This window comes from Chiloscyllium plagiosum, unplaced genomic scaffold (assembly GCF_037043375.1).
Source record: "Chiloscyllium plagiosum isolate Xiang-an unplaced genomic scaffold, Cpla_swu_hap1 HiC_scaffold_16, whole genome shotgun sequence".
Taxonomy (NCBI): Eukaryota; Metazoa; Chordata; class Chondrichthyes; order Orectolobiformes; family Hemiscylliidae; genus Chiloscyllium; species Chiloscyllium plagiosum.
In genome coordinates this window covers 83,074,540-83,218,718 of record NW_028270154.1, presented here as the reverse complement: position 1 = coordinate 83,218,718, position 144,179 = coordinate 83,074,540, and the positions used below count along the sequence as shown (strand labels likewise).

Genomic DNA, 144,179 nt, shown 5'->3' with positions numbered 1-144,179 from the left:
ATTAACACACCGGGCCAAGACTGGCACACCGGACGATGACTGACACACCGGGTCGAGACAGTCATGCCGGGCCAAGACTAACACACCGGGTTGAGATTGACACACCGGGCCGAGACTGACACTCCAGGCCGAGACTGTCACACCGGGCCGAGACTAATACACCAGGCCGAGACTGTCACACCACGTCGAGACTGACACACCGGGCCGAGACTGTCACACCGGGCTGAGACTGTCACACCGGGCTGAGACTGTCACACCGGGCCGAGACTGTAACACCAGGCCGAGTCTGACACACTGGGCCGAGACTGGCACACCGGGCCGAGAATGTCACGCCGGGCCGAAACTGACTAATCGGGCCGCGATTGACACACCAGGCCAAGACTGACACACCGGGCCGAGATTGACACACCGGGCGGAGACTGACACACCAGGCCGAGAATGTCACGCCGGGCCGAAACTGACACATCGGACGATGACTGACACACCGGGTCGAGACTGACACACCGGACCGAGACTGTCAGACCGGGCCAAGATTAACACAGCGGCCAAGACTAACACACCGGGCCGAGTCTGACACACCGGACCGAGACTGTCAGACCGGGCCGAGACTGTAATACTGGACCGGGTCAGACACACCGGGCTGAGACTGACACACCAGGGCGTGACTGACACACCGTGCTGAGACTGACACACCGGTCGAGACAGTCACACCGGGCCGAGACTAATACAACAGGCCGAGTCTGACACACCGGGCCGAGTCTGACACACCGTGCTGAGACTGACACACTGGGCCAAGACCTACACACCGGGTTGAGATTGACACACCGGGCAATGAGTGAAATACCGGGCCGAGACTGTCACACCGGGCCGACACTAATACACCGGGCCAAGACTGTCACACCGAGCCGAGACTGACACACCGGGCCGAGACTGTCACACCGGGCCGAGACTAATACACCAGGCCGAGTCTGACACACCGGACCGAGTCTGACACACCGTGCTGAGACTGACACACTGGGCCAAGACTGACACACCAGGCCGAGACTGTCACACCGAGCCGAGACTGACACACCGGGCCGAGACTGTCACACCGGGCCGAGACTGTAACACCAGGCCGAGTCTGACACACCGGGCTGAGACAGTAATATTGGGCCGAGTCAGGCACACCGGGCCGAGACTTGCACACCGGGCCGAGATTAACACACCGGGCCAAGACTGGCACACCGGACGATGACTGACACACCGGGTCGAGACAGTCACGCCGGGCCAAGACTAACACACCGGGTTGAGATTGACACACCAGGCAATGAGTGAGACACCAGGCCGAGACTGTCACACCAGGCCGAGACTGTCACACTGGGCCGAGACTATCACACCGGGCCGAGACTAATACACCGATCAAAGACTGTCACACCGAGCCGAGACTTACACACCGAGCCGAGACTGACACACCGGGCCGAGTCTGACACACCGGGCCGAGTCTGTCACACTGGGCCGAGACTGACACACCGGGCCGAGATTAACACACCGGGCCGAGACTGACACACCGGGCCGAGACTGTCACACCGCGCCGAAACTAATACACCGGGTCGAGACTGTCACATGGGGCCGAGACTGTCACACCGGGCCGTGACTGACACACCGGGCCGAGACTGTCACACCGGGCCGAGACTGTCACACGGGGCCGAGACTGTCACACCAGGCCGAATCTGTCACACCAGGCCGAGACTGTAACACCGGGCTGAGACTGTAACACCGGGCTGAGACTGTAACACCGGGCTGAGACTGTAATACTGGGCCGGGTCAGACACACCAGGCCGAGATTAACCCACCGGGCCGGGAATGTCACGCCGGGCCGTGATTAACACACCGGGCCAAGACTGGTACACCAGGTCGAGAATGTCACGCCGGGCCGAAACTGACTAATCGGGCCGCGATTGACACACCAGGCCAAGACTGACACACCGGGCCGAGATTGACACACCGAGCGGAGACTGACACACCAGGCCGAGAATGTCACGCACTGCCGAAATTGACACATCAGGCCGCGATTAACACACCAGACCGAGACTGTCAGGCCGAGCTGAGATTAACAGACTGGGTCGAGACTGTCACACCGGGCCGAGATTAACACACCGGGCCGAGACTGGCACACCGGACGTTGACTGACACATCGGGTCGAGACAGTCACGCCGGGCCAAGACTAACACACCGGGTTGAGATTGACACACCAGGCCGAGACTGTCACAATGGGCCGAAACTGTCACAATGGGCCAAGAATGACACACCAGGCCAAGATTAACACACCGGGCCGAGACTGTCACACCGGGCCGAGACTAATACACTGGGCCGAGACTGTCACACGGGGCCGAGACTGTCACACCGGGCCGTGACTGACACACCAGGCCGAGACTGTCACACTGGGCCGAGACTGTCACACCGGGCCGAGACTGTCACACCACGCCGAGACTGTCACACCGGGCTGAGACTGAAACACTGGGCCGAGACTGTCACACGCGGCCGAGACTAATACACTGGGCCGAGACTGTAACACCAGGACGAGTCTGACACACCGGGCCAAGTCTGTCACACCGGGCTGAGACTGTAACACCGGGCTGAGACTGTCACACCGGGTTGAGACTGAAATACTGGGCCGGGTCAGACACACCGGGTTGAGACTGAAATACTGGGCCGTGACTGACACACCGGGCTGAGACTGGCACTCCGGGCCGTGATTAACACAACGGGCCGGGAATGTCACGCCGGCCGTGATTAACACACCGGGCAAAGACTGGCAAACCAGGCCGAGAATTTCACGCTGGGCCGAGATTGACACACCGGGCCAAAACTGACTAATCGGGCCGCGATTGACACACCAGGCCAAGACTGACACACCAGGCCGAGAATGTCACGCCGGGCCGAAACTGACACATCGGGCCGCGATTAACACACCAGGCCGAGACTGTCACGCCGAGCCGAGATTAACACACCAGGCTGAGACTGTCACACCAGGCCAAGACTGACACACCAGGCCGAGACTGTCACACCGGGCTGAGACTGTAATACTGGGCCGAGTCAGACACACCGGGCCGAGACATACACCGGGCCGAGACTGGCACACCGGGCCGAGATTAACACACCAGGCCAAGATTAACAGACCGGGCCGAGAGTAACACACCGGGTCGAGACTGTCATGCTGATCCAAGACTGTCACAACGGGCCGAGACTGACCCACCAGGCCGAGACTGACACACTGGGCCGTGACTGACACACCGGGCCGAAACTGTCACACCATGCTGAGACTGACACACCGGGTCAAGAGAGTCACGCCAGGCCAAGACTGACACACCGGGCCGAGACTGACACACTCGGCCCAGATTAACACACCACGCAGAGACTGTCACACCGGGCCAAGACTAATACACCGGGCCAAGACTGTCACACGGGGCCGAGACTGACACACCGGGCCATGACTGTCACACTGGGCCAAGACGAATACACCGGGCCGAGACTGTAACACCAGGCCGGGTCTGACACACCGGGCCGAGACTGACACACTGGGCCGAGACTGTCACACTGGGCCGAGACTAATACACCGGGCCGAGACTGTAACACCAGGCCGGGTCTCACACACCGGGCCGATTCTGACACACCGGGCCGAGACTTTCAGACCGGACCGAGACTGACACACTGGGCCGAGACTGTCACACTGGGCCGTGACTAATACACCGGGCCGAGACTGTAACACCAGGCCGGGACTCATACACCGGGCCAATTCTGACACACCGGGCCGAGACTGGCATGCCAGGACGAGACTGTAATACTGGGCCGGGTCAGACACACCGGGCCGAGACAGACATACCAGCCTGAGACTGGCACCCCGGGCCGAGATTAACACACCGGGCCGGGAATGTCACGCCGGGCCGAGATTAACACACCGGGCCAAGACTGGCACACCGGGCCAAGAATGTCACGCCGGGCCGAAACTGACAAATCAGGCCGCGATTGACACACCAGGCCGTGACTGACACACGGGGCCGAGACTGACACACCAGGCCGAGAATGTCACGCTGGGCCGAAACTGTCACGTCGGGCCGCGATTAACACACCAGGCCGAGATTAACAGACCGGGTCGAGACTGTCATGCCGATCCGAGACTGACACACCGGGTTGAGATTGACACACCGGGCAATGAGTGAGACACCAGGCTGAGACTGGCACCCCGGGCCGAGATTTACACACCGGGCCGAGAATGTCACGCCGGGCCGAGATTAACACATTGGGCCAACACTGGCACATCAGGCCAAGAATGTCACGCCGGGCCGAGACTGTCACACCGGGCCGAGACTGTCACACCGGGCTGAGTCTGACACACCGGGTCGAGACTGTCACACCGGGACGAGTCTGACACACCGGGCCGAGACTGTCACACCGGGCCGAGACTGTCACACTGAGCCATGACTGACACACCAGGGCGAGACTGACACACCGGGCTGAGACTGTCATTCCGGCTGAGACTGTCACACCAGGCTGAGACTGTAATACTGGGCCGAGTCAGGCACACATGGCAGAGACAGACACCGGGCCGAGATGGCACACCGGGCCGAGATTAACACACCAGGCTGAAAATGTCACGCCGGGCCAAGATTAACACACCGGGCCAAGACTGGCACACCGGGCCGAGAATGTCACGCCGGGCCGAAACTGACACACCGGGCCGAGACTGTCACACCAAGCCGAGACTGTCACACCGGGCCGAGACTGTCACACTGAGCCGTGACTGACACACCGGGCCGAGACTGTCACACCGGGCTGAGACTGTCACACCGGGCTGAGACTGTAATACTGGGCCGAGTCAGACACACCGGGCCGAGACAGACACCGGGCCGAGACTGGCATACCGGGCCGAGATTAACACACCGGGCCGAGATTAACACACCGGGCCGTGAATGTCACGCCAGGCCAAAACTCTCGCATCGGGTCACGATTAACACACCAGGCCGAGACTGACACACCGGGCCGGGACTGGCACACCGGACCATGACTGACACACCGGGTCGAGACAGTCACGCTGAGCCAAGACTAACACGCCGGGTTGAGATTGACACACCGTGCCATGACTGACACACCGGGCCAAGACTGACACACCGGGCCAAGACTGGCACACCGGGCCGAGAATGTCACACCAGGCCGAAACTGACACATCGGGAGGCGATTAACACACCAGGCCGAGACTGACACACCAGGCCGAGACTGACACACCGGGCTGAAACTGTCACACCGTGCTGAGACTGACACACCGGGTCAAGAGAGTCACGCCAGGCCAAGACTGACACACCGGGCCGAGACTGACACACTGGGTCAAGATTAACACACCGTGCTGAGAATGACACACTGGGCCAAGATTAACACACCGCGCCGAGACTGTCACACCAGGCCGAGACTGACACACCGAGCCGAGACTGACACACCGGGCCGAGTCTGACACACCGGGCTGAGTCTGTCACACTGGGCCGAGACTGACACACCGGGCCGAGACTGTCACACCGGGCCGAGATTAACACACCGGGCCGAGACTGACACACCGGGCCGAGTCTGCCACACCGGGCCGAGACTGTCACACTGGGCCGAAACTAATACACCGGGCCGAGACTGTCACACGGGGCCGAGACTGTCACACCGGGCCGTGACTGACACACCGGGCCGAGACTGTCACACCAGGCCGAGACTGTCACACCGGGCCGAGACTGTCACACGGGGCCGAGACTGTCACACCTGGCCGAGTCTGTCACACCAGGCCGAGACTGTAACACCGGGCTGAGACTGTCACACCGGGCTGAGACTGTCACACCGGGCTGAGACTGTAACACCGGGCTGAGACTGTAATACTGGGCCGGGTCAGACACACCAGGCCGAGATTAACCCACCAGGTCGAGAATGTCACGCCGGGCCGAAACTGACTAATCGGGCCGCGATTGACACACCAGGCCAAGACTGACACACCGGGCCGAGATTGACACACCGAGCGGAGACTGACACACCAGGCCGAGAATGTCACGCACTGCCGAAATTGACACATCAGGCCGCGATTAACACACCAGACCGAGACTGTCAGGCCGAGCCGAGATTAACAGACTGGGTCGAGACTGTCACACCGGGCCGAGATTAACACACCGGGCCGAGACTGGCACACCGGACGTTGACTGACACATCGGGTCGAGACAGTCACGCCGGGCCAAGACTAACACACCGGGTTGAGATTGACACACCAGGATGAGACTGTCACACCGGGCCGAGACTGTCACACTGGGCCGAGACTGTCACACCACGCGGAGACTGTCACACCGGGCCGAGACTGAAACACTGGGCCGAGACTGTCACACTCGGCCGAGACTAATACACTGGGCCGAGACTGTAACACCAGGACGAGTCTGACACACCGGGCCAAGTCTGTCACACCGGGCTGAGACTGTCACACCGGGCTGAGACTGTAATACTGGGCTGAGTCAGACACACCGGGCCGAGACATACACCGGGCCGAGACTGGCACACCGGGCCGAGATTAACACAACAGGCCAAGATTAACAGACCGGGCCGAGAGTAACACACCGGGTCGAGACTGTCATGCCGATCCAAGACTGTCACACCGGGCCGAGACTGACCCACCAGGCCGAGACTGACACACTGGGCCGTGACTGACACACCGGGCCGTGACTGACACACCGGGTCAAGAGAGTCACGCCAGGCCAAGACTGACACACCGGGCCGAGAATGTCACACCGGGCCGTGACTGACACATCGGGCTGAGATTGACACACCGAGTCGTGACTGACACACCGGGCCGAAACTGTCACACCATGCTGAGACTGACACACCGGGTCAAGAGAGTCACGCCAGGCCAAGACTGACACACCGTGCTGAGACTGACACACCGGGCCGAGACTGACACACTGGGCCCAGATTAACACACCACGCCGAGACTGTCACACCGGGCCGAGACTAATACACGGGGCCAAGACTGTCACACGGGCACGAGACTGACACACCGGGCCATGACTGTCACACTGGGCCAAGACGAATACACCGGGCCGAGACTGTAACACCAGGCCGAGACTGTCACACTGGGCTGAGACTGTCAGACCGGGCCGAGACTGACACACTGGGCCGAGACTGACACACGGGGCTGAGACTGACACACCGGGCAGAGACTGACACTCCAGGCCGAGAATGTCACACCGGGCCGAAACTGTCACGTCGGGCCACGATTAACAGACCGGGTCGAGACTGTCATGCCGATCCGAGACTGACACACCGGGTTGAGATTGACACACCGGGCCGGGTCTGTCACACCGGGCCGGGTCTGTCACACTGGGCCAAGACTGTCACACCGGGCCGGGTCTGTCACACCGGGCCGGGTCTGTCACACTGGGCCAAGACTGGCACCCCGGGTCGAGATTAACACACCGGGCCGAGAATGTCACGCCAGGCCGAGATTAACACATTGGGCCAACACTGGCACATCAGGCCGAGAATGTCACGCCGGGCCGAGACTGTCACACCGGGCCGAGACAGTAACACCGGGCTGAGTCTGACACACCGGGCCGAGACTGTCACACCGGGCCGAGATTGTAACACCAAGCCGATTCTGACACACCGGGACGAGACTGTCACACCGGGCCGAGACTGTCACACCGAGCCATGACTGACACACCAGGGCGAGACTGACACACCGGGCTGAGACTGTCATTCCGGCTGAGACTGTCACACCGGGCTGAGACTGTAATACTGGGCCGAGTCAGGCACACATGGCAGAGACAGACACCGGGCCGAGATGGCACACCGGGCCGAGATTAACACACCAGGCTGAAAATGTCACGCCGGGCCGAGATTAACACACCGGGCCAAGACTGGCACACCGGGCCGAGAATGTCACGCCGGGCCGAAACTGACACACCGGGCCGAGACTGTCACACCAAGCCGAGACTGTCACACCGGGCCGGGACTGTCACACTGAGCCGTGACTGACACACCGGGCCTAGACTGTCACACCAGGCTGAAACTGTCACACCGGGCTGAGACTGTAATACTGGGCCGAGTCAGACACACCGGGCCGAGACTGGCACACCGGGCCGAGATTAACACACCGGGCCGAGATTAACACACCGGGCCGTGAATGTCACGCCAGGCCAAAACTCTCGCATCGGGTCACGATTAACACACCAGGCAGAGACTGACACACCGGGCCGGGACTGGCACACCGGACCATGACTGACACACCGGGTCGAGACAGTCACGCTGAGCCAAGACTAACACGCCGGGTTGAGATTGACACACCGTGCCATGACTGACACACCGGGCCAAGACTGACACACCGGGCCAAGACTGGCACACCGGGCCGAGAATGTCACACCGGGCCGAAACTGACACATCGGGAGGCGATTAACACACCAGGCCGAGACTGACACACCAGGCCGAGACTGACACACCGGACTGAAACTGTCACACCGCGCTGAGACTGACACACCGGGTCAAGAGAGTCACGCCAGGCCAAGACTGACACACCGGGCCGAGACTGACACACTGGGCCAAGATTAACACACCGTGCTGAGAATGACACACTGGGCCAAGATTAACACACCGCGCCGAGACTGTCACACCAGGCCGAGACTAATACACCGGGCCGAGACTGTCACACAGGGCCGAGACTGACACACCGGGCCATGATTGTCACACTGGGCCAAGACTAATACACCAGGTTGAGACTGTCACACCGGGCCGAGACTGTCACACTGGGCCGAGACTAATACAGCGGGCCAAGACTGTCACACCACGCCGAGACTGTCACACCGGGCCGTGACAGACACACTGGGCCGAGACTGTAACACCAGGCCAAGTCTCATACACCGGGCCAATTCTGACACACCGGGACGAGACTGGCATGCCGGGACGAGACTGTAACACCGGGCTGAGTCTGACACACCGGGCCGAGACAGACATACCAGGCTGAGACTGGCACCCCGGGCCGAGATTAACACACCAGGCCGGGAATGTCACGCCGGGCCGAGATTAACACACCGGGCCAAGACTGGCACACTGGGCCAAGAATGTCACGCCGGGCCGAAACTGACAAATCAGGCGCGATTGACACACCATGCCGTGACTGACACACCGGGCCAAGACTGACACACCGGGCAGAGACTGACACACCAGGCCGAGAATGTCACGTCGGGCCGCGATTAACACACCAGGCCGAGACTGTCACGCCGAGCCGAGATTAACAGACCGGGTCGAGACTGTCATGCCGATCCGAGACTGACACACCGGGTTGAGATTGACACACCGAGCAATGAGTGAGACACCAGGCTGAGACTGTCACACCAAGCCGAGACTGTCACACCGGGCCGAGACTGTCACACTGGGCCGGGTCTGTCACACCAGGCCAAGACTGGCACCCCGGGCCGAGATTAACACACCGGGCCGAGAATGTCAGGCCGGGCCGAGATTTACACACCGGGCCGAGAATGTCACGCCGGGCCGAGATTAACACATTGGACCAAGACTGGCACATCAGGCCGAGAATGTCACGCCGGGCCGAGACTGTCACACCGGGCCGAAACTGTAACACCGGGCTGAGTCTGACACACCGGGCCGAGACTGTCACACCAGGCCGAGACTGTAGCACCAGGCCGAGACAGTCACACCGGGCCGAGATTGTAACACCAAGCCGATTCTGACACACCGGGCCGAGACTGTCACACCGGGCCGAGACTGTCACACCGAGCCGTGACTGACACACCAGGCCAAGACTGACACACCGGGCCGAGACTGTCATTCCGGCTGAGACTGTCACACCGGGCTGAGACTGTAATACTGGGCCAAGTCAGGCACACATGGCAGAGACAGACACCGGGCCGAGACTGGCACACCAGGCCGAGATTAACACACCAGGCTGAGAATGTCATGCCGGGCCGAGATTAACACACCGGGCCAAGACTGGCACACCGGGCCGAGAATGTCACGCCGGGCCGAAACTGACACACCGGGCCGAGATTAACACATCGGGCCGAGATTAACACACCGGGCCGAGACTGTCACACCAAGCCGAGACTGTCACACCGGGCCGAGACTGTCACACTGAGCCGTGACTGACACACCAGGGCGAGACTGACACACTGGGCCGAGACTGTCACACCGGGCTGAGACTGTCACACCGGGCTGAGACTGTAATACTGGGCCGAGTCCGACACACCGGGCCGAGACAGACATCGGGCCGAGACTGGCACACCAGGTCAGGACTGGCACACCGGACCATGACTGACACACCGGGTCGAGACAGTCTCGCTGAGCCAAGACTAACACACCAAGTTGAGATTGACACACCGTGCTGAGGCTGTCACACCGGGCCAAGATTAACACTCCGGGCCGAGACTGACACACTGGGCCGAAACTGTCACACCGGGCTGAGACTGTAATACTGGGCCGAGTCAGACACACTGGGCCGAGACAGATATACCAGGCTGAGACTGGCACCCCGGACCGAGATTAACACACCGGGCCGGGAATGTCATGCCAGGCTGAGATTAACACACCGGGCCGAGATTGACATGCCGGGCCGAGACTGGCACACCGGGCTGAGATTGACACACCGGGCCGAGATTAACACACTGGGCCGAGATTGACACACCGGGCCGAGATTAACACACCGGGTCGAGACTGTCACGCCGATCCGAGACTGACACACCGGGTTGAGATTGACACACCAGGCCAAACTGTCACATCGGGCCGAGATTGACACACCGGACCGAGATTAACACACCCAGCCAACACTGACACAGCTGGCCGAGACTGTCACGCCGAGCTGAGATTAACAGACCGGGTCGAGACTGTCACACCGGGTTGAGATTGACACACCAAGCCGAGACTGTCACACCAGGCCGAGTCTGACAAACCGGGCCGAGTCGGTCACGCCGGGCTGAGATTGTAACACCAAGCCGATTCTGACACACTGGGCGGAGAATGGCATGCCGGGACGAGACTGTAACACCGGGCCGAGACTGTCACACCGGGCTGAGACTGTAATACTGGTCTGAGTCAGACACACCGGGCCGAGATAGACATACCGGGCCGAGACTGGCAACCCGGGCTGAGATTACCACACCGAGCCGGGAATGTCACGCCGGGCCGAGATTAACACACCGGGCCGAGATTGACACACCGGGCCGAGATTGACATACCGGGCCGAGATTGACATACCAGGCCGAGATTAACACACCGGGACGAGATTAACACACCGCGCCGAGATTGACACACCGGGCCGAGATTGACATACTGGGCCGAGATTAACACACCGGGACGAGATTAACACACCGGGCCGAGATTGACACACCGGGCCGAGATTGACATACCGGGCCGAGATTGACATACCGGGCCGAGATTAACACACCGGGCCGAGATTGACACACCGGGCCGAGATTGACATACCGGGCCGAGATTGACATACCGGGCCGAGATTAACACACCGGGCCGAGATTGACACACCGGGCCGAGATTGACATACCGGGCCGAGATTAACACACCGGGACGAGATTAACACACCGGGCCGAGATTGACATACCGGGCCGAGATTGACATACCGGGCCGAGATTAACACACCGGGCCGAGATTGACATACCGGGCCGAGATTAACACACCGGGCCGAGATTGACATACCGGGCCGAGATTGACATACCGGGCCGAGATTGACATACCGGGCCGAGATTAACACACCGGGCCGAGATTGACATACCGGGCCGAGATTAACACACCGGGCCGAGATTGACATACCGGGCCGAGATTGACATACCGGGCCGAGATTAACACACCGGGACGAGATTAACACACCGGGCCGAGATTGACATACCGGGCCGAGATTAACACACCGGGACGAGATTAACACACCGGGACGAGATTAACACACCGGGCCGAGATTAACACACCGGGGCGAGAATGTCACGCCGGGCCGAAACTGACACATCGGGCCGAGATTGACATACCGGGCCGAGACTGACACACTGGGCTGAGACTGACACATTGGGCCGAAACTGTCACGCAGTGCTGAGACTGACACACCGGACCAAGATTAACACACCGGGCCGTGACTGACACATTGGGCCGAAACTGTCACGCAGTGCTGAGACTGACACACCGGGCCAAGACTGACACACCGGGCCAAGACTGGCACACCGGGCCGAAACTGACACATCGGGAGGCGATTAACACACCAGGCCGAGACTGACACACCAGGCCGAGATTGACACACCGGGCCGAGACTGACACACCGTGCCGAGACAGACACACCGGGCCGAGACTGACACATCAGGCCGAGACTGACACACCAGGCCGAGACTGACACACCGGGCCGAGACTGACACACCAGGCCGAGACTGACACACCAGGCCGAGATTAACACACCGGACCAAGACTGACACACCGGGTCGAGACTGACACACCGGGTCGAGACAGTCACGCCGGGCCAAGACTGACACACCGGGCCGAGACTGACACACCGGGCCGAGACTGACACACCGGGCTGAGATTGACACATCGGGCTGAGACTGACACACTGGGCCGAGACTGACACACTGGGCCGAGACTGTCACACTGGGCTGAGACTAATACACCGGGCCGAGACTGTCACACTGGGTCGAGACTGACACACCGGGTCGAGACAGTCACGCCAGGCCAAGGCTATCACACCGTGCTGAGATTGACACACCGGGCCAAGATTAACACACCAGGCCGTGACTGACACACCGGGCCGAGACTGACACACTGGGCCGAGACTAATACACCGGGCCGAGACTGTCACACCGGGCCGAGACTGACACACTGGGTTGAGAATGTCACACTGGGCCGGGATTAATACACATCGAGAGGCGATTAACACACCAGGCTGAGGCTGACACACCGGGCCGAGATTGACACACCGGACCATGACTGACACACCGGGTCGAGACAGTCACGCTGGGCCAAGACTGACACACCAGGCCGAGACTGACACACCGGGCCGTGACTGAAACACCGGGCCGAGACTGACACACCGGGCCGTGACTGAAACATCGGACCATGACTGACACGCCGGGTCGAGACAGTCACGCAGGGCCAAGACTGACACACTGGGCCAAGACTGACACACCGGGCCGAGATTGTCACACCGGGCCGAGATTGTCACACCGGGCCGAGATTAACACACCGGGCCAAGACTGACACACCGGGCTGAGACTGTCACACCAGGCCGAGACTGTCACACCAGGCCGAGTCTGTCACACCAGGCCGAGACTGTCACACCGGGCTGAGGCTGTAACACCAGGCCGATTCTGACACATCGGGTCGAGTCTGGCATGCCGGTACGAGACTGTAACACCGGGCCGAGTCAGACACGGCGGTTTGAGACAGATATACCGGGCTGAGACTGGCACCCCGGGCCGAGAATGTCACGCCGGGCCGAAATTGACACATCGGACCGCGATTAACACACCAGACGTGAGACTGTCACACCGGGTCAGGACTGACACACCGGGCCGAGACTGACACACCGGACCATGACTGACACACCGGGTCGAGACAGTCACGCTGGGCCAAGATTGACACACCGGGCCGAGAATGTCACTCCGGCCCGAAACTGACACACTGGGCCGAGATTGACACACTGGGCCGAGATTGACACAGTAGGCCGAGACTGACACACCGGGTCAGGACTGACACACCGGGCCGAGACTGACACACCGAGCCAAAACTGTCACATCGGACAGCGATTAACACACCAGGCCGAGACTGACACACTGGGCCGAGATTGACACACTGGGCCGAGATTGACACAGTAGGCCGAGACTGGCACACCGGGTCAGGACTGACACTTCGGGCCGAGACTGACACACCGGGTCAGGACTGACACACCAGACCATGACTGACACACCGAGTCGCGACAGTCACGCCGGGCCAAGACTGATACACCAGGTTGAGATTGACACACCGGGCCGAGACTGTCACACCAGGCCGTGACTGACACACCGGGCCAAGATTAACACACCGGCCCGAGACTAAAACACCGGCCCGAGACTAAAACACCGGGCCGAGACTGACACGCCGGGCCGAGCTTAACACACAGGGCTGTGATTAACACACCGGGCCATGATTAAAACACCGGGCCGACACTGTCACACCGGACCAAGACTGACACACCGGGCCGAGTCTGTCACACCAGGCGAGTCTGACACACCAGGCCCACTCTGTCACACCGGGCCGAATCTGACACACCAGGCCCAGTCTGTCACACCGGTCCGAATCTCTCACACCGGCCAAGGCTGACACAACGGGCCGAGACTATAACACCAGGCTGGGTCTGACACACCGGGCCAAGACAGCAACGCCGGGCCAATAGTGTAACACCAGGCCGAAACTGTCACACCAGGCCTAGACTGTAACACTGGGCCTAGACTGTAACACTGGGACGAGTCTGTCACACTGGGCGAGTCTGACACACCAGGCCCAGTCTGTCACACCGGGCCGAATCTGACACACCAGGCCCAGTCTGTCACACCGGTCCGAATCTCTCACACCGGCCAAGACTGACACACTGGGCCGAGACTATAACACCAGGCTGGGTGTGACACACCGGGCAAGACAGCAACGCCAGGCCGATAGTATAACACCAGGCCGAAACTGTCACACCAGGCCTAGACTGTAACACTGGGCCTAGACTGTAACACTGGGATGAGTCTGTCACACCGGCCGGGTCTGACACACTGGGCCAAGACTGTCACACCGGGCTGAGACTGTAACACCAGGCCAATTCTGACACACCAGGCCGAGGCAGACATAACGGTCCAAGGTTAACACACCGGGCCAAGACTGACACACCAGGCCAAGATTGACACACAGGGCCAAGATTGACACACCAGGCCGAGGCAGACATACCGGGCTGAGACTGACACACCAGGCCAAGATTAACACACCGGGCCAAGACTGACACACCAGGCCAAGATTAACACACCGGGCCAAGACTGACACACCTGTCCGAGATTAACACACCAGGCCGAGACTGACACACCGGGCCAAGACTGACACACCAGGCCAAGATTAACACACCGGGCCAAGACTGACACACCAGGCCAAGATTGACACACAGGGCCAAGATTGACACACCAGGCCGAGGCAGACATACCGGGCTGAGACTGACACACCGGGCCAAGATTAACACACCGGGCCAAGACTGACACACCAGGCCAAGATTAACACACCGGGCCAAGACTGACACACCTGTCCGAGATTAACACACCAGGCCGAGACTGACACACCGGGCCAAGACTGACACACCAGGCCAAGATTAACACACCGGGCCAAGACTGACACACCTGTCCGAGATTAACACATCAGGCCGAGATTAACACAGCGGGCCGGGACTGAAACACTGGGCTGAGACTGACACACCGGGCCGAGACTGGCACACTGGGCCATGACTGACACACCGGGCCGAGACTGACACACCAGGCTGAGACTGACACACCGGGCCGAGACAGTCACACTGGGCCGAGACTGTCACACCAGGCTGAAACATTAACACCGGGCTGAGACTGTCACACCGGGCCGAGACAGTCACACTGGGCCGAGACTGTCACACCAGGCCGAAACATTAACACCAGGCTGAGACTGTCACACCGGGCCGAGACTGTCACACCGGGCTGAGACTGACACACCAGGCTGAGACAGTCACACTGGGCCGAGACTGACACACTGGGCCGAGACAGTCACACTGGGCTGAGACTGTCACACCGAGCCAAGATGGACACACTGGGCTGAGCCCACCTTCCTCCTCCTTCAGGCTTCGGGCCTAGCAGTGGAACTGGATCCTCAGGCTAGTTTGCGGGTCTGGGTTGGGGGGGGTCAGCTTTGGTTCAGTTCTTTGCTTAACAGGAGATTCCTGGTTGGGGTGGAGCTGTGTCCGGCCTGTTTTGCCATTGCTACTGCTGTCTCCAGAGTGCCAAAAGAAGAAATAAACCACAAAGATAAAACAATTGAAAGACCAAAAGGGAAAGTAGAAAAAAACCCATCAAGAAACCTGGTGGGAACAGATACGTCCTAGGTTCAGCCCCCTCCCCCCCCCCCCCCCCCCTGCCACTCCACCACCATCTTGAAATAAAATGCTGTCATTTAAAAAACTCTCAATACATTTCATCACGGCTTTTTGCAAGGAAGAGGCAGGATTGGGAAAGTGGCTCAAATTTAAAGCTGCCAAGCATGATATAACCCATCATGACAAAGTGAATATCACTGCTGGGGTATCTTTGCAGGATAGAAGCCATTGGTTGCGAAAGGATTTTCTGCATGTCAGAAATAATTCCTTTTTTTTGCATGATATATTCAGAATTTCATTTACCTTTTCTGCAGTCCTGCCACATTCTTCAAAATGCATATTTAACTCGAAGCCTCTTAATCTTATGATTAAAATAGTACACTTTAGTTTATGTTGCCTCTCCTAATTCTTCTTTCCAAAATGTATCTCAAAAATTGTGATTTCATACTTTACAGGCAACAATGCAATAGTTTGCTTCAGTTGCTTGCTGACACAGTGAATCATACAAGATAACAGTGAAAATTAATTTCTATAGATCAGTCATAAAGTTCATTGATGTTAAATACATTTGGCAGGAGATGACTAAGAGTTAGAAATGGAGGAACAGGAGTAGATCATTTCATTCTTTAAGCTTGTCTCATCATTCAATGAGATCCTGGCTTATCTCCATATTCCTGCCCTCTATTCCTTAACATCCTCTGGATAATAAAACTCCACTCATCCCAGATTTATAATTGACGACTGATCCACGAAGAGTTGCTGTTTCTGGGTAAAATAAAAACATTCTAAACTTGTTGCAACAAAGTTTCTTTATTTCACTCCTGAAGGTTGTCTCAGGTTTGTAGACTATGTCACCCTACCCAAAACTCCCCAGTTAACAGAAATGCTTCCTATCGGCCCTGTCCCTTTACAATTTGAAAATTCCAACCAAACAATCTTGTAACTTTTTAAATGCCTCCGAATGCAGCCCTAGTTAGCCAAACCTTTCCTCAATGACCTACGTCTGGGAAATCCAGTAATCACTTGAATAAGACTACACTGTAAAGCCAGTATATCCTTCCGAAGGAGATGTGCGCAGAAACGCATGCACTTATTCAGATGTGGTCTAATCAAGGCTTTGGATAACTTGAAGAATTATTTCCATCTCCTCGGATTTGAGACTTCCATATTGGAAGGTCAGTTGACGATTAATTGTGATTGGTAAGGAATTATATCCAGTTTTATTAAATGTTCGGCATCAACACTTCACAATCCCAACACCAACAACTGAAAACATGCGATTTGGTGACAGTTGTAAATGTACCTGTGAAGCAGGAACAGAGGCAGCAGGGCAGGCACTTGGGATTAGGATAAGTGCTTGGGTTGAACTGCTTAAAAGTTACAAAGCATTCAGTGCACCAATTGTATGTTGTCAATATATAGCTCATTGAGATTAATCATTAATTTGATACCCTTTGAAATGCTTTCCTCTTACCATAATACTTTAGAATTCTCAACCAAACTCCTGTGTGAAAGCACTAAACGTGTCCTAGTTTTCAAGGACTAAAGTAGGTCATTTAATCTGTCACATCTTTGCCTTATTTGTCCTCAGCAATTGGGTGCTAATAGCAGGGTTAGCATTTACTGTCTATTGCTGGTTATCCCAGATGGCAATGATCAACTTTCATCTAAAACCGCTGCATTTTTTATCATAGAATCCCTGCAGTGTGGAAACAGGCCATTCAGCCCACTGGGCGAAAGTGAGGAACGGCAGATGCTGGAGATCAGAGTCAAGATTAGAGCTGTGCTGGAAAAGCACAGCAGGTCAGGCAGCACCCGAGGATTTTCCAGCACCACTCTAATCTTCATTCAGCCCACTAGGTCCACCCTGAACAGCATCCCACCCAGACCCACCCACCTCACCTATCCCTTCATTTCCTCTGGCTAACCCAACTAGCCTGTACATCCCTTGACACAACAGAGCAATTTTTCACGGCCAATCCACCCCGACCTGCACATCTTTGGATTGCGGGAGGAAACCAGAGCACCCAGAGGAAGCCCATGCAGACACGGGGAGAATGGGCAAACTCCACACAGACAGTCGTTCGAGGGTGGAATCAAGAGGCAGCCATGCTAACCCCTGAACCACCGTGTCTCCAACAGTCAAGGTTATAGCATATTGACCTAAGAATGAGGAACAAAGGATATTAAATGCCAGTTTCACCATTCAATAAGATTGTAGCTGATATGATTATAACCTCAAATCCACATTCTCGCCCACCATTTCCAAGCCCTCGCTTGACAATTCTGTCTCGACCTCTGCTTTAGAAATATTCAGCAATGCTGCCAAACTTTTCCAGGGACAGAACTCCAAAGATGCCTTAAGAGGAAAAATTAAATCTCAGTTTTACATGGGCTGCTCCTGACTTTTAAACAGTGAACCCTAGTTTTTAATTCTCCATCAGAGGAAATATGCTGTTCGTATGGACCTTTTCAAAATCTCTTTGGGTTTTATGTGCCGTTTTATTTCAATCAAGTCACCTCTGGTCATTCTGAGCTCCAAGGCGAGCCTGTCCAGATAACCTATAAGATAAATTGGTTATTCCAGGTAACAATTAACTGAACTGCTTCCAAGCCATTTACATCCTTCCACAAATAAGGTGTCCAACGCTCTGCTCTGAACTCTAGATGTGGTCTCACCTGTAACTTATATAAATAATAAATTGTTGAAGGGATGGAAAGTATGGTTACCAAATTTACTGATGACACAATGATAGGTAGCAAAGTAAGTTGGGAATAGGAAAAGAAGATGATACAGAAAGAATGGATCAGCTGAGTGAGTTGACAAAAATATGCCAAATGGAGTATAATGTGGGAAAATATGAAATTATTCATTTTGTATTGACGTCAGTATATTATCAAAGTGGCAAGAGATTGTAGAGCTCAGGACTTTGATGTCATGAACCATGAAAGGTCAGGACACAAGGGTGGGAAATATCTGGCAAAACTAATAGAACGTTATCATTTATCACAAGCGAAACTGAGTGTAAAAGCAGGGAGGTTATTACGGGCATAGAGGCATAGAGATGTACAGCACGGAAGCAGACCCTTCGGTCCAACTCGTCCAGATGTCCCAACCTAATCCAGTCTCATTTGCCACCATTTGGCCCATATCACTCTAAACCCTTCCTGTTTATATACCCATCCAGATGCCTATTAAATGTTGCAGTTGTACCAGCCTCCACCACTTCCTCTGACAGCTCATTCCATACACGTACCACCGGGTGGAAAAGTTGTGCTTAGGTCCCTTTTAAATTTTTCCCCTCTCACCCTAAACCTATGCCCTTTAGTTCTAGACTCCCCCCACCCCAGGGAAAAGATCTTGTCTATTTACCGGATCATTCGATTATAGAGGGTAATGGTGAGGCCCACAGCACTGTGCACACAATATTGGTCTCCTTATCTGAGGAACGATGAAAATGCATTGGAGGCAGTGAGTGCAGGTTTACAAGACGAATAGTTGGAGTGCCCAGGTTGTCTAATAAGGAAACATTAAACGGGCTTAAATCCGTTCAGAAGAGTAAGAAACAATTTGAAAAAAAAAATGCATCAAAGGTTGCTTCAAACTGGCTCAGTGGTTAGCATTGCTGCCTCATAGCACCAAGGTTCGATTCCAGCCTTGGGTGACTGTCTGTGTGGAGTTTGCACATCTTCCCTGTGTCTGTGTAGGTTTCCCCTGGGTACTCCGGTTTCCTCCCACAGTCCAAAGATGTGCAGGTCAGGTGAATTGGCCATGCTAAATGGCCCATAGTGTTAGGTGCATTAGTCAGAGGGAAATGGGTCTGGATGGGTTACTCTTCGGAGGGTCGGTATGGACTTGTTGGGCCGAAGGCCCTGTTCCCACACTTTAGGGAATCTAATCTAAACTGTTCCAAATTCTCGTCATATCTTTTGGCACTTGAAAAATTAATCCACTTTCCCTATGAAACGGTCTTGGTGCAACTAGAAACATAAAACGGTACGACACAGGATAAACCTATCATGTTTGTGTCTTTGAAAGAATGAAAAAGTTTGCTATTATTATTGAATCTGACTCCACCCACCCCTTCAGGTAACATGTTGTAGTCCTAAGAACTAATCAAGCTAAAGAAATTCCCATTTTCTCTCAGCATTTTTTTCCTCATACTTTTAATATGTGTGCCCTGATTAGCAACTCTTCCAATAATTTCTTCCGATCAGGTAGATCTAAATCTTTCATAATTTAACACCTCTGACGAATCTTCCCTGGACCTTAATTTCTCTGCTTCAAAGAAAGCATCCGCTGATCACCTTCTCTGTAAATGAAAGCCCACGCGCCACATCTCTGTTGCTATTCTAGCAAAGTGTCTCTTCATTTTCTCTAAGGAGTTGACATCCTTATTTAAAGTGTGCTGTCCAGGACAGGATACAATCCTCCAATTGAGGTCTAACCAGTAATTTATAAAGGTTTTGCTGTTCTAGGCAAGTGCATCTACTGATAAAGTTAAGGATCGCATGTATGTTATTTTATTTCAATAGTTGTTTCAACATCTTACCGCCCTTCCAAGACTTAGAAATGTGGACCACTTTATTTATGCAATGGCTATAATATTGTAGCATTTCAGTTTAAAAGTATACAAAATTGCCTCTCTTTATTTGTCCCACCAAAATGCATCATTTCAAACTCCGTTGAATTAAATCTGTCGTGTATCTGCCCCTTTTCACAAGACTTCCCATGTTGTCCTCACAACTGTTTGCATGCCCGTGTTTTGCCCTCCCTGCAACCACTGACATTATCCCTCATGGACCCACGCCCATGCCAATGTTGCGGCTGTACAGGACATTGGTTAGGCCACTGTTGGAATATTGCGCACAATTCTGGTCTCCTTCCTATCGGAAAGATGTTGTGAAACTTGAAAGGGTTCAGAAAAGATTTACAAGGATGTTGCCAGGGTTGGAGGATTTGAGCTATAGGGAGAGGCTGCACAGGCTGGGGCTGTTTTCCCTGGAGCTTCGGAGGCTGAGGGGTGACCTTATAGAGGTTTACAAAATTATGAGGGGCACGGATAGGATAAATAGACAAAGTCTTTTCCCTGGGGTCGGGGAGTCCAGAACTAGAGGGCATAGGTTTAGAGTGAAAAGGGAAAGATATAAAAGAGACCTGAGGGGCAACGTTTTCACGCAGAGGGTGGTACGTGTATGGAATGAGCTGCCAGAGGATGTGGTGGAAGCTGGCACATATAAGAGGCATTTGGATAGGTATATGAATAGGAAGGGTTTGGAGGGATATGCACTGGGCGCTGGCAGGTGGGACTAGATTGGGTTGGGACTAGCCACACTACCTTACATCAAGAGCATTTCCGAACTGAGAGCCAGACTATTGCGACCACTAGGACTCATAACAGCACACAAACCAACAGCCACTCTCAGACAACAACTCACCAGAACGAAGGACCCAATACCCAGCATGAGCAAAACCAATGTAGTGTACAAAATCCCATGCAAGGACTGCACAAAACACTACATAGGACAAACAGGAAGACAGCTAACTATCCGCGTCCATGAACACCAACGAGCCACGAAACGACATGACCATCTATCCTTCCTGGCCACACACGCAGATGACAAGCAACATGAATTCGACTGGGACAACATTACTATTATAGGACAAGCCAATCAGAGAACAGCCAGGGAATTCCTAGAGGCATGGCACTCATCTACAGATTCAATCAATAAGCACATCGACCTGGACCCAATATACCGGCCACTGCAGCGGAGAGCTGAAACTGACAACCGGAAGCGGCAGATTCAAACCACTACAAATGCCGGAGGAAAGATCACAGAAGCGCTTCACAGGAGGCTCCCAAGCACTGAGGATGTCACCTAGACAGGGGACGAAACGTCTGCAACACAAATTCCCAGCTCAGCGAACAGAACCACAACAACGAGCACCCGAGCTACAAATCTTCTCACAGACTTTGAATTAACATAGTCATTTCAGGAAATTGTGAGGAAGGTACACAACTTTCTTTGTATCCCTTTCTGCTTCCTTGAAACATTGTGCATTGAGCAAATGCAGAGTAGAATTGTAATTTATTGTCGTTGGTATATTTTTATAAAAAGGTGCAGCGCAAAGCGCTTCAGTCACCATACCACGGGGCCGTTATTGTGACAAATTCCATGTATTAAAAAAAGGATAAAATGAAGGCAAAGTTCAACTCATGGCTCTCTCTGAGGCTGAGGAAACCTGACAGCAAAGTCGTAGGAATCCCAGGCCGGATGCACCACGATGCCGAACAAACTGCCTCAAGGAATCCCAGGCCAAGCCAGGCCCGGCCCACCATTTTTCCAAAGACGCTGCAGTAGCTGCCATATGGAATTCTGGGCCATTGGAATCCGGCAACCAGCCTCACCTGGTGGCTGAAGCAGCCGGCCACGTCCCAGCAGGATGAGGAACAGCCTTACCCACACCCCATTCTGCACTGCAGCAGCCTCCCGAACCCTCCTTCCACCTCCCGCTCCTGAGCCCCCGCAGCCGCCAAAGGCTGAGTGGAGACGGAATGCTGAGTCTGCGCCGGGCTCTGGCCAGGCCGCCGTTGGAATATTGTGAGCAGCTTGGGGCTGCCTTTCTGAGGATGGATGTGCTGGCATTGGCAAGGGGTCCAGAGGAGGTGTGCAGGTCTGATCCTGGCAGTGAAGGGAATGGGGAGCAGTTGAGGACTCTGGGTGTGCACTCGATGGGATTTAGAAAGATGAGGGTTGGGGGGTGGTGGGGGGTAGGGGTGGAATCATTTTGAAATTTACATCCTATCAAGAGGCCCGGATGAGAGTGGATGTGGAGAAGATGATACCACAATTGGAAGGTTTATTTGGGAAGCACTAGCTTTCGGAGCGCTGCTCTTTCATCAGGTGGCTGTGAACGGCTTGCAGCCGATTTACTGTCAGGTTTCGACAACCTCAGAAGAGCTGTGAATTGAATTTTGTCTTCATTTTATCTTTTTTCTTAATATATATAAGTTGTGAACCTCCTGATGAAGGAGTGGCGCTCCAAAAGCTAGTGCTTCCAAATAAACCTGTTGGACTATAACCTGGTGTTGTGCGATTTTTAACTTTCTCCACCCCAGTCCAACACCGGCACCTCCACATCACGTTATGTATTAGTCTGCATGCAGTGGGATGTTGGAGGGAAAAAGTATAGTTGGTGTCCAGGTTAATGATCTCTTGTTCCAACACTGAAAGTGTTAATGATATGCTGTGCAGTAAGTACTGCGCAATACTCTAATCATTACATCTGTATAGACTCTGAGTGAATCATAGAGTAGAATCCCTTTCAGCCCATTGAGTCTGCACTGGCCCTCCAAAGGACAGCACCCATGTAACCCAGCATTTCCCATGGTTGACCCACCTAGCCTGCACCTCCCTGGACACTATGGGGCAGTTTAGCATGGCCAATACGCCCTGACCTGCACATCTCTGTGACAGTGGGAGGAAACTGGAGCACCCGGAGGAAACCCGCGCAGACTCGGGGAGAATGTGCAAACTCCACACAGACAGCCCCCCTCCAAATCACGACTATTAGAAAGGGCCAGGACTCGAGGGCACAGACTCAGAGTGGAGGGACCACACTTTAGAACAGAGATGAGGAAGAATCTCTTCACTTATAAAATGGTTAATCTGTGGAACTCATTGCTGCAGAGGGCTGTGGAGGTCAAGTCACATGTGTATTTAAGACAGAGATAGGTAGGTTCTCGATTGGTAAGGAGAGGAAGGGTTACAGGGAGAAGGCAGGAGAATGGGATTGAGAAACATATCAGCCATGGTTCAATGGTGGAACAGACCCGAGGGGCTGAATGGCTTTATTCCCTCCTGTGTCTTATCCCTCTGCTCTCCAGAATCAGTTAAAAATCAATGATTTGTTCTGTAATAAACAAGGCTTGGAAATATCAGACACCAGCTCAATAGCTGTGCTGCTCTGTCTGCATCAATGCTTTCAGTGATTTGCCGACCTTGGGGAAATAATTAACAGACTGGGTTCTGTGTAGAAGGTAAGCATCGAACCTTGCAAGGTTGAATTATGTCACTTCCTGTTTTTGAAACTTTAAAAATCGTTTTGCTGAGTAGAGACATATTCAGAGGTGCCGTGCCCAATACCGAGACTTGGTGAATGAGAGGGCTCGTTGCAGAATTACCGCTTCACATTTGGTACGAATTCCATTATTTCCCCACATCCACATCCTGCTCTGAAAACTCTGCTCACACTTTGACCGCTGTGTGTCAAATTGTAATGTAGCGAGGCACAATCTGAAACATTCAAGAATAATCAACACCATTCAAAGTGAAATTAAACCCAATATTGTAAAAAATAGCCTATCAAAAGGGAAGTAAATATGCCCTTCAGCCACCTTCAGAAATAGAAATCATTACTTCAGCAGGTAAGCCCTTGACTTTGTTCTTAATAGATCATAAAAGTTTGAGCCTTCAGTTGAAATTAATCTAACTGGTTCTATTTACCTTAATTTGCTGCTAATAAATTAACACGGTCATTCTAACAGATGAAAGACTTAAGAAACAATCAAGGTATCTTTCAATGTATAATTTCAGTTCATCACACTGTAAACTTTTGCTCTAAATTCTGTGTCTTACAATTGTGTCCTCTACAACCACCTGATGAAGGAGCAGCGCTCTGAAAGCTAATGCTTCCCAAATAAACCTGTTGGACTATAACCTGGTGTTGTGTGATTTTTAACTAAATAAATCCAACAGCTGACTTCTTAACTCTTTCTCTTCCCTCACCCCTTCTATTCTTCAGTCATCCCAACATTATTCACTGAATTAGATCCCTACAGTGTGGAAACAGGCCCTTCGGCCCAACAAGTCCACACCGACCCTCCAAAGAGTAACCCACCCAGACCCATTCCCCCTCTGACTAATGCACATAACTTTGCAGTCAATTTAGCATGGCCAACTCACCTGACTTGCACATCTTCAAACTGTGGGAGGAAACCCACACAGACACAGGGAGAATGTGCAAACTCCACACAGACAGTTGCCTGAGGCTGGAATAGAACCTGGGACCCTGGTGCTGTGAGGCAACAGTGCTAACCACTGAACCACCATGCCACCCACTGTGGCTGAGTGTGAGTGGGATTGAGGTTTATAAAATCTTGAGGAGTATACACACGGTAGATGGCAGGTACCTCACCCTTGCTTCGGGAATTTCAAGACCAGGGGCATATTTTAAAGGTGAGAAAAGAAAGATTTTAAAAAGATACACGGGGCATTTTTTCTTACACAGAGAGTGTGTGGAATGAACTTCCTGAGGAAGTGGTGGATGTGGGTGCAGTGATAACATTTGAAAGACGTTTAGAAAAATACATGAATAAGAAATGGTTTGAGGCCAAGGTCAGGCAGGTGGGACTGAATAAAATTCACCGTGGGTGCTGTCAATCAGAAGCAAAAACAGATGTTGCTGGAAAAGCTCAGCGGGTCTGGCAGCATCTGTGAAGAGAAATCAGAGTTAGCGTTTCAGGTCCAGTGACCCCTTCTCTCAGATGCTGCCAGACCTACTGAGATTTTCTGTGGCAGGTGGGATTAGTTTAGTTCGGAGTTAGGGTCAGCATGGTGTAGACTTGTTGGGCCAAATGTTTCCACATTCTGTGAAATCTATGCAGAATGTGGAAACATTTGGCCCAACAAGTCTACACCGACCTTTCCAAAGTGTGACTCACCCAGACCCATTCCCTGAACACAGTGGGCAATTTAGCATGGCCAACCCACCAAACCTGGATCAGTGGTGCTGGAAGAGCACAGCAATTCAGGCAGCATCCGAGGACAGGCAAAATCGACGTTTCGGGCAAAAGCCCTTCATCAGGAATAAAGGCAGAGAGCCTGAAGCGTGGAGAGATAAGCTAGAGGAGAGTGGGGGTGGGGAGAGAGTGGCATAGAGTACAATAGGTCAGTGGGGAAGGAGATGAAGGTGATAGGTCAGGGAGGAGAGGGTGGAGTGGATAGGTGGAAAAGGAGCTGGGCAGGTCGGACAAGTCCGGACAGGTCAGGGGATCGAGTTTCTGGAGGTTAGAAGCTAGGATGAGGTGGGGGAAGGGGAAATGAGGAAACTGTTAAAATCCACATTGATGCCCTGGGGTGCCCAGCTCCTTTTCCACCTATCCACTCCACCCTCTCCTCCCTGACCTATCACCTTCATCTCCTTCCCCACTGACCTATTGTACTCTATGCCACTCTCTCCCTACCCCCACTCTCCTCTAGCTTATCTCTCCACGCTTCAGGCTCTCTGCCTTTATTCCTGATGAAGGGCTTTTGCCCGAAACGTCGATTTTGCCTGTCCTCGGATGCTGCCTGAATTGCTGTGCTCTTCCAGCACCACTGATCCAGAATCTGGTTTCCAGCATCTGCAGTCATTGTTTTTACCTCGGTTTTAACCCACCAAACCTACACATCATTAGATTGTGGGAGGGGACCGGAACAAGCAGTGGAAACCCACACTGACACGAGGAGAACATGCAAACTCCACACAGACCGTCGCCCGAGGCTGAAATCAGCCCAAGGGTCTGTTTCAGTAGTGTACAACTCCATCCCACCAATCATCTCCTGTGCCGATACAGTCCTTAGACTATATTCTTCATGCCCCCCCCCCCCCCCCCCCCCCCCCCACTGTCTGTTTTCAGAGGGAGGGGGCAGTGGGCACATGAAATAGCCCGTAAGCCCATCCTACCACATTCCCACCCAACTCCCAGCTCACCTTGGTGGGTTAGATAGGCACGAGAATTGTCAGGTAAAAACAAGGACTGCAGATGCTGGAAACCAGAGTCTGGATTACAGTGGCGCTGGAAAAGCACAGCAGGTCAGGCAGCATCCAAGGAGCAGGAAAATCGACGTTTCGGGCAAAAGCCCTTCATCAGGAAGGCCCTTCCTGCCTCTATTCCTGATGAAGGGCTTTTGCCCAAAACGTCGATGTTCCTGCTCCTCGGATGCTGCCTGACCTGCTGTGCTTTTCCAGCACCACTCTGATCTAGACGAGAATTGTCAGCCCACCCGCCACACTCAAAAGCCACACTGAGAAGTTCATTCAGCCTTGAGATTACGCTGACAATGACATACTAAATTGGCATTGACAGGTGGGCAAAACTGACGGGCCCATTTTGAAAAAAAAATAGTGCCTCAAAACTATGGCAGTGGGGTGTACTATCTGCACATTGAGAATCTCCCCCAGATGATAGTGCCTTCATTCCCCCACTCCCCTTCCCTGTCTAGTCTTTAAATTTCATCCTGTTGCCCTCTCTCGCCATTAAGATGCTGCAAACCTGCCAGCCCAATATCCCTGACTTACCAAGGCATCCATTTGGGCCTTTAACCTGGGACTGCTTGCAGTTCCAGCAGCATCCACTACAGTTCTCATGGCACCACTGAGTCTGTACGATTGACCAGTAACTTGAGAGGAAGGGAGTTTCTTCTGTAGATGGGCAGAAGTCCCAATATGCTTACCCCCCAGAGTACCTTGCCTCTTGGCCAGATATCATATCAGTCTGCCATCTGACCATTGACATTCCTTCCTGGGGCAGAGGGGGCAGGGAGGAAGGTGTGGGCCATAGACAGTGCAAAGCCACCCCTGCCACCCCTGTCAGGAGTAAAAGGAAGGATCTCACAGGCAGAACCCTTCTCACCATCAGCCAAGCCATGTCTTGGTGCTTGTTGGAAAGTTCTGGCGATGAGGCATTCTGCCAAATGGCTTTGACAGTCTACCCAGGGAACCGCTCAATAGGATCCACCCTCTCCTTTTCCCGACGGGTCTCAAGGACACTACGTGCTGACCACTTCCTGATGGACTTGGGGTCAAAGGTGTTTTTCTTCATAAACTTCTCCACGAAGGACAGGTGGTACGGAACGGTCCAACTACTCGGAGCGTTCCGCGACAGCGAGGCCAGGCCCATCCTTCGCAACACCGGGGACAGGTAGAACCTCAGTACGTAGTGACACTTGGTGTTTGCGTACCGGGGATCCACGCACAGCTTGATGCAGCCACACACAAAGGTGGCCATCAGGGTGAGGGTGGCATTGGGTGTGTTCTTTCCCCCTTTCCCCAAATCTTTGTACATTGTGTTCCTTCGGACCCGATCCATCTTTGATCTCCACATGAAGTGGAAGATGGACCGGGTGACTGTGGCAGTGCAGGTTCGGGGAATAGGACCTGTGCCACACTGAGAGTAGCTCACATTGGATGACTAGATTTTTACCCATGATGGAGAGTGATTGTTGCTCCCATCTGCCCAGTTTCTGCCTCACGTTAGTGACACACTCCTCCCAAGACTTAGCGCACGCCCTAGCCCCCCCCAAACCAAATACCCAGCACCTTCAGGTGGTCGGTCCTGATGGTGAAGGGGATCGAGGATTGGTCAGCCCAGTTCCCGAAGAGCATGGCCTCGCTCTTGCCTCGGTTTACCTTGGCCCCCAAGGCCCGTTCGAACTGGTCACATATGCACATGAGTCTGTGCACAGACAGCGGATCCGAGCAGAAAACGGCGATGTCATCCATGTACTGGGAGGCCTTAACCTGTAGGCCCCGCTGCCAGGAATAGTCACCCCTCTCAGGCTTGCATCCTTCCTGAAGGACTCGGCAAATGGCTCTATGCAGCACACAAACAAGGCAGGAGAGAGAGGGCAGCCCTGCCTGACTCCAGATCTGACTGGGAAGCTATCTGATTCCCACCCATTGATTGAGACTGCACTGACAATGTTGGTGTAGAGCAGTCTGATCCAATTGCAGATTCCCTCCCCAAAGCCCATTTTGGAGAGATCATCTCTCATATACCTGTGTGATATCCTGTCAAAGGCTTTCTCCTGGTCCACGCTGATGAGGCAGGTGTCCAACCCTCTGTCCTGCACATAGGCGATCATATCCCTGAGGAGTGTGAGACTCTCAGCGATCTTCCTGCCCGGTAGAGGACAGATTTGGTCAGGGTGGATCACCGACCATAGAACAGAACTGACCCAGTTGGCGATGACCTTGGACAGTGAGCTTGGTCATCAATTTCTAATTTCCTCCCTCTCCCCCTTCTCCTTGTAGATGAGAGTGATGACGGGTTCACTCATGGGTTCACTCATCTCTTCCAGGAGTTTTATTCTATTGAAAGGACTGGAAGGCCTTGGTCAGCTCATCCAGAGAGACAGCTGCTCCAGCCTCTCCCTCATGTGGTCATCTAAAACTTCCGTGATAGAGGACCAGTCATCTCTGTCTGATGAGGGAGCTGGGCTGGGCTGTGGCAACAGTACTGTCACTGTGGTATTTGCAAGCAATAATCTGGTACCTGTTTACAGTAAGACTGGTTAAGGTGCTAATGATGGTGCCAATGTTGTTGGAAGACTGATTAGAAGCGTTGGTCATACTGAAGGCCATACCTATCCAAATTAGTTACTTCACCAGTTTATGGCTGGTGCATTTGCGGTATTGATGCATGTATGACTCAGATGCAGTTCGAAACCAATCGTCATAGCCCCTTTCTGGAGCCTGAGCCAGTGAAGATGATGATCAGTGTGATCCTGTAGAGTTGAAGCTTATATTTTATAATAACCAGCCAAAAGAATCAAGAGAAATTTGAAAACTGCTCCGAATTTATCATGGAAAGTCAACTTGGCAAGGACACCTAACTAAATATTAAATGCAAAGGCACCTTGATTATCCGAATATCGAGTATCCAAGTTTCGGATTATCCGAAGAAGATTTCAAGGTCCCACAAAAATACTGCATCAAAGAGGTAAGTGTATTTGATTTAACTGTACTGAAGAAGATTAGATTAGATTCCCCTACAGTGTGGAAACAGGTCCTTCAGCCCAACAAGTTCACACTGACCCTCTGAAGAGTAACTCACCCAGACCCAACCCCCTACATTTAACCCTGACTAATGAACCTAACACTACGGGCAATTTAGCATACTAACCAACTCTGTCAAGCCCTCGAAGAATGTTACATGTTTGAATAAGTTTGCCTCTCATTCTTCTAAGCTCCAATGAGTACAGGCCCATCCTACTCAACCCCTCCTCATAAGAAAATCCCTCCATGCCTAGGATCAACAGAGTGAACCTTCTCCGGACTGTCTTCAATGTCAGTAAATCTCTCCTTAACTAAGGGGACAAAGAGTTTTGTTTGACCAGAAACTTGTATAGCAGCTTTAGCCAATTTTTCCCACTTTTATATTCCATTTCATTTGAAATAAGCTCAATATTCCACTTGCTGTCCCCATTTCCCACTGTGTATGCTAACACTTTTGTGGACAACGTTAAAAATCACACAACACCAGGTTATAGTCCAACAGGTTTATTTGGAAGCACTAGCTTTCGGAGTGCTGCCCCTTTATCAGGTGGTTGTGCAGGAGGATCATAGGACACAGAATTTATAGCAAAAGATTACAGTGTCATGTAACTTAAATGAGATAGCAATCTAAGATTGTTGAATAGAGCATTTGAGTTGCATGATAATGTGATATTTTGCTGTAAATTCTGTGTCTTATGGTCCTGCTCCACAGCCACCTCTCATGAGTTACCATCAATAATGAGAAGTGACGATGTGGAGGTGCCGGTGTTGGATTTGAGTGGACAAAGTTACAAATCACACAACACCAGGTTATAGTCCAGCAGGTTTAATGGGAAGCACTAGCTTTCAGAGCGCTGCTCCTTCATCTGGTCCTTCCCATTAAACCTGTTGGACTATAACCTGATGTTGTGTGAGTTTTAACTTTGTCCTCCCCAGTCCAACACCGGCACCTCCATATCATAATGTTTTTGTGATTCACGTACTAGGATCCTGTTCAAGGAACTCATAATCACTTTTAGCTACTCTCTTTTTTGTATGTGTTTAAAAAGCTCTTGCGGCTTCATTTAATATTTCTTTGCAATTTTCTTTCAGAAGCAATTCCCACCTTTATTTTAGTTCCAAAAATATCCTCACTCCTCAGTTGCCACCATCTTGTACACTTTAGTTTTTGATTGGATACCCTCCTTGACCAACTTTGGTCAAGTGGTTTATCCTTCTCACTGAGTCCTTCCTTTTGGCAAGGGTAATGTTTTATTGATCATTGCCAATCGTTTAAATATCTGCCACTGCTCATCCATGGACTTTGCCCTTCACGATCTTCCCCTTGACTTGAGGACTTCGTTTGTTCTCCCTCAATCTGAAATTGAGGAGGTGAGCACTGTGATCAGAACTGCACAGGAGGGATTCTAGGCGCAAAAGCTGAACTTGGCAGTTCAAATTCCACAGCAGAGGCCTGAGTTGTAAATCCAAGCTGACACCTGATTGCCTTTTGGAGACAGAATGGCACAGTGGCTCAGTGGTTAGCACTGCTGCCTCGCAGCGCCAGGGACCTGGGTTCGATTCCAATCTCGGGCAACTGCCCGTGTGGAGTTTGCACATTCTCCCTGTGTCTGTGCAGGTTTCCTCCCTCAAGCCAAAGACGTGCAGGCCAGGTGAATTGGTTGTGCTAAATTGTCCCATAGTGTTAGGTGCATTAGCAGGGCGTGGGTTACTCTTCAGAGGGTTGGTGTGGACTTGTTGGGCTGAAGGGCCTGTTTCCACACTGTAGGTAATCTAAATTGATCATAGCTTCCAGGAAAATGTGAATTAGTCATGTGTAATGTGGGTGGGATTCTTTTTGGAGAGTCAGTATGGGTTAAATGGCCTGATTCCATGCTGTAAGGATTCGATCAAGCGCACTGTCTTGAGGAAGAGCTAGTAAACATAGGACCCTTCTGCCCTCTCAGGTGAACATAGACAGTAGATGCTTTATCAGTGGGGGCATCAGGGGTTATGGGGAAAGCGCAGGAAATTGGAAGATCCTATTGAATGGTCAAACACGCTGATTGGCCTACTGCTGTGCCTATTTCTTATGGCCTTATATATAAGATCCACAGGCAATATTTTGAAACAGGGCAGGGGCTGAGAAGCGTCAGAAACTTTCAAGGCAAGTGATTTTTCCAGGAATTAATGTGGGAGGAGTAAGAGTAGGGATCGGCGAGGAAGCAGACAGACTGAGCTGGTAAAAGGTGAGAGAGAGGTAAGGGTCATTACCCAAACTCCAGCCTGCAGCTCTGTGATGGAATGCCTACTGCTTTATCCACTGGGATGGTCACAACGTAACCCCAACAGCAATGGAATGAGCAGCTGAGGAGAAGCTATACAGAAGGGGGTGTGGTCCAGGCAGGGGGACGAGATTGTAGGAGAGGAAGAGCAAGGAGTCAGTTTTGAGGAGGAGGAGAAGACAGCGAAAGGGGGGGAGGGGTGGAGAACAGGAGGTCAAGAAGACAGACTAACAGGACATCAAAGGAAATACAGAGGGTTGAGGTGGAAGAGGGGGAAAGGATGAAGGAGAAGGAGGCTGAGGTGCAGGAGATGCAAGAGGTCAAGGAGCATGAGACCACAAACATAGAGGAGGAGGTCACAGACGAGGGAATTGAGGAGTATGAGATTGAGGCGATAAAGAGGTAGTTGAGGTACAAGAGGATATTGAGGAGGTAGCAGATGTTGAGGAGCAAGGTGTTGATGTGGTAGAAGAGCCGGAGGAGAACGAGGAGTTACCCGAAGCAAGGAGTCGATGGTAGAGATCACAGCAAGGGCAGGGATTGAAGAAGCAGAGAAAGACCAAGAGGAATCATTTGCAGGGGCTGAGCAATGGCTAGATTTGGAAGGAGTAATCGCGGGTCATCGTTACAACCCAGGAAGGTCTCAAACAAAATGTTCAACAGCCTAAAATCATTCAGCATTGTTAGACTGTGGCGTGTGCTTTTGTTTCGAGCTGCTTGGGTTTTCTCCAAGTTACCTTCTTCCCTGTATATAAACATCTCAATAATACAGAGGAACCTCGAGGTGGGTACGCACTATTTTGTTCGGAAAATTGATTATGCGGATAATCAACTTTACCCAAAACAAGAGAATCCATGCTGATCTAATGCTGTACTCTGCTGGAGAATTTGCTTAAAACTTTAATTTTAATCTATTGAGCGCAAGAGGACACAGATTTCACGTGATGGACGAAAGAAAGCAATGTTTGGGTGGCACGGTGGTTCGCACTGCTGCCTCACAGCATCAGAGACCTGGGTTCAATTCCTGCCTCAGGCAACTGTCTGTGTGGAGTTTGCATGTTCTCCCCGTGTCGGCGTGGGTTTCCTCTGGGTGCTCCGGTTTCCTCCCACAGTCCGAAGACGTGCAGGTTAGGTGAATTGGCCATGCTAAATTGCCCATAGTGGTAGGGGAATGGGTCTGGGTGGGTTGCTCTTCGGAGGGTTGGCATGGACTTGTTGGGCTGAAGGGCCTGTTTTCACACTGTCAGTTATCTATCTTAACACAAGAAAACGTTTCAAAAATGCAGCAGTATTTAGCATTTGGCAAGGAGCGGTGAAGACAGCATTAAACAAGGTCCCAAACAGCTTCTATGATCACAAGGGCATTTGTCAGTTTGTGGGAACTCAGTCTCGCGAGAGAACCAGCTCGCAAATGTGTTTACATTCTTGGACTTTTATTTAATAAACGGCTTGGTAAAGTGATGGGAATACCCTGTAAAGTACTTACTTTGGCAAAGGGCTGTGTAACAACCCTTACCTAAAACATATCCAGTCACTGATGCTTGAGCTGCTTGCATTTCGTTGTTTTTGCCAGAGTTTCAGTGGCTCAGTGGTTAGCACTGCTGCCTAACAGCGCCAGGGACCTGGGTTCGATTCCAGCCTGGGTGACTGTTTATGTGGAGTTTGCGCATGTCTGCGTGAGTTTCCTTGGGGTTCTCTGGTTTGCTTCCACAATCCAAAGATGTGCAGGTTATTGGCCATGCTAAATTGCCCATAGTTTGTCGAGTAGGTGGATTAGCCATGCAGGGTCACAGGGATGGGCAGGGGGGGATGCTCTTCAGAGGGTTGGTGTGGGCTCAATGGCCTATTTCCACACTCTGAGGATTCTATGATTCATGGCTGATGGGGATAAGGTAAAAAAGATGAGTTGAGGATTATCAGATGAGCCATGATCTCATTAAAATGTGAAGAAGATATGTTTGATGAGCCAAATAGCCCGCTACTGCAATCAAATATTCCAGCCGAACATCTGTCATTGGGAAAATTCCAGAATCCGTTATTACTGAAGAGATAGTAAGACATTTATACAAGCTTAATGCAATCAAGCAGAGTCATTGCGTTTTTGCGACGGCAAATTCACATTTGGCATTTTCGCAAGAGTTGTTTGATGATATAACAAGATGAGTTAAAAAAGGAGGAACTGGTAGATGCAGTGTATTTGGATTTCCAGAAGATATTTGATAATATCCCCCAAAAAACAAAATTACTGCACAAGAATTCACTGTATTAGCATGGATTGAGGATTGGTTCACACACAGAGGAGAGAGTTTTGGGATTTATTAATAGGTCCTCCTTCAGATTGGGAAAACATAAATAATGGACTGTCACAGACATCAGCATTGGGCTTGAATTACTTACTGTCTCTAGTAATGACTTGGAGGGTGGAGCAGATTGTAATATTTGCTGACGATGTAAAATTAGGCAGGAGTGTATGTTTTGGTGAGGGCAAAGAGAATGTGCAAGAGGATCTGAATCAATTGAGCGAATGGGAGTAATCCTGACAGATGGAGTTCAATGTCAAAATATGTGAGTCCATGCACTTTGGTGGGAAGGATGAAAAATCAGGCTGCTACTTAAATGGAGAAGAACACTAAACACATGGGTGGATGGGTCTGGGATCCCTGTGTGTGAAACACACAAAATTAGCATGCAGGTACAGCAAACAATTAGGAAGAGAAATCAAATTTTGATTGCCGGGGCTAGATTTTAAAGATGGGTAAGTCTAGTTACAACTGTGCAGGGTGTTCACAGGGTTGCACACGGAGTAATGTGTACAGTGATACTCCCCGTATTTGGCTAAGAATATAATGGCATTGGAGGTAGTTCAAAAGAGATTCATTGTGTTGATTCCTGAGAGGAAGGAGTTGAAATATCGAGAACAGCTAAACAGGTTTGAATTATAGTCACAGAGTCACACAGCACAGAAACAGACCCTTCAGTCCAACCAGTCCATACTGATCAGAATCCCAAACCAAACTAGTCCCGCCTGCCTGCTCCTGACCCATGTCCCTCCAAACCTTTCCTATTCATCTACTTATCCAAATGTCTTTTAAATGTAGTCACTGCACCCACAGCCACCACTTCCTCAGGGAGCTCACTCGACACAGTAATCACTCCGTGCAAAAATATCGCCCCTCATATCTTCTTTAAATGTTTCTCCTCTCGCCCTCAAAATATTCCTCCTGCTCTTAAAAAACCCCCACCGTAGGGAAAAGACACTTGTCGTTCTTCTTATCTATACCCCTCTTAATTGTATAGACCTCTTTATGATCACTCCTCAACCTTCAAATCCCCAATGATAAAGGTCCCAGCCTATCCTGCCTCTTCTTATAATTCAAACCACTCCATTCCTGGCAACATCTTCAATCTCTTTGGAGCCCTCTCCAGCTTAATACCATCCTTCCAGTAGCAAGACGACCAGAACGACACACAGTGCTCCAGAAGAGGCCTCGCCAATACCCTGTACAACCTCAACATGACATCCCAACTCCAATATTCAAAAGGTCTGAGCAATGAAAACAAGCAGTTAAACACCTACTTAACCACCCCAATGTGAATGTAAATTATGAATGGTATATGCTAAATAATAGGACCCAACGTGAAAATAAGTCCATTGATCAATTTGTAGTGTCATTAACACCATTGTAATATCTTATGAACGAACGATGGAAAAATGATCTAATTAAATGGAGCTTGGTACTAGATATAACAGATCCCACCATGAGAGCACATCTCCTGAGGGAGCCACAGATTCATAGAGTCATAGAGCTGTACAGCATGGAAACAGAACATTCGGTCCAACTTGTACATGTCAACCAGATATCCTAACCCAATCTAGCCCCATTTAACATATTTGAAGCAAATAATTATGTACCTGAACCCAAGGTCTCTCTCTTCTATGACACAATTCAAGACCCTATGTTTAATTGTATAAATTCTGCCCTTGTTTGTTTGACTAAAGTGCGAAAACTTGCATTTTTTCCAAATTAAATTTCATTTCAGTAATCATTCATTAGAGTTTAGAAGAATAAGGGGTAATTTTGTTAAAATACGTAAGGTTCTGAGGAGGCTTGATAGGGTTGATGCTGAGAAGATATTTCCATTAGTAGAGGAGTCTCAAACTAGGAGTCATAGTGACAGAATAAGGGTACACTCACTTAAAACTGAAATGTTATTTATCCTCCCAAAGGGCAGCAAACCTGTGGATTTCTCTACCTCAGAGTTGTGGAGGCTCTGTGAGTGGAGAGATTTTTGGAAATATTGAGAAGTTGAGGGATATGAACAGCAGAAAAGAGGAATTGAAACCTGCAGCAGATCTGCCATGATCTTATTGAATGGTGGGCTGGTCTTGAGGGGCAGAATGGCCCACTCATACTCCTCTTCCTTATGGTCTTTGCCGCGGGAAAGCTTGCAGAAAGGTTAAAACAAGATATGGGAGGAGATTTGTGGCAAACATGAGGCTCAACATAGATTGTTCTGACTGACCTGTCTCTGATTTATATTTTGCATTTAATTCCATTGCTACTTAAATGGAGAAGAACGCTAAACACCTGGGTGGATGGGTCTGGGATCCCTGTGCGTGAAACACATACAATTAGCATGCAGGCACAGCAAATAATTAGGAAGAGAAATCAAATTTTGACCTTCATTGCTCAGGGCTAGATTTTAAAGAAGGGGAGGTCTAGTTGCAACTGTGCAGGGTGTTCACAGGGTTGCACACGGAATATTCTGAATTTCTAGCTGTTGTGACTGCCCTAGTATTCAATAATGTTCTGATGACTAATCAAACAGAGGACTCCTCTTCTGAGAGCCTGATTTGTATTATCAGAAGACAGCAGAAAGCTGAAACTGCTTTAACCTGACAAGGGAGTTCTCCCATGAGAGTTCTTCTATATGTAATTCTCTGACATTTGTGTATTGCTTTTGTGACTGTCATTCACAGTGATCGGTCTTATTCTGGTCAGTCACAGCAGCAAAGCCTTTGGCCTTGTTAGAAAATCAAAATGGAGGGAAAGGTAGCATCATTGTGGTTTATTGATACCCTGGTATGGAATAAATTCAGCTGTTGCTGAGCTCTCAACTACACAACTGCAAGCAAAGGATATGTTTGTTCATTTTGCAAAAATCAAATTAGATCAATTTTTATATATTAATCAGGTTTAGCACATACAGCAACAACCTACTTTATTGTACCATAGACCAGTACTCTTAGTGTTTGGACACTGTTCTTAGACTATCCAAACGTAAATTTGTTGATCTCCCAGGGAGTAATAATTACATAGTCAGGTGTCGTATCACGTATGAATATTCCCAAGCATTGTAAGGTTTGCTGGTACTAATTAAGGGTCTCAGAAAGTTTACTGTAAAATGCCATTAGAAATTTCTTGTGAAACATTAACTCTTTCTTTACTTAAAGCTCTCCCATTGACTAGAGTGATGTGCGGAGGAGAAAATGAGGACTGCAGATGCTGGAGATCAGAGTCAAGAATATGGTGCTGGAAAAGCACAGCTGGTCAGGCAGCATCCGAGGAGCAGGAGAATCAGTTTATGCCTGAAACATCGATTCTCCTGCTCCTCGGATGGTGCCTGACCAGCTGTGCTTTTGCAGCATCACACTCTCGACCCGCGAGTGAAGTGTGGTCCGTATCCAATGCTAATGTTGTTCTTATCTAATAATGTGTCAAACTAAGATTACAGGGAATCCTTCTATTATAGAAAGAGCTCCATTTATATATCCAATGATGAAAACCTGAGAAGGAAATAGGCATTAGGGATAGAAATGCAATCTGTACCCACACAAACACACATGCACACGCATGCACCTACACAAAGCACACAGATACACATGTGCTTAAACATTAACACATACGCACACATGCACACATGTGCATACAGACACACACACATGTTCGTACATGTACAAACACACACAAACATGTACGCACACACATACACAAATGCGCATACACACATGCACTCACACAGAAACTCACACACTCATACACACATGCACACACAGACACATACACTCACATATGCTCGTACATGCACAAACACACATAAAAACATACAGACATATACACAAACACTTATGCACACGCACATACAATAACATATTTTAAAAAGGACTTCAAAATGATGTCATGCAGGTCATATTGCTGGCATTTGAGATTTGAAGACTTGAAACTACCTGCAGTTAATGACAGAGAGACACAGGAAGATTTAGAACTCTGACAATTGCTACAAAGAACAGCGGAAACTGTAAAAGATTGAACAGACAGGCCACATACATGAGGAAGAGTGGGTTCAGAATGCTGAAATATTTTAAGGGTGGAGTTAAATAGATTCTTGATTGCCATGGGGATGAAAAGTTATTGAGTTGAGACAGGAATGTCGTGTTGAAATTAAAATCAGATCAGCTCCGATCTTATCAGATTACAGACAGGCAGAACAGGTGAATAGCCAAATGTTGCTCTTTGTTAACATGAGACAATGGCTACAACCTTGCATCACACACACACACACACTCATTCTAACACACACTCACACTTACACACACACTCACACTAACACACACACACTCACTCTAACATACACTCACACTTACACACACATACTCCACACACACACTCTAACACACACTCACACTGACACACAGACTCACACTAACACACACACTCACTCTAACATACACTCACACTTACACACACATACTCCACACACACACACACACTCACACACACACACTCTAACACACACTCACACTGACACACAGACTCACACTAACACACACACACTCCACACACACTCACTCTAACACACACTCACACTTACGCACACTCATGCTAACACACACTAACACACTCACACTAACACACACACTCACACACACTATCAAACGCTCACACTATCACACACTCACACTGTCACACACTCACACTAGCACAAGCTCACACTCACTCACACTAACAGATACACTCACACATGCACACTCGCACTATCACACACTCACTAACACAAACTCACACTCACACACACACTAACATACTTACACTGGCACACACACACATGCTCACACTAACACACACATGCACACACATTGTCACATAGACACTCACAAACACACTCATACATACAGACACGTGCACACAGACTCTGAAACACACAAATATATATTACACATCGACATATGTACACACTCACAAACACACATAGACACTCATACATACACACGTACTCACACACACACATATACAGATAGATAATCTCACACACACACGCGCACACATATGCACATACACACATGACATATATACTCATATTCACATACACAGTTGAAATAAAAGATAATATGAAACAGAATCAATTTATTCACAGGAAATGGCAAATGTAGGAAATAGCAACTGATTTGCTGAAGAAGCTTATAAGTCACTACAGTCCCATCACTGTTCAAGAAAAAAGTTGCAGAAACCTCTTAAAAACTTTGAAGGGATGTTTTAAACCCCAATGTGAATGTAAATTATGAATGGTATATGCTAAATATTAGGACCCAACGTGAAAATAAGTCCATTGATCAATTTGTGGTGTCATTAACACCATTGTAATATCTTATGAACGAACGATGGAAAAATGATCTAATTAAATGGAGCTTGGTACTAGATATAACAGATCCCACCATGAGAGCACATCTCCTGAGGGAGTCACAGATTCATAGAGTCATAGAGCTGTAATGGAAACAGACCATTTGGTCCAACTTGTACATGTCAACCAGATATCCTAACTCAATCTAGCCCCATTTACCAGCACTTTCCCCATATCCCTCTAAACACTTCCTATTCATATACCCATCCACATGCCTTTTAAGTGTTATAATTGTACCAGCCTCCACCACTTCCTCTGACAGCTCATTCCATATACATACTCTGCGCCTTAGGTCCCTTTTAAATTTCTCCCCCTCATCCTAAACCTGTGCTGTCTGGTTCGGGAATCTGCCACCCCTTCCCCCAGAGAAAAGACCTTGTCGATTTATCCTATCCATGCCCCTCATGATTTTATAAACCTCTATAAGGTCACCCCTCAGCCTCCGACGATCCAGGGAAAACAGCTCCACCTATTCAATCTCTCCCTGTAGCTCAAACCGTGGCAACATCCTTAAGGAGGAACTTACTTCCAGAGGGGAAAATGACATGTGCAGAAACACTGAGAGTGTGAATCATCAGCTACAGGATAAAGAGGAAAATCGACATTTCGGGCAAAAGCTCTTTATCAGGATTGAGGTCTCATTCCTGATTGAAGGGATTTTGCCCGAAACGTTGATGTTCCTGCTCCTCGGATGCTGCCTGACCTGCTGTGCTTTTCCAGCACCACTCTGATCTAGACTCTGATCTCCAGCATCTGCAGTCCTCACTTTCGCCTAGCTGCAGGATATAGTCAGTGCCTGTATAACACGATTGTTGCTTTCTTGTGCAACACCTGCTTTAGAGGAATATTACGCTGTAGTGTTGCCGCTATAATCATGTTACAGCCAACCCACGGTTTATGAGCTCATGCTTTACAAATGGCGCCCCCAATTTGTCAAAGACTTTTACGAGAATTTGCGTTGAGGACATGTGTGTTGTGGCAGAATGATCTGCATTCTTGTCAGAGCAGTTCAGGCATTGCACTAAGCTCATAGACATTCCAGGCCTAAAGGACGGATCAATCAGAGATGACGGGCATGCAGCAAATAGTGCAGAGGGTGGCACATAAAGGAGAGGTCATGTCCAGTGTATGGCAGGCAGTGTTCCCAGGGCAGAGTAGGGCTCCGCACCAAAGCTCGTCTTCTCTGACTGCTTCTCTTTTCTTTGCCATCTTTGTTTATCGTTTCTCTCTCTCTCTTTCTTTGGGTCCTATGGTCTTTGGAGCTCAGTTCTGGAGGAGGTGGTGGCGTTGGCTGACGGGCTTTGATGCTTGGCCGTGGGGTGGCCGTTCGTGGTCAGCAGCATCGGTGCCTGGAACGATGCCAGGACGGGACTTTGCCGTCAGGTGGCAACGGAGCATGGCAGCGGCTGGGGCCCGGATCATGGCAGCAAGCAGAGTAGAACAATCAGTGATAGCCAGTGGCCAGCGGTCAGCACCAAAAGATGGCAGCAGTGGCCATGGAGGTTAACGGAGGGCAAGCGTGCCCAGGGGAGCGGAGAATGAGCCCCTCTAGGCGAAAGCCCAACTTGGAGCGTCTGCAGGCCTATGATGAGCAGAATGGTGTCTCAGTGGTTCGCACTTCTGCCTCACAACACCAGTGACCTGGGTTCGATTCCAGCCTCAGGCGACTGCCTGTGTAGAGTTTACACATTCTCCCCGTGTCTGCGTGGTTTTCCTCCGGGTGCTCCGGTTTACTCCCACAATCCAAAGATGTGCGGATTAGGTGAATTGGCCATACTAAATTGTCCATAGTTTTCAGGGATGTGTAGGTTAGTTCAGGGGTAAATGTGGAGTAATAGGATAGGGGAATGGGTCTGGGTGGATCACCTTTCAGAGGGTCAGTGTAGACCTTTAGGCCGAAGGGCCTGTTTCCACACTGTAGGGATTCTATGACTTAAGGAAGGGCTGTAATGAGAGTGGGGAGAATTCCATCACACTCCCGACTTGTGCCTTGTAGATGGTGGATAGACTCTGGGGAGTCAGAAGGTGAGTTACTCGCTGCAGAATTCCCAGCCTCTGACCTGGTCTTGTCATCGCTATCTTTGTATGGCAAGCCATTTTGAGTTTCTGGTCAATGGTAACCCCCAGGAAGTTAATAGTGTGGGATTCAATGATGGTAACAACACTGAATGTCAATGGGGCCCCATTTAGATTGTCTCTTATTGGAAATGGTCATTGTCTGGCATTTGTACAGACTCCCAGGGTCTGGATTCTGATTATTTTTCCGTTGTTACGTTACTGGACATAGACTTCAAAGTGTTGAAATGCTAATAATTATCCCTAAGTCACATGTTCAATAGTAGAGCACTTCCTCTGCTACTGGTCTAATAAAAATTTAATAAAAATGAATCCACTGCCTTTTCTTTTCATTACCAAACATCCTGTAAAAGAACTACAAGTACCCCATGTCACTAGCATCAATCACAATTTTAAAAGAATTGGAAAAATCAGTGGCAACGAACACTGGTTCAGTAACTTGGAATTCCATCAGCTTCTTAAAGGCTGCCTGGCATCTGCTGACATTATCAGTTTAGCCCTTTTTTTTAACAAGTCTGTTAAAAGTACAATTATTACACTGGAGTTCTGCATGAACTTCCAGTAAAACCCACCCATTCCCACAAAACATCATGATTTTAAGAATAAAGAATTCGTTTGGAACTGTCACTTATGCTGTTCTTGACAATACCCGTCCTTTCCCGCATTATGTCCAGGCAAGTTAATTTTGTTTTTGTGATTTCATTATTGACTAAGCCAGTCAATTGTAATTGTTTAAACAGGTCTCGTAATGTTCTTACATGCTCTTCTCATGCGTTACTAAATGTTGCAATATGATCTGAATAAACAACACAGTTAGGTACTTCCACTAAAACTTGATTCATAGGTCTTTGGAGTGTAACTGTGGCTTTGTTTAACCTAAACAGCACATTGGTATAGCACATTTTGTGTGACAAAAGTTGATGCCTCCAAGATATTAATGGCATTTACTGGTACTCATTCAGTGGAACGACCTTGGAAACAAATGAGGTTATACCTCTTCTACTCATACAACCTGTCCTGCTGAAATTATGCTCATGTTACTTGTTACCTCACTGACTCATTTCCAGTAATTTTTCACACCGTGTAGAATGGTTTAGGTTAGAAATCTCTGATCTTAAGCGATTTTTGGCTGAAGTCATCAATGCTTGGTTAAAAGAAATTGTTGGGAAGCTTTAAATTTTATAGGAATGATTTGAGTGTGAACATAAAAGATATAGTTGGTAAGTTTGCAGATGACACCAAAATTGGAGGTATAGTAGACAGCGAAGAAGGTTACCTCAGAGAATGGGATCTTGATCAGATGGGCCAAAGGGCTGAGGTGTGGCAGATGGAGATTAATTTAGATAAATGTGAGGTGCTGCATTTTGGGAAAGCAAATCTTAGCAGGACTTATACGCTTAATGGTAAGGTCTTAGGGAGTATTGCTGAACAAAGAGAACTTGGAGTGCAAGTTCATAGCTCCTTCAAAATGGAATCACAGGTAGATAGGATAGTGAAGAAGGCATTTGGTTTTTTTTTGGTCAGTGCACTGAGTATAGAAGGTGGGAGATCATGTTGCAGCTGTGCAAGACATTGGTTAGGACACTGTTGGAATATTGCGTGCAATTCTGGGCCTCCTTCCTATTGGAAGGCTGTTGTGAAACTTAAATGGGTTCAGAAAAGATTTATAAGGATCTTGCCAGGGTTGGAGGGTTTGAGGTATAGAGAGAGGTTGAATAGGCTGGGGCATCCCTTGGGCATCAGAGGCAGAGGGATGACCTTATAGAGGTTTATAAAATCATGAAGGACATTTTTAGGGTCTTTTTCTGAAGGGTGGGGGAGTCCAGAACTAGAGCGCACAGGTTTAGGGTGAGAGGGGAAAGATTTAAAAAGGGTCTAGTGGGAACTTTTTTACACACAGAGTGTTGGAGGCTGAGGGGTGATCCTATAGAGGTTTATAAAATCATGAGGGACCTGGATAGGATAAATAGACAAGGTCTTTTCCCTGGGGTGGCGGAGTCCAGAACTGGAGGCACAGGTTTAGGGTGAGAGGGCAAACATATAAAAGGGACCTAAGGGGCAACATTTTCATGCAAATGGTGGCGCGTGTATAGAATGAGCTGCCAGAGGAAGTGGTGGAGGCTGGTACAATTACAACATTTAAAAGGCATCTGGATGGGAATATGAATAGGAAGGGTTTAGCGGGATATGGGCCAAACGCTGGCAAATGGGACTAGATTAATCTAGGATTCCTGGTTGGTATGGACAAGTTGGACTGAATAGTCTGTTTCTGTGCTGTACATCTCTATGATGCTATGACTGCAACAGATAAGATAGAAGCAGGGAGGTTGTTTCCACTGGCTGGTGAAACTAGAACGAGGGGGCATAGCTTCCAAATAAAGGAGAGCAGATTCAGGACTGCGTTGAGGAGGAACCTCTTCACCCAGAGTTGTGAATCCGGAATTCCCTGTCCAGTGAAGTAGTTGATGCTACCTCGTTGAATGTTTTTAAGGCAAAGATAGATTTTTTGAACAGTAAAGGAGTTAAGGGTCATGGTGAGAGGGCCGGTAAGTGGAGCTGAGGTCATGAAAAGATCAGCCATCATCTTATTGAATGGGAGAGCAGGCTCGATGGGCCAGATGGCCTACTCCTGCTCCCAGTTCATATTTTCTTATACTCTAAATGGACATTTTCATGGGAAGAAACTGCTAATGGAGACGGGAGGAAAGTACAGAAAGTAAGGCTATATGTCAACTTCAAAATTTCTCAGTACATACTGCGACCGAGTGCATTGCTAGTTTTCTCATGTGCAATTGGTATAATTAACAGGACTCATTGATGTCACAGCTTACCTCAGAGGTGACGCAATGAGAAGCCTTTGAATTTTAATGGTTTGTTTGATAGAGTCTAAACTCATTCCTGGCCTCTAGAGATAAGGTTAGTGATTAAAAAGGCTTGAATTTCAACCACATCTTTTACGACTGTGTGAAGCTGCAGTGTGTTTCACAGTCAGTGGAGGTATTTTGAAATGCAGAATCCCCTCTTCATTGCTGTGGAGTATTTGTCGCTTGAATTGTGCTGATCCCACATTCCAGCCTCAGTTAATGCCAGAAACAAATAGCATGGAAACAACTTGGAGTTGGGATCAAATTTCTGATACTAACATCTCCCACACAAGCTAAACCTGCCTGTGTGTTCTCAGTCAAAATTCTGTGCACTGTTTTGGTTATGTTGGTTGAGGAACAAATATCGATTTGGACACTAGTTTAGGATTGTTTTTGCTGGAGTTCAGACAAGTGGGGGGGGGGGGGGAATCTCATAGAGACTTATAAAATTTTAACAGGGTAGATGCAGGGAGGGTGTTCCCCATGGTGGGTGTGTCCAGAACCAGGGGTCACACTCTGAGGATTCGGGGTAGACCACTTAGGAAGGAGATGAGGAGGCATTTCTTCACCCAAAGAGAGGGGAGGCTGTGGAATTCATGACCACAAGAAGATGCCACAACATTCAAGCGGTGGCTATACAGCACTTTGGGTGAATGGGAGCAAAGGTCATGGGGAGAAGGAAGGATTAAGCCATTGAGTGGGACGATGATCGTGATGAATGGCAGAGCAGGCTCGAAGGGCCGAATGGCCTCCTCCTGCTCCTAGCTTCTATGTTTCTGTGCAAGATTTTCCCTGCTCCTCTACGAATAGCTTCTTGGGATGTTATTCATCCATGTGAGAGAATTGCCGCAAAGTTTGTTTAATGTCTCGTCTGAAAGTAACGACAACTCTGACAGTGCAGATCTCTCTCAAAACTGCACTTAGTTACTTACATCTAATCTTCATGCTTCAAAATAGTAAGAGTTAAAAATGGGCAGCTACCAGAATGGGAAGTTAGCGCGCAACTGCAGTTTAATGCCCAGCTGACAAATCTTTATTGTAAATGAGTAAGATGATGAGATTTCAAAATGAATCTACATGACCAAGCTACATCGTCAATCTTGCTTCTACTATCTGGCATGAACAAAACTGAAAATGTGTTGCTGGAAAAGCGCAGCAGGTCAGGCAGCATCCAAGGAGCAGGAGAATCGGCGTTTCGGGCATGAGCGTGAAGAAGGGCTCATGCCCGAAACGCCGATTCTCCTGCTCCTTGGATGCTGCCTGACCTGCTGCGCTTTTCCAGCAACACATTTTCAGCTCTGATCTCCAGCATCTGCAGTCCTCACTTTCTCCTGGCTTGAACAAAAACCTTCCATCTCCTCCACTGAGCCATTCAACTTTATCTTAAGGAAGGAATATGAGGTTACTCCTTCTCAATGCTATCTTGGAAAACATTTCAACTAATGAACACTCCTTGTTACAGCAATCTTGAATTGACCATTCGCCAGTCCTTTTCCATTCCAGTGAAGTTACCATCTCACTCCATGCCAACATCCATGTCTTTTAGATTTTCCCTCTATTTCTTTTCCAGAGCAAAAAAACACATGAACCCAAGAAATCAGAGCCGGGGTTATCCAGGTAGCATGTTGCTCTACTATTCAATGTAATCATGGCTACTCTTAGGCATCAACCCCACCTTCTGCTCCCTCCCCATATTCCTTGACTCTCTGAGAGAACAAATGTTTCTTTAACTCAGCCTTAAATGCAATCAACAAGTGGAGCTTCCACAACCTTATGAGGCAGATAATTCCAAAGGTTTGCAATGCTTTCAGTGAGGTCGTTTTCAATTCATCGCAACCCTTACCCTGAGACTGCTCCCCGTTCGATTGACAGAACTGAAACAGCCACTCAGTGCCTCCCCTTCAGAATCGTGCACACAGAGATTAACTGATTAAAGTCATGAAAATATTCAGTCAGGCTCCAGCAGTGGCCTATCCGTCCTTCCTGGCTTTCCCTCAGCCTTTAATACATTCCATCCTCACCATCATTCCATTCCCAGTAAGCATAATCTCTCCTGGTTCCATCTCGCAACTAGCCGGTTCAACATTTTCCAACGCTATTTTTTATTTCGATGATCTCCAGTTTGCAGGCTTGGTTCATTGATTAATTTGTTCACCGTCTTTCAATTATTTCATTCACAAACATGGGTGTTATGTTAAGGTTGTACAGGATGTTGCTGATGCTGCATCTGGAGGACTGTGTATAAGTCTGGTTGCCCTGCCACAGGAAGGATATGATTAAATTGGAGAAGGTTCACAAAAGATGTTGCCGGGAATGGAGTGTTAAGCCTTAATAATAGGCTGGGGCATTTTTCACTGGAGCATAGGAGGTGGAGGGGTGACCTTATAGAGGTTTATAAAATCACAAGGGGCGCAGATAAGATGACTATCAAGGGTATTTTCCCCAGGTGGGGAAAATCTAAGAGGCATATTATTAAGGTGAGAGGAGAAAGTTTTAAAAAAGACATGAGGGCAACATTTTTACACAGAGAGTGGCTTGCATGTGGGATTAACTGCCAGGGGAAGTGGTAGATGCTGGTACAGTTGAAAGACATTTGGATAAGTACATGAATAGGAAAGGTTTGGAGGGATATGGGCCAAACACAGGCAGGTGGGAGAACTGTAGTTTAAGAACATGGTTGGTATGGATAGTTGGACTGAAAGGTCTGTTTCCATGCTGTATGACTTTATCGCCATATGCAGTCACCCTCCATGTGTAATTTAATGACCATCAGCACAGCCTCCTGTTAAACTTCCATACTTTCCAATTCCAAATCATGTTCTATCCTAACTCAATTTGTTAAAGCATGAACACTTTGATGAATGCAGCAATTTGACACTGGATTCCAGCTGTCTACAACTTGATCATTGTGTTTGAATTTGCCGCTTGGAAACTTCAATGTCCTGTTTGCTACTTAACCCTAGTTTGCGTCCAATACCTCGTGCGTTGTTAAGACAATTGACTGAGCAAAGACCCTATTTGTTCCAACTTTGTTCTGTCAGAAGTTGATATTTTTTAGCCGTTCTTTCATTTTATCAAGACTAAATTTCATAATTCAATCCTGCACCATCAAAGGAAGCTATTTGACCCATCAGCCAGACTTTAATGCAGGACTGAGAGAGGGCAACATTTCAATATTCCCACCTGTGGGACAAGACATGAAGTGAAGGTGCTGTTCAGTGGTCACTGGAGTAGACGCAAACACATTTTCACCCCCTCTGGGAAAGCACACCGCAACATCAGCTACCTCTGCTACCGCCACTAGATGCATCATTTTAAGGAGAGTGGACGCATAAAAACCTGGGTTCGATTCCAGCTTCGGGTGACTATCTGTGTGGAGTTTGCACATTCTTCCCTGTGTCTGCGTGGGTTTCCTCCCACAGTCCAAAGATGTGCAGGTTAGGTGAATTGGCTGTGCTAAATTGCCCGTAGCGTTAGGTGAATTAGATGGGGGTAAATACAGGGTAGGGGAATGGGTCTGGGTGGGTTACTCTTTGGAGGGTCGTTGTGGATGCATTGGGCCAACGGGCCTGTTTCCACACTGTGGGGAATCGAATCTAATCAAGTGAACCAGATGGATTCTGACAAATCCAAAGATGTGCAGGTTAGTGACAGATACTACAGATGTAGCATATTGGGGGAAATGGTACTCCATTTTGTGGACAGGGAACTGAAGGTCATAATGGGCAGGATGGGCAGAAGAGGCCACACCACCAGACCTAGCCAGGCTGGTAGGTAGGCCCTAAGGTGGCTGGGGCTCAGCCATCTGGAGAAATATGCAACAGTGTAGGAAGAAGATCAATACCTTCCTCTGTTCCACCAGGGTAAGTGGTAGAAGCATTCCCAGCAATCTACAGCCAGCAGCGTCAAGTGGATGATCCATCTCAGCCTCCTCCAGAGGACCCCAGCATTACCCATGCCAGTCTGCAGCCAACTTGATTCATTCCACGTGATCTCAAGAAACAGTTGGAGGCACTGGATACTGCAAAGGCTGTGGGCCCTGATAGCATTCCAGCAGTAGTCCAGAATTATCCTCCTGGTCTTGTTGCTCCCCTAGCCAAGCTCTTCCAGTACAGTTACTGCACTAGCCAACAATGTGGAAAATTGCCTTGGTATGTCCTGTCCCTAAAAAACAGGACAAATCCAACCTGGCCAATTACCGCCCCATCGGTCTACCCTTGATCATCAGTAAAGTGCTGGAAGATTTCACCAACAGTGCTGTCAAGCAGCACCTGCTCAGTGATGTCCAGTTTGGGTTCCACCCGGGTTACCCAGCTCCTGACCTCATTACAGCCTTGGTTCAAATATGGACAAAAGAGCTGAACTCTAGAGGGGAGGGGAGAGTGACTGCCCTCGACATTAAGACTACGCTCAAGTGAGTGCGGCATCAAGGAGCCCGTGCAAAACTGGAATCAATAGGTATCTGGGGGCAAACTCTCCACTGGTTGGAGTCATACCTGACACATAGGAAGGTGGGTGTGGTTGTTGAAAGTCAGTCATCTCTGCTCCAGGATATCTCTGCAGGAGTCCCTCAGGGTAGTGTCCTATGCCCAACCATCTTCAGCTGCTTCATCAATGAACTTCCCTCCATCATAAAGCCAGAAGTGGGGATGCACACCAAAGTTTGCATAATGTTCAGCAGTATTCATGTCTCCTTACAGAATGATGGCCGTGCCCAAATGCAGCGAGGTCTGGACCATATCCAGGCTTAGGCTGACAGGTAGCAATGACCATCTCCAACAAGAGAAAATCTAAACACTGTACCTTGACATTCCATGGTGTTAATCATCACTGAATTCCCCCACTCCCACTGTCAACATCTTGGAAGGTATCGTTGACTAAACTCAACTGAACTGACCACATAAACACATGGCCACAGGGGTAGTTCAGAAGGTGGGAATTCCTCAGCGAATAAATCACCTCCTGATTGCCCCAAGTCTGTTCACCATCTCCAAGGCACAAGTCAGGAGTGTGATGGAATACTCCCCACTTGCCTGGATGGGTGCAGCCCCAACCACCCTCAAGAAGCTTGACACCATCCCGGACACAGCAACCCACTTGATTGGCAGGACATCCACAAGCATCCCTTCCCTCCACTATCAACGCTCAGTAGCAGCAGTCTGTAGGTGTCTACAAGATGCACGACAGGAATTGACCAGGACTTCTGAGACAGCATCTTCCAAACCCATGACCACTACCATCTAGAAGTACAAAGGCAGTAGATACGCAGGAACACCATCACCTGCGTGTTTCCCTCCAAGCCACTCACTATCCTGACTTGGAAATATATCACTGTTCCTTCAGGGTCACTGGGTCAATATATTGGAGCTCCCCCAACCCCCAATTTCATTGTGGGTTTACCTACTGCATGTTATGGATGAGAAGGCAACTCACCACTACCTTCGGAAGGGCAACTGGGGATGGGTAATAAATACTGGCCCAGACAATGATTCTCATGTCCCATGCGTGAATTAAAACTAAAATGTATGACCATGCCGGGCATGGACATGGATCAGTACTGGGCCCACCATTTTTCATCATTTATATAAATGATTTGGATGTGAGCATAAGAGATACAGTTAGTAAATTTGCAGATGACACCAGAATTAGAGGTGTAGTGGACAGCGAAGAGGGTTACCTCAGATTACAACTGGATCTTGACCAAATGGGCCAATGGGCTGAGAAGTGGCAGATGGAGTTTAATTCAGATAAATGTGAGGTGCTGCATTTTGGGAAAGCAAATCTTAGCAGGACTTATACACTTAATGGTAAGGTCCCAGGGAGTGTTGCTGAACAAAGAGACCTTGGAGTGCAGGTTCATAACTCCTTGAAAGTGGAGTTGCAGGTAGATAGGATAGTGAAGAAGGTGTTTGGTATGCTTTCCTTTATTGGTCAGAGTATTGAGTACAGGAGTTGGGAGGTTATGTTGCGGCTGTACAGGACATTGGTTAGGCCACTGTTGGAATATTGTGTGCAATTCTGGTCTCCTTCCTATCGGAAAGATGTTGTGAAACTTGAAAGGGTTCAGAAAAGATTTACAAGAATGTTGCCAGGGTTGGAGGATTTGAGCTACAGGGAGAGGTTGAATAGGCTGGGGCTGTTTTCCCTGGAGCGTCAGAGGCTGAGGGGTGACCTTATAGAGGTTTATAAAATCATGAGGGGCATGGATAGGGTAAATAGACAATATATTTTCCCTGGGGTGGGGGTGTCCAGAACTAGAGGGCGTAGGTTTAGGGTGAGAGGAGAAAGATATAAAAGAGACCTAAGAGGCAACTTTTTCACTCAGAGGGTGGTACGTGTATGGAATGAGCTGCCAGAGGAAGTGGTGGAGGCTGGTATAATTGCAACATTTAAAAGGCATTTGGATGGGTGTATGAATAGGAAGGGTTTGGAGGGATAGGGATCAAATGCTGGAAAATGGGACTAGATCGGGTTGGGATATCTGGTCAGCATGGACGGGTTGGACTGAAGGGTCTATTTCCATGCTGCACATCTCTCTGACTCTATGAAATCTCTTGTACCACGGGCCTGGATAGAAAGGTAGGCAGCGATAGGTTCACGAAGCTGGGTTGTGTGGGGATCTGGTGAGTTGTGAAGCCTGTGGGATTTACAGGAAGGAAATTGGAATGTTTGACTCAGGGGAGGTGAAGACTGGAATCCATGGTTGAGGAGTACTCACAGCCATCCTCCTTGGTGCTGGGCTTCAAAACTATATAATGGGGGAGAACATGGCTGTGACCGCCCTCACAGTGGGTGGGGTAAGTGTCTCAAACTGGGAGGGAGAGGCCCTGCGGGACTCATCGATGAAGGAGTTTTTAAAGGGACTACACAGACCCCAGCACCAAACAGGACACAGACCCACAGGGTCCCTAATGGCCAACCATCTGAATGAAATCCCCTGCTGTTTGCTGCACACCTCCCTGTCCTACCCGAAACGTCTACTCTCCTGCTCCTCGGATGCTGCCTGACCGGCTGTGCTTTTTCCAGCATCGCACTTTCTGACGCTGTGCTAGACTTTGCGGACCACCTAACCCACACCAACACGCTTGGACACTGAGGCCGGGGAGAGAATGAAGACAGTGTAGGGTAAAGGGTAGAGGGTATCAGCAGAACCCATTGGCCTGTACACGCCTTTCTCAGGGACATGCTGCAGCAGACTCTCAACGCTGATATTGATCCACATTACAGACTGTGTGGACATGAAGTTGTACCTCACCCTACAATAGTTACCTGTGCCAACAAGCTGCTCTCAAAAAATGTTCTTCTCTCTCTCCCTCTCACTGTACCTCAGTATGTTCCCTGGTTCTGCAGTTGGCCTGCGGGGACCCTGCTTAGTGGAGCCCGTTGGCTTTGGACATTTTGTTGGGCATCTCCTGGGGCACTTGTGCCTGGATGGACCAGCCATGACAAGTTGTTTATCCTCAGTGCAACTTTCAAAGGGTTGGAGGGGACAGGCAGACTAAAAGCAGAGGACACAGCCTCCTCTGGAGGGTCCCGAGTGGAAATTTCAGAAGGAGATGGTTCCTCCTCCAGCTGGTAACCTCTTGGCACTGCCCTGTCTCCCTCTGAGGACGGGGCACTTGGAGAGTGCACCAGCTCCCCTGCCCCCCGAGGCTGTATCTTCGGCCCTGAGGGCCATGGCTGGGGTGATGGAGAGTAGGTGTGTACACACCCTGAGGAGGCTGGGCCAGGCTCTCCATGGCAACCACCGCCCTGTCCATGGAGACATGACTCACTGCGCTGCTGTAGCTCCTGGGCACTAAAGGCCATTCCCTCCCACATTCCTTCCAGCTGCTCCTGCCCCTCCCTGTGCACATGGGAAAGCGCCCTGATTCCCGACTCCACAGAGTCCTCTTCGATCCTGGGCCTGGTCTCTGCCAGCTGTCCGAGTGCCAGCGGACTGGGACATGCATCCCTTGGCCAGCCGTGGTGCTGTCACTGTGAGGTGCTCACCGGATTGTGGTGACCAACGTTCCATTGCCAGAGTATCTCCCGAGCTGTCAGTCTCTGAGCTGGTGAAGGGGCCAGCCTTGGCCAATACTTCCTTCGAGGCCTGAGTACTCTCACTATCAAAGGTCCACCAGGTAGCTTCTGAGGCACAATTGACGGTGACGCTGGTGGTCACCACAAGAAAGAGGCGGGGGTGGCACAGGGCTCAGTAATTAGCACTGCTGCCTCACAATATGAGATACCCAGGTTCGATTCCAGCCTCGGACGACTGTCTGTATGGCGTTTGCACATTCTCCCTGTGTCTGCGTGGGTTTCCTCTGGGTGCACTGGTTTCCTCCCTTTTTCAAAAGATGTGCAGGTTCGGTGAATTGGCCATGTTAAATTGCCCGTAGTGTTCAGGGATGTGTAAGTTCAGTGCATCAGTCAGGGGTAAATGTAGGATAATAAGGTACGGAAATGGGTCTGGGTGGGTTACTCTTTGGAGGGTCGGTGTGGACCTGTCGGGCTGAAGGGCTTCTTTCCACACTGTAGGGAATCTATAAATAAAACCAAAAGACACAAGTGAGAGAGAAGATGTTATGGGCAGTGGCCAGTGAGTTGAAGTGGTGTGCGATATTTGGCAGTGGTGGTGAGATTAAGAGGAGAGTTACATGAAGAATGAAGGGTGGAACGTGATTGATGGAATGTGGTGTCTGCATCTCTGCAGGAACTGTCCTGGTCTTTTCTTGTGAGATGCAACATTCCATAAGACCATAAGACACAGGAGTGCACATAAGGCCATTTGGCCCATCATGTCCACGCCACCATTCAATCATGGCTGAAGGGCATTTCAACGCCACTTACCCGCACTCTCCCCGTATCCCTTAATTCCTTGCGAGATCAATAATTTATCAATCTCTGCCCTGAAGACACTTAGCGTCCTGGCCTCCACTGCGCTCTGTGGCAATGAATTCTACAGGCCCACCACTCTCTGGCTGAAGAAATGTCTCCTCATTTCTGTTCTAAATTGACCCCCTCTAATTCTAAGGCTGTGCCCACGGGTCCTAGTCTCCCCGCCCAATGGAAACAAATTCCCAGCCATGCATTTTCTTGTAAGTTTCTATTAGATCCTTCATTCCATCTTCGCAGAAAATGAAGAACTGAATGTCAGGGCACCCCTGTACCCACACAGTTTCGCTCTGTTGCGTTCTGAGTTGACCTGCCCTTGCAACGGGAGAAAGCAAGGCATTGAGTGAGATGGAAGTGGGTCACGTGGGGTTGGTTGGTGCTGGCACAAGTGGGTGAAGGACAATAAGGTATCAGATTGAGAAGATAGCGCAGAGGTAATGTAGGGTTAGCAACATGAGTGAGTGTGGAGACAAGAGGAAATGAGAGAAGAGTTTGTAAATACTGAGAATGGTAGAGCACATGCCTTAGTGGAGGGGCATGGAGCAGCAAAGGTAGAGTAGAGCTGTGGTGATACACGTACGCTGGCACAGAGGAAAAGGTCACTGGCCTTCTCGCAGCCTGACTGACCATTCCTCTGCTCCGTAAATAGGGCTCTAATCAAAGTGGGCTGAGGAGTGGCAGATGAAGTTCAGTTTGGATAAATGTAAGTTATTGCATTTTGGTGAAACAGACCAAGGGCGGAACTTATACAACTCATGGTAGCGTCTCAGGTAGTGTTGTAGAACAGACAGACCTAGAGGGTTCGGGTACATCATACTTTGGAATTTGTGTCACAGGTAAGACAGAGTGGTTAAGAAGGCTTTGGCACGCTTGCCTTCATTGCTCAGACCTTTGAGTACAGGAGTTGGGTCATCATGTTGAAGTGTACAGGGTATTGGTGAGACCTTGTCTTGAGTACTATGTGCAGGTCGCCCTGTTATCGGAAGGATATTATTAAACTGGAGAGGGTTCAGAGGTGATTTCCCAGGATGTTGCCGGGAATGCAGGGTTTGAGGTATGAAAATTGATTGGAAAGACTGGAACCCTTTTTCACCCGAGCGAAGGAGGTTGAGGAGTGAACTTATTGAGCTTTATAAATCATGACTGGCATAGGTAAGGTGAATGACGTGGGTCTTTTCCCGAGGGAGGGGGAGTTCAAAACCAGGGGGCAAGTTTTAAAGGTGAGAGGAGAAAGATTTTAAAAGGATACTTTATTTTATACAGAGAGTGGTTCATGTGTGAAATGAACTGCCAGAGGCCGCGGTGGATGTAGGTGCAGTTACAACATTTAAAAGATATTTGAATGAGTACATGAACAGGAGAGGTTTGAGGGATATAGGCCTGGAGCAGGCAGATGGGACTTGTTTAGTCTTGGAAAATGATCAGTGTGGACTGGTTGGACCGAAGGGGCTGTTTCCGTGCTGTATGACTCTGTAAGTGGTGACCTCAGGCCAACCTGCCAGGATCTGGTGTCATGGCCTTCTCTGTCCCTCTTCTGCAACACCCTGGTCACCGGGACCTCCAGGTCCCTCAGGGGGAATCACAGTGCCATCTTCCCCTTCTCCCAACATGTTCAGAATCTGCCTATAACTGAGCCGGGCGACTTCAGAAAGCCATGTTCTTGTCCGGGTGCATTCCCGGGTCTTTTACAAATGCCGTGGTTATGGGGTGGGATGAGATACTGGCCCTTCAGCGGTGATCTGCTGAGTGGTGAGTTGCACTGGGAATGAAGTGCGGTCAGATGTGGAGGAAATCAGACATGATTCACTTCAGTGAGGGGAAACGTAGTTGATAACGCCTGTTTGGTAAGGTATGGTGAGTGTAGTGATTGGAACCAGGTGGGTCTTGTTGACTAGGAGATCTTTGATTGGCATTGCTAACCCAGGCCAGACAGGAAACCCTGGCCTACAAATACAAACTGGGGATTTTGAATCTCCTCAGCTCAGGAAAACAAAATATATAAACTGGGGATAAGTTTCAAATCTCTTCAGTTCAGGGGACTGACTCTGAGCTGGTTAGTCACAGAGAGTGTACTGTGCACATGCAAATAAAGGGTGACTTGGCGATGGGAGAGTAAAATATATAAACAGGGGAGAAGAAAGTCATTGGTTAGGCCACTGTTGGCATATCGTGTGCAATTCTGGTCTCCTTCCTATCGGAAAGATGTTGTGAAACTTGAAAGGGTTCAGAAAAGATTTACAAGGATGTTGCCAGGGTTGGAGGATTTGAGCTAAAGGGAGAGGCCGAACAGGCTGGGGCTGTTTTCCCTGGAGCGTCGGAGGCTGAGGGGTGACCTTATAGAGGTTTACAAAATCTTGAGGGGCATGGATAGGATAAATAGACAAGGTCTTTTCCCTGGGTTGGGGGAGTCCAGAACTAGAGGGCATAGGTTTAGGGTGAGAGGGGAAAGATATAAAAGAGACTGAAGGGGCAACGTTTTCACACAGAGGGTGGTACGTGTATGGAATGAGCTGCCAGAGGAAGTGGTGGAGGCTGGTACTAGAACAACATTTAAGAGGCATTTGGATGGGTATATGAATAGGAAAGGTTTGGAGGGATATAGGCTGGGTGCTGGCAGGTGAGACTAGATTGGGTTGGGATATCTGTTTGGCATGGACGGATTGGACCGAAGGGTCTGTTTCCGTGCTGTACATCTCTATGACGCTATGACTCTATGTGCTTTACTCCAAATTATGATGGAAAAGAGTTTCAATATATCTGTTCTCAACTTGCACTAATAAGTCCTCTAATTCTGATGATTTTGCAAACAACTAAACTTACAGAACTTTGCCGACAAAAATAAATCATTTCATTGGGAGAAAACAGGGATGTGCCTGAAGAACAGTCACTTACAAAAGTCATCTTGGAGTTGGAGTCAGCATTTCTGGCATCATGCCTTTATTTGGGAAGCTTGACTCATTTGATCGTGCTGTTGAAGACTGGGCCCAGTATGTGGAAAGAATGTGATTTTTTTCCAGGCTAATGGCATTGGAGCAGACAGAAAGCAAAGAGCAGTCCTTCTGACTGCTTGCAGACCTGCAGCAATGTCGGTCATAAGGGGTTTAACATTCCGCGGGGCACCAGACAGTAAAACCTTCCAAAAATTGATAGAGTTGGTTCAGGTAATGGTCTGGTAGCAAGTGTGATCTAATTGTTGAAGTCAGGTTTAAAGATACAGCCTACAGCATCACTCGATACCCAATTGGCCCAATTCCTCTTCAACAGTAGGATCACCCCCTCACTCAATAACAGGGATAGCTCCAGCAAAGAGCTGATAGGGAGAAGACTCCACATCAGGTTAAACCTGATCATCCCTGACCCCTGGGTGAGGAGGGTGAGGGGAAGTGAAACAGCAGCAGGAACGCTAATGCCGGCCAAATGTTACAAGTGAAAGACCAAGCCTACATTCGACTTGGGGGATGGGGAGGGATGTAGTGATTGGAACCTTGCAGACTACAAGGCCCTTGGTTGGGTTTGTTAACTGGGGTCAATCAGGAAGCCCCAGCCGCTCAATATGAAGAGGGTCACTGGCCGTTTGGGTGTTTCCTTTCTTCCTGGTGGTGGAAAGTGGATAAGGTCTTTGTGTGCTTGTTGTTCTTTCCTGTGTCCTACACCTGCACACACACGACCTGGGTGTTGGGAAAAAATACGCACTACCGCTGTTAGATGGTAGCGTGGGCATTTATTATTAAAAAAAATCGAAAATAGAATATTACAGCGCAGTACAGGCCCTTAGGCCTCAATGTTGTGCTGACCTGTGGAACCAATCTGAAGCTCATCTATCCCACACTAATCCATTATCGTCTGTATGTTTATCGAATGGCCATTTAAGTGCCCTTAAAGTTGGCGAGTCCATTTCTGTTGCAGGCAGGGCATTCCATGCCCCCAGGACTCTCTGAGTAAAGAAACTCAGCAGATTAGAAGCAGGAGGTGGATAACCAGGAGAGTAGAATCTCCTCAGTTGAGGACTGACTTTGAACTGGCTGTTCACAGCAGGGGAAGAGAGGTCTCTCGACTGAGGAGACTTTGCCTTCCATTTTTCTTCTTTGCTTTTGGTTTTCTGTTCTTTCAGTGAGCTGTATTCAGCTGCACAAGCGGGCACCACCAGCACTGCTGCTACTCCTGCTGCAGTCTGCGCCTGTCTCCAAGAAAAACAAATATCCATATAAAAACAGTCACTGACCACTCGGGTGTTTTCTCTTCCTGGTGGTGGAATGCTAATAAAAGTTTTTACACTTGTTGCTTCTTCACTGTGTTAAAAAAAAACACACATAAGGAGGGGGTTCTCTGAACAGTTATTTTATTCAGAGGCTTTAAACTGCATTAGGGAGCAAAGTGGATTGGGTGCTGGAGGGAGGGAAATGCAGAGCGTAGGGCCCATGTATCTGAGGCGCCATCTCCTTGTGGAGATTATCATTCTGGAGAGAAAACAAAGTATATGTGAAGAGGGGGTTTAGAAGCTGCTGGGTGCAGGGGACTAGCTCTGTACTGGCTGGTCACAAGTAAATAAAGGGTGACTGGATACTAGCTCCTCCGCACTTATTTCAGGGAGAAAATACACAAGGTCTCATGGTGGAAAACCTCCAAAAAGCTTTTGAGATAACTCAGAGTTAACCAAACATAGCCCGATTCTTGCTTCTGCCCATCAGAGGGATTTTACTGAATTTGGCAAATTGTTCGAATTGTGGTTTGATGGAATATACAGTTCCAGCTCTCCCAGTGTCAGCACTTTATGCACCGAAAGTTGATTATAAATTAACAATGTTCAGCCTCCTCATCAGTGGTTAGTTATTGCAGGTACACGCTCTATGAGTTTGGCACTGTAGACTTTGCTCTCTTAGTCTATGTATAAAAAACAAGTGTTGAAATACTTTCTTCCCAAACTGGGTCAAGTATCTCAATGTGAGAATCTGTGAGGAGATTAATTCCAAGGCAAAGATAAGGTAAGGCATGGTCTTACATTACAGCAACAGCAAGGCATCTAGAAATTATAGCACTGATTCTTAATATTGTTTGCATTTGATGTTAAATAGCTCAAATATTGTCATCTTTATGCACTCAATTCCCTGTTTTATTCAAATGAGTCCTAACGAAAGAAAATCAATGACATTATTCACTTTATTAAAGTTCACAATGTTGATTAACCTTGGGCATTATTTTTGCTGAAAGCTGTGAAACATCCTTTTCAGACCCTGGTCTGTGTTAAACAGTGATTTAATAGGTTAACAATTGAGTTCAATTCATTCAAAGGTGTTAAGATGATAAATTTAATATAACAGATATTAAATTTGCTGTATTAGATTATGTGAAATAAGAGAAAATTGTGTGATTGAATTATTGGATATAAAACAGAATAATTAATTGAACATCCTTTGAATCTTTCTGAATTGGAAACAACTAGGGCAATTTATTATCCAGTAGCGCTGCAACCTGAGTTTAGTTTTGAGGATGCTTTTGCCTTTTTGAAGATAATTTCGCTGGATGGTTGAATTTTAAAGAAGGTTATGCGCTTGTCACCTAAAGCAAAGACATGTTAATAGAATTGACCACAGCAATTAATACTGTGATACCATTATCTACTTCGGCTGGTGGGCATGAAATTTAGATATCTCTTTAAGTCATGTAGATTTTTAAGGTAACAGCTAATAATTAGGCTGCAATTTTAGCATTATGGTATTTTTCGATGCCTTGTGGAGGGTAGGAAATGACCTGATATGGAAGTTGGGAGAGATAATCAGATTCTTGGTACGAGATGGATTTTGTGAAGACTGTTAAGAGTGATAAAGTGGGTAAAGACTAAGAGATTTAGAGAAGAAGTTTCAGCATGTAGGTCCAAGTCATTTCAAGACTTTGCCTTAAATGGTGGAGCAGAGATACAAAATTAGCCAAAAGACTAGCAGGAATGAGAGAGAATGTGATATGGAATGGGTTAGTGTGGTCATGTCAACCGATAATTATTATGAAGCAGATAGCAGCAACACTATAGCAAAGATGTTGTTAAACTTGAAAGGGTTCAGAAAAGAATTACAATGATGTTGCCAGAATTGGAAAGTTTCAGCAAAAGGGAGTAGCTGAATAGACCGGGTCTTAACTCCCTGGCTGAGGGGTGACCTCCTTGAGATATACAAAATTAAGAGGGGCACAGATAGGGTGAATAGCCAATGTCTTTTTCCCAGGGTAGGGGAGTCCAACTGGTTCTGAATTTTAACATATTTCATACATGTGTGAAAATGTGTGTAAATATGTATTTCATACATATTTCAGATACATTCTGAAAATAATTCTTTATTCTTGCATTCTGGAATCATAAGTGCATGATCAGATTTATCAAGGCCATCATCTATTCCAACCATTATCATAATCTGAGAGTGACTCAATCACAATCCTGACCAGATCTCCAAATAGATAAGAAACTGAATAAGTCTAGATGATCTAAAATGATGCTTTTCCAACCACTGTGTATTTTTGGTAAAGTTGGTTGATATTCTGACATGCTGGCTGTAATTTATATTAACCAAAGTTCAACTTGTATGTTTGGAAGTTGTTCGAAGTTGGAAGCCGGGCAAAATGCCAACAGACAGAGTTAGTGTTGTCTTGGAGAGGGCAACTATCAGTAGACAGAGGACTAAGAGAATTGGCCTCTTTGGTTCATCCATTGAGTGAATTGTTCCCAGTGAATGTTCAACCATTGAGTGGCAGATGTAAGGAAGGAGATGGCATCTAACATCTCCATCAACATTCCCTGGAGATATGGTAATGATTTGCTTCACCACTGCTCTGGTCCATTGGTGGTAATAAATTAGCTGATTATTAACATATTGTTGCCTTCGGGAACTTGCAGAAGGCAGCTTGGAAATTCTGTCCTTCTCTTCTGCCCCATTAAGGAACAATATTGAAAAGAGAACTTGGACATCCTAGGGAAATCTCTCTCTCTGTCTGCATTCTTGAAGGTCTGAGAGGATGTTGCATCAATTAAGAATTAAAATGAATCCCTTAAAAAGATTCCTGACTTTCACTGGAATACCTCCTGAAGAGAAAGGGTCAGTTATTTTTCTGCTCAAAATAGTTTGAATGCGAATTAAAATTAGAACAGAGCCCTTTTTCTGTGACTTATTTGACCTTGGGAAGCCTTTACTTTGTATTTGAAACAGAATTTGGTTCTGACGCGTACAGCTCTCTCCTGTTTGGTAAGTGATCCCAGGCCTGGAATTGGGATCAGGATGCCCAGGTTTTGTGAGGGCATGTTATTTTATCTGTGAATATTTGACTTTCTACATCGATTTTGAAGGTTGGCTTGCTCAGGTTGGAAACAACAATGTATCCATTTTAAAGAAGTAACTTTTCACACTTTCAAAACCTCCTCAAATATTGCGCATCAAATCAATTTTGAAGTGTAGGGTGTTTAGATGCAAGAAAATTGTTCAGCAATCACAAAGCTAGCAAAAGAAAGAATGTTCATTTACATAGCGCCATGCACAACTTTGAAGTCTAAACCTCTTTACAGGCAACTTTAATAACGTACTGACTGCTACAATGCAGAGAAGTGCAGTGACCAGTTTGCTAACAACAAATTCTCCCATGAAGTAATGAAATACTGATCAGTTCTGGTAATCTTTGTTGAAGAACAAATAGTGGTCAGCCCTTTGTATAGCATAATGGCTCAGTAGTTAGCACTGCTGCTTCACAATGCCAGGAGACTTGGGTTTGATTTCATCCTTGGGTGACTGTGTACAGTTTGCACATTCCTCCCTGTCTGTATGGGTTTCCTCCCACAGTCCAAAGGTATGCTGGTTAGGTGGATTGGCCATGTTAAATTGTCCAGAGATTAGATTAGACTAGATTCCCTCCAGTGTGGAAACAGGCCCTTTGGCCCAACCAGTCCACACCGACCCTCCGAAGAGTAACCCACCCAGACCCATTTCCCTCTGACTAATGCACCTAACACTACGGGCAAGTTTAGCACGGCCAATTAACCTGACCCACACATGTTTGGACTGTGGGAGGAAACTCACGCAGACACAGGGAGAATGTGCAAACTCCACACAGATAGATATCTGAGGCTGGAATCGAACCTGGACCCTGGTGCTGTGAGGCACCAGTGCTAACCACTGAGCCATCATGCAGGCTAAGTGAATTAGCTGTAGGAAATGCAGGGTCACAGTGATGGGGTGGATTTAGGTTCAGAGGGTTGGTATGGGCTAAGTGGCCTGCTTCCACACTATAGGCATTCTATAATCAGGGAAAAGGCCCCCCTGCTCTTGTTTGAAATAGTAAAACTGGGATTTTTATGCCCATCTGAAGGGCCAGACAGGCCCTCACCTCCTCATCTGAAAGGCAATGCTGTGTTGGTTTTACATTGGAGCGATCTGCGTGGTTTCATAACAAGCTTTCTGAAATGGGTTTGACAGACATGCAGCATGGAAACACACCCCACCGTCCAACTTGTCCTTGCCAACCAAGTACCCAAACTAAACTAGTCTTGACGATTCCCATCAGCCCATCCTCGAATGCAGAACTGAACCAGTCCACCAGGTAAACCACAGCTGACATGGTCATCATAGACATCCTATATGATCGTGACAATACACACCAATTTGCGTCATACACATACCAAACCAAATGCATGGTATATGTTACATACAACAAGCAAGAAACACAATTTATTTTTGTTGAGAATTATTACGAAGCACATGCCAGTAACACATAGAAAGGAACTTGTTAAACTTGAAAGAGATGAGAAAAGATTTTTACAAGGATGTTGCCAGGGTTGGAGGATTTGAGCTATCGGGAGAGGCTAAATAGGCTGGGGCTGTTTTCCTTGGAGTGACAGAGGCTGAGGGCTGACCCTATAGAGGTTTATAAAATCATGAGGGGCATGGAAAGGGTAAATAGACAAGGTGAGGGGGTGGGTGGGGGGGGAGCAGTCCAGAACTAGAGGGCATAGGTTTAGGGTGAAAGGGGAAAGGTATAAAAGGAACCTAAGGCAACTTTTTAACACAAAGGGTGTATGGAATGAGCTGCCAGAGGAAGTGGTGGAGGCAGGTACAATTACAACATTTAAAAGGCATCTAGATGAATATGAAGGATATGAGTCTAATGCTGGTAAATGGGACTAGGTAAGATTGGGATGTCTGATTGGCGTGGACGTTTTGGATGGAAGGGTCTGTTTCTGTGCTGTATGTCTCTAAGACTCTATGATTCAGTAACATGTTCCCTTGCAGAATGTGGACGGGGATATATTGCAGTTGTTTCTTTTCCATATAGTCACTGGGAAGTTTCTGAGACAATGACATGTGCTCCTTTACTGTGCAGCTTCGGAATATGATGGCATCACATCTCGGAGCCAGTCCAGCCAGTTCCAGGAGAGTACACTGTGGACCTCTCTCGCTGCCCAGTGGTGGTGCTCCTGACTCTCCACAGCTGCCATGCGCCATCATCAATGGTACTCACCTCTCACAGGTTCCCACAGTCAAAGAAGTCCCTTTCTTTCTTCTGTAACCTTCACAAGCAAGATCTATGCCATGCTACTTTCAGAACGCTCATACATATCTAAGATGTGTCAGAATATGAAGTCGTGCAAAGCAGGTTACGTTTCTAGAAGAATAGGGTGAAAGGACCGTGATAGTTAGAACTAACTGGTGTGTGTGTAAAGACATTGGAACTGTGTGTTATTTGGACAAATAACTTATTTTTGAGCTGGAAGATGTCATGCAATTATATGTACAAATACAAAAGTCTTTGTATGTGCTTCACGATTTATGCTCTCAAGTCAATGTGTCACCGGTGCACAAAAGAAAAGGCAGGAAGTCAGTAAGCTCCTGATGCTGGTTCTGGTCTGGTACTTCATTCCAAAGCCAAATAGCTCATGGAGCTGCCAATCTATAGAAACTTCAAGAGCCATAGAAATGTGCAGCGTAAAAGGAAGTTGTTACGTTCAATCGATCTATGTCAATTGGAAAGGAGTCAGGCAACCTCAATCTACATTCCAGCTCCTGGTCTGATGTCCCCTAATACTTCAAATTAATATCCAAGTGCTTTGTAAACGAGAGTTTCTATCTCTAACAGCCTTCAGGGACATGAGTTAAAGTTCCCTCTGAGTGAAAAACACTTTCACCTTCTCTCCACTCCTTCAACCAATTACTGAAAAGTTATATTAGTTATTGATCTCCCTGCTGAGAGAAATTAATCCTTCCTGTCCACTCTATCTAGGGCCCGATAATTTTATACACCTCGACTGAATCTCCCCTCAGCCTTCACTGTTAGGAGGAAAATAATCCCTGTCCAATCTCTCATTACAGTTAAAATGTCCTGTCCTAGCAAGATTGCCTTAAATGTTTTCTCCAGTGCAACCGTATTGACTGTAATGTAATGTCCGAAAGTCGGTGCACTACTTTAGCTGAACGAGTATTTTATAGAGTTCGAGCACAATTTCTGTGTGGTTGTAATCTATGCTTCGGCAAATGGAGGAAAATAGTTGTTCACTAATGTCCTTTAAGGAAGGAAACTGCATTCCTTACTCTGGCCATTTAGTATATTTAAAACAGAAGTAGATAAGCTCTTGATTGCAAGGGGTCAAAGGTAATGCGGAGAAAGTAGGAAAATGGGGTTGAAAAATCTATTAGCCATGATTGAATGGTGGAACAGATTCGATGGGCTGAATGGCCAAATTTATGCTCCTTTGTCTATGATCTTATAGTCTGGCCTGTATGTGACTCCAGACCCACTGTAATGTGGTTGACTCACAACTGCCCTCTGGCCAATTAGGGATGAGCACTAAGCAGTGCCTAGCCAGTGACGCCCTCGAACTGTGGATGATTTAGAAAATAAATTTCATTTGCTTTCTTAACCATTGTTACTACCTGCCCACTACTGTTAGGGATCTGTTGATATACAGCACAATGTTGGCGGTGACACTGGGTGGTCACTACAAGAGAGAGGTGGAGATGGCATGGTGGCTCAGTGGTTAGCACCGCTGCCTTTTGGCACCAGGGACCCAGGTTCAATTCCTGCCTCAGGCGACTGTCTGTGTGAAGTTTGTACATTCTCCCTGTGTCTGCTTGGGCTTCCTCTGGGTGCTCCAGTTTCCTCCCACAATCCAAAGGTGTGCAGGTTGGGTGAATTGGTCATGCTAAATTTCCTACAGTGTTCAGAATTGAAGGTCAGGTGCATTGGTCAGGGGTAAGTGTGGGATAATGAGGTGGGAGTTTGGTTACTCTTTGGAGGGTCAGTGTGAAGCTGTTAGGCCGAAGAGCCTGTTTCCACACTGCAGGGATTCTATGATCTTAAGCTCCATGTCAGTAAAGTCCTTGCATTGAACACGCTGCTGTGCTCACCTCAAACATATTGTCATAGGTAGCGTGTGTCTTCATCTGAACTAAAAAGCATAACTGCAGAGCTGCCATGGAAATAAAATAATGAAGATCAGACTGAAAACATTGCTTAAAAGAAAATAGTTGCAGCTTTCTCCCCTACCAGCACTTGTAAAATTACTGGGGATTTGAGTCAAGACTGGGAGGTCTTCCATGAACAGTAGTAGAACAGTAATAGCAACTGATTTGGAGCGGAGCCTAGAACAATTCAAGTCACTAAACAATTATTACTATTGGGCAAAGATGATTTATTTCACCCTTAATCACTCTTAGAGTGGCATGGTGGCTCAGTGGTAAGCAATGTTGCCCGACAGCATTAGGGACCCGGGCTTGATTCTAACTGTGACTGGAGTTCGTACATTCTCCCCGTGTCTGCACAGGTTTCCTCCGGGTGCTCTGGTTTCCTCCCACTGTCCAAAGATGTGCAGGTCAGAGTCGATTGGCCGTGCTAAAATACCCATAGTTTCCAGGGATGTGTAGGTTAGGGTAAATTTGGCCATGCTAAAATACCCATAGTATTCAGGGATGTGTAGGTTAGGGTGGATTGGCCGTGCTAAAATGCCCATAGTATCCAGAGATGTGCAGGTTAGAGTGGATTGGCCATGCTAAAATACCCATAGTGTCCAGGGATGTGTAGGTTAGGGTGGATTGGCCATGCTAAAATACCCATAGTATTCAGGGATGTGTAGGTTAGGGTGGATTGGCCATGCTAAAATGCCCATAGTATCCAGGGATGTGCTGATTAGAGTGGATTAGCCGTGCTAAAATGCCCATAGTATCCAGAGATGTGTAGGTTAGGGTGGATTGGCCGTGCTAAAATACCCATAGTGTCCAGGGATGTGTAGGTTAGGGTGGATTGGCCATGCTAAAATACCCATAGTATTCAGGGATGTGTAGGTTAGGGTGGATTGGCCATGCTAAAATACCCATAGTATTCAGGGATGTGTAGGTTAGGGTGGATTGGCCATGCTAAAATGCCCATAGTATCCAGAGATGTGTAGGTTAGGGTGGATTGGCCGTGCTAAAATGCCCATAGTATCCAGAGATGTGTAGGTTAGGGTGGATTGGCCGTGCTAAAATACCCATAGTGTCCAGGGATGTGTAGGTTAGGGTGGATTGGCCGTGCTAAAATGCCCATAGTATCCAGAGATGTGTAGGTTAGGGTGGATTGGCCATGCTAAAATACCCATAGTGTCCAGGGATGTGTAGGTTAGGGTGGATTGGCCATGCTAAAATACTCATAGTATCCAGGGATGTGTAGGTTAGAGTGGATTGGCCATGCTAAAATACCCATAGTATCCAGGGATGTGTAGGTTAGGGTGGATTGGCCGTGCTAAAATGCCCATAGTGTCCAGGGATGTGTAGGTTAGGGTGGATTGGCCGTGCTAAAATGCCCATAGTGTCCAGGGATGTGTAGGTTAGGGTGGATTGGCCGTGCTAAAATACCTGTAGTATCCAGGGATGTGTAGGTTAGGGTGGATTGGCCATGCTAAAATACACATAGTATTCAAGGATGTGTAGGTTAGGGTGGATTGGCCATGCTAAAATACACATAGTATTCAAGGATGTGTACGTTAGGGTGGATTGGCCATGCTAAAATACACATAGTATTCAAGGATGTGTAGGTTAGGGTGGATTGGCCATGCTAAAATACCCATAGTGTCCAGGGATGTGTAGGTTAAGTGGATTAGCCATGGGAAATGCGGAGTTACAGGAATGGGGTGGGTCTGAGTGGGATGCTCTTTGGAGGGTCAGTGTGGATACAATGGGCCAAATTGCCTTCCACATTGTAGGGATTCAATGAAAAACAGGCAGCAGGAATTTTATAAACTTTGAAGGCACATTTTAAGCCGCAGGTGAACATTACACATGGCCAGTTGATACTGACTAATTGGGAAAATAATTAAAACAGTCCACTCATCAATGTGTTGCATCAGTTTGCAGAAACCTGTGAACTTGCGCAAGTAAACGATGAGCTACGACAAGACAGGAGCCGTAAGGGAAAACGGGAAAGTGCGTTTCTCGAGAGAAGGCAATTTTACACTCAGGAGATAAGTTGACCTCCACAGAAATGTTGTGGTTGTGAATCAATTTTCATGTCAGCCAGATCTGACCTACTGCTGACAGATCCTCCAGGCACACAGGGCAGAACAATCACAGACAAGCTGCAGGATGCATATACTGTGGAAGTCCTTATGCAAGGATGCACATGGGGATGGGGAAAGGCAAATAAGCTGGCACAGATGCCAATTGAAGAGAGAGCTTTTGAAGATTATGCCAAATCATTCGGCACCAAGCAACAGTTTAGTTCAATTGAGTTGACAGCTGAGTGATGGTTTGTGACCTCTGAACCAACGAGAACTGCAGAAAGAGAATATCAGGGTCAACATAAATGCATGTAAACACTGGTGCATTATACATGTCCTGATCTTCACGGATCTGTGCCAAGTGGCTCAACACGGTGAGACATAAATGAAGCTCTGGAGTGGAAGGTTAAGTGTATATGATGGCATCATGGCTATGCCAAGGGGAAAGCTACATTGAGACGTCATTGCGATAACCTGAACTAGGACCTAGCAGTCGAGCTCAAAGAAGATAATGTCACTGTTCACAGCCAGAGCAAATCTAAAGCTAGAGTTCTCAAAAGAGATTTGCAAAGTGATCCAGCAAACTAAAGCATGGATGATAGGACATATCTCAGATGAGTAGAAAGATATGCTCACAGGATGAGGATGTCTTCCGGGATAATATCATCTCGAAATAGATGAGAATATCAAATCATTTCAGGATCTGCTGAGGACAGTTCTAGCTGTCACCAAGGCCATCCTGGAAGGTCGGGTAAGAAGAGGTGGAAAAGAAGGGAGGAGACAAGAAAGAGGCAATTCCTGTAGAATGGAATGACAACAGACTCATAGATTCCCTACAGTGTGGACAGAGGTCCTTCGACCCAACAGGTCCACACTGACCCTCTGAAGGGTAACCCACCCAGACTCATTCCCCTATGTTTACCCATCACTAATGCACCTAATCTACACATCCCTAAACACTATGGTCAATTTAGCACAGCTAATTCACCCTAACCTGCACATATTTGGACTGTGGGAGGAAATCAGAGCACCCGGAAGAAACCCATGCAGACACGGGGAGACTGTGCAAACTCCACACAGACAGTCACCCGAGGGAGGAATCAAACCCAGGTCCCTGGTGCTGTCAGGCAGCCGTGCTAACCACTGAGCCCCCATACCACCCCAAACAGTACCAGAGAAATATCCTGGAAGGCAGAGAGTATGCAGGAATGAAAGGTTTTGAAGAAGGTTTCATGACCCAATTCCAATCATGAAAATAATTTTGCCACAACTTGCACCTTCACCATCCTTTTGATGGTCACTAGTGAGTAAAGTTAGATAAAAGTAATGGGTATGTAACTGCATTCTGGATGCCCTTTGCAAGATACAGAGACTGAACATACTGTTTGGTGTTTTTGTTAATCCAGAAGATGATCAATGTGGACAACATGAGATAGTTAGTGCTCATCCTGGATCATGAGCTCCAGTGGATGGTCTGCTAATTTATAGAGACACAAGAGAAGAACTTATTGCTGACTATGGTCACAATCTGGTGGGACTGCTCGACAGAACTTGCCAAGCGAACCAGAAGTTGAACAAGGAAAAATTACAATGAAAGACACTTGAAACCAAAGGCGTGGGTCATGTACTGATGATAAAAAGGTGTTTTTTTTTTTGCCCAGCAGCAATGCAGCGATAAACTGCTATAAAAGTAGTGCAATGATGTGTTGGCTTAACCAACTATTCAGCAGAATTCTTGCCCACGCTGTTGCCAGAGTGTGAAACATCGCACCATCTCACGACCAGGGAATTGCAACAAGAAGCACCATTCACTGAAATGAAGCAAATAGCAATGGCAGCATTAATGCTGAAATACTACCCCTGGAGCAAACCAGAGGTGACACGGGGGCTCAGTGGTGAGCACTGTTGCTTCGTAGCGCCAGGGTCACGGGTTCAATTCCCACCTTGAGCAACTGCCCGTGTGGAGTTTGCACATTCTCCCCGGGTCTGTGTGGGTTTCCTCCGGCTTCCTCCCACAATCCAAAGATGTGCAGGTCAGGTGAATTGGCCGTGCTAAATTTCCCAAAGTGTTAGGTATGTTAGTCAAATGGCCTGTTTCCAAACTGTAATGACTCTTATCTAAAAACACAGAGAGACAGAGCATGTAAACTCCACACAGATGCTGCTAGAATTGAATGCAGGTCCCTGACGCTGTGGGACAGCAGCGTTCTTCCCTGAGGCACCATGCCACCCTGTGAGAGATGTTAGGGTGAAAAAGATTTATGAGACAGTCTTTTCCCAACGGTAATAGTCACCCTACAACATGTCATCTGCATCTGCATCTTGTTACAGAGATAGCATCTGAATGTGATATACAGGGGGAGGAGATGCATGTTGCAGCCTTACTGTCAAGACCAGCAACTCCTAATGAAGAGAGTAGAGGACGCTAAAACAGAGTGTGAAGTCTTCCACATTCATTGTGAAGCAGAAACGTGCCACGCTCAGGAAGCCAACCCATTGGGGGGCACTGAATGTAACAGGCAGATGGGAGAAAGGGAGCACTGCAGATGCTAGAGATCAGAGTCAAAGAGTGTGGTGCTGGAAAAGCACAACTGGTCAGGCAGTTTCCGAGGAGCAGGAGTGTTGACATTTCGAGCATAAGCCCTTCATCAGGAATAAGGGGTGGCCCAAGCGGGCTGAGAGGGTGCTAACAGACAGATGGCTGGCTCAAATCAAGCAAACTATCAAGATGGAAATCTCCAACTGCTCGAGAAAGGATGGCCTGAGATCATCAAGGAGACACCTATTGCTGTAAGAACACATTAGGCAGCTAGAGATGATGACATAGGAATGCCGAAGATTCTCCTGGGGGAGTTGTCAGGAGAGCTGCAAAGATGCATCTATGCAAACCCTAATAATTGATTCAAATCTGAGAAGGACAAACAATGAGGTCTTCTGCCCAAATGTAAGCAATGGAATCGAGGGCAACAAGATCCAGCTCAGTGGGTCTAATGAGTCACAAACTCAGCACGCTAGACAATCATGAATGATACCTGTGTGACGCTCGATATAACCCTTCCTACTCACAGGAGCTGGTTATCTGGTCATCGCAGATTACAATTCTGAATACCGGGAGATAGATTTCAAAGATTTACCACTGGGATTGTCAATGCCTAAAAAACACACTTTAGTCTTTATAGAATTGTCTTGAGTGACAATGACCCTGAGTTTATGAGGGAAGAGTTCAGTTGCTTCATGGAAGATTGGAAATTTTGACACAAGCATCACATCCATATGATCCCCGGTCAAATGAAAAGGCTGAGGTGGCAGTAGAGATCACCGCAGGAGCCATTAAGAAATCAGACCAAGAGCACACAGACGTATACAGGTCATTCTGCGATAACATGCGTTTTATCAGCATGAATTAGCTATAATGCGATTGGTAAATTGTGGATGGTGTTTGCATAATGTGAACGTGTTTTCCATAGCATGATCTTCTACAGCACGATTTCCTAAAGCATGATTTCCATAGCGTGATTGTCCATAGTGTGATTTTCCATAGTGTGATTTTCCATAACGTGATTTTCCTTAGTGTGATTTTCCATAGTGTGATTTTCCATAGCGTAATTTTCCACAGCGTGATTTTCCATAGTGTAATTGTCCATAATGTGATTTTCCATAGCATGATTGTCCATAGTATGATTTTCTGTAATGTGATTTTCTATAGCGTGATTTTCCATAATGTGATTTTCCACAGCGTGATTTTCCATAGTGTGATTTTCCATACTGTGACTTTCCATAGTGTGATTTTCTATACTGTGATTTTCCATAGTGTGAGGTTGCAGAGGAACAAACCTGCCACATTATAGCAGAATGACCCTTACAAGGCATTCCTCAAGTGTGGAAAAGTGTATCTGCTGCAGGGATGGGAAGCAGCCCAACACAAAGATTAATGCCACGTCGCCCCTCTAATAACAAAAAGGCTGCTGAAGCCAAAAGTAGTGAAAAGTAAGGTGAAAAGAAAATCAAGTTGAAATGATAAAATTCCTTCTTGACCTGGCTGCTGAACTCTTGCACATTGGAGAGCCAGTCAGGGTACAAACATTCAACAATCTCAGCAAACCCAGTACAAGTGGCAGCTTGGGGCCTACATGGAGCAGTTGTTACGTTGATCATATGCAGTAAGACGTGCATGTCTCTGGCTCACCCCCCTTCCCCCTTAGCTATCTCTGAATTGAGCCACATTTCAGTAGGCAGTTGAGGGTCAAACACATTGCTATGGGTCTGGAGTCACATGTGGGCCAGACTGGGTGAGGATGGCAGATTTCCCTTCCTGAATGACATTAGTGAGCCAGACGGGTTTTAATGACAATTGGCAATGGTCCTCAAGAGGTCCTTAATTCTGAATTTTTAAAATTAAATTCAAATTCCAGCATCTGCTATGACAGGATTCAAACCCTGTATCCTTAGAACATTGAATTTCCAATTAATACTCGCGCGATAATACCACTCAGCCATCGCTTGCCTCAAGCGACCCGATATACCATTGCAATCTCAGGTGCATATATTCAGCTCCAGAAGCTGTATCTGAAATGCATGAGGATGAACAGGAAGCAATGAATGCATTGTTACACAGATCATGCATCATCCATCAGACCAGATGGTTGCAGCTACCCAAAGACAGAAATTGACCAATAACAGCTACCATAGAAACAATCAAAGAAGCAGGAATGACACACACTGGCGAAACATCACTCAGATGAATAGCCAATGACAACATGCATCCCATTAATAGTCCAGCATGACTTAAGGACTGTGTATGATGCAAATGCAGAGACAGATGGAAAGATGAGCTAATACATTGGAACAGTAATGTATGTAGCTGCCAATTTGTGTATTTGTGATAATGCACACCTTATTTTCCTTTTTATTTGAGATATTTGGATTGAAATTCAATCATATTAAAATGTTCTTCCTGGTCTACTATAGTCATGTGACCTCTACCAAAAGGCACACAGATTGTAGAAAGACATTATCATAACATAACAGTTTCACTTTGCTATAATACTATGGCTTTAGGAAGCTGAATTTTGTCCTTCTTTTGTATGGAGAGAGGTTGAGACAGAGGGGATGAGCATTCTGTTTCAGGCCAATAAAGTAAACAGCTTGTGAGATCTTGGGGTTGTTTTTAAGTTGGAACAATAGAAGCAGCCTGAATGGGCGGGGTCAAGCTCCCACACAATCAGGGTCTTAGTTTTCACTTTCAGTAGCTCTTAGGGTTGTCAAAGCTGCTGCAAATCTCTCTCTCTTCGCTACAGCTAAAAGCTAGGGTTCTCTTCCTGCTGCTAAAATTGCATGCGAGACAATGTATGTTATTGAATATGCCTCCGCCAAGGGTGTGTTTATGGGGTGTTGCTACTTTTTTTTCTGTTTTTTTCCTTCTTTTATGCTTACTCCCCCACCCCACCCCCACCCGATACCGGTAGGGCTTATTTATTCCCCAGCCCCCACGTTGTGTGCATGTAGGTGTGAAACAGGGTGAAAGACACAAGGTATATGAATCTTTATTCAATTTCCACCACCAGGAAGACAGGAAAACACCCGAGTGGCCAGCGACAAGCACTGCCCTTCACATCAAAGGGCAATGCCGTGTTATCAAACAGTGAAGGGGAGTGCAGGGACTAAATCAAAATAGAGTTGGAGGGGGAAATAATGCACTCCACTCCCTGCGGGGTCCACCTCTCCCTGAACAACTCCGGGTGTTGACGGACACCGCGTGCTCCTTCTCCAGAGACACCCGGGCTCTATTGTAGGTATATTGCTATGTTGGAACAGTTAATGAGTAGTTTATTATTTATTAAGTATTTTAATAGAGGAACAGTTAAGCCAATACTTTTCCTTTACATTTATTTTGTCTGTAATTAATTGTAGTGTATGAATTAAGTGTGTTTAGCTTCAAACGAAAGGGTCAAAATACAAGTCTTAAAGCCATAGTTTTATCACAGCTTCAATAAAGTTGAACACACCGCTGTAGTTATACACTCAAAACAAAAGAGTTTCTTCAGAATTCAAAAGAGATGAGCAGAATAGCAGCTGCAAACTCACCACTGAGCACAGGAATTTCATTCTTATTGAACAGTCACTGCCATTTCATTGCAGCAACATGACTCAGTCTCTTCATTCATTCATTTGAGTGTTTGAGTCACCTTCAAAATGCAGATTGGGCAGCACTGTCATGGGGAATTGAGTTTAGTTATGATATTAGTCAGGAGTAGAAATCCTGGCAAACTTTCCTTTCCCAAAAAGAGACAAAAACGAAGTATAAAGGATAAAGTTGTACTTTTCGTGCCATCATAACTTTATGGTGTGCTAATTTACTTTCCTTGCAGAAAAGCAGCTACATGCAAATCCTGGAGACCCTGGTGTGTGATTTGTAATCAATGAACCACTCAGACTTGTGAAGTGCAATCCTCATTGTCATTTGGAAACCCATCAAACAACTTGTGCTCTTCCAAACCTCCAAAACAGCAATGTGATTAACATCGGCAGTTTGTTGGTGTTGGTCGAGGTACATACGGAGGCAGGACACTGAAATATCTCCATAAAGGCCGGTATCACCAAGTCACCTTTTACTTACACGTACATAGTGCATGACATTGTCCCAGCTAGCTCAGAGCCAGCAAATAGAGGGAACAGAACCTCTGACCATCCTGTTTATATCTGTCAGCCAGGGCTCCCTGATTGGACCAGATAAACAGCCCCAATCAGGGAACTCATATTCTTATTCTGGCCTCATTCCAATCACTACAGATACCAGTCAGAAAACCCCTGTCCTCCTTTGAAGTAGGGCCGAGGAATCTTTTATGTTTATCCAACAATATTAGTTAGAGCTTTACCGTAGTATTGTAACAAAATGGAACTCAAGATGTCTGCCTTCAGTCTGTGTGTCTCCTGGTAGAGGTCACATGACTACAGTAGACTATGAAGGACATTTGCATATGATAGAATTTCAATCCAATTATCTCAAATAAAAAGAAAAAAAGGCGTGCATAATCACGTATATATTTAATTATGCAAATTGGCATCTACATACAGTACTGCTCCAATGCATTAGTTCATTTTTCCATTTGTCTCTGCATATGCATCATACACAGTCTTTAAATCATGCTGGACTCTTAATGGGATGCATGTTGTCATTGGCTATTCATCTGAGCGACGTCTCATCTGAAAGATGGAATCAGATCTCAGTGCAATGCAAGTGCTTTGGCTGAAATAAACATTGGGCATTGACGGATCATGGGTGGGAGTTGTTGATTTATTATTGTTGAGAATATACTGAAAATAACTTGAGGTATTTTTCAGATTCTGATAAACGATAGGGTTAAGTGCAGCCTTAAAGAGCGATAGAGCTGAACTCAAAAGGGAAGAGGAAAAATGAGAGGCAGTCGCTTCCACCATTTTTATAGCAATTAACCGGCATTTTTATAGCAATTAACCAGCATTTTTATAGCAATTAACATCATTTCACAACAGATGTTAATGTACACAAGGGTTCAGATCACCCTAACCCCCACCTCACTAATTGGATATTGCCAATGTACTGCAATACTTTCACAGAGTGCAGTTCAGCACATTGTGAGTCCAGATTTCTCAACCTACGTTCATGAGCATTTGGACAGTCTAGGTATTGGGATCCAGCAATTTCTCAGCCAGAGCCCCTCCACACACTACGTCATGCCCGGCTGAGAACCATCCCAAGTTATGTCAGATTCAATAATTATCATTGTGTTCTTCTAATATGGCAGGCATGAATGGGGTCGCTGGCACCAAACCATACCATCTCCCTGCAGTCGGGGGGGTCGCACACTCGGATCATGGATACCTCTGCCCAGGCTCAACAGTCAACCTGGTGGAGAACATGGATAAGTTTGAGATTGACACGCATTCAGCTGTGGCCTGGGCTTTTGCCAGACTGGACAATTCCAATGTACCTCAATGGAGAGGTAAGGTACTGAGATTTCAAATCAAATTCTCTCAGGGCAGCATAGTATCTGAACTTAATGCTTGTTTCTTTCCCTATTTCTAATTGTATTTCTATTTCCATTTTGTTGGTGGAGATGTAACCACAATTTGTCAATCACACCAGTCAACAGGATACTCGTGTGTAGTTGTTTAGTTCTGGTTTGGGGGCAAAACTGCAGAAGGTCAACATAATGGTGTATTAATGGTCACTTAGTCAGAGACAAAAAGTGTGTTGCTGGAAAAGCACAGCAGGTCAGGCAGCATCCGAGGAGCAGGAGTGTCGACGTTTCGGGCATAAGCCCTTCAACAGGAATGTGATCAGCATCCGCAGTCCTCACTTTCACTTAATCAGAGAGTTGAGAAAATATCTTTTGGTTTTTCAGATTCTGGTAAAGGACAGAGTTGAGTCCAGACTTAAAGAGTGATGTATGACGGAGCTGAACTCAAAAGGGGAGAGGAAAAATAAGAGAAGGTCACTTCAGCCACCTCCTCATTATAGCAATTAACTGTATGATAAAGGACCAGGTCACTTCACAACAGATATGATCAAACAAAATTTAGATGAATTACATATGCAGAAAGATGTTGTCCCCTGGTTGGTGTGAGCGAGGGGTGAGTGTGTGTCGAGGACTGGGAAATATAGTGTCAGATTTATGGGGAAGCCATTTGGCACTGAAATGCAGAGGAATCTCTTCACTTGGACTGGTGAATCCTTGGAATTATCTCCCCAAGAGAGCCGTGAATGCTCAATCATTGAATGTATTCATAGCAGGAATTAATACATTTCTAGTTACCAATGGCATCTATCAATTGGGGGATGGCATGGGAAAATGGCATTGGGTCAATGGTTATACATGATCTGGATTGGCAGAGCAGGTTGGAGGGGCTGAATGGCCTACTCCCATGTTTCTAAGAAATATTAGAATTCAAGCAAACACCTGTGGATACTGAAAGTCTAAAATAATGAGATATTAAGGCAGGCATCAAAAGTTTGGTTAAAGATAGCAGGTTTTGTGGAATATCTTTAAAAAACTAGAATGAGGTTGAAAGGTGGAAGCAATTCCAGATCTTAGGGTCTTGCAGCCAAAGGTAGAGAGATCAACATCAAAAATATGTGAGAAATTAACACATTTATAATCCTCCTTCGCAAAAATATGACTTACAGTTAGCTCGATATCACTGAGTCATCTCATCCATATCTGCCGTTCTGGTGGCAATGGTGCTGGTGGTGGAGTGGTGTTCTTGTGGCTCAGTGGGGAGTGACATAACTCCCCACTGTCACCAAGTCTCCCTTTATTTACACGTGCACAGTGCATGACACTGACCCACCTAACACAGAGCTGTCTCCAAGAGTGAGCAGAGTCCCTGAAACTCCTGTTAGATCTGTCAGCTAGGGCTCCCTGATTGGACCAGGTTGACAGACCCAATCAGGGAACCCATATTCTATGAGATCCATCCTGGCTGACATTGCTCCAATCATTCCAGTCAGTGTCCCCGCCTTTGAGTCTTTATTTCAAACGTTATGGCCAAGAAAGGTGAGCTGAAACAGGTTGCCTGTTGGACTGCAAATCCTTCCAACACCCCAACGCATGACAGAATCTCCTGCTCAGTCAGACCATGTGGTTGCTGCAGCACAACCGACCCCAGATATCATATCTTAAAAATCTCCACACACAGCTTCTCATTCTGGTTGTAATCCACGATGAGCAGCCTCTTCCCTGAGAGGGACTGCCCGTCATCACCTATAATTAGCCATGATTGATTCCCCCGCACCCCTCACACTATTTCGCTACTACAACCATTCTTCACCTTTTCAGTCTTTGCAAAACCGTTTTCAATCATCTCCCAATGTTCCAGATCTGTCCAGTCCACTCAGAATGTGCTTGGGTGAACAATCAAGGAAAGGTGGGAAATATATCAATAGCTCCAATCAGTTAATGAAGAGTTAAAACAATGACTGCAGATGCTAGAAACCAGATTCTGGATTAGTGTGCTGGAAGAGCACAGCAGTAATGAAGAGTATCTAATGAGCTATTAACAGATTTTCAAATGGAGTGAGAGGTCTTATATCTTGTTAATTTTGTAAAGCTTTTTAATATTCATGATCCTTCCATTAACCAGAAATGTAGACATGGGTGGGATGTCATAGCATGGTAATAATGAGTTTGGATTTATTGATTTATTTTTAAATTCAATCTTGAGATGCGAGGTGTCACTACCAAAACTGTACTATCGGATTCTAGTGGTTCCTCCTGCATCATATGAAACGACTGAATGGTTTGCTGGGCCAGGTCAGAGGGCATTTAAGTGTTAAATCACATTAGTGTGGTCAAGGCATCACACACATGTCAGACACAGATAAATTTCCTCCTCTTCAGAAAAATGGTGAAACACTTGAGCTTTTATAACAAATCCAACAGTTTCACAATCACACAAACTGATCCTTGTTTACTGATTTTCTTTAAAATTGAATTCACGTTCTTAAAACTGCCATAAAACGATTTTGGTTCATATTGTCAAGATGATTAGTCACGGCCTTTAGGTTAGTAGCCAGTGAGAAAAGCTAGTAAGATTTGGAAATGGCCATATTGGTCATGTGGTCCTCCATTTTGAAGTATACAAGACAAGTTGATACAAAATGTCTCATGGGTTGTGTAGTAACTCAGGTTAAGTGCTCAATAACTTAAAAATTAATGGCTTAGACAATTAAAGCATTATGTGAGACCTGTTACCCATGTGGAAATAGCAAAATGAGAATGATATTGGCTGCGTTCAGGCTTAGCAGTTGGAAACATTATACCTGAAATGAAAAATGATCACGCTATCTCATGGTGATGATATTGTTCCTCATAAATATACTCAAGAAGCTGTCATGAAATACTGAAATGTGGGAGTCAACAGTTAAGTAAACTCTTGCCACACCTGATAAGAAGCTGAGAAATCTCATTTGTTTTTTTCAGAGCTGGGTGCAAAGGGGAAAGTGAAATTCATTCTGAGCTCCATGATGAAGATGCTGTTGCTATTTAGCTTTCTCTACATGTTTGTGTGCTCTCTCGACGTCCTCAGTGCAGCTTTCCAACTTGCTGGAGGTATTAAACACTTCATTCTTCAACTTTTCAACTGAAATCTTCATTACGGTTAGGAACATGGGACTGGGATATCACAGCAATTACAGAAACATGGCTCAGGGGTGGGCAGGACTGGCAGCTTAATGTTCCAGGATACAAATACGACAGGAAGGATAGAAAGGGAGGCAAGAGAGGAGGGGAAGTGGCGTTTTTGATAAGGGATAGCATTACAGCTGTGCTGAGGGAGGATATTCCCAGAAATACATCCAGGAAAGTTATTTGGGTGGAACTGAGAAATAAGAAAGGGATGATGACCTTATTGGGATTGTATTATAGACCCCCCCAATAGTCAGAGGGAAATTGAGAAACAGTTATCTGTAAGAATAATAGGGTGGTTCTGGTAGGAGATTTTAACTTTCCAAACATAGACTGGGACTGCCATAGTGTTAAGGTTTTAGATGGACAGGAATTTGTTAAATGTGTACAAGAACATTTTCTGATTCAGTATGTGGATGTACCTATTAGAGAAGGTGCAAAACTTGACCTATTCTTGGGAAATAAGGCAGGGCAGGTGACTGAGGTGTCAGTGGGGGAGTACTTTGGGGCAAGTGACCATAATTCTATTAGATTTAAAATAATGATGGAAAAGGATAGGCCAGATTTACAAGTTGAAGTTCTAAATTGGAGGAAGGCCAATTTTAACGGTATTAGGCAAGAACTTTCAAAAGCTGTTTGGGGGCAGATGCTCTCAGGTAAAGGGACGGCTGGAAAATGGGAAGCCTTCAGAAATAGATAATGAGAATCGAGAGAAAGTATATTCCTGTTACAGTGATAGGAAAGATTGGTAGGTATAGGAAATGCTGGATGCCTAAAGAAATTGGGGTTTTGGTTAAGAAAAAGAAGGAAGCATATGTCAGGTATAGACAGGATAGATCGAGTCAATCCTTAGAAGAGTATAAAGGAAGTAGGAGTATATTTAAGAGGGAAATCAGGAGGGCAAAAAGGGGACATGAGATAGCTTTGGCAAATAGAATTAAGGAGAATCCAAAGGGTTTTTATAAATACATTAAAGACAAAAGGGTAACTAGGGAGAGAATAGGGCCCCTCAAAGATCAGCAAGATGGCCTTTGTGTGGAGCTGCAGAAAATGGGGGAGTTACTAAACGAGTATTTTGCATCAGTATTTACTTTGGAAAAGGACATGGAAGATATAGACTATAGGGAATAGATGGTGACATCTTGAAAAATGTCCACATTACAGAGGAGGAAGTGCTGGATGTCTTAAAACCTATAAAAGTGGATAAGTCCCCAGGACCTGATCAGGTGTACCTGAGAACTCTGTAGGAAGCTAGAGAAGTGATTGCTGGGCCCCTTGCTGAGATATTTGTATCATCGATTTTCACAGGTGAGGTGCTGGAAGACTGGAGGTTGACTAACATGGTGCCACTGTTTAAGAAGGGTGGTAAGGACAAGCCAGGGAACTATAGACCGGTGAGCCTGACCTCGGTGGTGGCAGTTGTTGGAGGGAATCCTGAGGGACAGGATGTACATGTATTTGGAAAGGCAAGGACTGATTAGGAATAGTCAACATGGCTTTGTGCGTGGGAAATCATGTCTCACAAACTTGATTGAGTTTTCTGAAGAAGTAACAAAGAGGATTGATGAGAGCAGAGCAGTAGATATGATCTATATGGACTTCAGTAAGGCGTTTGACAACGTTCCCCATGGGAGACTGATTAGCAAGGTTAGATCTCATGGATTACAGGGAGAACTAACCATTTGGATACAGAACTGGCTCAAAGATAGAAGACAGAGGGTGGTGGTGGAGGTTTGTTTTTCAGGCCGGAGTCCTGTGACCAGTGGAGTGCCACACGGATCGGTGCTGGGCCCTCTACTTTTTGTCATTTACATAAATGATTTGGATGTGAGCATAAGAGATACAGTTAGTAAGTTTGTAGATGACACCAAAATTGGAGGTGTAGTGGACAGCGAAGAAGGTTTCCTCAGATTACAACGAGATCTTGATCAGATGGGCCAATGGGCTGCGAAGTGGCAGATGGAGTTTAATTCAGATAAATGTGAGGCGCTCCTTTTTGGGAAAGCAAATCTTAGCAGGACTTATACACTTAATGGTAATGTCTTAGGGAGTGTTGCTGAACAAAGAGACCTTGGAGTGCAGGTTCATAGCTCCTTGAAAGTGGAGTCGCAGGTAGATAAGATAGTGAAGAAGGCGTTTGGTATGCTTTCCTTTATTGGTCACAGTATTCAATACAAGAGTTGGGAGGTCATGTTGCAGCTGTACAGGACATTGGTTAGGCCACTGTTGGAATATTGCATGCAATTCTGGTCTCCTTCCTATCGGAAAGATGTTGCGAAACTTGAAAGGGTTCAGAAAAGATTTACAAGGATGTTGCCAGGGTTGGAGGATCTGAGCTACAGGGAGAGGCTGAACAGGCTGGGCTGTTTTCCCTGGAGCGTCGGAAGCTGAGAGGTGACCTTATAGAGGTTTATAAAATCATGAGGGGCATGAATAAATAGACAAAGTCTTTTCCCTGGGGTCAGGGAGTCCAGAACTAGAGGGCATAGGTTTAGGGTGAGAGGGGAAAGATATAAAAGAGACCTTCGAGGCAACTTTTTCACAAAGAGGGTGGTACGTGTATGGAATGAGCTGCCAGAGGAAGTGGTGGAGGCTGGTAAAATTGCAACATTTAAAAGGCATCTGGATGGGTATATGAATAGGAAGGGTTTGGAGGGATATGGATCAGGTGCTGGCAGGTGGGACCAGATTGGGTTGGGATATCCGGTCAGCATGGAGGGGTTGGACCGAAGGGTCTGTTTCCAAGCTGTACATCTCTATAACTCTATGACTCTATTATGGCTGCAGTCAAACATTGTTGTGGATAAAGTCTAGATGGTCATTGCCAATAATCATTGCCAAAGCACATTAAACAGGCTGAAAATAACACATAGAGATTCATAAGGTAGATGGAGCATAAAATTATGATGTGGATGAGCTGGTGTTGGCCTGGGGTGGACAAAGTTAAAAATCACACATCACCAGGTTATAGTCCAACAGGTTTATTTGGAAGCATTAGCTTTCGGAGCGTAGCTCCTTCATCAGGTATTATGGAGTATAAGATTATAAGACACAGAATTTATAGCAAAAGATTACAGTGTCATGCAACTAAAATTATATATTGAACAAACCTAGACAGCAATCTAGTGCTCCAAAATAAACTGTTTGACAACAACCTTATATTGTGTGGTTTTGAACATCATGAAATTAGATAGTTTCAGAGAATCCCTACACCATGGAACCACTCCATTTGTCCTATCAAGTCCATACCGACCCTCTGAAGAACATCCTACCCAGACACAAGCCCCCTAGCCTTTCCCTGTAACTCTGCATTTCTGATAGTTAACTCTAGCCTGCACATTCTTGGACACTATGGAACAATTTAGCATGGCCAATCCACCGTAACCTGCACATCTTTGGACTGCGGGAGGAAATCAGAGCACCCGGAGAAAACCCACACGAACACAGAGAGAATGTGCAAACTCCACACAGTCACCCAAGGGTGGAATTGAACCCAGGTCCCTGCTGCTGTGAAGCAACAGTGCTGACCACTGAGCTGCCATACCACTCGTGTTTTGGGGGATGAAGTAAGTTAAGAATCATTGTCTTACTAAAAGTGTAAAAGAGAACCAACATTATGTTCTCCAGGAGGGAGAATAGCATGTCCTCCTGCAGTCCTTATTGAACCAGAGTTGATCTCCTGCTCAGATGGTAATGGTAGGGGGGGGTGTCAGAGACTGAGCCATGAGATTACAGTTTGAGGTTAAATGCAATTCTGCTGCACCCGATGGTCCACAGAACTCCTTGGCATCCAAATTTAAGTTACTAGACCAGTTTGGAATCTATCTATCCCATTTCTCACAGTAATTAGATTAGATTACTTACATTGTGGAAACAGGCCCTTCAGCCCAACAAGTCCACACCGCCCGGCCGAAGCGCAACCCACCCATACCCCTACATTTACCCCTACATTTACCCCTTCACCTAACACTACGGGCAATTTAGCATGGCCAATTCACCTGACTTGCACATCTTTGGACTGTGGGAGGAAACCGGAGCACCTGGAGGAAACCCACGCAGACACGGGGAGAATGTGCAAACTCCACACAGTCAGTCACCTGAGGCGGGAATTGAACCCGGGTCTCTGGCGCTGTGAGGCAGCAGTGCTAACCACTGTGCCACCGTGCCGCCCACATGGTCCCACAGAACATGGTTAAAGACTTCTTCAATGTGAAGATGGGTCTTTGAATCCACGGTGGTCAATACCACCAATAATACCATACACAGCTGCATCCACAATAGACTGATGTGGATGAGGTCAAGTAAGTATTGCATCCATTCTATGTAATTCAAGGAAACCTATTACTAACTTGTTAATTATTTTAAACCTAATGTACAGCTAATTAAATTCTGTTCAAAGGCAACCAAGTTTACAAACCTATCCCATCCAATCAAAGTGTTTGCCTGGAGGCTTCTGAACATCAGTGAGATTTGGTTATTCCAGCAATGGGAGGGACAGGGAGAGAAAGAAAGCTGTTCTGTGAAAATGATTATTTATGAAATATTTGAGGAAAGCAGTTGTTTTCCATTACAATGAAGAGTCCAAGCTGTTGTGAGAATCCATTGTGTATTACTATGATCCATCAGGATTCCTGACTATCTCCACTAGATGGTGTGGACCTTACCCCAAATCTCAAAGTGGGCAGGGGCCTATCCACAGTAAAGTCCACTGACCCCTCCTCCCAAAGTGCTGATGGGGAATCGGAATGAATCCATATCAATCTTAGAAAAGCGAGGGGATTCTACATGGGCTGGCAATGAAAAGGGTTACAAACACCCCCACTTATGCCCACCCAAAATTAACAATCCTGTTTTGGATAATAAAATGTCTTCCTGTTTTATCCAGCTGCCCAGAATACCTGTAATGATGAGCCTAATAATTTACAGCACCCCCAAAAGCACAGAGAGATTGGACAGACGTCCTCTCATTGTTAAACTTGGCACCACTGGGCACAATTTGCATCTGGAAAATGCCCACAATACCCACCTTTGTTTTCCTTGATGCCAAAATCAATGAGTTCGATAATCCCTGAGTTTTCTCTTTTCCAAAAGCAAAGCATCCAGAAACAATTGGAATTTGCACAGCAGGGTGTAAGGAGCAAGGCTGACCTGTCCATGCTCCTATCCCTTATTAACCAGCAGGAAGATGACTGAGACATATCTGAATATCTTGTTGAGTTTGGGCTAATGAGGTTTCTGTCTTTCAGGCAAGGTGGCTGGCGACATTTTTAAAGACAACGCAATCTTGTCTAATCCAGTCGCCGGGCTCGTGGTGGGAATTTTGGTCACTGTCTTGGTGCAAAGCTCAAGTACATCGACCTCCATCATTGTCAGCATGGTGTCGTCTGGACGTAAGTCAACCTATCCTGCTGACAGGAAGACCAAGGAAACTCTAGGCCAAAAGAGGGAAATAGCGATCTCAGCGCTCACCCTAAACCACTACCATCCATACAAACCGTGCACAAAATCCACCTCCATCATGAAATAACTAGCTAGTACTTCCAAATAAACCTGTTGGACTATAACCTGCTGTTGTGTTTAACCTATTACTGGGAGAATATTAGAAAAACGTACATCTGAATGCACACAAGTATTTTGAAGCTCAGTTTTGTTTAGAGTCATAGAGATGTACAGCACGGAAACAGACCCTTCAGTCCAACCCGTCCATGCCGACCAGATATCCCAACCCAATCTAGTCCCACCTGCCAGCACCCGGCCCATATCCCTCCAAACCCTTCCTATTCATATACCCATCCAGATGCCTCTTAAATGTTGCAATTGTACCAGCCTCCACCACTTCCTCTGGCAGCCCATCCCATACACGTACCACCCTCTGTGGGAAAAAGTTGGCCTTAGGTCTCTTTTATATCTTTCCCCTCTCACCCTAAACCTATGCCCTCTAGTTCTGGACTCCTCAACTTTGCCTATTTACCCTATCCATACCCCTCATAATTTTATAAACCTCTACAAGGTCACCCCTCAGCCTCCGACGCTCCAGGGAAAACAGCCCCAGCCTATTCAACCTCTCACTATAGCTCAAACCCTCCAACCTTCTTTTACACAATTAATTATCTGAAAACCGATCTTTTTGTTTCACTTGTCCCTTGTTGTACTGCTTAACTCCCACCTGGCATAGTGGCCCAGTAGTCAGCACTGCTGCCTCACACCTCCAGGGACCCGGGTTCCATTCCAGCTTCGAATGACTGTCTGTGTGGAGTTTGCATATTCTCCCTGTTTTCATGTGGGTTTCCTTCAGGTATTTTGGATCCCTCCTACAGTCTAAAGATATGTAGGTTGGGTGGGTTGGCCATGCTAAATTGTCCAGGGATGTGCAAGTTAGAGAATAGAGTGGGATGCTGTAGACTTAATTAGAATTAGAATCCCTACTGTGTGGAAACAGGCCCTTCGGCCCAACAAGTCCACACTGACCCTCTGAAGAGTGGCCCACCCAGACCCATTCCCCTACCCTATATTTACCCCTGGCTAATGCACCTAACATAGACATCCCTGAATACTATGGGCAACTTAGCATGGCCAATCCAGCCTAACCTGCACATCTTTGGACTGTGGAAAGAAACTGGAGCACCCGGAGGAAACACACGCAGACACGGGGAGAATGTGCAAACTCCACACAGACAGTCATCCGAGGCTGGAATCGAACCCGGGTCCCTAGCGCTGTGAGGCAGCAGTGGTAGGCAACGTGCTGCTGCCAATAGGCCAAAGGACCTCTTTTCACATTGTAGAGAACCTGTGGCTCGAGGGTTTTAGGAATGCTTGCAGACAGTCGCTTGGCCAGTTGCATGGTTGAAGAGGAAACTCACAATAGAATGTGAGCTCCCAAGTCTCTGGTGACCAACTGCCTGAAGACATTTGGGTAGCAGAGGATGGGAGAGGTGTGATATTAGGATATGGATGACATTTATGTAAGGTATTTTAGCCAAGTCTGTAACCCCTTGAAAACAAACAGCTCATGGCAACGTTTGATTGTGGAGACAATGAATATTTAGGAAAGGTTAAAGCCTCTGCCTGTGCTCCCCATCACAAATACTGCGTCATTGTCACCCCAACCAAACTTGCTGGCTGTGCAGTTTTGGTGTCTATGCCAGGCCCTGGATGAGGTATTGACCCCATATCCTCAGAACTGCAAGGACCACCTACTTCAACCTGGATAACATCACGTGAGTCTGACCCTGTCTAGATCCATTGATGCTTTTGCTGCATCCAGACACAATTAGTCCATTGTGCTCACTCCAGCTCTCCCATTCCTCACCCTGAATACATTCCAGGTCATCCAAACACCTGTGATCCATACCATATTCTAGACCTGATACTGGAATATTTTATTTTTGCCTCTCGACATTTGTAAACCCCTAATGCTCTGCCCCTACTCCCCAAACTCTCTGCTCAGAATTTGAGGCTGCCTGGAAGGGGGCAAAGTCAGGTGGGTGTTGGCACGATGCCCATCACTCTTCCATGCCCACTGATTGGCCGATTTTCCTGTCCTTCTCCAACTGAGGTCTTAAGTGGCCAATTACTGATTGCTTCAGGACCAACTCCACTGCTGCTAGTATTATATCACACATGTTATGGTCTGATACACCGTGTGTCAAGAGTGGCAGGTTAGGAAGACAATGCTTGGGAACTCTGTGTTTGATAGAGACACCCCTGTGCCTCTCCACCATCTGACTGCATGCCCTCCACCCCAAGCCACGATTCCCTCTCACCAAGGCCTGCCTGTGAGGATGTAATCTGAACTTGGATCTCCAACTCCCTTTGTTGCTCATCATTGAGGACAGACTCCAGTCCCATTGATGGCCACAGCTCCCAATGGCACTGTTGATACAGGAGGGCCCCTGGCCCTGATGGTATTTTGAATTGGGATATCATTCTGCATTCATGTGGAAGAAATGAGCTCAGGTAGTTCGCAGCCTACCAACAGTAAAATCTGGTCATGGATCCCCCAAACAGGTGGAGGCAGAATCATCCTCAGTTTTCAGATGGTGGACAGGTCACAGCCTTCATGTGAAATCCTTAGCTAGTGACAAAAAGAAAACCTGCAGATTCCTGAAGAAGGGCTTATATCCAAAATGTTGACTTCTCTACATACTTCTCTGATGTTGCCTGGCCTTCTGCCTTCTTCCAGCCTTGTCTACTTTATGTAAAACCCAGTCCTTTGATCCTCTGGCTGACATTTTATAAATCCCAAAGCACCTCTGCAAATAATGGTGTCCATTTCTCCGCCATTGAGACCAGCCATTCCGGAACTTTCTTCCTAAACTGGCTCTGCTCATCCAGTTTCCATCCCGTCTTTTAACGTCCTTATTAAAATGTATCTCTTTCAACAAGTCTTTGGTAAATCCTTCTGCCATCTTCTTTGGCTCACTTTCAACTTTTCCTAATATTCTTTCTCCAACTTGAACTAGACTTTTACCATTTCTTCACCTCTTCCTGGAGATCACTTCCTCTTTGGGTTTCGGTGGGAAATGTTTCTCTTGGGATGCAACCTAAGCGCAATTTGAAAATTTTGGGGCTATTGTTGGATTAGCTGGCGGACCTCAGATAGGTTTAAATTCCTGTTGAAATATTTCGCCATGCCTTAAGCTTTGTCAGACTCTCCCTGTGATGAACCTTTGGCTTGGCTCTTTCTGAAAATATAGACTTTCCACCACATTACCTTGTAGAGATTTCTTAACCTAAGATTTCTAAGGCACTCATGTGTTGCTTTTTACAGAAGCTTGTGTTGAGATTTGAATGAGTCCTCAAACATTCACATTTTGAAGAGGGATGTAAACATCTTTAGCTGAAAATGTGTTGCTGGAAAAGCGCAGCAGGTCAGGCAGCATCCAGGGAACAGGAGAATCGACGTTTCGGGCATAAGCCCTTCTTCAGGAATGAGGAAAGTTTGTCCAGCAGGCTAAGATAAAAGGTAGGGAGGAGGGACTTGGGGGAGGGGCGTCAGAAATGTGATAGGTGGAAAGAGGTCAAGGTGAGGGTGATAGGTCAGACTGGGGTGGGGGCGGAGAGGTCAGGAAGAAGATTGCAGGTTCTGTCCTGGTGGCGGACCGACTCCCACAGCTACCTGGACTACACCTCCTCCCATCCTGCCCCCAGTAAAAACGCCATCCCATTCTCCCAATTCCTTTGTCTCCGCCGCATCTGCTCCCAGGAGGACCAGTTCCAAAAACGTACAACCCAGATGGCCTCCTTCTTCAAGGACCGCAATATCCCCCCCGACGTGGTCAACGATGCCCTCCACTGCATCTCTTCCACTTCCCGCTCCTCCGCCCTTGAGCCCTGCCCCTCCAACCGCCACCAGGACAGAACCCCACTGGTCCTCACCTACCACCCCACCAATCTCCATGTACAGCGCATCATCCGCCGTCATTTCCACCACCTCCAAACGGACCCCACCACCAAGGATATATTTCCCTCCCCTCCCCTATCAGCATTCCGTAAAGACCACTCCCTCCGTGACTCCCTCGTCAGATCCACACCCCCCACCAACCCAACCTCCACTCCCGGCACCTTCCCCTGCAACCGCAGGAGGTGCAAGACTTGCGCCCACACCTCCCCCCTCACCTTCCTCCAAGGCCCCAAAGGGAACTTCCATATCCGCCACAGATTCACCTGCACCTCCACACGCGTCATCTATTGCATCCTCTGCACCCGATGTGGCCTCCTCTATATTGGGAGACAGGCCACCTACTTGCGGAGCGTTTCAGAGAACACCTCTGGGACACCCGGACCAACCAACCCAACCACCCTGTGGCTCAACACTTCAACTCCCCCTCCCACTCCACCAAGGATATGCAGGTCTTTGGACTCCTCCATTGCCAGACCACAACAACACGACGGTTGGAGGAAGAGCGCCTCATCTTCCGCCTAGGAACCCTCCAACCACAAGGGATGAACTCGGATTTCACCAGTTTCCTCATTTCCCCTCCACCACCTTGTCTCAGTCAAATCCATCGAATTCAGCACCGCCTTCCTAACCTGCAATCTTCTTCCTGACCTCTCCGCGCCCACCCCAGTCTGACCTATCACCCTCACCTTGACCTCTTTCCACCTATCACATTTCTGACGCCCCTCCCCCAAGTCCCTCCTCCCTACCTTTTATCTTAGCCTGCTGGACAAATTTTCCTCATTCCTGAAGAAGGGCTTATGCCCGAAACGTCGATTCTCCTGTTCCCTGGATGCTGCCTGACCTGCTGCGCTTTTCCAGCAACACATTTTCAGCTCTGATCTCCAGCATCTGCAGACCTCACTTTCTCCTGTAAACATCTTTAACACATCAATGACTTTTGACTCTTTTGCTCTAACGTACTGGGTTACAAATTTGCCTTGGCCTCCAGTGGATGAGAAATCAGTCAGATATTAGAGTAGCCACTGTTTTTCTTTGTTCCATTTTTCACTTCTGCGTAAGATTAATTTCCATCCCACTCCAAACTTGGGCCTCACTACAATGGAGCTCCATACCTCACTCATTCTTCCCTTCCTCCTCCAGTCTACAGGCTATTAAAACCTAAACCTGCTGCCCCACAACCACAACTTACGGGATTACCTCATCCTATCGAACCCAAGTTCCCTGTGAGGGGGCTGTCTTTGAAGAGAGACAGAGAGAGAGGCAGAGAGAGAGAGAGATACAGAGAGAGGGAGAGACAGACAGACAGAGAGAGATAGAGAAAGAGAGAAAGACAGAGAGAGAGAGACAGAGAGACACAGAGAGAGAGAGACAGAGAGAGACAGACAGAGAGAAACGGAGAGAGAGAGAGAGACAGAGAGAGAGAGACAGAGAGAGAGACAGAGAGACATAGAGGAAGCAGGTCAGACAACCAACACTGCACAGTGGGATTGGTGAATTTAACCTTTTTTCTTTCTAGTCAATGGAGGTTTCTTGCGATTGAGTGTTGTAGCCCTTCCACTGGGCGACTCAGTGAACATTAAATCACTGAGGAGTTGTGGACTGACAACTGATGCAGCCAGTACATACAAAGAGGTACAGTCCACCCCAAAGACTCAACTTCAACACTCTGTGTGCTACACACTTGCCCACAGGCATCCAAAAACCATGAGAAAAGCAAATAATTTCTGGAGCTAATTTGGAAAAATTAATTCAGAATATTTCTCACCCAAATGCTTTAGACTAGTTGATGAGGTAAAAACAATGGCTGCAGATGCTGGAAACCAGATTCTGGATCAGTGGTGCTGGAAGAGCACCACAATTCAGGCAGCATCCAAGGAGCTTCGCAATCGACGTTTCGGGCAAAAGCCCTTCATCAGGAATAAAGGCAGTCACGCTCCAGGCTCACTGCCTTTATTCCTGATGAAGGGCTTTTGCCCGAAACGTCGATTTCGAAGCTCCTTCGAGGCTGCCTGAACTGCTGTGCTCTTCCAGCACCACTGATCCAAAGACTAGTTGATGACACCACTGACCTTGTATAATGTTGATCCACCCCAGCCAGTCATAGGGGTTGCCTGAAACGATTCGCAAAGCGATGCCCTTAGCCCGCAGCCTCTTTTCGCCTCTTGGAAAAGACCCATTTACCGTCTAATTCTGACGTTATGTGACTTAATATTGTGAGACTTTGGGAACTATCACGGACAGATGATCTGATGATCATCAGTAGAAGTGAATATATACACCAACAGATAGGTCAGTCCTAATTGCAATGGATCAGGGATACATTACGATCATCTCTGATATTGTGTGGCACAATCTAGGTCAGCAGTATATAGGAAACATGCACTGAATGTACTTTTACTTTCCTTTCAGTACTGGGAGTGCGTTCAGCAATTCCTATCATCATGGGATCTAATATTGGAACCTCAGTAACCAACACTATTGTAGCCCTAATGCAAGCTGGAGACAGAAATGAATTCAAACGGTAAGATAGCCCGATAACTTGTTTTATAGAATCCGTACAGTGTGGGAAGCAGGCCATTCGGCCCATCCCGCCCAGACACAAATCTGAAGGGCATCCCGCCCAGACACAAATCCTTACCCTATTCCTGCAACCCTATGTTTTCCATGGCCAGTCCACCGAACCTGCACATTTTTGGACTGTGGGAGGAAACCGGAGCACCCGGAGGAAACCCACGCAGACACGGGGAGAATGTGCAAACTCCACACAGTCAGTCGTCTGAGGGTGGAATCGAACCCGGGTCCCTGATGCTGCGAGGCAGCAGTGATATTCATAATTATGTATCAGCAATTAGAAACTCTTGAGTTTGTGTTTTTTCCAAAGCATCTGGGATAGGAGAATGAGTTTGGTTCCATAAGGTCAATGAATCCTATCCTAGTCAGGACTAATAATTGAAACTCATACAACATTGTCTTTAATACTCATACAGCCTAATGATTATTGATCAAATGAAAGGCCTTTTGACCTTCTATCGTATTAATCCAACAAACATTGCCTGAGCACAGAGCAGTATATCCACTCTCAGACATATTCTAGCTGTGCTAGCTGTCAAATAGACATTTGGGGATCAGATATTAAATGAAGGATTTATTCCTTGAAGAGAGCGTTGTGGTCATTTCCTCCTGCCGTAATAATGTGACTTGTTTGTCTGTATCTATGTCAATGGAACATGGATCAGATATCAGCACCAAAATGCGGTTTAGGATTCAATTATCAAGTGATAAAATGGCATATTGCAATGTGAAAATCTAACTAACCTTGCATATTTGGCAACAATGTTGTCAATGGGTAAGCCCATTGATTTTGATGACCCCCATCCCCACTGCTCTCTCCTGGGAACACTGACTCATACTGGACAACAGATCCCAAGGTCTGAGCTATTTTCCAACACATTTTGCAAGGGGCCATCATTCAAAGCCAAGCGTGGAAGTCCCATTTCTGCATGTGCATCCTTACACAGTGCAACAAATGCACTCTATTCAGTCTCAGGTTAAAGTTTGGTTGGAGCAGTGGCTACCTTAAACATGTGGGTGAGCAGGGTCATCATAGTCCATCCTGATGTCATCTGTGACAAACTCTGAAAGTTCCCATTTCCTGCAGGGGTTACTGGAATACTAACAGCTCATGAGAACCTTGGCCAATCCTCTCCAATCCAGCAAATTGTCCCACCATCATTGCACCTCTTGTTGGGATCAGAGCAGACTTGAGACCCATGCATGAGGCCTTCTAGATGCATATCTAGCTCAGGCCACACACTGACAAATCAACTACCAAGGAAACATCTCCCCACATGACTCTATGATCTGAACTGTTCATGCAAGTTTACTTCCAAATTCACTCAAGTCTATTTTTTTCCTATAAATCATAGGGCATTCGCAGGTGCCACTGTCCATGATTGCTTCAATTGGCTTTCTGTGTTGGTGCTGCTGCCAATTGAGGTAGCCAGTGGCTTCTTATATCATCTCACTAAAGTTGTGGTGGGCAGCTTCAAAATCCAGACAGGGAAGGACGCCCCAAACTTGCTTGGAATCATTACAGACCCATTCACCGACCATATTATACAGGTACGGGCAACAGTTCTTTTATTAACGGCATTGGCACTCCCTCCTCACTACCTGCCAATGTGCGACCCACCATTTGTGGACTCGCCAGGCTACCTTTTCTGTGTGCAATTCTGGTCTCCTTCCTATCGGAAAGATGTTGTGAAACTTGAAAGGGTTCAGAAAAGATTGACAAGGATGTTGCCAGGGTTGGAAGATTTGAGGGTGAGGCTGAACAGGCTGGGGCTGTTTTCCCTGTAGCATCGGAGGCTGAGGGGTGACCTTATAGAGGTTTACAAAATTATGAGGGGCATGGATAGGCTAAATAGACAAAGCCTTTTCCCTGGGATCGGGGAGTCCAGAACTAGAGGGCATATGTTTAGGATGAGAGAGAAAACATGTAAAAGGGATCAAAGGGGCAACTTTTTCAAGCAGTGGATGATGCATGTATGGAATAAGCTGCCTGAGGAAATGGTGGAGGCTGGCATAATGACAACATTTAAAAGGCATCTGGATGGGTATTTGAATAGGAAGGGTTTAGAGGGAAATGGGCCAAGTGATGGCAAATGGGTCTAGATTAGGTTAGGATATCTAGTTGGCATGGACGGGTTGGGCCGAAGAGTTTGTTTCCATGCCGTGCATCTCTGATTCTATGACTTGCCCAGTACGGTAGACAGGAGAGTTACAAGCTAGTGGTATCCCTGCTTTCAGTTATGCATGTGAATTCTGTATCCCTATTCCCCTGCTGATAATGAGGATTTGGTGCGTGACATAACGTAATGCAAATTGAGCATGACACCATGATGCAGTTTGTTTCATTTTAAATTGGTGAACATCTACTTAAGGGTCAAGTGGACCCAGAAAGACCAATTAGGTTGAATGGTCCCTCTCTGTGTTGTGTATTCCACGTGATTCTATCCAACCAAAAAATCCAATTGCAGTTTAGATTCCTATGCCTTATTCCAACAAAGAGTTCCAGTAACATTATAGAGTCATAGAGTTGGTGTAGCAATGAAACACATCCTTCAGTCCAATTCATCCATGCCAACCATATATCCCAGTCTGACCTTGTCGCATTTACCAGCATTTGGACCATTTCTCTCTAATACCTTCCTATTCACACACCCATCCATTTGCCTTTTAAATATTGTAACTGTACCGACCTCTACCACTTCCTCTGGCAGCATGTTCCACACACACCACCACCCTCTGCATGAAAAAGTTGGCCCTCAGCTCCCTTGTAAATCTTTCCCCTCTTACCTATCACCTTAATCCCAAAATCACTGGTTTTAGACTCCAGCAAAATGACCTTGGCTATTCACTCTGTCCATGCTTCTTATGATTTTAGAAACTTCTGCCGGATCACACCTCAAACTCTGACACTCCAGGGGAAACAGTCCCAGCCAATTAATCTCTTCCTGTCGCTCAAACCTCCCAACCCTGGCAACATCCTTGCAAATCCTCTCTGCACCCGCTTAAGTTTAACAACATCCTTCCAGAAAGATGGGAGACCAGAATTGAACACAGTATTACGAAAGTAGCCTAAAAGATGTGCTGTACAGCTGTACCTAATCAGGTATATGAGTGATATTAAGGTTGACTGTCCTTTGTTGTGAGTTTTTTAAGTCTCAGACTGGAATGAGGAACCTTCAAACTTAATCAATGTTTTACAATTGGCTCACTTTTTGCAATGCTAACAGCACCTTTTAAAAAGGTCAATAGTTCCATGTCCAAAATCTTGCAGATCCCCAACATCGTTCCTTTGGCTGTTGTGTACAAATCAGAGTTTGTTTCATGCTGATCAGAAGAGGCATTTCAGAGGAACTGTTTGGATCAATTTTCCCGCCATCATGATTCTCTACCACTGTTCAACATTTAAAAGATGCAGAAGAATTAGCGCTTAGAGGACCTTTCAAAAACTATAGAAAAAGTGAGGGTGCAGCTGCTGGAGATCAGAATCGAAGAGTGTGGTGCTGGAAAAGCACAGCCGGTCAGGCCGCACCCTCAGATGGTGGGAGAATACCTTTTGAAATACCCTTTCGCAAGATATTCACTGAAGAAGTATGATTGAAAAATGTCTACCTGAGGTATAAGAGTTATGCAATGCCACACACAAGCGGTGTGTGTTTGTTCAACTATGATTACATAATTTTTATTCATATTTCGCACTAAATCCAACATGTTTCTGCATTATTTTAGCAGACCGGTCTGAGACTTTAAAGAGGTGAAGGATGAGTCTGGTAGTTGAACGTAGTTTGAGACAGTTGAGAGCCAGACAGGGACCCCTACTTGTTTCCCAGAGTTATTGAGTCATGGAAATCTACAGCATAGAAGAAATACCATTTTGGCCCATTGTATCCATGCCAAACAAACACCTAACTATTCTGATCCCATTTTCCAGTACTAGGCCCATAGTCACACAAGCCTTGATATTGCAAATGTACACCTCAATGCTTCTTCAATGTTATGAAGGTTTCTGCCTCTACCCTGCAGTCAGTTCCACATTCCAACAGCTCTCTGGCACAAAGCTGAGAGCTACACTGTGGGAGACATCTACTTTAGACTTACCACAAAGCAGTGGTGATCACCTTAGCTTCATACAGCAGCTTGAAGCCCACATTTGCTTGGATATCCACCATTGAACTCTGTTCGCTCTCACCATGGGCAATGTCACGATAGGACGAGCCCCCAGTTAAATTTGTGCATCACACCTTGTTTCCTTTAGTAGTTCAATGTATTTGCCAGATAGAGATCCCTTCTTGTTTCATAGAGTCATAGAAATCTACAACACAGTATCTGTGCATTCAACTTGTACATTGTGTCTTATTCTCAGCTTGATAAATCCGTCATCACTGCAATAGCGATTGGGGATGAAAGTTTTCGAAACAAGAGTCTCGTGAAGATTTGGTGCATCAAAAGGACTGTACAAGTAAGAAAGTTTCAGTAATGTCAAATATTGCTTCATTTTCGGTTCTACTTTGGTTATTGGGTTGCACAGATTAAGCTAATGGCCTGATGTACAGGATCGTGTACCGCAGTTCCATCAACATTGCTGTATTGGAATTATGGAATTCCTTATCCAACAGCACTGCGACAGTCCCTCTGCCGCACGGGCTGAGGTGGTTCAAGATGGAGGCTGGCTGCTATGTTGACATCAAGTCAAATGAGGAAGAGTAGCCAATTAGCTTGTTCTGCCATCCAAGAGATTTCAGGACATGAGCAATGCTGACAAAGCCAATATCTATCATCGAAGAATAAGAAGAAAATTGCAGTGGGTGCAGCCCAGTGCCCAAAGCTGGAGGTCAAGGAAAGGATGGATACATTAAGTCAGAGAGGCAGAGAGCTTGGGGTTGCTAGTGCTCAGTGACTATAAAGGTTGCAAACATTAGGTAATAAACTTAAAGCAAGGACAAATCTAGTGCTTCCATTCGTTCTTATCAAACCTAAGCCCAAGGACGTGAGTTAAGGTAAAAGGCAAAAGAATCAAAGTGAGAGATAATGTTTGCGTGGAGGTGAGGTGTTTGGATGTGGAATGCACAGTGCAATGGACTAAACTGTGGCTTTCAAAAGGGAATTGCATTATTAGTTGAAGAGAAAAAGAATAGTCGAGGTATGGAGGAAAGGCAGTGGAGTGAGACTGGGTGAAATGCTATTGGAGAATAGTAGGCATACAAAAGATGGGCTGAATAGCCTCTTTCTGTGCTACACCCAATTAACGATTGTCGAACTTCCAGCTGTGTTCTGACCAGCCTGTCATATAGATATAGAGTGATGTCCTTACTATTAAATGCTCTTGCTCAATTTGTAAAGTGACATTCAGGCATCATAGAATCCTGGCAGTGTGGAAACAGGCCCTTCAGCCCAACAAGTCCACACTGACCCTCCAAAGAGTAACACACCCAGACCCATTCCCTTACGTTATTCTCATATACTTACCCCTGACTAATGCACCTACCCTAACATCCCTGAACACTATGGGCAATTTAGCATGGCCAACTCACCTAACCTGTGCATCTTTGGATTGTGTGAGGAAACCGGAGAACACTCACACGGACAGGGGAAGAATGTGCAAACTCCACACAGACAGGAATCGAACCTGGGTCCCTGGCGCTGTGAGGTGGCAGTACTAACCATTGGTGACACTCATAGGTACGTTCTGTTAGTAAACTTCTCAACTTGTACTGTCACTTTTCAAATACCTGCACACATGAACCTTTAGGTTTCCTTGCACCTAGTTCAAATTCAGCTACTATTGTCTGAGTTCTGAAATAGGAATTGCTGGCTCTGTGCATGGGGCTGGGGGAGACCTGTGGAAGGAGTGTCAGTTAACACTTCAGGGCGACCACCTATTGTCAGAGCTGGAAGAAGTTGGTGACTAAACATTTTACAAACGAAGGCAGCAAAAAAGGAAGAAGAAGGAAAGAATGAAAAGGGAGGTCTGTGATAGATTGGAATACAGAAGAGATTAAATGACAAAGATAATGGAGGGTTTTGTTGGCCCCAGGTGATGGAATTAGTGCAAAGGGTGACGTGCTGTTTGAGGACTCTGAGACTGTGCACAATGGAATTTAGACCAATATAAGGAGGGTCTGCTTGAAACTTGCAGAACGCTGAACAGCCTGGACAGAGTGGATGTTGGGAAGATGTTTCCATGGGTAGGAGAGAGGAGGACCCGAAGGTGCAGCCTTAGAGTAAAGGGAAGACCTTTTGGAATAGAGATAAAGAGAAACCTCTTCAGCCCGAGAGTGGGGAATCCCTGGAATTCATTGCCTCAGAAGGCTGTGGAGGCCAGTGCAGTGAGCATGCTTAAAACAGAGGTCAATGGTTACAGGGAGGCAGCGAGAAAGTGATTGAATGGTGGAGCAGATTTGATGGGTCAAATGGTCTACTTTCTGCTCCCATGCTCTTATGGTGTACATCTGTTGGACTGGATCCCTGATGTCATTGTGCTACTGATTCAATTTGATGTTGCTTATGTGCAAGAGATTAGCTGCAGAGATGTTGAGATTAGCTGCAGAGATGTTGAGATTAGCTGCAGAGGCATTGAGATTAGCTGCAGAGACATTGAGATTAGCTGCAGAGACATTGAGATTAGCTGCAGAGATGTTGAGATTAGCTGCAGAGATGTTGAGATTAGCTGCAGAGACATTGAGATTAGCTGCAGAGGCATTGAGATTAGCTGCAGAGATGTTGAGATTAGCTGCAGAGATGTTGAGATTAGCTGCAGAGACATTGAGATTAGCTGCAGAGGCATTGATTAGATACAAAAAAAACCTGCAGATGCTGCAATCCAAGGTGGACATGCAGGAGGCTGGAAGAACACAGCAAGCCAGGCAGCGTCAGGAGGTGGAGAAGTCAACGTTTCGGGTGTAACTCTTCTTCCAGTTACACCTGAAATGTTGCATTTTCCACCTCCTGCTGCTTCCTGGCTTGCTGTGTTCTTCCAGCCTCCTGCCTGTCTCTAGCAGAGACATTGGTGGCAGGAAACCTGTTCATGTGGTTAAAGAGCCGATTGTCAGGAATTTTCCAACCGCTTGCACATTCTCCCCGTGTCTGTGTGGGTTTTCTTCGGCTGCTCCCACAGTCCAAAGGTGTGCAGGTTAGGTGATTAGGCCATGCTATATTGTCCATAGTGTTCAGGGATGTGTAGGTTAGCTGTATGAGGAGAATGGACTGGGCGGGTTACTCTTCAGAAGGTCGGTGTGTGCTTGTTGGGCTGAATGGTCAGTTTCCACACTGTGAAGATTCTGTAGAGTCAAATCACACAATGGTGTGGTTCATCTGGGTCCTGATGTTGAGGCATAGAGATTTTCATGAATGAAAAGAGACTTTTCAGTCCAGGAGGGAAAAGGCACTCCTTTTTCTCCAACCGAGTTAAAAATGTGCACATGTTACATACTTACAGGTGTGAGTGTGCTCTCCATATATTACAATTTTGGGAGAGTCTGAGCCAGAAGCAGGGTACTAGTGTGGACTGTGTAAGTGGTTAATTTATCCTGCAATTGAATGTTTTGTTTCACTGGACAGTGCATGGAAACTCACAGCAAGGACTCTTCCCCCCTGTCGTTCTTTCATCCATCAGTTCAGTTTCCTGAACTCTTGGGTCCACTGCCACTGTCTCAGAATTCCTGATGAAGGCCTTATGCCTGAAATGTTGACCCTCCTGCATTGTTGACTTCCCACTGCATTTTCAAAAAAAAAATCCATCCAGAGGATCCATAACTGGCTGAACCGCTATATGTTGCCCATCTCTAATTGTCCTTCAGAAGGTGATGGGGAGCTGTCTTCACGAGCTGCTGCAATCTCTTTGTTACCAGGGTCTCCACAATGTCATTGGGGAGGAAGTTCCAGGATTCTGTTCCAGTAACCTTGAAAGAAGTCAGGATAGTGACTGGCTTGGAGGGGAACCTGCAGATGGTGGCGTTCCCAAATATCTGAATCCCAAGGTGGAAGTGGCTGTAGGTTTGGAAGGTGCTGCCTCATGACCCTGAGTGAACTTCTGCAGAGCGTATTGTCAATGGTAGGGAGTGCTGCTACCAAGTGTTGGTGATGGAGGCAGTGAATGCTTGTGGATGTGCTGCCAGTCAAGTCAGCTGCTTTATCCTGGATGGTGTCAAACTTCTTGAGTGCCATTGGAGTTGCTCCCCTCCAAGCAAATGGGGAGTATTCCATCATACTCCTGACTTGTGCCTTGCAGATGGTGGTCAGGCTTTGGAGAGTCAGGGGGTGGCCTCTTTAATGCAGTGTTCCTAGCCTCTGACCTGGTTTTGTAGTCACTGTATTGATGTGCCTGGTCCAGTTCAGTTTCTGGTCAGTGGTAAACGCTGGGATGTTGATAGTGGGGGTTGATTTCAATTCACGAGGTTGATTCAATGGGATGAGCCTGAGGTCGCACAGTAAGCTGGATATACCTCCATAATACTTTGTGGCCCTACTCTCCCTCAGCTTATCTGCAACTGAAACCCTCAACTATTCTAATACTAACCACTTCTTCATAAACCTCATCTCATCTGAAACTCTGCTTGTTTCTTAAATCACATCAACACCCTGCTGCTACCCTCCTTAATAGATTCCCGGTCAAGCATTTCAAAACTCCTGCCTTGTTTTCAAATCCCTCTGTGACTCCCTCCATCCCTCCCATCATCTGTGAGCCCTTTCCCCTCTATGCGATCCACAGAAGCCCCACAATCCTTTCAGAACTTGAATTCCTCTGTCTCTGGTCCCTTATGTGTTCCCAATTCCTTTTGCCCCCGTCACTGATGATTATGTCTCCAGCTGCTCATCACAAAGCTCTGGATTTTTCGTCATAACCCTCTTGCCCCCACTCATGCTCCTCTTTAACTTTGCCCGTTAAAACATCTTTGCCCAAATGTTTTGTTCACTGTCCCAATGTCTTTTCTTCAGCTCAGTGTCCAATTTTATTTAACGCTGATGAGAGACATTTTACGCTGATGTGAAGATGGTGTTTGGTATGCTTGCCTCTATTGATCAGTTCAGGCGTCGAAAACTGTGGCACTGGGAAAGCACAGCAGGTCAGGCAACGTCCAAGGAGCAGGAGAATTGACATTTTGGGAACTGAATATAGGAGTTGAGATGTCATGTTGCAGCTGTACAGGATATTACTTAGCCCACTTAAAGATACTGCGTGCAATTCAGGCCTCCCTGCTATAGGAAAGATGTCATGATTTACAAGCTCAGCAAGGATGTTGACAGGGTTGGAGGGTTTGAGCTAAAGGGAGAGATTGAATAGGCTGGGGCTGTTTTCCCTGGAGGGTCAGAGGCTGAGGGGTGAGCTTATAAAGGTTTATAAAATCATGAGGGGCATGGATAGGATAAATAGACAAGGTCCTTTCCCTGGGGTGGGGGAGTCCAGAACTAGAGGGCATAGGTTTAGGATGAGAGGGGAAAGATATAAAAAGGACTTGAGGGGCAACGTTTTTAAAAGCAGAGGGTGGTATGTGTATGGAATGAGCTGCCAGAGGATGTGGTGAAGGCTGGTACAATTACAGCATTTAAAAGGCATCTGGATGGGTATATGAATGGGAAGGGGTTGGAGGGATATGAACGAAGTGTTGACAAATGCTGGGACTAGATTGGGTTGGGATATCTGTTCAGTATGGGCAAGTTGAACCAAAGGGTCTGTTTCTGTGCTATGACTTAATGCGCAGATTAGGTGAATTGGCCATGCTAAATTGCCCCAAGTGTCCAGGGATGTGTAGGCTAGTTTGATTAGCCATGGGAAATGCAGGGTTATAGAGTAGGGTAGCAATGGGTCTGGGTGGACTGCTCTTTGAGCGTCGGTATAGGCTCGATGGGCTGAATGGCCATCGAATTCTACGATACTATGATATTTACAGATGAGCTCACTTCTCTGGGCAGGCTCTTTTCCGATTGGCCATCTTAACTTTGTTTGTCGTCCTTCCTGTTTTAGTACCAAAAAAGATTTCATCTGTGACTTTGTGGTTGTCATTATTCCTCAGAGTAGGCTTTGTTCCCCAGGACACATATTGGCTAAAGGAATGTCTTGGGAGAACACTTTGGCTTTAAGGCCATTTGAAATGTATTTATCCTTTTTCCATCGATCAGAAAACTGGGAAGGGAGGGGGGGTTGGGTGTATGAAAATAAGGAAAGAGGGAAAAAGAGATGCAGAATTTAAAATGGAAATAAAGAAGTGAAAGGTAAAGTGAAAACAAGGGGAAAGGATAAATGATATTGGGTTGTAGAAAAATAAAAAGCTTGGAAATTCACTTGCAAGGCCATAAATTATAATAATGTGGACAAGAAAGTGAGGAAATGAGAATATGTTGGATAATAATTTTACAACCAGCACAGACATGTGGAATGAAAGTACTATACTATATTATTGTTATCTATAATTCCCTGATTCTGAAGGAAGAAACTAATAAGAATAAATTATGCTGAGGAGCTGCCGGTATTGGACTGGGATGGAGAAGATCACCAGTCACACAGCATCAGGTTATAGTCCACAGGTTTATTTGAAATCATAAGCTTTCAGAGCGCTGCTCCTTCACCCTCTTCATGCCCCTCATGATTTTATAAACCTCTATAAGGGCACCTCTCAGCCTCCATTGCTCCAGGGAAAACAGCCCCAGCCTATTCAGCCTCCCCTCTCCAATCCTGGCAACATCCTTGTAAATCCTTTCTGAACCCTTTCAAGTTTCACAACATCCTTCCTATAGCAGGGAGACCAGAATTGAACGCAGTAGTCCCTTCCTTTATGACTCTCAGATGGCAGAATATTATTCTTTGCATCTCCCAGTTTGGAAAGTTTGGCCACTTCTGATAGAGGCTTTCAAAATCCATTGCAAATTATTGTTACAAGTGCAGATCAGGATTCTCATATTTCTCCAGTGATACACAAACGAATACAAGCCAGGCAATGTTCCAACTGATTGTGAAGGTTTTCCTTATGTAAGGGGTGTTCAAGGCATAGAATCGACTCCTGTGTCAGGGCAAAAACGTGTGCAATCCTTTAAAAAAGCTGCTGGATGATGTGATTTTTCATTCTTAACGGATGAGTTTCCTCATCCAAACACAGTCGCAACGATGTCGATGAAACCACTTTTAAACCAACTGTTACTGCAGTCTTTTATGGACTTCTGGGTGTATGATAATGGGATCTTGCTTACAGCTACAGGACAACATCACCGTGGACAGTCTGGAGAAGTGTACTGCACTGGAATCATGCTGGCAAGACAAGAATTCCACCTGGACTTTAGTCAACAGAACTTACGAAGAAAACTTTGAGAAATGTACGCGTGAACGTAACTTTCACAATTTGTTGCCTGTTTATACATTAGTGCAAATGTGTACTTTATTGAAAAAGAATACAGTGATTTTGTTAATCAAGAATAAGATTGGTCATCATTTTTGAACTAGTGCCTGAGCATCTCTTAATATTCAGGTATGAGATAGGCAGATTTTGTATCAGTAGGTCATTCAAGGGTGATGGGGAAATGGCGGGCAAATGGAGATATGGATTGTCAGATCAGTCATAATCTCATTGAAGTTTGGAGCAGACTTCTGCACCTACATCTTATGATCTTAATAGTTTGATGGTTTATGTTCAGACGCACACACACACACACACACCATAATGTGTATCCACACAGTGATATTTCAGGTACTTGCCTTCATTCTGTTGATTCTACAGTAAGAGATTTTGAGACTTAGGGCAGTGATTTACCAGTGGAGGGAACAGAGTGAAAATTTGTTAGCTATTAAATGCAACACAAAATAATAACACAACACACATAGGCAGAGAGTAGAAATGAGGGATGAGTCCAGTCAGAGATGTGGCTCAATGGTTAACACTGCTGCCTCACAGCTCCAGGGACCTGGGTTTGATTCCAGCCTCGGGGTGACTGTCTATGTGGTTTGCACATTCTCCCCGTGTCTGCCTGGGTTTCCTCTGGGTGCTCCAGTTTCCTCCCACTATTCAAAAATGTGCAGGTTAGGTGGATTGGCCGTGGTAAATTGCACATAGTGTTCAGGGAGGTGTAGGTAAGGTGCATTAGTCAGGGATATGTATAGGGTAGGGGAATGGGTCTGGGTGGGTTACTCTTTGAAGGGTCGGTGTGGACTAGCTGGGCCAAAGGGCCTGTTTCCACACTGGAAGGATTCTCTAATGATAAAAGTTAAAAGATGCATAGATTAGTCTTGTGTTATTTGTGAAGAATAGAAAGGGGAATTCTAATAGTCAAACATTGGATTCTTGACTTTGCAAGTTAGTTGAAATTTGTTGACCCTTTTTCCTTTTGAATTGTTTTACTGGTTAAGTAGTTTCTGTCTCTCAGGGTGAGTGATTTTACCTGCAGTGCAGGGGTTATTAGTGCTTGGTTCTTCCGCCGTGAACTTAATAGCACGCTGACATTAAACCTCCGGCTACTGCTCACATGTACCTCAGCTCATTGACAGTGAAAAGCACCTCAGCCTTTGGGATACCTTCTTCCAGTCGCTGAACCAAACCTTGTACATTTCAGCAGCCGTGGTCACTGCCTGAAAGCGGAGTCATTGAATTGTCAAGAGTTTAGCAAATACATTGCTCTGTAAGCCCTTCATCTGTTGTCAGTGCAGGAACAGCCTGGCTTCGTTACAAATGACTGTTTGATCATGCGTTGCTTTTGCTTTGTTTCCAGGTAACCATTTGTTTGTAAACTCTACTATGTCTGATCTAGTGGTGGGCCTGATCCTATTGGCTGGTTCACTAGTGGTTCTCTGCACATGCCTGGTCCTAATAGTCAAGCTGCTGAATGCTATGCTGAGGGGACAAGTTGCTAAAGCCATTAAAAACGTCATTAACACTGGTGAGTGGCTGACTGCAGATCAGGGACCTTATTCTGCGCTGTGTCTCTCAGTGGATTTGCTTGTGCCAGTTAACACAAGCACTCAAGTGTTATCACTTCTTCTGAGAGAGGTTTAGCAAATCTAAGTTAAAATGAAACACAAACATAAAGCATTCTGATATTCAGACAGCACATGAAATGTAGAGTTTGCCATTTCAAATTGATGAGCCTTCATCCATAGGGCGAGAGGTTTGAAATATTACCACTGCCATCTTTTTGCAATGGATGCTGTGTGTTTCCTGCAGCCTGTGTTTTTAGTTCAGATTTCTAGATCCTTTGCCTTTTGTCCAGTCAAGTTATTCTGAGAACATTCGTATTTTGTCAGAAAATATGGACCAATCCAAAGCTGTCAGTAATCACCCTCACAGCTAAAGCTCCAACTATGGATCAGTGGTGATTTAAAAAGTTGTCAGGTGACGTTCCTCATTGTCAGGATCGGAAAGTGTGGCACTGGAAAAGCACAGCAGGTCAGGCAGCATCCGAGGAGCAGGAGAGTCGATGTTTCAGGTATAAGCCCTTCATCAGGAATGTGGAGGGGGAAGGGGGCTGGGAGATAAATAGAGAGGCAGGAGTGAGGTTGGGGGAAAGGTGGATGGGAAGGTTATAGATGGATGCAGGTGGTAGGTAATTGTAAAACCTCCACAGTCCTGATGCTCTGGTATTAAATAATAACTAAGTAGGAACATGTGAAAAAGCCCAAAAAGCCTTTAATTGCCACTGGGTCAATATTCTGGGCACTTGAGCTAACAGATTAAAAATAAGGGGTAGGCCATTTAGGACAGAGATGAGGAGAAACTTCTTCACCCAGAAGACAGTGAAGGCCCAGTCTCTGGATTCGTTTAAGAAAGAGTTGGATAGAGCTCTCAAGGATTGTGGAATCAAGGGTTATGGAGATAAGGCAGGAAGAGGATACTGATTGAGGATGATCAGCCATGATCATAATGAATGGTAGTGCAGGCCCGAAGGGCAGAATGGCCTACTCCTGCACCTATTGTCTATTGTCTATTGTAACACTTATCACAGCAGGAAGTGTAGCTGCTCAAAATGAAGACCACCACTGTCTTCTCAGGGCTAACGATGAATGGTCAATAAATACCGGTCTCACTAGTGACACCGAAATCCCAAAGCCCAGTGACGTAAAAATGCTGTTGTGGACAGCTGTCACATGATCCCGTGGACTAATCGTAAAATCTTATTCTAAAGGAACAAATGCTGCTTTGTTGAGGAGAGCTAGCCTGCTTCTGAGAAAATTATTGCTGGCAGATAAGGAGTTAGTGAGACTGATCACTGACGAGTCCATCAGCTGTTGACAGTCCACAGTGAGCTGAGGTAAATGAGTGTAACTGTGGGTGCCCAGATGGATGGCAATTCAAATCTATTTCATGCCACACTCTCTCCTTGTTTTCAGATTTCCCATATCCATTTGGTTGGTTGGCAGGCTATCTTGCCATGATGGTGGGAGCTGGCATTACGTTCGTGGTCCAAAGCAGCTCAGTATTTACTTCAGCCATTACTCCCCTCATTGGTAAGCTCACAGCTCATTCGAAAAGTGTGCCAATGTAGTGGCTAAACCGTCATGCGTCTCTGAATCATGGAATTACGACATGTCGGAAGGTCACCGGGCCCATTGTGTTTGTGCCAGCTCTATCAATTACAATTCTTTCCATTTCAAGCATGTATCCACAACCCATTTGATAGTTTTAGTGAGAACTTGCAAGCCATTACACTTCTAGACAGATACCCCAACATGTCAAATTCCAGGGTAAGCTACAATGAACTGTTACTGCCACCTACCCAGTTGGGTGATCAAAAAAAGGTTATTTCACAAAGTATCCTCTGTCTTGTGGGCATCTTTCTCCCAGAGGAGAAAGTGAGGTCTGCAGATGCTGGAGATCAGAGCTGAAAATGTGTTGCTGAAAAAGCGCAGCAGGTCAGGCAGCATCCAGGGAACAGGAGAATCGACGTGGATTCCTGAAGAAGGGCTTATGCCCGAAATGTCGATTCTCCTGTTCCCTGGATGCTGCCTGACCTGCTGCGCTTTTCCAGCAACACATTTTCAGCATCTTTCTCCCAGAACCAGATCAATTTCTTTTCAAAAGGAACTAATTTATCCATACTCTCATCAGTTTATAAAAATGGTTCCTAAATGTGTAGACTAGAAGTGAGAGTCAAAAAGAAGAAAAGTTTAAATAATGTAGCAATCAGACTTATGGCTCACTTGTGAAGAATAGATAATGGAGTGTTAATAATTGAATAGTCAATTTTGGGATTCTTGGACTTGGAAGTTAGTTGAATTTCTTTGATCTTATTTCCTGTTGACAGTCATAAGCTGGCAGCACTGAGAGCAAGAGTGGCATTTATCTGCAATGCAGGGGTGACAAGGAGTCTGTCAACTGTAATCTTCACAACACGCTAGTTTTCAAACCAAAGCTAGTGCACAAATGAACACTGGCAACCACAAGGACCTCACTTTCACTAGCACACCTTCTTCCACTAACACACACAGACAGGGATTTTAACCCTATTCTTGTGCATTTTTAAATGAAGAACAATCGAACATTGTCTCTTTTCTTGCTTTTCTGTTGCGTTCACAGTCTGACATAGCTCCCAGGAGATTGTAGCCCCATTTGTAGTGCCTTTTGCCCTTTGAAGGTGGACAGGGAATCAGTGTCATTAAGGTCTTGTAAAGGGTCGCTTTCTGAAAATGTCGCCGGTTGTTTGGCACTGTGATAGGCCCCTGCTGTGTCAGGAACACTCAGAGACATTCACTCAGCAGGACGATAGAAATGCTGGTGTCAGGGAGACAGAAGACTTAAAGAGTTACAATCATAGCAAAATATACCTGCTACCCCAACTGCCCTGAGGATCCCTCAGGATATTGGACTTTGTTTCTATAATATTTCGCCTGGATCCTTTAATGGGTGGCTCCATTTTGAGGTACCGTTCCGGGTGTCACTGTTCCTCAGCAGTGAGGAAAGGGCGACCAGCTCACTCTCCTATCATGCCCTCTGTGTGCCATTTGTCACCCCAAGCTGGACAGTAAACCCGAAGCCAGCCTGTTAATTGGGCACCATTTGTCGGCTTCTACAGGTGGGTATGTGACGGTCGCTGCCTGGAACCTGGAAACTGTCCCTATGCCTATGAATTATATCACTCTGGTCTCCTCCTCAAGTCAGGCTGTGAACCAAGCCGCATTATTAACTTGTCCTCGCACCTTTCAAAGACGTGTGCAAAAATTGAACTCTAATGTTTCCCTTTACCCTCTTTAAAAGTGTACAAGTATTTTAGGCAGAATTTTGTCATTTTCTGGATGGTGGCTTCACGGCAATATGATACTGGGGAGCTCCATCAGGAGGGGCTAAAGACAGACAGCGAGATGGGTCAGCTGTCCCAATATTTAATGGCCTTCAAAGGGACACATTACAGGCAGATGGTCTCACAATGGTAATGCAACTAGACTAGTAGGCTAGGAACAAGGAGTCAAGTCGGTGGGAGTTACATTCAGATGATAAATCCAGAACAGAAAGCCACTCTCAGCAATAGTATTGTTGAAAGCTTTCATTGATCGTTGTAAAAATTCATCTGTTGTAAATACGGACATTCACTAATGTCCGTGAGGGAAGGAAATCTGCCAATCATTCCCAGTCTAGCTTATATGTGAATCCAGACCCACAGCAATATGTCCTACTCTTTGCTGCCCTCTGAAAATGGTTGGGCAAACTGTTTGGTACTGGGAGAAAGTGAGGTCTGCAGATGCTGGAGATCAGAGCTGAAAACGTGTTGCTGAACAGCGCAGCAGGTCGGGCAGCATCCAGGGAACAGGAGAATCGATGTTTCGGGCATACGTCCTTCTTCAGGAAGCCATTCCTGAAGAAGGGCTTATGTCCGAAACGTCGATTCTCCTGTTCCCTGGATGCTGCCTGACCTGCTGCGCTGTTCCAGCAACACATTTTCAGCTCGTGTTTGGTACTGGGGCAATTAGGGACAGGAAACAACAACACCCACATCCCAGGAAGATAATTGTGAAGCTGCTGCTATTTTACAGATTGTTTAGGCAAATGGGAACCACTTAATCCTAATCCTAACCCAGCCCTCCTGAGACGCACCACACCTGGGATGCATCTCAATTGGGAGACACCTCACCTAGGATGTACCTTACCTGGAAATCACCTCACCTGGGACACACCTCACCTGGGACACACCTCACCTGAGACACACCTCACCTGGTGCACACTTCACCTGGGACACACCTCACCTGGGATGCACTTCACCTGGGACCTACCTCACCTGGGACCTACCTCACCTGGGACACACCTCACCTGGGACACACCTCACCTGGGACACACCTCACCTGGGACCTACCTCACCTGGGACACACCTCACCTGGGACACACCTCACGCAAGACACACCTCACCTGGGATACACCTCACCTGGGACCTACCTCACCTGGGACACACCTCACCTGGGACACACCTCACGCAAGACACACCTCACCTATGACACATTTCACCTGAGACACATCTCACTTGGGACACACCTCACCTGAGACTCACCTCACCTGAGATACACCTCATCTGAGACACACCTCACCTGGGATGCACCTCACCTGAGACGCACCTCCCCTGGGACACACCTCACCTGGGACACACTTCACCTGAGACACACTTCACCTGAGACGCACCTCACCTGGGACACACTTCACCTGAGATACACTTCACCTGAGACGCACCTCACCTGGGACACACCTCACCTGAGACACACCTCACCTGGGACACACCTTACGCAAGACACACCTCACCTGGGACACACTTCACCTGAGACACACCTCACCTGGGACACACCTCACCTGGGACACACCTCATGCAAGACACACCCCACCTGGGACACACTTTACCTGAGACACACCTCACCTGGGACACACCTCACCTGAGACACACCTCACCTGGAACACACCTCACCTGGGACACATCTCACGCAAGACACACCTTACCTGGGACACACTTCACCTGCGACACATCTCACCTGGGACCTACCTCACCCAAGACACACTTCACCTGCGACCCACCTCACGTGAGACACACCTCACCTAGGACACACCTCGCCTGAGACACACTTCACCTGGGACACACCTCACCTGGGGCACCCCTCACCTGAGACACACCTCACCTGGGACCCACCTCACCTGAGATACACCTCACCTGCGACCCACCTCACGTGAGACACACCTCACCTGGGACACACCTCACCTGAGACACACTTCACCTGGGACACACCTCACCTGGGACACACCTCACCTGAGACACACTTCACCTGGGACACACCTCACCTGGGGCACACCTCACCTGAGACACACCTCACCTGAGACATACCTCACCTGATACATACCTCACCTGAGACACACCTCACCTGAGACACTACTCAGCTGAGACACTGCTCACCTGAGACACTGCTCACCTGGGACCCACCTCAGCCCAACACTGCATCTCCAAAATCTCTTGTCAAATTCAGCCCTTAAATTCTCACTTCAGTGTGTGAAGGCTATGGAGTCAGGCTCCACTTCTGTCGTTTAAGCAGCATGATCTGGAGTGACTCCCCACCATGGTTCTGAGAGAAGATGCTGCACTTTCAGGTGACACTTCCAGCCAATGCTTCGATGCTCCTGTCAAATAAGCTAAGTGGAGCGGTTAAGTGATGTCACGAAGATGCCTTTCCAGTGTCTTTATAAATATATATCTTTCAAGCAGCACCTAAATCTGCTTATTTATTACACTGCTGTTTGTAGGAGCTGGCAGAGTGCACTTTACGTTGTGTTTCCTCCATCACATCAGTCATTACACTTGAAAAGTTCTCCCTCTCTATTATCCTTCCTCTCTCCCTTACCTCTATACTCCCTCCTCCCAACCTTCCTCATATAAGCTCCATTTTAATCCTGTGCTCGGGAGGGATCCTCTGCACTATTACCTGTAAAAGCTACTGGCCCGTCCATCTCGGGTTTCCTCCGGGTGCTCTGGTTTCCTCCCACAGCCCAAAAATTGGCCATGCTAAATTGCCCGTAGTATTAAGTGCATTAGTCAGAGCGAAATGGGCCTGGGTGGGTTACTCTTCGGAGGGTCGGTGTGGACTGGTTGGGCCAAAGGGCCTGTTTCCACACTGTAGGGAATCTAATCTAATCTAATCTCAATCCTGCACTGGCACGTGTCTTGTCATTCTGTGCACTTCCATAAGTATCAGTCTTCAAGACCCTTCTTGGTAAAATTTCTCTGGATAATCAATAAGACTCTAATGGCAATTCCTGGCCTCAGTTCTTAAATCACTGCACACCAACGTTTCTTGGCTTGGATAAGTGAGGTACTTGATAAGCTAGGTGTACTGTTTGATCAGTTGCAGAGTGGTTGAATTGAGTCTGTGATGTTCGGTTGTGTTGTCTAGGTATTGGAGTGATCAGTATTGAACGTGCCTACCCTTTGACCCTGGGATCCAACATTGGCACTACCACTACTGCAGTCTTGGCAGCTTTGGCCAGTCCAGGTGACATGTTACCAAGTGCTTTCCAGGTAAAACTTGTCACAAAGTCATGAGTCTTTGTATTTGTTGATGAATGCAAATGGGGAAATACATCCAGGACTACATGAGGTTTATATTTTCATTAAATGTTTCTGATTTATTTACTCTTTATTTCAAGAGGTATTCATCTGAGATGGGACCTGGCTATAGAGAGCATGTAAATGCCCATCTTTCTTCTGTGCATCCTGCTAATGCAATTCAGCAGGTATTGACCCACAAAGGTCTATCACATTATGGTCTAACACACCTACTCTCCAGAAGAACAAAATGAGAAAGAAAACATCCAATTTATTTTAACTCTTCTGAAATTGAGCACTGAGATCAATTGTAGTTCATTTTGTTTTAAGCGGCTGAGTAGGTAACATGCACCAAACCGAGGGTTGAACATTGACTCATTGACTTTTCAGCTGATTCCTTGAAAGTATTATAATCTGAGCTGATATGATTAGATAGATCATATCCCACGTTTTACGAAACAAGATGGACTTTCACTGAAACAGAAGCATGCAGTGCTGCTGATTTCATTTTCACAATAAAATGGAAGTTTATTATGCAAAAGAAATGAATAGAATAAATCAAGCTATTTACATACAACATTATTTTAAAAGTTCTGAAACACATGGTAAATACACAATTCTACCTAACCTAACATCATTACATTAAAGTCTTCATGTACAGAGATAGTGCCCATGTCTGTTAGATCTATATGTTTAACTTAACTTCCTTTCAATTGGGTGGCACAGTGGCTCAGTAGTTAGCACTGGTTCCTCACAGCAGCAGGGACCCGGGTTTGATTCCAGCCTCGGGTGACTGTCTGTGTGTAGTTTGTACATTTTCCCCGTGTCTGCGTGGGTTTCCTCCGGGTGCTCCAGTTTCCTCCCACAGTCCAAAGATGTACAGGTTAGGTGAATTGGTCATGCTAATTTGCCTGTTTAGTTAGGGGGAATGGGCCTGGGTGGGTTACTCTTCGAAGGGTCAGTGTGGACTAGTTCGGCCAAAGGGCCTGATTCCACACTGTAGGTAATCTAATCTAATTACCAGTCATAATGGTTTGCTTGCCTCTTTTTTTGATTATGCACACAATCGAGCTTAGATTTTCTCAGCTTCAAATAAACCTTTCAGGGTTCTAACCAAATACTTCAGGTCTGGAAATTTCAAGAGGAAACAATCACACTATAAGACATTTCCTTAAAAAAAAAAGAATTATTTCCTTTCTTCAGAAGAAACTGTTTCTTATTGAGCTTCAAGCAGGGCTTTTACAAACTGTCATCTAAAGCTTTCCAAACTTGGGTTTTCCCTTAAACAAGATAAAAATGATCCTGATTCTTTTATACTAGTTTTAAAAACAGATCATCATTCCAGAAAGACTGACAAGATCATCATTAAATCCACTCATACACACAGACCAAACCCATATGCCACTAGTTCAAAATCTAAAATCTAAAGTAAATTATATATATGTATACACACACATATATATATATATTAATTGCACCTCTTAAATCTCAAAAGAATCAGTTGATGCAAAACATCTTGCAGTTGAATAAACTAAAAGATTTGCCAGTGAAAAAAGAGGAGGGGGTATAGCACTACTAATCAGAGAGGGTATCACAGCTACAAAAGCTTTCATTGTCGAGGAAGATCTGCCTACCGAGTCAGCATGGGTGGAAATTAGGAACAGCAAGGGAGCAGTCACCTCGTTAGGGGTTTACTACAGGCCCCCCAATAGCAGCAGGGAGATGGAAGAAAGCATAGGTCGGCAGATTTTGGAAAAGTGTGGACGTAGTAGGGTTGTTGTAATGGGTGACTTTAACTTTCCCAATATTGACTGGAACCTCCTTCGAGCAGAAGATTTGAATGGAGCTGTTTTTGTAAGGTGTGTTCAGGAGGGATTCCTAACTCAGTACATTGACAGGCCAACGAGGGGAGAGGCCATTCTAGACTTGGTGCTCAGAAATGAGTCGGGGCATGTATCAGATCTTGTGGTGGGAGAGCATTTTGGCGATAGTGACCACAACTACCTCACATTCTACATAGCTATGGAGAAGGAGAGGATTAGGCAAAATGGGAGGATATTTATTTTGGGAAGAGGAAACTATGATGCGATTAGACATGAGTTAGGAAGCATGGACTGGGAGCAATTGTTCCATGATAAAGGCACTATAGACATGTGGAGACGGTTTAAGGAACAGTTGTTGCGAGTGATGAATAAATATGTCCCTCTGAGACAGGCAAGAAGGGGTAAGATAAAGGAACCTTGGATGACAAGAGCGATGGAGCTTCTCATCAAAAGGAAGAAGGTAGTTTACATAAGGTGGAGAAAGCTAGGGTCAAGCTCAGCTCTAGAGGATTACAGGCAGGTGAGGAAGGAGCTCAAAAATGGTCTGAGGAGAGCCAGGAGGGGGCATGAGGAAGGCTTGGCAGAATGGATTAGGGAGAACACAAAGGCATTTTATACTGATGTGAGGAATAAGACAATGGTCAAGAAAGAGTAGGGCCGATCAGGGATAGCATAGGGAACTTGTGTGTGGAGTCTGAGGAGGTAGGGGAAGCCCTAAATGAGTTTTTTGCTTCTGTGTTTACGAAAGAAACAAACTTTGTAGTGAATGAAACCATTGAAGAGCAGGTGTGCATGCTGAAATGGATAGAGATGGAGGAAGCTGATGTGCTGAAAATTTTGTCAAACATTAAGATTGACAAGTCGCCAGGCCCAGACCAGATTTGTCCTTGGCTGCTTTGGGAAATGAGAAATGCAATTGCTTCGCCACTTGCGAAGATCTTTGCATCCTCGCTCTCCATCGGAGTCGTACCTGAGGACTGGAGAGAGGCAAATGTAATTCCACTCTTCAAGAATGGAAATAGGGAAATCCCTGGCAATTACAGACCAGTAAGTCTCACGGCTGTCATCTGCAAGGTGATAGAAAGGATTCCGAGGGATACGATTTATGACCATCTGGAAGAGCATGGCTTGATTAAATGCAGTCAACAAGGCTTTGTGAGGGGCAGGTCATGCCTCACAAACCTTATGAGTTCTTTGAAGATGTGACTAGAAAGGTTGATGAGGCTCGAGTTGTGGATGTGGTGTATATGGACTTTAGCAAGGCATTTGATAAGGTTCCCCAGGTAGGCTCATTCATAAGGTCAGGAGGAATAGGATACAGGGGAACTTAGCTGTCTGAATACAGAATTGGCTGGCCAACAGAAGACAGCGAGTGGTAGTAGAAGGAAAATATTCTGCCTGGAAGTCAGTGGTGAGTGGTGTTCCACAGGGCTCTGTCCTTGGGCCTCTACTGTTTGTAATTTTTATTAATGACTTGGATCAGGGGATTGAAGGATGGGTCAGCAAGTTTTCAGACAACACAAAGGTTGGAGGTGTTGTTGACAATATAGAGGGCTGTTGTAGGCTGCAGCGGGACATTGACAGGATGCAGAGATGGGCTGAGAGGTGGCAGATGGAGTTCAACATGGATAAATGCAAAGTGATGCATTTTGGAAGGTCGAATTTGAAAGCTGAGTACAGGATTAAGGATAGGATTCTTGGCAGTGTGGAGAAACAGCGGGATCTTGGTGTGCAGATACATAGATCCCTTAAAATGGCCACCCAAGTGGACAGGGTTGTTAAGAAAGTGTATGGTGTTTTGGCTTTCATTAACAGGGGGATTGAGTTTAAGAGTTGTGAGATCTTGTTGCAGCTGTATAAAACTTTGGTTCGACCGCACTTGGAATACTGCGTCCAGTTCTGGTCGCCCTATTATAGGAAAGATGTGGATGCTTTGGAGAGGGTTCAGAGGAGGTTTACCAGGATGCTGCCTGGACTGGAGGGCTTTTCTTATGAAGAGAGGTTGACTGAGCTCGGACTTTTTTCATTGGAAAAAAGGAGGAGGAGAGGGGACCTAATTGAGGTATACAAGATAATGAGATGCATAGATAGAGTCGATAGCCAGAGACTATTTCCCAGGGCAGAAATGGCTAACACAAGGGGTCATAGTTTTAAGCTGGTTGGAGGAAAGTATAGGGGGGATGTCAAAGGCTGGTTCTTAACACAGAGAGTTGTGAGAGCATGGAATGCGCTGCTAGCAGCAGTTGTGGAAGCAAGGTCATTGGGGACATTTAAGAGACGACAGGACATGCACATGGTCACAGAAATTTGAGGGCGCATACATGAAGATTAGTGGTCGGCACAACATCGTGGGCTGAAGGGCCTGTTCTGTGCTGTACTGTTCTATGTTCTACGTTCTATGAGAAGATTTACACTGTAACTCTCACTGTGAATGACCCCAGATTACTGAAGTGAAACTGTGAACTGCAATGCCACAGACAGTCAGCTGAGGCTCGGCGCTCAGTACAGTTTCCTCAATTCTTTGAGACAAAATGAAACTCTGGGTCCATTTGAGAACCAAAGCTAACAGACCATGGTCACTGCCCATCTGGAATGTCCTATCTTTCTATGCCAGAAATGCAGTCCTGTTGTGAGTGAGGCAAGCAAATTCCATTTGTTTCCTTATAGTACCAACGTTTACAACCGTCTTAATTCTAAATAAAGATGCTCCGTGGTATCATGTTTGGACCAGTTAGGAGATGTCTTAGCCTAAATAATGAGGAGAACCAATTTACATTTGAACTCTTTGTTTTTGCAGATCGCCCTTTCCCATTTCTTTTTCAACATCGCTGGGATTATACTGTGGTACCCGCTCCCAATCACCCGTTTCCCTATCCGCATGGCAAAGACCCTGGGTGAACAAACTGCCAAGTATCGCTGGTTTGCTGTCTTATATCTGATCATCTGCTTCCTCCTGCTCCCTTCACTGATCTTTGGCCTCTCCATGGCTGGTTGGCAGGTCCTTATAGGAGTGGGTGCCCCCTTTGTGGGCATCCTCGTCTTCATAGGCATCGTCAACGTATTGCAAACGCGCAGGCCCGGCTACCTGCCCAAGAAGCTCCAGTCTTGGGACTTCCTCCCGATCTGGATGCACTCCCTGAAGCCAATGGATCGGGTCGTAACCAACGCTGCCCTCTGCTGTACAGACCACTGCGTTTGTGCCGACAAAACAGAGAGCCAGGAGGGCGTGAGCTGCAGCGAGAAGTCTCCACAGCTGAAGGTGAAGGCTGCCTGCGACAGCGCCCCCATCACCTACTCAGAGGAACCTTCGGTCGACACCTCCTCTCCCATTTTGAACAGGTTGCCCGTGCTGGACATCACACAGCTGTAAGACCCTGGTTGAGGCTTCCTCTTGGATCCTTGACATCTCTTCCAAGATTGCAGAGTTCTTCCTTCTTGCCGTCTCCCCCCCCCGCCCCCACTCCCCGGCTGACCTTTGCCCCTCCCACCACCTCGAAACCCTCCCGTTGAGTCCCCACGTTCCGTGACCTGGACAGTGCAATTCTGCTCCTTGAGCGGATTTGGGCACCATTGTATCTTCTGCAGTTGGATGGAGTGAAGAGATGTTTCTGAGGGAGACACCTGCTATACTACTTAAATGATTCTTACTGGAATATATCCTGACAGTCTCCCCCACCCTACAGCCAACTGAGCGGGTGTTAGATCCTTTTGAAGTTGAATGGGGTAAAAACGCTGGATAAAGGAATGTAGTGTGACACCACTGATCATCCATCCACTTGTGTCTGTAACTCTGGTTGGTCACAATTCTGAAGGTTTCATTCGATGAACTCCTGTCCCAACCATTTCCACATATTCTCGCCCTGCCTTTTATACTCGATCACATCTAAAATCTTTTAGCCTGATTTTAAAAAAAAATAAGAGAATGAAAGAAAAAGGACATGATTCAGTTAGCCTTTCCATCCTGGGTTGCTCCACGAATTGTCCACTAGCTTAATCTTTAATTGCAGAACAATCTTGGAAGTTGGTGCGTTTAATATTAGAAAGCAGCAAAGCAGTAATATTGATTGCAGTAAGTAGGAATTCTACATCTTAATGCCTTAATATTCGATTTCAAAGCTGTGAAGAGACAAGGCTATTGAAGATCACGTGCCAATATCAGTTGCCAGATGCACTCAGGTCACATCACTCTGCTAGAAGAAGATAACTTTATCTGCAAACCTATCTCCACGACACATTGTGGCCTTATCAGTCACTCCCAGGTTCTTCAAGTACATTGCGGGGTGGGGGGAAGTGGGTAGTGGTGGGCTGTGAAAACTCCCTCTTCCACATTCATGGTCCAGAGTATTTGCGAGCCGTGATGAATAACCATTCTTATCTTCCATGGTTTGTCCCGACTTTATTTGATTAGCTCGATACCCCAGAAACGTCCCATAGAAAGACGTCTGGGGAATCGTTCAGATTTGAAATTGGAACCGGCCTTCACCTGAACTCTTCAGTTCCCCTGTTGCAATCTCAGCAAACGAAAGCCCAGTAATGTCGCAGCACAGTACTTGAGTATGACTGAAAGAAAAGACAGACTTTGTTGAAGCATTCGTCTTTCACTCATCAAGACAATAAATACCAGTGCAAAATAAAAATGATATTTTTGTATTGTAGGCTTTTATTCCTACTTTCCCTCATCCATCGGGTTTATTTTAGATATTAACAATCCAAGGCGGTTCTAACAATGGGGTACATCCAATGCTATTTACTAAAGCAAAGTACACCACAAAATAATGCAAAACAATTTTACTCATATAAAGCTTACAATTACGAGTGAACCCGTTTACAATGATGTGCTTGAGGATCACACTGAAATCCACCTATCTTGTCTCCACCTCCAGTCATTGATCAGAAAACCTTTTGTGCTAACTAACTGTAGCACACTGTAAGGATTCTAATCTAATCTATCTGCGCTCTGAGACAAGGCTTCCTCATAACTTTTAATCAGCAAAGCGTGGGGCTGACCACTGATAAACATCACAAACACAGCATCCACCAAGGCTGGTTTCATTGACTTATTCATTCAGACTTCCTTCTTTTCTCCTAGGAAAGAGGCTTGTCTCTTGGCTGTTACAAATTCTGACCTCAACCTTAGCTTACTTATGCTGTGACCACCTTTATGTCATCTAATTGACCATGTGATATTTGTGAAGGACAGTTTTATGATCAAGCACTCTCTGTTTGTAAAATCCCCATAGCGTGGAAGCAGGCAGTTCATCCAGTTGAGTCCACACTGACCCTCCGAACAGCATCCAACCCAGACCCACACCCTATACCACTCCTGTGACTCTACATTTTTCAAGGCTGATTCACCTAACCTGCATGTCTTTGGAATGTGGGAGGAGACTGGAGGAAACATACGCAGACACGAGGAGAATGTACAAACTCCACACAGACAGCCACCTGAACCTGGGTCCCTGCTGCTCTGAGGCAGCAGTGCTAACCACTCAGCTGCCATGCCATCCCAAATATCCACTCATAGAATGTCACATTATCACATCTAATGACCTAGTCTGATTCAAAACAAGACTCCAGCCTCTCGCTGTTACTCTGACAGTTCAGTCCATTACTGCTGGCTTTCAGCATTCGTACACAGATTCTTCAGATTTTGAAACGTTAAACCAGTGAGCTTTCTAATCATTAGCTCAACACCAGGCTTCGTATGCTTTTTCCATCGGGTTTAATTCAAGCTTACCAACAAATTTCGAGTTAATATCTCCAGTATCCTTTAAGAACAGAGTGGTGAATTGTCGACAATTGAACTGTAATTAATAGAGGCATTGCCATGGACAATGCATGAGTTTGATTGATTGTAAAATTTTGTTTCAATTTAAATCAGGCAAGTTGATTGTGATTGGTTCTGGAATTGACCTGAGAAATTAAGCAGAGAATGGTTGCAATCTGTTTTGTTGAGTTGGAACAGGCACATTTAGTACTTTGATATTTCTTCTGAAATGTCCTGATGAGCCAAGACAAGAAAGTTTCAACAAAATGTGTCCTTTTTTCAGCACTATTCAAACTCAAAAGCAATGCTCAATATTCAGTTATGCCATTGATCTCAGAACCCCATGTAATGATGCCAATGTAGGGAAACATGCTCCCTCCAAATTCTATGACCACAGCTGTAATTCTATTCCACATAGAATCACAGGGATAACGTGGACACTTAAGTGGTGTTGTGTGATGTCAATGTACTATGAATAATCTGTAAATGCTCTATGATCAACATGTAGATGGAATTTCATTTTCCTTTAGTGTTAGTTGAGTTCGGGGACAAAATTTATTTTGGCAGATTCCACAAAACAGGCCATAGCAAATCATCAGCTTGTTTTATACCCAACCCAATTTTCTGTTCAATTAAAGTCAACTGCCTAGATGTCAAATGGGTTGCTGATTCATGATGGTGTTGCTCTGTCTGCATTTCAGCATTGTAATGTCATCCCCATTGCTTTGTCCACTTCATTCATCCTGAATGAATGAACACGTTTCACACGTGGGAGCTTAAATCATGTCACATAGTGTAATTTCACTCTCTTGGACTTGTTACAATGTAACGCTGCTCAGATATTTACAAGCAAGTTGACCAGCGATTGACCAATCACAGAGTTTGATAACCCAAAGCAGTGGTCAGAGGAGTGGAAGAAAGAAACTTGAGATTTGATGGTGTGAGGCTGTACTTTCAACTTACAGTCTTCGATTGACCCAGACAGTCAGACGGGCTTGATTCACGGTGCCCGCTTCCAAAGGTCCCACTTACTGCAATTTTAGTGGAGTTGTGGATCAGATATGCCAACTTATTCACTTGAGTCTCCGATCTTTGAATATGAGTCTCTTCTTGGGGTTCTGCAGTCATAACAAGCTTAACATACGCTGCCCTGAATGAGTTCCTTTTCTCCTTGGACTATTTTGCAGTCTTCGGAAAATGTTGAGGGCAGAAAATGCGTTCTTAACATTCGTCTTTCCTTGGCGAAATTGCATTCAACAATTCTCGTAGCTTGTTTGAATATATTGTTATATTATGGACATATTTTGTACTTAATACAGATGTGGAAGCTTTTACTTGAAGTCTTACTTTATTGTTTTTGGTGCCAACAAGACATTTGAAAGGGTGAAGTATGAGAGGAGGTGGTGTACTGCTCACTACCCTGGATAGAATACAACACAAGTGGCCTAGTAATCTAAACAGAAGAACAGAAGCAGGAGTAAGACATTTGGCCCTTCAAGCCTGCTTCCCCATTCAATAAGATCATGGCTACTCTTTCCGTGGACTCAGCTCCACCTACCCACCCTCTCACCATAACCCTTAATTCCTTTACTGTTCAAAAACATCTATCAACCTTTACCTTAAAACATTCAATGAAGCCACCTCAACTATCTCACTGGACAGGGAATCCCACAGCTTCACAACCCTCAGGGTGAAGATGTTCCTCTTCAACTGAATCCTTAAACTGTTCCCCCTTATTTTGAGGCTATGCCCCTTAGTTCTAGTAGAAACAACCTCCCTGCTTTTATTTTACCTATTCTCATCATAATTTTATACATTTCTATAAGATCCCCCCTCATTCTTCTGAATTCCAATGAGTATAGTCCCAGGGTCTAGATTAGAGTGGTGCTGGAACAGCACAGCAGGTCAGGCAATATCCGAGGAGCAGGAAAATCAATGTGTCGGGCAACAGTCATTCCTGATTAAGGGCTTTTGCCCGAAACGTCGATTTTCCTGTTCCTTGGATGCTGCCTGACCTGCTGTGCTTTCCCAGCACCACTCTGATCTAGATGCTGATCTCCAACATCTGCAGTCCTCACTTATGCCTGCCTGAGCATAGTCTCCGTCTACTCAGTCTCTTTTCATAAGCCAACCCTCTCAACTCCAGGATCAACCTAGTGAACCTCCTCTGCACCCCCTCTAGTGCCAGTACATCCTTTCTCAAGTAAGGAGGACAAAACTGCACGCAGTACTCCAGGTGTGGCCTCATCAGCACCCTGTACAGCTGCTACATAACCTCCCTATTTTTAAACTCTATCCTTCAAAAATAAATGACAGTATTCAATTTGCCTTCTTAATTACCTGCTGCACCTGCAAACAAACATTTATGACTCATGCACCAAGACACCTCAGTCTCTCTGCATAGCAGCATGCTGCATTTTTTAACAATTTAAACAATAGTCCATTTTCCAGCCAAAATGGATGACATTTACGCAAACATCCCACAGTGCCTTTTGGATAATAACTGCCAACGATGCCCTTTTCCCATAAATGAATGAGAACAGAAGAATAAACAGTTTATAATCTGTCAGAGCAGAGTTCACTCGTTGAGGAAATGATAGGTTATAAAAATGGGCTTCTCTTCTCTAATACTTTACCATCTAACCAGTAAAGGTAAACATTACCCTCTGTGTTACAAGGTCCACCTGGGGAATTAACCTCTCTGTAAGTAACATAATTTCTGAAGTTGTCTTTAAGTACCATGAAGAAAAACATCCGGTTTCATAACTCAGCCCCTTGCAGTTTTCCAGCATGTGTTTGGGTATGTGCTTGAACACAAGCCTTCCGCTAAAGTTCATTAATGTGTAAGAACATCTGACACCACACACTATCTGATCTTTGAATTAATGCCATGCAAATATTTATAATGTTTCCATTTATATGGCACCATGCGTTGAATATTCAATATACTGCATATTTGCTGTCACATTATCAATGGGGAACTATTTTGATCTGGTAAATTAGTCTTAAGTAGAATATGCAGCAAAGCTACACTTAGAGCTATTGTTTGAGGGTTGAATGTTGGCTTGGACTTGAGCAGAACTGTCTAACCTTTTGTGCTAAGGGAAGCTTTACCAGATCCAGTGAAATACGGCAATGGTTTGATCCTACTTCCCTCTCAGCGTTGCACTAGAATGTTAAACTAGGTGCGCTTATTTCTTGATGTCAATCTCAGCTCCATATATACCCAATGTAGAGTCATACAGTAGGGAAACAGACCCAACTTGTCCATACCAGCCATGTTCCCAAACTGAACTAGTCCAACCAGATTGCAAAGGGGGTCATTTTGCATATAATACATACATTAGGGGGAGAAAAGACATCTTGAGGGACAGAGAGAAGGGGAGAGGAATTGCAATCAAAGCCACCAAGAGACTTCCCATCAAGAGCATATCTCTCTCTCTCCTTTTCGGACAGTGAGTGACCTATAGCCATTACCTGCAGTGCTTCACCCCTCTGGCACCATCCGTGTCGCCAGGACCACAGCAGTCAACAACTGAACATAGACTGTAGCCCTCTCACTCTCTTTCATATTTTAACAAGTACCTACTGGCTCACTTTCCAACTCATGATAGGATTCTCCTAAATGCTCAGCGTCAGGGCTCCTGCCAATATTAATATGCTACAATACAAGCAACATGTTACATGTTAAAAAATGTTATTGGATATGCCATTCAGAAGGCACAGTTAATCATACGTGAACAAAACAATTATGACTCTCCAATGCTCTGGCATCAATTAGCAAATTCCCTAAAGTCTGCACTTGAAAGAACATTCGGTTATGTTTTCGCCTGCTGTTACCGGCTCTAAACAACATTAAGACTTGTGTTAGCAACACTACCATCATGTTCAGTTCTGAGTCCTCGTCTATATCTTTGTTTTCCTTAAATCATTAAGTTGAGCTCCTTCTTCAGGGCTTTGTTTGGATATTGATGCCATCTCTCCCCTTTCTTGATAATAACAACACAATTTTAACCTCCTCATACCAACAGTCAGAAAATTGCAGACATTATGACCATGTGCCAATAGCTCTCTGGGCTTAGAAAACTTAACCCCCCCGCCATATCCAATTCAGTTGAAGTCAGATGTGTTTTTTTTTTGTCATCCTAAGTTGATGCAGCACCTTCTGGGAAGAAAACCACAGTAAAAATGATTCTCAATCTTAAAAATGCCGTTATCTCCAAACTCAACTCTTCGAGTGTGCATCTGACCTGCCTGCTTCCAACCTCAGCTGGCCATATCCTAGCCCACACCACGGTCTGTTTATCCACTGCCTCAGTGCTTGCTGAAACATTCGTTCGCAGTTCACCAATTTAAAATTTTCTTTTTTGGATTAAATGTCTTTCCAGGTCCCAACCTTCACCATCTCGGTGAACTTCTTTAGACCCATCACAATCCAAGACTTCAATGCTCCTCCAATTCTTGCATATCTGGCACTGACTTGACACAAAGTTAAGGGCTGTACCTTATACTCAAAGTTCTACAATTCTTTCCTAAAGTTCAACTCCTTGTTCCTGTACTTTCAGATGAGCTTTAAAGCCTGCTGGTTTTCTATCCCCTAATATAACCATCTTTGTCTTTGCATTAACTTTGGTCTGACTGCATTCCTGTTAAATGCCTTGCAATGTTTTACTATCGTAGAGAAAATATTAAATCCAAAATATTGTTGCAACTGTGTGCTACTTTAAAACAATACAAATGAAAAAGAACAAGAAAATATTTTAATGGTCTGAACTCTGGCAGTTATAGGGTGACAAGGAAAACACCATTCCAAGTCTTTGAACATCAATATAAAATCATATTCATTGAACATTTTATAAATCAAATAATACTATTACCATTTCTCTCTGATATTCCAAAACTCCTTAATGGGGTTCTGGTTTGGAAATGGCACTAGGCATCTAGTCCAATGGCCCTTGTAAAACTCTAAGTGTACGCTGTGCTGGTTAGCAATATATTGGAGTTTAGGAGCTATAGAAACCCAACAGTGTGCAAGTAGACCATTTGACTTATTGAGTCCACACCAACCCTCTGAAGAGCATCCTACCCAGACCTACCATCCTACACTATAACCCTGCATTACCCCTGGTTAACCCAACTAGCCTGCACACCTTGGGTAGTTTAGCATGGCCAATTGATCTAACCTGAACAAACACAGGGAGAATGTGCAATCTCTGCACCTGAGGGTGGAATCGAACCTGGGTCCCTGGCGCTGTAAGGCAGCAGTGCTAACCACTGTGCCACCTAAACACATTTACTCTGAAGTCCAACTTTTGGAGTCCAACTTTGAAATTCATACAACCTCAACAATAGGCATTTTCTTGACCCGAGAATGTAATTTTGTGTAGCACCAGAGCTCATTTATTAAACCAGGCACTGGGTGTTCACCGTCTCAGCTCTCAGCTGTGTGGTTGTTAGTTCAAGGACCACTTCGGAGTCTTGAACTCCTAATCCAGAACGATACCACACTGGCAATCTGAAGGGGTGTGATACTGTTGGCAGTGTTATATTTTAACTCACGACACAAACAGCCTGCCCTCCAGGATGGTCAGATAGGAACTTGTGATGCATTTTGAAAGTGAATGTGGTCGCTCTCTCCAGTGTCCTAGCCTCAGCATTACTAACTAATACAAATCATGAGGCCACTATCCCATTGCTTACAGCACGCAACAAAAAAAGAGCCCATCTCACTTTCTTCATTAGAGCAGTGAATGAACTTCACAAGTTCAACACTGCTTCGGAAAATCATTGGAACATTGTTTCCCTATGCTCCACTGTTGACCGTATATTTTTGGGATATAAATTGCTAATAAAAATGAAAGATTCCCTTCACTTTGTCAGAGAGGATTGAACAGATGTGACCTAATCTGTGGCATTTGCTAGCAGAACCTCACTGGTAATAATAGGAGTCATCAGAGAGCAAAGAGCATTGAACCCTACAGCATGGAAACAGGTCCTCTGGCCCACGATGTTGTGTCGAACATGATGCCAAATTAAACTATTCCCTTCTGCCTGCCCACAGTCCATATCCCTCCATTCCTTGCATAATAATTGAAAACTTCTGTACAATGCTTTGAAAGGTATGAAAGGTGCTAACATTCCACATGGTGCTGCAAAAGCCAATGGAAGCAGTTGAGGAGAAGGATGAGCTGGGGGGAGTTGGGACTTTTCTGTATTTATGGTGGATATATTTAAAGGACTGAATCAAATTGCAATGTGTAATGGGACAATGCTGAAATAAAGTTGTTCTGACATTGTGTGACCATGTGTGACTGTGCTTGCTTATCTGGGAATTTGTTTACCTTCAATTTAAAATTACAATGAGCTATGAATCTTTTACCGAGCTGCGGTTAAATGTCTGGTCGGTGACTCTGGGATACCTGAGCTGGCTTTTAGTCTTTTCATGTGACTGTGTGATCATCAAGCAAGTTATAACCACTCAAACATACGCTCACCAACGTTCAGTCGTGGCACTAGGCAAACCTGGTCTCTGCTCCAGGGCCACTGATGATCTCTGCTCCTCACTACCTTTCTTCTGATTCAGATGAGTTCAAACTCCACACCAGGAATTCATCACAAAAATCAGAGCCGCCATCACAGTGATGGCTATAATCATCTTCCCAGAGAAGATTTGCATGTTCTTTCACCAGTGGGTCCCTGCCTTCAGACCCCATGGTCAGACTAGAGTCTTGGCCCTCACCTCTGGCTTCCCAATGCATTGTAACCTGTGCAAGCTGCTACTCCTTTTCTCCAAAGTGTTTGGATTAATGAGGAAGCACTGCTGTTTTATCATAACATCCCTACAGTGTAGAAAGAAGCCATTCAGCCCATTGAGTCAGCACCAACCCTCTGAAGACATCCCATCCAGACCTCTATCCTATAATGCCACAAGGGATTTCTAAGCATGGCTATCCCACCTAACCTGAACATCGCTTGACAACACGGGGCAACTTATCACGGCCAACCCAAATAGCCTGAACATCGTTGGATTGTGGGAGGAAACCGGAGCACCCGGAGGGAACCCACACAGACACGGGGAGAATGAGCAAACTCCACACAGAGGCTGGAATCAAACCTGGGTCCCTGGCGCTGTGAGGCAGCAGTGCTAACCACTATACCACCACACTGCCCTGTTTCTATTGGTATCTTTCCTAATGCTCTTGCTGCTGTCATGATGCCCATCCAATGCCAGGAGGGTGACGACCCCTCGAACTTGGTGGGGTGGGGGGGAGGGGGTTTATTAAATCCCACTCCTTCCTTGTCTTGTGATGACCAGCTTTCCCTTGGTCTTCACATCTGGACAACTGGTCCAATACGGCCAATGGGCCTTCTCCAAGGTTTTAAATAAGGCCTGACAAGTAGTTCAATTGGCCTCTACTTGCCCCAGGGTGAGTTCTTTGGTCGACATTGCCCTCTGACCTGGGGAGGATATGTGAGGGTCAGGTCTCTGGCGACATTCCATTGCAGCCATTTTCAATTTCCTGCCCTTCTCTGTCGTGGTCTCATTCAATGTGGGAGAATATGGCCAGTGGATTTATCCTGCAGAGGAAAGTGAGGACTGCAGATGCTGGATAATCAGCGTTGAAAAGGGTCATGCTGGAAAAGCACAGCAGGTTGGGCAGCATCCGAGGAGCAGGAGAGTTGACGTTTCGGGCTTAAGTCCTTCATCAGGAATGCCAACCTTTGCGAAAACAGATTACAATGTGGGACGTGGTTTGCCGTGTGTACATTGGCTGCAGTGTACCTGAAATTATGACAAAAGCCATACTTCAAAAGTATTTCATCATCCGTAAAGCACTTTGGTCACCCATAAAACGGTTTGATATAAATGCAGGTAATCCTCTCCTGACTGCTGGTGAACCTTCTGTCAGTTAATTTTGGGCCTTTTGTCCCACATTTCACCTTTACCACCAAGACAGAGAATTCCTGCTGTTTCAAAATGCCGAGTAAAATAAACTACTTCATTTTAATTTAAATAGTAGGGAGAATTGCCCAACTATTTCTGAGGCAGTAATCTCCAGTCTCGACATTTCACCTCATCGGTCCATACTATTTCCAGGTTTGTGTAATCTTCTTCCTGCAGTACTGATTCTTCACCAGCAGGCTGCAGTGTAGTACCTTGTGCCAAATCAGCTCAGCTATTCTCAATCTGGTTCAATGGGCATGATTTGGAGATGCCGGTGTTGGACTGGGGTGTACAAAGTTAAAAATCACACAACACCAGGTTATAGTCCAACAGGTATAATTGGAAGCACACTAGCTTTCGGAGCGACGCTCCTTCATCAGGTGATTCAATGGGAACTGACATCAGAAAATCCTATAATTAGAGTGTTTGTAGAACACTCCGGAGAATCGGCAATGATATGGTAAACCAAGGTAGGCGATACCACAAGACTGCAAAAGGATATCTAGTTTTTTTTAAAATACATTCACAGAATGTGCATACTGCAGGCAGTGTTTAATGCCCAGACGGCAGTTAAGAGTCAACTCCAGGATGGAGAGCTTGGAGTCATGTATAGGCCAAACTGGGTCAGGATTTCCTTCCCTTAAGGGCATTAGTGAACCGGATGGGCTTTCCCAACATTTGAAAATGAATTTATGGTCATGTTTAGATTCCCTACAGTGTGGAAACAGGCCCTTCGGCCCAACCAGTCCACGCCGACCCTCCGAAGAGTAACCCACCCGGACCCGTTTCCCTTTGACTAATGCACCTAACACTATGGACAACTTAGGATGACCAATTCACCTGACCTGCACATCTTTGGATTGTGGGAGGAAACCAGAGCACCCGGAAGAAACCCACGCAGACACGGGGAGAATGCGCAAACTCCACACAGGCAGCTGCCCGAGGCTGGAATTGAACCCAGGACCCTGGTGCTGTGAGGCAGCAGTGCTAATCACTGAGCCACCTTGCTGCACATTATATCCAGATTGTTATTGAATTCATATTCCATCATCTGGTATGGCTGGATTCATGCCCAAGTCCCCGAACATTACCCAGTCTTTGGATAAATAATATTGTAATAGTATCACAAGGTCAGTGTTTCCCATTAATTTCTTTTCCTGGTTTACCTTAGGGTGACTTTAGTGGCATGGTCCATCCACGCCAGCACACCATTCTGATTTGAAACTGCACTGCTGGTCCTTTACTGTAGCTGAATCACAATATTGCCTGAGAACACTGTGGCTGTATATACACCACATGGACAGGAGTGGTTCAAGAGGATCTTCACTGTTGCGTGCTGTCTCATGGTCAGTACCCCTTTAGCACATTCAGTATGTCAATATACCTTTAGCAGACATGCTCATAATGTAAATACTGTGTAATACCATGTGACCTGATGCCATAAGGTCCCAGACTCCACCTTAACTCAAGTTACTTGAAGCATGACATGCTAAAGGAAGTTTGCGACTCTCTGTAATTTATATTGGCCCTGTCATGGATGTGCCTGTCAATGTAACATTTGTACATGTCAGTGTGCTGTAATGAATGGCTATTGGACCATATGATATTACCCATGTCTTAGTTCTTAGGAGGATTATGAGGGTTAACATAAGCAGTGAAAGATCAGGGGAGGATATCCAAAGGGAGGCAAAAAACACTTACTCAAGGGCAATTCGGGGTAACGTCCAAATGCTGGCCTCACCACAGATTCCTTTATGGAGCCCTAAAGTCAAACAGGCCTTTCGGCCCAACTTGTTCATGTTGACCAACCTTCCTATTTGCCTGCATTTGAGCCTTATCCCTCTAAACCCTACCTGTCCATGTACTTCTCCAAATGTCTTTTAAATATTGTAATTGTGCTCACTTCTACCACTTCCTTGTTCATATACACACACCACCCTCTTTGTGAATAAGCTGCCCCTCTGATCCCTTTTAAATCTTTTCTCTCCCACCTTAAGCCTATGCTGTCGAGTTTTGGACTCCCCTGCTCTAGGGAAAAGACTTTGTCTATTCATCTTATGACACTCCTCATGATTTTATAAACTTCTACAAGGTCACCTCTCAGCTTCCTGTGCTCCAGGGCAAGAGGTCCCAGCCTATCCAGCCTCTCCTTATAACTCAAACCATCCAATCTCAGTAACACCCTTGTAATCCTTTTTGCACCCCTTTCCAGTCCTGTAGCAGAGTGACCCGAATTGTACGCAGTACTCCAAATGTGGTCTTCCACATGACGCAGCATGATGTTCCAACTCCTACGCTCAACGCTCTTACTGACAAAGGCGAGCTTGCCACATGGCCTTCTTCACCATCCTCTGGATCAGTGGTGCTGGAAGAGCACAGCAATTCAGGCAGCATCCGAGGACAGGCAAAATCGACGTTTCGGGCAAAAGCCCTTCATCAGGAATAAAGGCAGAGAGCCTGAAGCGTGGAGAGATAAGCTAGAGGAGGGTGGGGGTGGGGATAGAGTAGCATAGAGTACAATAGGACAGTGGGGGAGGAGATGAAGGTGATAGGTCAGGGAGGAGAGGGTGGAGTGGATAGGTGGAAAAGGAGCTGGGCAGGTCGGACAAGTCCGGACAGGTCAGGGGATCGAGTTTCTGGAGGTTAGAAACTAGGATGAGGTGGGGGAAGGGGAAATGAGGAAGCTGTTGAAATCCACATTGATGCCCTGGGGTTGAAGTGTTCCGAGGCGGAAGATGAGGCGTTCTTCCTCCAGGCGTCTGGTGGTGAGGGAGCGGCGGTGGAGGAGGCCCAGCCCCTCCATGTCCTCGGCAGAGTGGGAGGGGGAGTTGAAATGTTGAGCCACGGGGCGGTGTGGTTGATTGGTGCGGGTGTCCCGGAGATGTTCCCTAAAGTGTTCTGCTAGGAGGCGCCCAGTCTCCCCAATGTAGAGGAGACCGCATCGGGAGCAACGGATACAATAAATGATATTAGTGGATGTGCAGGTAATTCATGCAGTTTTTGAGCTCAGAGTTCTACATGAATGCATGCATGAATTTATGTAAAACTCTGTTATCTCACTTTTTAGATTAGAATCAATCTAAACATCATGGCATCGACAGAGAACACAGGGGGCTAACACCTTCAACATATTGTCTAGCTATCACCATTGTTAACAGCTAACCCGAGAATGCAACTTTAAAAAAAAGGTTTTGTGATTTACACACAAATGAAGTGAAACTATCACTGTACTCTAACAGATGAAAGGCTTAACAGACAATCAACTTTTCAATGTATAATTTCAGTTACATCACACTGCAAATTTTTGCTATAAATTCTGTGTTACAATCGAGCCCTCCACAATCACCTGATGAAGGAGCGTCACTCCGAAAGCTAGTGTGCTTCCAATTAAACCTGTTGGAATATAACCTGGTGTTGTGTGATTTTTAACTTTGTACACCCCAGTCCAACACCGGCATCTCCAAATCATGACTAAAGTCAGATAAGATCACATGGGACTTTTGTTCCCAATCGTAATAAAACATTGGCTCCAACAATCTCAGCGTGGACTCTCTGTATTGCTCACTGTTCTTCTTTCACTTTGATTATTTTAAATTTCTGAAGAAATAGCAGATATCCTGCCAATCTTGGGGAAGGCTTCCTTACTTGTCAGTGACACAAACAGTACGGTGAAGGTAATGATAGAGGTCTTTGGACTATTACTTTCTTTCAGTGCAGAAAAGTCATTTTTAACGTAATTAAACCATTGCTGATAGCACTGTTTTCCCTCCTTGCCTGCAGAGCCAACACCTACCTGCTGTAGCTCAATGGGCTACAACTACCTTTATGTTTTCTTTTTAAACATTCATTCAAGGGATTTAGGTGTCACTAGCTGGGTCAGCATTTATTACTCATCCTGAACTGACCCTTAAACTGCGTGGGCAGTTAAGAGGCATCAACATTGCAGTGGATCTCAATCACATATAAGTCAGCATAGCAGATTTCCTTCCCGAAAAGACATTTGTGAACCAGCTGGTTTTGTTTTTACAACAATCAACCATTCGGTTAACTTTGATTTCCAGATTTTAATTCTGGAATTTGCCATCTAAGTCCCCAAACGATTCTGGAATACTAGCACAGTGTCATATGGTCATACAGCACAGAAAAAGACCCTTTGGCCCAACTCATCCATGACAACCAGCTATTGTAACCTAGTGGTAAAAACAATGACTGCAGACGCTGGAAACCAGATTCTGGATCAGTGGTGCTGGAAGAGCACAGCAATTCAGGCAGCATCCGAGGACAGGCAAAATCGACGTTTCGGGCAAAAGCCCTTCATCAGGAATAAAGGGAGAGAGCCTGAAGCGTGGAGAGATAAGCTAGAGGAGGGTGGGGGTGGGGATAGAGTAGCATAGAGTACAATGGGTCAGTGGGGAAGGAGATGAAGGTGATAGGTCAGGGAGGAGAGGGTGGAGTGGATAGGTGGAAAAGGAGCTGGGCAGGTCGGACAAGTCCGGACAAGTCAGGGGATCGAGTTGCTGGAGGTTAGAAACTAGGATGAGGTGGGGGAAGGGGAAATGAGGAAGCTGTTGAAGTCCACATTGATGCCCTGGGGTTGAAGTGTTCCGAGGCGGAAGATGAGGCGTTCTTCCTCCAGGCGTCTGGTGGTGAGGGAGCGGCGGTGGAGGAGGCCCAGCACCTCCATATCCTTGGCAGAGTGGGAGGGGGAGTTGAAATGTTGAGCCACGGGGCGATTTGGTTGATTGGTGCGGGTGTCTCGGAGATGTTCCCTAAAGCGCTCTGCTAGGAAGCGCCCAGTCTCCCCAATGTAGAGGAGACCGCATCGGGAGCAACGGATACAATAGATGATATTAGTGGATGTGCAGGTAAAACTTTGATGGATGTGGAAGGCTCCTTTAGGGCCTTGGATGGAGGTGAGGGAGGAGGTGTGGGCACAGGTATTACAGTTCCTGCGGTGGCAGGGGAAAGTGCCAGGATGGGAGGGTGGGTCGTAGGGGGGCATGGACCTGACCAGGTAGTCATGGAGGGAACGGTCTTTGCGGAAGGCGGAGAGGGGTGGGGAGGGAAATATATCCCTGGTGGTGGGGTCTGTTTGGAGGTGGCGGAAATGTCGGCGGATGATTTGGTTTATGCGAAGGTTGGTAGGGTGGAAGGTGAGCACCAGGGGCGTTCTGTCCTTGTTGCAGTTGGAGGGGTGGGGTCTGAGGGCGGAGGTGCGGGATGTGGATGAGATGCGTTGGAGGGCATCTTTAACCACGTGGGAAGGGAAATTGCGGTCTCTAAAGAAGGAGGCCATCTGGTGTGTTCTATGGTGGAACTGCTCCTCCTGGGAGCAGATACGGCGGAGGCGGAGGAATTGGGAATACGGGATGGCATTTTTGCAAGAGGTAGGGTGGGAAGAGGTGTAATATTGTAATCTAGTCCCATTTGCCAGCACTTGGCCCATATCCCTCTAAACCCTTCCTATTCATACCCCCATCTATGCCTTTTAAATGTTGTAATTATACCAGTCTCCACCACTTCCTCTGGCAGCTTATTCCACACACGCACCACCCTCAGTATGAAAAAGTTGCCCCTTAGGTCCCTTTTAAATCTTTCCCCTCTTACCCTAAACCTATGCCCTCTAGTTCTGGCCACCCCCACCCTAGAGAAAAGCCCTTGTGTATTTCTCCTATCCATGCCCCTCATGATTTTCTAAACCTCTATAAGGTCACCCCTCAGCCTCCAATGCTCCAGGGAAAACAGCCCCAGCCTGTTCAGCCTTGCCCTCTTGCTCAGTCTCAGCAACAACCTTGTACAAAGTTAAAACTCACACAACACCAGGTTATAGTCCAGCAGGTTTATTTGGGAAGCACTAGCTTTCGGAGCGACGCTCCTTCATCGGGTGGTTGTGGAGTATCCTTGTAAATCTTTTCTAAACCCTTTGAATTTCCATGTCTTTCCTATAGCAGGGAGACGGGAATGGAACATGGCATTCCAAAAGGAATCTCAACAATGTATTATGCAGCTACAATGCCACTCTCTCCTCCTCAACCTTCACCTCAGCAAAGCCATCAGAAGAACTCATTGGTGTTATATTGGCCAACTCCCTCTGATGATGCTCAGCTGAACGCTGCTGGAGATATTTTGCTGTTCCCATTCCAATAAACTTTGCACAGCATCTCCCATAACACTGAGAGCATTGATCCCATTTAACAAAGCTTCCTTATATCAAACTAAAGTTTCTGTAGAGACAACAGAGGTAGTGGGGAACATTGATCATAACATGTGCCTGTGCTCAGCAGAGTCAGAATCATTGTTTAGCCTGTTAACCATGCAGCAAAACAAAAATATCAATCAACACATGTGTTGAAACAGAATCCCTATAGTGTGGAGGCAGGCCATTTGACCCATTGAATCCACTCTGAAGAGCATCCCACCCCGACCCACCCCACCCCTCTATATCCCTTGACTAATCCAGCCAGCCGGCACATCCCTGAACACTGTGGGTAATTTAACATGGCTAATGCCTCTAACCTTTGGACTGTGGGAGGAGTCCTGAGCACCTAAAGGACAACCAAGCAGACAGGGAAGATGTGCAAACCTTCCACAGACAGTCGTCTGAAGCTGAAATCAAACCTGGGCCTGTAGCACTGTGAGGTAGCAGCGCTAACCACTGAGCCACTGCAAATATCAATGAATAACTGCTCATATTGAAAATAATACTAATGCTACAGAAATCCACAGGTGAGGGGGAGCAAATAAAGTTGACAGCAATACCAGTTACATTTGTACTGCTGTGGAAGGGTGTGGCTTATACATTCAGAGGGTTAAATTGGGAGGTCGCAGAGAGATTGTGGCAGTGATAGCTGATGAGGAGGGTTTGAAGATGGCGAGACCACACAGTGAAGGGTAATATCATTGATGGGGTCCCAGCAGAGTTTTTATGAGAATGTCAGGATCAACAAAAGAGAGAAACAGGTTGGCGTACTGTTGTTCCTCCTGCACCAAGAAAAATGCTGGGCTCCAAAACTCAGCCTCCCTTGATATGTTCTGCTTTCCAAGAACTGGGAACTTCAGTCATCCAGGATAAAACTAGAGGAGAAGTAAAATAAGGCATATACAACCTCATTAAAATATCTAAATCAGCATACCTGGTCGGTATGGATGAGTTGGACCGAAGGGTCTGTTTCCATGCTGTATATCTCTATGACTCTACGACTCTATGATTAACCAACCTTCTCAGAGTAGACTGGTTATCTGGGCCCTATACCACTTCTATTAAAGTAAATAGTTTCAAGGTGTGCTGAGTTTGGGTGTAAGTTTTCTTTAAAAATTGTTTCATCCTACCTCACCAATACGTACAGAAGGTTAAGATTTCCATTTAGATATTGAGACCCAAATTTTCACGTGGATTTTTACTGAACTGTCCCAATCCCAACGCATCACAATCTGATTTGATTCTGTGAAAATTGAGCCTGGATGTCATTTACAAGCCTCATAAAACCTCCGAGGTATACCCAGAAATTCCTGTACAATGGACTCATCTCACCTTGTGCCCCATGAAATCTTTGGCAAGGATTTGGTGAGTCATCAGGGCTTTTAGCAAAAGAAAATCCTGCGTCTGAGACTCCACAACCTATAGCATCTTTTCACAAGAAACGTATCGCAATTAAAATGCTCCCCATTAGGAATGAAGATCATTATTTTAGTCAAATGACTCACTTTTCTGAAATCTACTTAAAAAGAGCAATTGATGTTAAACATTATTTTCTTTTATCAGGGCTGAGACACTGTTCAATCTAATACTTAAAGCCAGTAAGGCACTTTAGGGATAGACTATATTGTGATTTAATCCCAGCTCACTGTCCTATAACCATATCTCTACCATTCTGAATGAGCATTTCCTTTCTGTTGCCACTACAGCAACTAAGTTGTGTTTCCTGGCAACTATAGAGATGTTTTCGCTCAATGAGAGTTTAGTTCGAAAAGAAAACCAACATTAAAGCAGTTGAATCAAATAACTACCACAGAAAGCTATCACTTAAATTATATAGCTCGCTCTCCTAGCATTCAAACTGCAACAACGAGAAAATCTATGATGACAATTATTCTTGATTATTCACAATGGCATTGGCAGATTTGCGTGGCAGTTTATGTGCTCCTTTCTCTGGTAAATATGCTGTATTACATGTAGGTCAAACAGATTATACTCACAAAGAAAAGTTAGCTTCAGGAGATTCGATAAAGGTGGAGGAAGATGGGAAACGTGCACTTCAAACGCCAAAACTATGTAGAGGAACAATAAGGCCAGCAGAATACTGGGGAACAGAGACAATTGCCCTCCACAGAGATTGTGCTGTAGACATAAAAGAAACAGGTCACACTTCTGTCACATATTTTTACTATCGCAAGATATCCAAACCCTTTCACAACCTTCACGTCAGCATCAAATTTCAGGTAAAGCACCAATGTTCATGAAATCAAGCATTCAAAGGCAATAATGGAACTAAATGGCCAAGTATTCTGCTTTGAACTTGAGAGATTATCTTGTTGAGAATAACAGCAATATTGCCACGCGTGTTGCCCTGAGGAAGCAGATCGAGCCTCAGTTTGACACATCTGCTGAAAGGATCCAACATGCTTTAGTCGAGATTATGGGTTTACGTCTCAGACGGGAAATGGGGTAGTCTTGCATCCATGATCTTCTGGGTTGGAAATGAAAGTGCAACCAAAACAGCACAGCCCCCGATTCATTGCTGACATTGTTGTGTCAGAGTATCAAATATAAGGTTCAGTTTCAGTGACCCATCATGAAGAGTGTGTGCAAAACAGCAATAAGATCAACTCTCCAGATGTGAAAGTTAAGGTTGAGAGTGTAAGATCAGAATTAATTTATGTTAACAGGATGGTACAGTGGCTCGGTGGTTACCACTGCTGCCTCACAGGGCCAGGGACCTGGGTTTGAATCCAGTGTGAGATGACTGTCTGTGGGGAGTTTGCATGTTTCCCCTGTGTATGCATTGTTTTTTTTTCCCATAATGCAAAGATGTGAGGTTTGGTGGATTGGCCATGCTAAATTGCTCTGTAGTGTGCAGGGGGCAAAGACTAGATGCGATGCTCTTTAGAAGTTTGGTGCAAACTTTATGGGCTGAAGGGTCTCTTTCCACTCTGTAGGGATTCCATGTGCAATTAGTGTGTAACAGTTTGGCTCTTGAAGGATCGCAGGCATGTCAGATTTATACCTGCGTTTGCGGGTTTGGAGAAGGTTTGTAGCTCATGTTGAGGTTCTGGATATAGGTTTGTTCACTGAGCTGGAAAGTTCGTTTTCAGATGTTTCGTCACCATACTAGGAAACATCATCAGTGACAAGATTAGAGTGGTGCTGGAAAAGCACAGCAGGTCAAGCAGCACCCAAGGAGTAAGAAAGCATTTCCTGTGCCTTGGATGCTGCCTGATCTGCTGTGCTTTTCCAGCACCACTCTAATCTTGACTCTAATCTCCAGCATCTGCAGTACCCACTTCCACCTAACATCATCAGTGAGCATTCCTGTGAAGTCGGAGACATTAATGATGTCACCTAATAAGGTGACAAAACTTATTGAACCTTCCAGCTCAGCGAGCAAACCTATACATGCTACATTTGTCTAGTTAAACAGTGGAACCGAGACATCTTGTCTTTCACTGTGTTTGTGTTACACACGAATAGCATGAACCAATTGCACATCCCAAGTAGATATGATCTTTTATCATGCAGCATATCCTTTGTATTTGGGCCTGAAGTTTCTGTGATGAGCCAACAAAATTGCATGATGGGCATTCAAAGGTAACTGTCCAGCATAAGCAGCTATTTGGAAATGATGATGTCACTGAAGGTAGTTTGAATGTTGGAAAGTGGAGAAATTTTCATTATCTTTGCTATGTCAATGTGAGTTAATCAGTCAGATTGGACGCTGAGCAAAGCAGTGTCGGTCTGGCCTACCTCAATGATTCATTTTCAGGCTGGGAACAGGACCCCCTACTGCAGCAGTTACCAGTCCCCATGCCCGCTATCCAGTAGGCACCGAAACAGAAATTGCTCGGCACACTCAGCAAGTCTTTGCTTTCTGAAGAAGGGTCACTGGACTTGAAACATTAACTCACCATGGATACCGCCAGACCTGTTCAGTTTCTCCAACACTTGCAGAATTCTGGACAGTAGTTCAACAGGCCATTCAGCCCAACCAGTCCATTTTACTGGTTGTCTTCCTTGTAAGTTAGTCATCTACATTGTATTTTGCAGCCTATTTCAATATGGAAACATAGAATCATAGAAAATAGAAGCAGGAGGAGACCATTTGGCCCTTTGAGACTGCTCTGGCATCCATTAAGATCACAATTAATCATCTGACTCTGTATCCTTTCTCTGCTTTCTGCCCATATGCTTTGATGCCTTTTGCCCCACATCCTTCCTGAAACCAGACAATGTTTTGACCTCGAATGCATTTTCTCTCCATTTCCTTTCCCCACCTTTTCAAAATAAACTTTGGTTTTTGGCCTAGGGTAGTATTTTTTGGTATCAGGCTCTTGTGTCATCAGAAAATTCAGCAGGGAATTTGTTACCCACCTAAACTGGCTGCCTCACAGATGTTCAGTACCCCAAGGAGTGCTCATTGACTGGAAGCAGGACGACTGCCCTTCCCTGGCAGGAGGTCTTACCCCTGATGACCTAATCCTGCCCCATCAGCTCAGTAGTGTCAGCAGCATCAGTCACACAATGCCCAAAACTGTGACTACAAACAGTCACCACATTCAGAACGCTATAGTCCAGAACCAAGTAAGTCACACAGCAGTGAGGTGAGAGGCTTCAGTGGGAAGAGATCATTGAGGATAGAGCACACAGAGCAGAGTGATACCCACTGTGGAAAGGCAGCTCCTGGCTTCCTGTCCTCTTTGAGTCCTGAGCAGGTTGCCTTTCTGAGCTTCCTCCTCTCATCAGGTTCAACCAGATGGGAATCATAGTATCCCTACAGTGTCGATGGGGGGGTGTTCAGCCCATCACTTCTGCCTTCCAAAGAACATCCCACCCAATCCCACAACTACCATGGTTAATCTACCTGGCCCGCACCACCTGGACACACCATGGGCAATTTCCCGTGGCCGATCCATCTAACCTGCACTTACTCAGACATTATGGGGCAATTTCCCAGAGCCAATCCACCTAACCCCATGCAGACACAGAGAGAATGTACAAATTCCACACAGCCAGTCACTCGAGGCTGGAATCAAACCCTGTTCCCTGGTGCTGTGAACAGCAGTGCTAAACACTGAGTCACCGTGCCATCCCAAAATTGCGGCTGCTTCTTTTGCTCCAGTCATAAAAGATTCACTGGGGGGGTAAGGCTAGTCCATCTGGCCTGTATGGAACAGTGAACAGCTCAGGACCGGGTAGGAGAGCAATGGGAAGGACGTCTGGGGAATTTTACTAGCCTCCCCACAACTGCAAACCCACTGGCAGATGTTTGTAAAATATGAAGTTTAACAGCTTCTCAGTTCTCTTCAGTAGGGTGACATGGTGGCTCGGTGGTTAGTACTGCTGCCTCACAGCGCCAGGGATCCGGGTTCGATTCCAGCTTCGGGCAACCGTCTGTGTAGAGTTCACACAATCTCCTTGTGTCTGCCTGGGTTTCCTCCCACAGTCCAAAGATGTGTAGGTTAGGGTGGACTAGCCATGCTAAGTTGCGCATAGTGCTCAGGGATGTGCAGCCTAGGGAAATGCAGGGTTGCATAGATAGGATAGAGGCATGGATCTGGTTGGGCTGTTTTTCAGAGGGGCAGTATGGACTTGATGGGCTGAATTGCCTGCTTCTACACTGTAGGGATTTTCTGGTTCTCTCTTCTAAATCTCATAGATTGAATCCTATATCCATGCCCTCTCATTGTGGACTGATTAATAATTGGAATGGTCTGCTTCTATGTGCCCATTCCAATCTTTTTTTGATCACTTAGTACACGTTTGTTGCAGGGCACATGATGTATATTTGTTATGATCATGGCCGATACTCTCGGAGCCTCACAGTGGACATTCCTCCCTTCGGTTCTCTGCAAGCTGTGAAATGCCAGCCCATTATTCTTGTGTCCCACTATAAAGGGTAGATAAAAACCCAGGGTTGGCATGCCTGATTTGCTTTCACCCGCTGCTCAGCTCAGCTTTATCTGCAATGTGTTTGGTAATGGATAGTGACTGGACTAGACTATGGAGGAATACTAACCCTTTCAAGTCTTTGTGGTTGACTCCAAACTACCCCCTGAAATATCCTAACAGGTTTACTCGGGGTGTATCAAACAGCCTCAAGGAATTCCAAACTCTTAGAAAGATATAACTCAGGACAAGTGCAATTAAAACTGGCATCATCTATAATGCTAATAACAGAAGTGAGGAACTCTATCCACTGTCCAGAAACTGGGCTGGATCTTTTGCATTACGTATGGGGACAGTGGCTCAGTGGTTAGCACAGCTGCCTCACAGCACCAGGATCTGGGTTCGATCCCAGCCTAGGGCAGCTGTATGGGTGGAGTTTGCACATTCTCCCCGTGTCTGTATGGGTTTCCTCCAGGTGCTCTGGTTTCCTCCCATAATTGAAAGATGTGGAGGTTAGGGTGGATTGGTCATGTTAAATTGCCCCGTTGTGTTCAGGGATTTGCAGGTTCGGTGCATTAGTCTGGGGCAAATGTGGAGTAATAGGTCTGGGAGGGTTACTCTTTAGAGGGTCAGTGTGGACTTGTTGGGCCAAAGGGCCTGTTTCAGACTGCAGGGATTCTATGATTCGAAACATCATGCCTCATTGGTAGAATCTCTAAAGCAATGGGGGCTTCTATTTTAGTCCCTGAGGTGATGTTGTATCAGAAAGAAGAAGAAATATTAAAAGGGGTCACACAGAGACAGAGACTTCCAAGGCTGTTTACATAAAGAGCTGCCCAGAGATTGAGATCTTCAGTGGCTAAATATCTAGGAGTGAGTAGGCCTCTATTGCTGACTCATATCTCCACTTGAATCCATTTCCACCCCACTCCATGCATTCACCTGGTAGTCCAGGGAGCCAGACATTGACAGGAAAGAAATGGTCAGAAACATTATCAATCTCCCTCCGTTTTCTCTACTGAGTGTTGGCAATAGATAGACAGGAGAATGATGGGCCTCACTTCTCTTCTCTGGTGTGTGGCCTGTTGGTGAGAATTTCTGAGATGAACGGGGGATCTCTGGTATCACCTCTTCCATTTACAGGTCATCCTGTCTGACTTCAGGCAGGGAAAGTAACAAGAGAAAAAAACCAAGCCCTTAATATTGAAGTTGTCCCACAATGTCACAGGAGCAGAATTATATGGCGAGGAAGAACTTCTGAGTTGCTCTCTGATTGGCCATGCAGAGCGACACCAACAATGTGACAAATCACCCAACACCAGGTTATAGTCCAACAGGTTTAATTGGAAGCACTAGCTTTCAGAGCGCCGCTCAGGTGGTTGTGGAGTGCACAATTGTAGGACACAGAATTTATAGCAAAAAATTTACAGTGTGATATACTTTTGCTATAAATTCTATGCCTTACAATTGTGCACTCCACAACCCCTGACGAAGGAGCGGCGCTCTGAAAGCCAGTGCTTCCAATTAAACCTATTGGATATAACCTGGTGTTGGGTGATTTTTAACTTTGTACACCCCAGTCCAACACCGGCATCTCCAAATCCTGACCAACAACGTGAGTTAAAGTTCCTTCATCAGCTCAGGTTGCAGTGATGGCCCTGTCTTCTCCACTGTTTCCCTTTGCCTCAGGCCTGGTGACCCTCTGGCTAAAATCACCACCAGTCACCTCTCTCTCTGTCCCATAGTCATTTGGGACATTGGCAGCTTTACTCTTTACCGTTCCTCTCACTGAATATTCCAACTCTAATGCCAGGCTATCAAATTGTCTCCAGAATTATAACTTTGATTGGTTTCACAATCTCCCTTTGAAGGTAACAATCGCTGATAAAGCCAGCTCAGGCCATTATAGCTACACTGCATGTTGAGGGGAATGACTTGTTACAGGTGGAGAGAGTATATCAGTTGCTATGAAACAAGTTACCGAGGCATTGATGAGTCCATTGTTGTTCACTGCTCAAGAAGAACTTTGTTAGTTTTTAAAATAATATAAATGGCTAATGATTTGGATGTAGATTTATTGTCACTTGTGTATAAAATGACGGTGAAAAGTGTTTGTCCCATGTCACCACACTCCACCGCTATCTTGAAACACTGAATGTAATGCAAGAGGTTGCTGTAATGGAGTTCATCTTTCTCTCTTCTTCCTCCAGTTGCTGCTTGACATCAGTTGGAGTCTCTGTAGTAGGCTCTGGGGTCTCAGTGTTGGACCTGCCCCTGCTGTTCCCCCTGCTACCACAACTGCAGCATCAGGGCTGGAGTCTAAGCCTGTTCCCCCATCCAATGCTCTTCCAAGTGCTGCCACCCATTGTTGGTCACCGGGGTCCTAGCTCCCGTCTCTGATGTTGCAGCCTCTGTGATCATCATACTCAGGCCAGAGCCAGCCTTGGGTGCGCACTGTTGCTGTTCTCCATCTCATCACGAAGAACGTTAAACCTGATCTGCATTGCTAACATCTACTGTCTCAATGTATTCCTCATCCATGCATTGACGGGAGGTCTGTCATCATGTGTACGAGCTGGTTTTGAACTGGGGTGGACAAAGTTAAAAATCACCCAACCCCAGGTTATAATCCAACAGGTTTATCTGGCAACACTAGTTTTCAGAGCGCCGCTTCTGTAGCGAGTGGGGCAGGATCACAGGACACAGAATGTGTCGTAAAAGATCAAAGTATCATACAACGGATGAATAGACACTGCACAACAGTCGCCAGACGGTGATGTTCCCTCCCAGTCAGAGAACACTTCAGCGGTTAGGGACATTCAGCCTTGGATCTTCAGGTGACCGTCCTCCAAGGGATTTTGAGATTCTCAACAACATAGAGTCGCCAAGCGAAGGCTGATAGCCAAGTTCAATAACCATGAGGATCAGCTCTACCAGGATCTTGGGTTCAGCTCACACTATAGGTGACCCCACTACACTGCACACACACAAACACACAGATAGGCACATACATACGCAGACCCTCTCTCACACACACACTCTCTCAGGCACACACACTCGTCCCACACTCACACTCATATATCCACCCTCTTACAGGCATATCCTCGTCTACACCTACGCACACACACACACCCGCCGCACACTCTCTCCCTCTCTCTCTTTCTCTCTCACACTTTCACGCACACAGACACACACACACTCACACACTACCTCTCATTCAGACATACACACACACTCACACACTACCTCTCATTCAGACATACACACACACTCACACACTACCTCTCATTCAGACATACACACACACGTACACATTTTCTCTCCCTCACATGCACGCACACACACCACACATTGTAAGTCCATGGGGTGAATTTACTTTTGCGGATTTGTATTTGTAGATACACTCTATTTTGTTCAAAAAGCACACAATCTGTCAGCAGTCAATCCATTTTATACATTCCTACTTTGGAAATAAAATCAGTGTGACTCCAGTTTGGGATATAGACAGACTATAACCTCACACCTTTAATGCATTATCTGAGCTGAGATGTCACCTTTTTTTTATTAAATCTTAAGTTTTCTCAGGAAGCTCTGGGATTTACATGTTAATGGATCGAAATCTGCAAACCATTCTAAGCGATTAAAAACTTAACAGCAATACCACATCAGTTGTATGAAACTATGACCTTTTGCTATAAATTCTGTGACCTATGATCCTGCCCCACTAGCTTCCTGACAAAGGAGCAGTGCTCCAAAAGCTAGTGCTTCCAAATAAACCTGTTGGACTATAACCTGGGTTGTGTGATTATTAGTCCAGAGATACAAGTAATGTTCTGCAGACTTGGGTTCAAGTCTTTGCCATGGGATTTGAATCTACTGACTATCTGCAGTTCCTGATCTAATGTGACTATGCAGCATTGATGGACAGATTAAATCCTGCCATTTCCTAAGTAATCCCTTCCAGGATTCACGGCTCTCCCTTTACTTCTCACCTTATCAAGTTACGTTGATCATAAGACTTCTGTCCAAGCTCTTTATCCCTTGTGAAAAATAATAACCACTCACCAAGTGAATGTTATACCTCCTGTACAAATTGAGCAATCTCTTTGATTTTAGAGTAATCTCCCCTTTGGTTCCACATTCCAATGTTGAAACTTTATTGCTGGAACAGCACAGCAGGTCAGGCAGCATCCAGGGAACAGGAGATTCGACGTTTCGGGCACAGGCCCTTCTTCAGGAATGAGCAGAGAGTGTTCAGCAGGAGAAGATAAAAGGTAGGGAGGAGGGACTTGGAGGAGGGGCGTTGGAAATGTGATAGGTGGAAAGAGGTCAAGGTGAGGGTGATAGGTCGGAGTAGGATGGAGGCGGAGAGGTCAAGAAGAAGACTGCAGGTCAGGAAGGCGGTGCCGGGCTGGAGGGATCCGGCTGAGACAAGGTGGGGGGATGGGGGATGAAGAAACTGGTGAAGTCCAAGTTCATCCCCTGCGGTTGGAGGGTTCCCAGTCGGAAGATAAGACGCTCCTCCTCCGACCGTCGGGTTGTTGTGGTTTGGCGGTGGATGAGTCCAATGACCTGCATATCCTCGGTGGAGTGGGAGGGGGAGTTGAAATGCTGTGCTACAGGTTGGTTGGGTTGGTTCGTCCGGGTGGCCCAGAGGTGCTCTCTGAATCGCTCCGCAAGTAGGCGGCCTGTCTCCCCAATATAGAGGAGGCCACACCGGCTGCAGCGGATGCAGTAGATGATGTGGGGGGAGGTGCAGGTGAATCTGTGGCGGATATGGAAGTTTCCTTTGGGGCCTTGGAGAGAAGTGAGGGGGGAGGTGTGGGCGCAAGTGTTGCACCTCCTGCGGTTGCAAGGGAAGGTGCCGGGAGTGGAGGTTGGGTCGGTGGGGGGTGTGGATCTGACAAGGGAGTCGCGGAGGGAGTGGTCTCTACGGAAAGCTGATAGGGGAGGGGAGGGAAATATATCCTTGGTGGTGGGGTCCGTTTGGAGGTGGCGGAAGTGACGGCGGATGATGCGCTGTACATGGAGATTGGTGGGGTGGTAGGTGAGGACCAGTGGGGTTCTGTCCTGGTGGTGGTTGGAGGGGCGGGGCTCAAGGGCGGAGGAGCGGGAAGTGGAGGAGATGCGGTGGAGGGCACCGTCGACCACGTCGGGGGGGAAATTGCGGTCCTTGAAGAAGGAGGCCATCTGTGTTGTACGTATTTTGAACTGGTCCTCCTGGGAGCAGATGCGGTGGAGACGAAGGAATTGGGAGAATGGGATGGCGTTTTTACAGGGGGCAGGATGGGAGGAGGTGTAGTCCAGGTAGCTGTGGGAGTCGGTTGGTTTGTAGTAGATGTCCGTGTTGATTCGGTCGCCTGAGATAGAAACAGAAAGGTCTAGGAAGGGGAGGGAGGAGTCCGAGACTGTCCAGGTGAATTTGAGGTCGGGGTGGAAGGTGTTAGTGTAGTGGATGAACTGTTCAACCTCCTCGTGGGAGCACGAGGTAGCGCCGAATGATACATTTGAAACCAGTTTCTTTGCTCTGAAGGACAATTTTCAGCTCTGACTACTGTATATCTTAAACATTACCTTCTAATCCCATGACCTTCACAATTGAGGTAAGATGTGATTCATACACAGCAACAACACAAAAGATATGCAACAGTTATTTATTCTGTGCGTCTTAGCTCTTTATAATCATTAACGGAAAAGCTTAACTTTGAGGAACAAACTGTTTTCATTGATGGCCCATGTCCCCAATCCCTAGAAGGCGGATGAGAACTTAACTCCTGATCTCAAATCCGATGGTTACCGAGTTCAGTAGCTCCTGCTACTAATTTCCAATCACCCTTACGGCCTCAGTTCCCCGACACAGCGTGAATCTGCCTCTCCTTGTTGGGATGAACAGTGTGGTGCTGGAAAAGCACAGCAGGTCCGGCGGCATCCGAGGAGAGTCGACATTTCGAACGTAGGCTCTTCCTCAGGAATTGGGGGTGGGGGGTGGGCCGAAGAGGGTTGAGAGATAAATGGGAAGAGGAGTGGGGCTGGGGGGAAGGTAGCTGGGAATGCGATAGGTAGACGCAGGTGGAGGGGGGTGTTATGGTGATAGGTCAGAGAGGAGGGTGGAGTGGATGGTGGGAAGGAGGATGGACCGGTAGGACAGTTCAAGAGGGCAGTGCCGAGTTGGAGGGTTGGATCTGGGATAAAGTAGGGGGTGGGGAGATGAGGAAACTGGTGAACTCGGCATTGATCCCGTGTGGTTAGAGGGTCCCGAGGTGGAAGATGAGGCGTCTTTCTCCAGACGTTGGGTGGCTAGAGTTTGGCAGGGGGGTAGGCCCAAGACTTGCATGTCCTTGGCGGAGTGGGAGGGGGAGTTAAAGTGTTCGACCACAGGACAGTTAGGTTGATTGGTTCATGTGTCGCAGAGATGTTCTTCTTGTGGGGTGCTGTCCAGTCAGTCTCCTGCATCAATTTGTTTGTCCCATTGTCACTTCTTGGCCCCAGCTGCTTACTAGTATCTCCACCTGTTTGGAACTCTACTCCAGTCCCTTGCTCCCCCTGGCCTCTCTTGCCTCCATGACATCTTGGCTTCTGGCCTTCATCAGCCCGTGTTGCTGAATTCAGGTTCCCAAACCCTCAGGCTGCTGAAGAATTCCTCTTCTGTACAGGATGTAGTGCCCAATGTTCACTGAATCCCCTGCTTGGTCTCTTCCAAGGCAGTAGTCCACCAATCAGCACTGCAATGGTCCCCAGCA

The 144,179-nt window shown here is 46.7% G+C and overlaps 1 protein-coding gene across 1 annotated transcript; it reads left to right on the top strand.

Moving 5' to 3' along the window:
* Window positions 1-44,636: 44,636 nt before the first annotated feature.
* On the top strand, window positions 44,637-116,267 carry LOC122556799 (sodium-dependent phosphate transport protein 2A-like). Its single transcript, XM_087995475.1, has 13 exons — window positions 44,637-44,669; window positions 63,046-63,175; window positions 74,974-75,171; window positions 78,151-78,279; window positions 83,601-83,744; window positions 90,167-90,278; window positions 91,684-91,879; window positions 94,689-94,784; window positions 101,509-101,629; window positions 103,016-103,183; window positions 104,631-104,747; window positions 109,653-109,777; window positions 114,425-116,267. Exons 2-13 carry the CDS (start codon window positions 63,055-63,057, stop codon window positions 114,995-114,997), a joined length of 2,100 nt encoding a protein of 699 aa, XP_087851601.1. The 5' UTR covers window positions 44,637-44,669; window positions 63,046-63,054; the 3' UTR covers window positions 114,998-116,267.
* Window positions 116,268-144,179: the final 27,912 nt, after the last annotated feature.

Bases quoted from the DNA above. Each gene is read 5' to 3' on its own strand.
- LOC122556799 (XM_087995475.1), top strand. From the start codon at position 63,055: ATGATGGCATCACATCTCGGAGCCAGTCCAGCCAGTTCCAGGAGAGTA. The intron at 78,280-83,600 runs GTATTAAACACT...TCTGTCTTTCAG, and splicing joins AGCTTTCCAACTTGCTGGAG to GCAAGGTGGCTGGCGACATT. The intron at 109,778-114,424 runs GTAAAACTTGTC...TTGTTTTTGCAG, and splicing joins TGTTACCAAGTGCTTTCCAG to ATCGCCCTTTCCCATTTCTT.